General features: G+C 39.9%; 1 protein-coding gene across 6 annotated transcripts; it reads right to left on the bottom strand.

Moving 5' to 3' along the window:
- Positions 1 to 80650: 80650 nt before the first annotated feature.
- HACE1 (HECT domain and ankyrin repeat containing E3 ubiquitin protein ligase 1) lies at positions 80651 to 143623 on the bottom strand. 6 transcript variants are annotated; one of them, XR_016281766.1, is made up of 25 exons: positions 143424 to 143621; positions 141668 to 141722; positions 139811 to 139900; positions 139015 to 139119; positions 135541 to 135616; positions 133355 to 133486; positions 131074 to 131156; positions 128981 to 129077; positions 127603 to 127704; positions 126528 to 126634; positions 124435 to 124585; positions 119275 to 119612; positions 115857 to 115925; positions 113292 to 113379; positions 110949 to 111060; positions 110763 to 110860; positions 109471 to 109558; positions 107369 to 107518; positions 106475 to 106671; positions 95024 to 95155; positions 94506 to 94604; positions 94088 to 94158; positions 83587 to 83700; positions 82739 to 83045; positions 80651 to 82627 (listed from the first exon to the last, which is right to left on the bottom strand). XR_016281766.1 is itself a non-coding variant. In XM_089530674.1 (24 exons), exons 1-24 carry the CDS (start codon positions 143497 to 143499, stop codon positions 82943 to 82945), a joined length of 2733 nt encoding a protein of 910 aa, XP_089386800.1. In that variant the 5' UTR covers positions 143500 to 143621; the 3' UTR covers positions 82673 to 82942. The 6 variants fall into 6 exon arrangements, 4 of the variants coding, with proteins under 4 accessions (XP_089386800.1, XP_089386804.1, XP_089386803.1 ...); XM_089530674.1 differs by lacking the exon at positions 80651 to 82627 and having other exon boundaries at positions 82673 to 83045; XR_016281767.1 differs by lacking the exons at positions 80651 to 82627; positions 82739 to 83045 and adding an exon at positions 86156 to 86271 and having other exon boundaries at positions 83621 to 83700; positions 143424 to 143622.
- Between the last annotated feature and the right edge of the window lie 556 nt (positions 143624 to 144179).

The raw sequence follows: 144179 nt of genomic DNA, 5'->3' as shown, positions 1-144179 counted from the left end.
TGGGCCAAAGGGACCTTGAAACTGTGGTACATGCTCTGGTAACCTCTCGCTTAGATTTCTGTAATGCGCTCTACATGGGGCTACCCTTGTACCAAGCCCAGAAGCTTCAGTTAGTACAAAACATGGCAGCCAGACTGGTCACCGGCGCATCCAGGTTTGACCATATAACACCCATTCTGAAAAATCTTCACTGGCTGCCCATTCGCTTCCGAGCACAATACAAGGTGTTGGTTATTACCTATAAAGCCCTACATGTCTTGGGCCCAAGTTACTTGAGGGACCGCATCTCCCCATATAATCCACCCCACACACTGAGAACATCTGGGAAGAATCTGTTGGAAACTCCATCTTCCAAATATGTTTCCGCATCCCAGATGGCCTTTTCAGTGGTGGCCCCGCGGATCTGGAATAGTCTTCCCGAGGAGCTCCGTCTTATGACCCCCCTAGAAACATTTAAAAAGAGGCTTAAAACCTTCCTTTTTTGTCAAGCCTTCCCCCCTGAAGAATGAAGTTGAGTGTTCTTGATGCCATCAATTCTCTGCCTTACCCTGTGAATGATTGTGTTCTGTATAATCGTATTACTGGATTTTATCTATTTTTATGTGTAATAGTTTTAATAGTCTGTACATTTTGATCTATGGGAAAACGGTATACAAATAAAATTTATTATTGTTGTTGTTGTTGTTATTATTATTATTAAGAGCAGTCCAAGGGTAGTCAGTGACTTCCCATTCTCGAAAGAACTAAGTTAAGGGGAATTTGCCCTGGCCCCCCTTGAATTTGGGGCAGGAAAAACTGGCGCAAGTGTGAACGACCCCCTTTTAAACTGGTTTGCAAAGTCGTTTATAATGTAGTGTGAGCAGCCCCCTATAAAGCCTTCCTATAGCTGCTCCTCCTCTGGAACTCAAGGAATTCCCTCACTACAAAGGGATCATACACGTACCTTGCCAGTGGCATCAATGAGATTGGCGTCACACTGTGCAGGTGACCATAAAGGGCTGTGGCAGGAGGACGGGAGACTGCCCCTCTTTCCATCCCACTACTTTGCTTGCCCCCCCCCCCCCAGGCTGCTGCCCACTGCCTGGTCAAATCCCTGCTCACGCAGCAGCCATGCCAGACTCTGAACAAATTTATGGGAGGCTGTGCTGTGGCTTCCAGATGGCCCCGTTCCAGGACTACCATGGCGGCTCACCCAGCAACCACGCCAGCTCTGAACAGAAGGCAGCACCCCCCCAACACTGGCTGTTGCTGGGGGGAGGCAGTACTGCAACCTCAGGATGGCCTGTTCAGAATCTGGTGCCGCTGCTGGGTAAACCAGAAATGAAGACAATATCTTCTCTTGCTCATCCAGCAGCTGCAACACTCCCGCCAGGTGTACCACTCTATCAGGTGTACATGGAGTATCACCTGGTGTGGTCTCCACCCCCTGAACCTCTATAGTGGTACATTGCAATGGCTATGTAAGCACTGCTATCCCTGGTACCAGTTTTCTCTGGGAAAGGGTGTAGAAAGCAGAAGTAAACTTCTGGACACTTCTGCTTTCATCAGGGAAGGGTTCTGCACAGTTTGTTGCTACCAGAGGTGCAAAATAGATCTACAAACATTCCTACCCCTTAAATAGACTAAGAGGTGTATTACAGCATAACTTTTGTGGACCTAGACCACTTCATTGAATGCATCTGATACACATGATAAAACTGATTAGGTGCACAAAAGTTATTGCTCTAAAGCAGTGTTTGTAGCTCCACAATAGCTAGTAAAGTAACCAATGAAAAGCTATGCTAATAAACAAAAAGTTCATAGACTAATACACTTTAGTGTGCAAGGTGCCAGAAGACTCTCTTTTTACAAGTGAAAAGTGAGCCTTGAGATTCTTAATAAAAGCAGAACAAAACCACCATCAAAGTTAGACAAGGGGTGTGATTCTTCACTAATTTTATTCTCAAAGGAAGCGACAGATAATTTTGCAATTTTCTTCCTGCTGCAAGAAACTGCACCATTTTCAAAGACAGAATAAGTCCTAAACTATGAAGATTCTCATCATTCTATCATTCTCCTTGTCAGAGTTTTCTGACCCTTGAGAAACACTGGCGGGTTATAGACCGCCCATTTGGGGCGGTCTGGACCCGCCCCTTTCCCCGGAGTATCGGGGCCTCAGTGGCCAGAACGGCAGCCGCTGAGGCCCCGATCTGCCGCTTGGCCCCTTTCTCTTTTAGTCCACTGGGCGCAGCTGTCTGAAGGCTGCGCCCAGCGGACTAAACCAGGAAGGAGCTCCAAAATGGAGCTCCTTCCTGCTCTGTGTTCAGGGCGCACTAAGCGCCCTGGCGTGGAGCAAGGACATCATGTCCGCATCGCCCCGTCTAGAGGCGGCGCGGCCATGACGTCCTCATGGCGGCGGCCGTATGGAAGGACCGCCGCCATTTAGTGCATGACGAGCACGCACTAGCGTTAGGGTGGTGCAGAAGCACCGTCCTTTTGTAACCCTAGTGCGTGCTCATCACGCACTAAAGTGCCGGTCTGTAACCGGCCACTCTTTTTTTTCTTTTTACCATTTTTGTCCTCACAAACTAGAACACTGTTTGTTTTTCTGCAGCAGCAGTGTGATACGCTTGGTATAATTTGTAAGCTTCTTACAGGCTGTTTAATAGATTCTGAAGTTTGGGGCTGGAACCGATTAGCATGAATAAGTGTAAACGATGGGTACCTAAATTACAAATAAGCGATGAATTAACAAATCAGCCTATGTGTGCTATAAAACCAGTCACTACTTAAATCTTTTGGATACTTTGATATATAGGCATGCCAGGCACAGCTTAAAGAGAACTGTTTGTGCCTGAACAATGACTTTGCTGACATAAATATCCTCAGACAGTAATTAAAGAATTTTTTTTCCTCAGCAATGGCAAATACAATTCTAGCACATAACCCAATAGGGGGGAGGAAGGTACAAAAAGCTTTCTATAGTCAATAAATGAAGGGGGAAGGCTGAAACCTGGCCCCAGATCACATTTAATCATTTTTATTCCATCTATTTTTATTCCATCTATTGATTCAAAGTATATATGAGTCTGAGATTTTGCATAGTGAGTGATAAACAAGCACAATCCCAAATTTGTCAGCTACAGCACATTTCTTTGAGATCTTGCATTCTAATCAGAGTAGTGTTCAATAATTTCTTTTTAAAGGGAAATTGTTCGGCAGGAAAAAGAAAAACTTAAAATATTCTAGAACTTACTGGCAAATACTGTTTTTGTTTATATAATGTGAAGGTATTGCAGTTCATGGGTGGGTAACCTACAGTTTTATCTAACTTGCATATCAAGGATGAATAAATTAAACTGTATTTACAATATTAAGTACACAGTATACAGTGCTAAAATAAATACACACACTAAGATATATTTTCACTTCAGTTTAAACACATTCTCAGCCTAACTGGTTGGAAGTTCACATGTAAGTACCCTGCCTACAACTAGCTTTCTGTTCTTGCCACTGGTTTTGGGGCTATTCAGAAACCATGGAGTAACTACAAATCTGTCCTTGATTGTTTCAATTTCTGGACACCAAGTAACCATAAACTCAGGTTTTTTGAATTTTTAAAAACCTTTGCAATCTGAACAGGGTGAGCCAAACTGAAGAGGGTGATCTATTGTCACTGAGAATGTACCAGGGAAAGGTACCAGCCAGAATAAGGGAGAAGGGAGACATCTGTGAAAGCCACTTTATTTATTTATTTATTTATTGTGGTATTTATACCCTGTCCTTCAGCCCTAAAGGCTCTCAGGGCAGCTTAAAATTATTACTTTTAATTAGATGGTTCCCTGCCCTCAGGCTTACAATCTAAAAAGACAGGACACAAAAGGAGAAGGGAATGGTGGTGGGGAAGGGGATCAGTTCCAGCGGTTCTTCTCTCCTTCTGAGGCCTGGACCAAGGAAGATGGACTGTAATCTCTTTGCCATGGGACTACAGTTGGCCCTCTGTATCTATGGATTCTACAATCATGGCTTCCACAATCCACAGTTTGGGGGGGGGGGGGGGAATCAATCCAAAAAGTAAGTCCTGAGTTTTGCCATTTTATATATGGGATACTATTTTTATAGTACAGTAGTGGAACCAAACTACAGGGAATGCCAAGGACACACTGTAGTTTCATTTCTGAGCAGTTCTTCCCTCATATCTCTGTCATCAAGGGCAAAGTGATACAACAAACTAGAATACTGAAGATGACAAAACACTGGTAATACAAGCCAAGATTCATAAAGAACCTAGTAAACCTGGTCAGATTCAGATAGATAAACAAAAAAGAATTAAGCAAAACCAATCATAGCTTAAGGTTTGTATTTTTAAGTATATGATAGGCAACAAGCAGCATGATTAACCCCATTACATGTTCAAATCTACAAACCATATTGAAGCCAAAAACAGCACATGATCCATGTTCTGTCACTGTTTTTCTGTGTCAGCTACATTTTCTGGCATGGGAGAAAGGACAGAAGTTGTATAGGTCCTTTACAAAAATTATATAGCTCAGTAATTTCATCTCTAATCATGTACTTTTGATGGGGGACTGGCTTGTTTCCACTATCACTATTAACACTGAAATCAAGGAACTGATTTTCTACCCAAAACTTTTGCATCAAACTGAATTTTTACTAGTGAGAACCAGTGTAGTATAGTAGTTTGAGTGTTAACTGTGATTCAGTTCAAATCTCCACTCAGCCATGGAAACCAACTGAGTGAATTTGGATAAAGCACACTCTTTCAGCCTCAGAGAAAGGCAAAGGAAAACTCTCTTCGAACAAATCTTTCCAAGAAAACCCATGATAGTTCAGCCTTTGGGTCACCATAAATTGGAAATTATCTCAAGGCACAAAACAAGTAATTAATTTATATTATATCTTTTTCCCATAAGTGGGTTTCAAGGTGGCTTAGAAAACTCAAAACAAATGTAGGTAAAAGCACATATGAAACAAAAGTAAAAAAACATCCAAAGGTTATTGTTACCATGCGATTAAACTACCCAAAGAACTAAAGCCATTTAAAACACATCTAGGGTTGCCATAAGTTAGGACCTCCAAACCGGGACAAATGTAGGACAATTGTAGGATGACATTTTCAAATGTAGGACACAGTTTTAATAAATGGAGGACACGCAAAAAAAATGATGATTTTTTTTTTAAATGTTAATATAAATGCATGTTTCTTAGGCATGATCAAAATGGAGGACATTTTGAAATTTGACAGAAGAGGATATGTCCTGGAAAAGGAGGAGGATGTCTGGTCACCTTGTCTCTGGTGCAAAATACACTGCAGAAATAAAACATAGCTGGACTGAACTGCCCAGAGTTCCTCACCAAAGTTGCATCCACACTGAGGAAAGAATCCAGTTCAAGAGAGACTTAACTGTCCTGGGTTAGTGCTGGGGAATTCTGGGAATTGTAGTACACTGTGGACCCACAGCTATCTCTGGCAGGGAGTCCCATAACCCTCCAAACGTAGTTGAACTGCAGTGCCCAGAATGCCTCACCAGGTGCATCCACACTGAGGAAATGGTCCAGTTTGAGACTGTTCAGTGCTGGGGAATCCTGGGAATTGTAGTCTATTGTGGTCTCAGAGCCATCTCTGACAGAAAAGTCTCAATATGTCTCCCAAACACTAACATTCCCAGGATTCCCTAGCATTGGGTTAAAGCAGTTTCAAAGTGGGTTATTACTCCTGCAGTGTGTGAGAGATGTAAAGGCTAGGGACTGGATTCATTCATTAACTCACAAAAGGAGGATATCTGTGTCCAAAACACACTGCTTTGACTGCCAGGGCTCAGTGCTATGGAATCCTGGGAATTGTAGTTTATTGTGGCACCAGAGCTCTCTAACAGTGAAGGCTAAATGCCTCACAGACACCAGAATTCCAGAGCGTTGTGCCCTGGCAGTCAAAGTTAGAAAAAATACACAGGGACAAAATAAATATTGAAAATGGCCACGCACCACCTCCTCCTCCTCTTCCTCCTCCTCCTCCTCATCATCCTCGCCTCGGTGCCAAAGGAAATGGCCCTCTCCCCTCTGCTGCCTTGCTGGGACCAAACAGGGGAGGAGCTCCTCTTCCTGAGTCTGGCAACCTCCTGTTGCCAACAAGCCTGGAAGATAATTCCCCAAACGTTTGGCCAAAACTCACCAAATCCCCCCCCCCCCCCCATATCTCACAAAATATTCAGTCAAAATCCCTGAAAAGTCCCTGTAATGTTAATATGGCAATAAAACATAGCCCTAATTGAATAAAAATAATTAGAACTTATTTCAACTCTCAAAATTACCATTAAAACCAACCACCAAAATCACACCAAAGGCTCTGAAATGTGCCCATTTTGGTGTGAAAGTCACCAGATTGGCAAAACCCAGGACAAACTTGAGTCAAGGAGGAAACCGTGCAGGGACGCCCCCTAGTGGTGAAAAACCGGGAATGTCCCGCTGGCAGGGGGATTATGGCACCCCTAAACACATCCAATAATAAGACAAAAGTTAATGAAACACCATACTACTAAAATCTCTTGTGGTCAGTTGCTGAAAGTCTTTCAGAACTGAAATATTTGTTTCACTTGTTGATGGACAGACAATTAGGAGGCAGCCATAATTGCTATCTATTGGAGGGATGCCATTATTACAGATTTTTACTGTGGAATGGGGGTTAGTAATGGCAAGCTAGAAGCCTTTTCATACAACATTGCTTCTGTTCTGCCCTCCCCCACCCCAGGGTAATCCCAGTATTTTTGCCAGGGGGAAAAAAATCATTTATCAGCCCAGACCACAGTCATATTTTGGTGAGGTTTTGCTTGTTAGTATTAGTGGTCTAAACTATCCGTTTCACAAATATCTCTGGTTAGGGTATGTAGGAGGTGTTTCCCAATCCATCTCCATTCTTACTCTGTATCTGGTAGGGGAGGTTGAAGGAAGGACTGGCTATACAAAGCGTACCCTGGAATTGCCACAAGCTCTGCAGTTCTTTTCTTTCTTTTTTTAATCTGTTGTGCTCTGCTGGCACAACAGTACAGCAGTACAGGAATCCATTGAAATGTGCTATAAGAATATAATGCTAGTGCAGTTATGACAGTGAAAAAAAGTGAGAAATGTGGTGATGACAGCCTCTCAGGAAACAGCCTAATAAGAATGCAAGGTGGAGAAATAGAGAGGGGGGGGGAAATGCCCTGGGTGGCCATCTGAAACTGCCCCCTATAGCATGAATGATCACTACAATTCTGGGGCCCAAACTGAAGCATGAAAGGCAGCATTAATCTCATTAGCATAGCAATGATATAAACCCTGTTTCACAAGGGGCTGGTGTGAAAAGGCATTGAGTACAAGCAGCCACAGAGATGGCTTTTCTTCCCTTGTTTTCACCAAACATGCCTGTGAAGATGGTAAGACTGAGATAAATGCCTTCCCCAAAGATCTTAGAGCCTAGACAGGCTCATATAGAAATGTTGAAAAGACAAGTAGCTGAATGGACAAATCACTTGTAAGAATGTGAATAGACAAATAGCTAGATTTCCCCCCCCAAAAAAAAAAATCAATATTGAATGGAAATCTGACATTGGACATTGCTTTTTAGAACAAAACTAAAGAATTGCATATTGTACCTGAGCCAGAATTCTGTACCATCTCAGAAGTTTTCATAATCCTTGGTGCAATAAAAGGGTTTACTTTGTTCTTTTGGGTCGCTTGTTTTCCAGAACAAATATGGCAAAAGCTCTTGGAAGAAAATGTCTTTGCCAAACCTTGGATTGAAATGCAGGCATTTTAAGAAGCTGAGCTAAAAAATTCTGTTAGCGAGTTGATAGGGATCAGAACCTTTCTGGAACTCACCCATCTTCATTTAAAATGACAGGAATAAAAACTATTCTTTTATTCCTAATTAGTGTTGGCTAGCGGATGAAGCTCCCAGAGATAAAGGCTAGAGCCTAAGAGTATGCACAGAAGACAGAGTCGTTATTGTGGAATGAATGCTTCACTGAATAACAATCAAAACCATATAATGAAATCTTTTTCTTTTCCTAATATGCTATAATGTGAGTGTATGCAGCACTAGAAGCCTTTTTCATATATAATTATACTCTCAAAAGCCAATTTGTTTTTAGTAAACTCTGAAGGCCAAAGAAGGACAGATAAATGAATGGCAAATTCCTCCGAGTGTTTTATCAGCTTTCTGCCACTCTCTGAGCAGTGCCAGGATTTTGAAGAAGAGTGAATAACACCTTGTAACTAAAGGTCTTGTGAAAGGCCATGTCCAGACTTGAAAACAGGTGAGTAATTCTATACAAACTTACTGTAATATTTTTACCTCTCCCACTTCTTTACTAACAGAAACCTATGTGAGTCAGAGGCCTACTGGAAGACTAATAGCCCTTTTGAATTTAGTGCTATAGTTGCCTATGGTTAATGACGCTGAATCAGAAATGATTTTTATCTTCTTGGTTCTCACCATTTCCCACATCACCTTGTCATAGAACATGATGGTCTCAAGTAATTTATGTATCACAAAAAGTATTATAATCTTACAGTGGTGTATAATTTACCTGCCTTGGCTATTCTTCTGCAGACCTTGCTATGGCGGGATACAGACGGGCAAAAAGGGGTGTGTTCATGACGTCATGAAGGTAGAGCCTTCAGACGGCCCTTACCTGAATGCCGCCATGAACACGCCGCCCGCACGCCCCAAGCGGGAAGAAGCGGCATTAAAAAGGTGCTGCTTTTCCCCGCTTCTTTTTTGTATGATACGCAGCTGCGCAGCTCCGTCTGTAAGCTGCTGCACCGGTACGCTAGAATTGTTACGCTGCTAATTTAAGTAGCCTATTTAAAAGCTCCGTGTCTGCTGCGTCACATAATGAGTCGGGGTCCTGGAACATGCGCAGTTTGCAGTCAGGCTTTAATTGCAGCGTCAGCTGCCATGCAGGTGTGGAAGCTGCAGCACAGCTGCAGCGCATTTTAAGACTCGTAACCCTAACCCTAACCCTAACCCTAACCCTAGAGCAACATGTACGCATGCGCTGCTAGAATTGGGGAAAGTTTGGAATTTAAAGTGGACCCCTACACACATTCCTGTGCCATTTTCACCTAACAATAAAAACCCCTAAAACTTTAAATATTTACATATGTACAAGGGAGGTTATGGGGGATGGCAGGGGGACAGCGGTGGCAGCGGCGACAGCTGTGGCTGTGCATTGCAGATTCAGCAAGAGCGCGGGGACCAAAGGAGAGGAGGCATCCATGATGCTGGTGACACTGGCAACGTGCAAGCGGACAAGGATGCCAACACCAGCTGATCACCAGCTGGCAGGAGACCACCATTGTTCTTGGGCAGGGCGAGGGAAAAAGTTTTAAAGGGGCTTGGGCGCTTTAAATGTGCACATAAGCTTTCTGCCGCCGCTGCTGAGCGCCGTAGCTGCGCAGCTGCGCATCCGCCAGCCGGCAAAAGAAAAAAAAAGCCCCGTTTTTGGCCGCCCGTGCAGAAGCTGCCTCTCTCTTTGCAGCGTCCTCCGAGGCAGCGGTTTGGAAACTGCGGGTCAGAAATGGCCCCAGGTGAGGCGTCTTCACTGCCCCCCATGTGGAAGCCCCATACACCTGAGCCACGCCCCCGAGGCGGGCAGTCTGGAGGCTCCGTATTCAGCAGAATACACCTCCAAGACGTCTTCCCCTGCCCGTCTGTATCCCGCCTATCTCTCTGGCTGTTTCCTTATTGCTTCATAATCTAAACAGAAGCTGTGTTTTTTATTAGATATCTAGCACTCGGCGCAGCATGGGTCCAGCATCAAGATAATGATGCAAAATAAAATACAACAACTTATTTTGAGCAAAGATCATAAATATGATCACAAAGTGGACAAACATTTTCTATGTCATAGTTGAGCATAGGAATGGGGTGCCTAGTAAACCCAGAGCTTGGAAATAACTGATTACAAATAACAGGTGAGTCGCAATTAATTCCTTTTTTGCAATAACTACAGCACAACTCATTCAAATTGATTTATGATTATGGCATAATGATTGTTGTTGTTCACTGCCTTCATGATGACCTTGACTCGTGACAGCCCTGTGGATGAGACATCTCCAGGTCTCCCTATCTTCAATCGCTCTGCTCAGCTCCTGCAGTTTCAGGAGCTGACCTCCCAGATGAATCTATCCATCTGGCATACAGTGTTCCTCTGTTTCTGCTGCTTTCTACCTTTCCTATCATTATTGTCTTTTCTAGTGAGTGGTGCCTTCTCATGATGGGACCAAAGTGTGACAGCTTCAGTTTAGTTATCTTGGCTTCCAGGGAGAGTGCAGGCTTGATCTGAGCCATTTGTTTGTCTTTTTGGCCATCCACAGTTTCCTCAGCACTGTTCTCTGACACCATGTCTGAAATGAGTTTTTTCTTTCTATCTGCTTTCTTCACTGTCCAGCTCTCACCTCTGTAAATGGTGATGGGGAATATCGTGGCTTGGACAATACTAACTTTGGTGTTTAGTGTCACATCTTTGCACTTTAGGATCTTATCTAGGGAGATTATCACACCCAGAAATGCCGGTGGGAGAGACGTAGGATCTAAAAGACAAACATGGATGTTATCGCAGTTACCCATGTCTGGGCTGTAGGCAGCCTGTATCCACTTGGGCAGCCCATAGGCAAACTGGACGTCTCCTGTGGCTTTTACAAGAATTAGATTTTTCTGTTCACGGGAGAAGTCTGGGTTGCAGATGGGCTGCCCGGGTGGATACGGGCTGCCTACAGCCCGGATATGGGTAATGTGATAACATTTGTTTTCATCTCCCACATCTCTCCCCCCAGGATTTCTTGATGCAATAATCTTCAGATTCTTTCATAGCTGCCCTTCTCATTCCTAGTCTTTTGATTTCTTGCCTGCAGTCTCTTCCCTGATCAACGTTTGATCCAAGTCATTGGCTATTTTGATTTCCTCATCATGTTGGATGAATTCATATATATCTTTTGCAATCTTTTTGCAGTCCTTTTTAGCTGCTACATCCCACTTTTGACTCATGTTCAACTTGTGGTCTACCAGGACTCCTAGATCACTTTCACATGTACTGTTGCCAGGCCAGGTGTCCTCCATCCTATAAGGGAATGAAAGTGACAGTTTTGTGGTCACATTCTAATTTGGGATGTTACGGGAAACGTATGTAGATCAAATATGATCTCCTACCCTCCATGGCCATTAGCTGAGTGGAAACGAAGGTAGTAAAACAAATGCAGTTTGGCTTCTCCATCAGAAGTTACAATACACCCACTGAGAACTGTATTTGCATCTGGGCAGTATGAAGCCTCTATTAGGCTTGGAAGAATGCATTTAGTCTTTTAGGGAAGTCTCCATATTCTCAGATACAAAGGCAAGTTTAGATTATGAAACACGCAAAGTCAATTAATTCATGATGGATCAGGTTGATTTATATGGCATTGAAAAGGTTAAGCAATGGCGGGGGAGGGGGATGTTCCCAGTGAATAATGGCACAGAATCCACTTCCTCAGGTATAGGATCCTCTTGTTTGTTGCTAAATTCAGTATCTTCAGATCAGGAAATGTTTTAGTGGTAGCTGTTTTGATCATAAAACAAAACAACAAAATCCCATCATATATCCTGTTGTGATACTTTTATTGGGGAAACCAATCAAAGGCATAAAATATATCATGCTAGCTTTTGAAGCTTTATAGGCTGCTTCATAAATCTAAGCCTTCGTCATACAAAAAGAAAATGGCTGCTACATGTCACCAATGTCACCATCCATAGTAGTGCCATGTTTCTTCATCTGTATGTAGATCAGTAAAACTAAATAAACAAAGAAAGCATGCATGTACAGAGTACCCATATTTTCTCAAGACAAATATAAGGAAACATGTTGAGAAATAACAATTTGGGGAACAGAACAAAAGGGGAAGTAAATGGCCAGAAAAGACCTATGGTAAATCTGATCTTGTCTAATGAGGAAAAGAGGCATAAGGTTGAATCCAAGTATTTGGGGTGTTGTGATAGAGATGGGACTATGTATAAGATAAATGAATGTTTTAGTTTGCTTTTGCTTCATTTTCTCAAAGACATTTAAAAATAATGCAGTCAATTTAATTCTCAAACCCACAATTATTGTCGATAGAAAGTGCAACATGTGTGTATTTTTTTAAAAAAAAGTGGGTTTGAATGACAGGCTGATGATTTTGCAAAGTAGAATGAGAAAGATGATACCATTTCTCATACATAATGTCCATAACATCAGCATTCTGTGTTATGTATTCTGGAAGTCACACAAATGCTTGCCTGATTTACAAAAAACATGCATAAAGAGCACAGGTGTTCAGTTTCATGTAAAGAGTTTGCTGAATCAAAGAATCATCTAAACCTCCTGATCTAAGCAGGTGGCACACCTTTCCCTGGCTTACTTTCTCAGCGGTTTTTCTGATAATTAATTTGCTATAAGTTAACACCCTTCTCTCTCTCTCTCTCTCTCTCTCTCTCTCTCTGTCTTTCTGCACATTTAACATTTTGTTTCCTCTTCTTTTTGTCTTGAAGATTATTTTTCACCTGTTAAAATGCCTCTATTTGTAATGCCCAGATTACCTCCTTCCAAGGCACTGTCTGCACAAGGCCAAATAAACTGGCCTCCCCTGTAATCCCAGTAGGGAAACTAGGTAACACATGGCCCAAACCCCAAGTCTAGTGCTAACAGACTGGACAACATGCAGCCCGTTCAGCATCAATACCCAAGATAAGATAGGTTTAAATAATTCCATGTTTGCTTCAGTTCTTCCAGGAAGATCCAGAACCCTCCATTCCAACATAGGGTGGTTGTTGAAAATGCATCCCACCCTGCCACCAGGCATGGGCACTACTGGTATGTGTCAGTATCTCGGGTCAAAATAAGGCAATTGACCATATTATTGAGGCTGGGCACTTTTTCTGACCTCAGGAGTGAGCAACTCACTACCACAGTGAGCAACAGAGTGGAACAGCCATGAAAACAGCCTCCTTGTGTCAGAAAAGAGAGCTAAGGTAATAGGGAAAGCCAGGGCAGCTCTAGGGCCAGAATACTCTGGGCTGCCCTGGAGTATTCTGGCCACACAGAAATAACCCATATTTTAGCTCTCAGCTGTTTTTCTGATACACATGCTTAAGTGGCAGAACCTGCAGTCTTTTCAGTACTAACATAAACTATTACATCCCAAAGAGCCAGTCAGGTTCAAGCTAGGCTTTTGAATTTTAGTTGGCCTGTGTAGTAATGGTGGGACATTACTAAATGCCCTATGTAATAATGCCCTGCATAGTAATGGTGAGACATTCATTAGACACTCATAAGCTGATTAGAACTCAACTTCCACTTCTAATTTTTGTCTCATATTTTAATGGCTTGGAACTCTCTTCTGCTCTCTTTGCCTCCAAACCAAAAATGCCATGCAGTAAGTTTATAGAAGAAGCAAAATCAGCCTCCCTATGCTATTTGATACATTTCCACTGGTCTCAAGGACCCTCTTCCTAGCTGATTCAAAAGTTTAGAAAGATCATGTAAGAAAGTTATCGTCATTCAAGAGCAAATTGCCATTTAAGAATAAATTACTTGAAAGCATGATCTAAGCTGAAACTTGTTTCTGCAGGAAAGCCTTTTTCCCAACATGGTAACTTTCCATATGTGGACAGGGGAAAAAAATCTTCTGTCGATTTTTATCTTTTCATATGCTTTCTTAGATACTGATGTCCCTCAGCCCTTCCTTTTGGTCTTTCATAATGTTTGGATCCAGTAGCCCTGTCTCCTTTATTCAGAGATGAGTGTCTTTTCTTAAAAATGCTGTAAACACATAATCAATTCAGGCAAAGTGGAGTATGGTTTCTTAGGTTCTATTTATCTTCCTGTTTAAGACATCTAGAAGAAAGATAATCATAACTTGAAGTGGTAAGTTTTATAGATAGCTAAATCAAGATTATTCTCTGATTCATATAATAAACCAGGCTATGATTTGTGCATGAACAGACATATCTCTTCTGGACTGAGACAGAGGTACTCTTATCAATTGCTTGAATAACTAGTGTCTCAATGAACAAATGTTGAAAAGGCACTAATAACATAGCTATCAAAGTAAACTATAAGATATTAAAGAGTCTGGCCATTGTAGGATTTGGATTTATTGCTTTATGATATGTTTTCTTTTATCTTCTCTCAAAATTAAGTTGTATGAGAACATTCTGTTCAGACTCTGTACAATAAGGAACAACACTGCACTAGGAAAGAGCAGTGTGCTCAAGCTATAATACAGCTGGCCCTCTGTATCTACAGATTCAACTATCAACACCTTGATTTTTTTTTTTAATTCCAAAAAGCAAACCTTCATTTTACCATTTAATATTAGGGACACCATTAAACTACATCACTGTATACAATGGGACTTAAGTATCCATGGATGTTCGTATCCAAGGCTGAGTTCTGGAACCAACCCCCATCAGAAACCAAGGGCCCACTGTATTAAGTACAGAGTGGTGTATGAAAGTCTGACTTGGCTTGGATCATTTCAGATACCATCCAGGTCAATTTGGGGGGAGGGGGGTGTCCAGGTTTTGTACAAGCTAAGTGTACTACAGAAGACACAGGATCTCTAAATAATGGCCAAAACCCTGTATCAGGAGATGGCTCTATAGCAGATGCCTGTCACAATAGGTCCAACTACAGGAAGACAGCCTGAGGCATCTCCCCTCATTCCCCTGATTCTCCAGCAATACAAAAATGGTCATGCTGGTGGGGGCTGTGTATCTTCGGGACTTTTGATCATTGTATGTGCAAGAACCATAAAATTGAATTGCACCAGCATAATGCAGATTTACAACAGAGTAACTGCTGAAGAGGATGCCAGTCAATATTTTTAAAAACCTTTTTTATATAACTTTTTTATATAACTATCAAACTAATACATATTTTTGGCAATACTATGGGATTTTCTAAATTTGACATAATTTAGAAGAGGGGTGGGAATCATACAGCCCTCCAGATGTTGTACTTTGAGTTTCAGCATCCCCAGCCAGCAGAGTCAATAGTGAGGAATGCTGGGAGTTGCAATCTGGAGGATTACATGATTCCCACCCTTAGTTTAGGGCCTTAGTATATAAATTAATGTATTTGGGGCCCTAGAGCAGTTCCAGAAAATAGAGCTGTGGGCAGATTAATTAATATGTATTGAATAGACAGCATCATATAGTGGTCTGAGCATTGAATTATTACTCTGGAGACCATGGTTTGAATCTTGGCTCAGCTATGTAAACTCACTGGGTGACCACAGACAAGTCACACTGTCTCAGCCTCAGAGGATGGCAATGACAGATGTCCTTTGAAAAAACTTGCCAAGAAAACCCAACAGGGTTGACTTAGAGACACTGTAAGTCAGAAACAACTTAAGGAACACAACAAACCAAATAGATAGCAGCCATAAAAATGTCCTCCATCTTTAGGGAGACTAGCAACCTGATCCCATGCATTTTCATTCAAGTAACACACAAAATATTGATAACAGAAACATTGGGAACTATTGAGGGCAGAAACAAAGTCAGACAGAGACAGAGGTTTGACTTTCAGTGAAATCAGATAGAGGTTTTTTTGTTACAGTGACAGTTTTCTGAATCCAGACAGGGCTTGGTGAGCCTTTCAGAGGCTTCCTCTCCTTATTGTTAGGTTCACCAGCACCATATGCCCTGCCATTTTCCCATTCTGATTCTCCCCCTCCCAACTCAATGCAAGTCTTCCTCCCACCTTTTCCCTGTCTTCCTTGTTGGGGAGGGCATCCCGCTTATGGGAGATCTGAAATAATTCTTGGGAGAAAGCAAGGGGAAACAAAGAGGAATTAAGGAACCAATAAAGTGTATGGAGTAAACATGACTAAGCACCCTAGTGGTTCCAAAGCACTGGCTATTTTTCTCACATTGCCACCAAACAATTGAAATTTTGGTGACCCTTGTCCCTCAAGGGCAGATCCATGTAGAAACCATTGCAATTATAAAGGAAAGCCAAGGAAGCTTGCAGTGATACTACCCTATAAGCATCTGACCAAATCTCTTGGAGGTGGAGATTTCTGAACAACATTAATGGACATATCAAAATCCAAACAATGGTTTGTTCTCTTGGCACTGCTAGTCTGCTCTTCTGATTTGCTTTTCTGCATGATGATGATGAGGATAAAGAGTAATGACCATTATCCCCATTAACATGTCAATATGTAAGATTTGGCCATGGGTCAATCATTATGAGCCAGTGCACACCACAAGAAATGTACTGTATATGGTCCAGCACATTAACTATTGGGCGCTAACTGTTTGCTTGTATTAGGTATATGTATTATAAAATTGCTCTGCATTCAAGGGAAAATTTCTCATTGCTGTATAAACATCCCTTTTATTTAAAAAAAACCTGAACATTTTAGAATCACAGAAATAAAACTACAGCTGGTAGTTTAATCTGTGCATGCCTGGCAAAACAAAAATGTCTTAAACAGACACCAGAAGCAAAGTCTTCATCTGGACTCTTTCACCAGAGTAAGAACACATGCAAAGTTATGTTCCAAGTTGTCTCCAGACCTATGTAAACCCACATTAAGAGAATATCTTTCTAAATCACTGGCCAGGTCAGTATGGGAGAAGGTGTGCTTCAGATATCCTGGTCCCAAATTTAAGGCCCTCATGCTAATATCAGAAACATAAACCTAACTTGGTAGCAACTAGACAGCCAGAGAAATTCCTTCACCAAAGATGTTAAAACTGATTTTTAAAAAAAGGCTTCCTACAATCATAGCTTGAAAAAACTATTGACTGGTACTGCGGTGCTAAAAATGCTGGACTAAGCTATGTCCAGTACATAACCAATACATGATTGCCCACTCCCCCACTAATAAAGGCAGTTCACATATTATTAAAAAGTTATTAGGTGTTGTGAATGTACATCAGAAAATACTGACTAAACCAGACCAGCTGATGGTATTTGTTCATTTGTTAAATATTGTTTCATTTTTTTTTAATTTAATGTCTTCATCTAGTAAGAAGCTTTCAAATCCTTTTTCACCAGAGTTAGCTTAAAGAAATGGAAAAAAGAAAATTGCTGTAGAATTAATAGGCAATAATGTGTTCCATATTAAAAGAAGCAATACATTAAAATAAAGCCCCCTTTGGGTGCTGAAAACAAAAAGAAAGAAATTTTGGGAGACAAGCAAAGCAAATGAGAAGAGCCCTCCCAAGAAAATGTTTAAATAAGGACAAAGCAAACCAGGCAATGTTACTTATTGTAGGAAGTAAAGTATACCATAATGAATTACAATTACTATGGTTACAAGATTAATGTGGAAACAATTTCTCAACCTTCTGTTGTTGATTAGACTAGTTACCTTTCTTTATCAATATTACCCTGTCCTTCAGGTGTGATGACTAAAACCATTAATATAAAATGTAAACTGAAAGTAGAGTGAGAGTTTTAAAAATATACTGTGCGAAATATCTAAAGGGAGTGATATCCACAAAAAATAAACAGTTTCTTGAAATGGAGAAGACGATAAGGGATGATGGAATAGGACTAGCTATATCTTTTGCAGTGATATAGGCTGGGCCTCATTTGCATAAAATATAAAGGTGAAAACTCTTGTATTAGTGTGTATGTGTGTTACTGAGAATCATTAGTAATATAACAACAGTATTTTTCCCTGTCTCTCCTCGAGGCTCAAGGCAGGGTATAGCATATAAAAATACACAACACGATTAAAAAGAAAACACATAAAACCAACGATGAAAATACAATAATATAAAAGCATTGAAGTACACTCCCACTTTAAAATATACAAATTAAAAAGGGCCTAATCAAGATTCAAGGGCCTAAATACCCTAAAGGGAGCAGATCCTGTGTGATCTTAGAAGCTAAGCAGGGTCAGCCTGCTTAATACTCAGATGGGAGACTCACAAAGAATATCAGGTGTTGTAGGCTATATTTCAAAGGAAAGAACTTGCAAAACCACCTCAGTATTCCTTGCATTATGATATTCATGGGGTTTCCATAAGATAACAGGCAATGTAAAGACAAATGAATGTTACTGAGAGGCTAGCAACAACCCAATTCCAGGAAAATGCTTCCTTGATTGTAAACAAGATAAGAGTATGTCCACAAGACTTAACTGAGAATAAACTTACAGCATGTGCCAGTGGTACACCCCATACCTGGTGTCACCCAGTGTGGGGATGGAGCTTCTGGGGGTGGTGCACGCTCCCTCCCCCTATGCCACCCCATCCTTTTCCTGATGAGAAAAAGGAAGGAATGTCGTGCAGGGATGAGAGGTGCAAGGGAATGGCATATGGGGATGGTGAGCACATGGGAACAGCATGCAGTGGGGAGGGCCCAACTGGGTGTCACCCCGTCTTCTCTTCTGCCCCCACTGTGGGCCACACCACCACACCCCCAAGTGATTCACTGGCATATGCTGCAATGGCTGATGCAATCAGCTGACTGATGTAAAATGAGACCCACTGGAGATCTCTTATCTCGTTGGACCAGAGAGGACAGCTAATGATGATGTATAGTTCAACTGATGAGATGGTATTCCTTAGTGAATAAATGGTTGAGTTATATTGTTTAAGATAGCAATGTTCCTGTATAGGGAAGCCTGCTAGAAAAAATGTAAATATAAAGATTCTTATGAAAGTGTAACACTTTGCTTGCCCTAAACTACAATATAATGAATATATGATGCTTTACATGCAGTGTAATGTAATGAAACCAAGGGGCAAAACAGAATTGCAGTAAGAGTCAGGTTGGGGGACGGCATGTGAGCATGGTGTTTAGATGCCACACACTCTGATGCTGCCCCCACACCACCAGCAAGCTGCATGGCTGACCGCACATGCAATGACTTGTGTTTCCACAGCACGGTGTTTACATATGCTGCACCACCAGAATGCCAAAAAGCTATGGTGGTGGCAGCAAGGGCAGCTTTTTCTATCCCATTTTGCCAGAAAAATGCCTGATCGGGGCTGCAGCATGCAGTTGCTGCAGCTCCAATCCAGCACTCAAAGGGGCAGCATAGAGCTGCCCCTTTAAAGCCATCTGTTTCTGCTCCAAGTGCCCAGATGCTAACATCTCTGTGTTTTTCCCTGAAGGGAGTGTATATGTTTGCATATCTATGACTGTCTATAATAAATAGCCTAAAAGATTACCAGAGACACTGCTCATTCTCACATATAAATATCCTGAGATTCTAGTTCTTAAGAATGCTTAAGCGGAGTGTTGATGCTAACCCTGCTTGTCTGGTTTTCACTGCCATCACAAGTTGGCTGCCTAGACAGCCAGAAGGTGATAATGGCACCTCAGACAGAATATAGATCAGCTGACAGGTGGCAAAAGACTCCCAGTCCCTAAGTCTAAACAGATAAGTGTGGGGTACCATGCCTGTTTCACCAGGTGAACCAATTTTGGTGGTTAGCTAATGGTTAATAGAGTTAAGAATTAAATTAAAAGGTTGGATTTTGATCCTGAATGGAGAAATCAATAAGAGGATGCAGAAGGTGATTCAGTCCCCCACTATCCCCAAATAAGAATAAACATAGGAGGAGTCCTGCTGAATCAGACCAAAGACTTGTCTAGCCCAACATCGAATTCCTACGATAGCCCATGGGAAGCCCACCAGCTGAATATAACTGCAAATAGCACTTTCCCATTGAGTTACTGGGATGGCTATAAGAAAGGGAGCAACTTTGGGAACAGTCAGAGTATCAGCCTAAAGTAATTCATTATATTATTTATTGCAGAGATTGTTAGTTTTCCATTACATTACAGAGTTTTTATTTAATGAAAATAACTTTTAGTATTGATAAGAGAATTGTTTAAACCCTGAAAAACTCCTGTTAAAATTCCTATAAAAATACCCTTTGAAGGTAACTTTTGAAAGCAACCAAAAACTGTTATTTATGGCACCTATAAAGTAACTTAGCTTTTACTTATGATATTTTTAAATGTGGTTTTGTTACATCCTCATTACACCTAAATAATAAGTACATACAGGCAACAGTATTACTTGTTAGTTCCAGACTCTGATACAGGGAGCCCTGGAATTTCAGAGGCTAAACGACTTCCTTTTTAAATAACAACAACAACAACAACAACAACAACAACATGCCCCTGAGTTCCACAAATCCATTGAGCATGGGTATACTGACTGTCATGCTCATTGGATTTGTGGAACTGCTCTGCTTGGATATTTGTGTATAGGAGAAACACAAAAGGTTTCCACAAGCACCTTAGTAAGTGCTGGCTCTGAAATGCCTTATTGCTTGGGAATTAGGAAAATACTTAACAACAGGTTATTTTCTCTTTTTTAAAAAATGTTGTCCGTATAAAAACATAAATTAAACAAGCTACCAATGCATTTTCTATTATTGTGGGCTTCTTCACAGTGGTTTATAATTCAAATTAACAGCAACTTGTCTTTAGGAACTAATTTATTAATATTGAATTATGAATTAGATTTTTTTTTTGGCCTATGCTAACTTATTCAAACATAGAAACATAATTTAAATAAATACAGCTATTTTGCCTAATGCCAAAAATGGGGTCTTGTAAGGGGGATTTTTATAATAAGAGACCTTACAAAGATATATTTCCTAAGGTTGCTTTATTGAACATCATCCATGACCAACTTTAGGATCCATTGCTTCAAAAAGGGAATTGAGCAGATTGGTGCTATGCATCTTTTGGAAGGTGTTTTTATATTACAATTTAATTAATTGTTTTTAACATTCCAATGTCATCTGTGCCTGTTTTTAATCTTGTTTTTAGTCACCCAGAACCCTACTCATGGGAGAAAGACTGTATATTAGTCAAATAAATAAATAAAGGGATGGAGTAACAGTGCTGAAAATTCAGCTGCTTTTGACTCAAACTTCACCCTCTGTCAGATGTGGCTCTGTTCAACATCAGCTGCAGTCCTGTATTTCTACCACCATCATAATAGATCAACAGCAGCTCATGTTCCCCCACCCTGGGAACAAAATTAGCTCACCCCATGAATGTCATTTCAAGGAATAACAAATCAGGAAAAAGAAATATTGAGCCAACCAGCAGGCAAGCAAGCATCTTCCCCGAGATATTAGTAAGCAGGTATAATGTCATTGAAGAAATATAAGCTACAACATCAAATCACTGGGTTAAATCCAATATTTGTTCTACCTTGACTAGATACATTGAAATTAATGATACTTATTAATCACAATTTACAGAAAGTCCATTGATTTTAGTGGCTCTACTCAAGGTAGGACCAGCATTGCATGTAGCCTACTGTGTTAAGAAAAAATATTGCTGGATTATTTTCTCTCATACATTTAATACTAGCAATTAAATGACCCAAAAGCTAGAACAGTCATTTAATTACTCTAATCGTCTCCTGTTTTGCCTCACTGAAAGATATTTAAATCACAACAAAGAGAGTTAAAGTGATGTAAAATTGTGAGGAGACAGATAAATCACAAATCTTGAAACGATTTTTAAACCATTCAGGTTTTCCATTTTAATGCGAAATGCACAGAATTCTTTAGGAGGTGATACAATAATATATTCATAACATTGAGGGAAGAAGGAAAACTTCTGACCAAGGCAGTTATGGAGCTTATCGCTCTGCTTAAATAACCCAGCTTACCTCATCTGAATTCAAAGCTAAATTGGGAGGCAGCCGGGTCCTACCACAAGGATTTTGCTGCCAAAGCCACCAGGTGAATACAGCCCACCTACAGCCCAGGTCCCAGGCAAGCTCCAGCGGCCATTTTACAAGCTGAAAAGCTCCCTGCTTCAAAATAAGGCTGCCGGAGCTCACCTGGGACCTAGGCTGCAGCCGGGCAATACTCGCCTAGTGGCTTTGGCAGCAAAATCCTTGTGGTAGGACCTGGCTGCCTCCCGATTTAGCCCTGAATTTGGATGAGGTAAACCAAGTTATTTAAGTGGAGTGATAAGCTGCTATGTTACTATACATTGTGCAACCTTCTGAGGTTTATTTTGGGTTGAGGCAAAATTTAGAATAGATCAAAGAGATGATAAACCAATGACTTTATAGCCATTCCCACAACTATAAACATAATGTACAACTCTCCAAGCTAACGAGACTAGGCTATACTGACCTTTTGTTTATTTAAAAATCCAAGGAACTGAAAATTCCCATTTTTCAGTTGAACCACCTTGAAGTTTCACAACCCTATAACTGCATATTTTCTTCATTAATTAGTAATAAATAAATAATAATATTTTTTAAATTTCTATCCCGCTTTTTGCCAGGCAATCAAAGCGGCATACAACAGGTTAAAATACATCCATATATACATAATGCCCCCCCCTTAAAACAAGATTAAACAATGTAAGATTCAAAACTACATATTAAAACCAACTAAGCTAAATAAAAATCATCATGGGCAGAGTTCACTGGATGGGAAGTCTTATTTGTGGCCGAGCACTTTATTCTGGGAAGGCTGGCCGGAAGATATCTGTCTTAATGGCCTTTTTAAAGCTCTCTAGATTGGTGATTTGATGGATCTTGTCCAGCCGGACATTCCATAAGTTGGGAGCGGCTGCAGAGAATGTCCTCTGGGAGGTCGCCGTCAACCTGGTCTTTAAGGGCTGTAATAAATTCCTCCCAGAGGACCTGAGTGTATGGGGCAGATTATATGGAAGCAGGCGATCCCTTAGATAGGTTGGGCCCAAGCCATGTAGGTGATAACCAACACCTTGTACTGTGCCCGGAAACTGATAGGCAGCCAGTGGAGTGACTTCAATATTGGTGTTATATGGTCACTACTTGCTGTTCCTGTGACCAACCTGGCTGCCATATTCTGTACCAACTGGAGTTTCCGGACTAGGCACAAAGGTAGCCTCATGTAGAGCGCATTGCAAAAATCAAGTCTCGAGGTTACCAGTGCATATACTACAGTTTCGAGGTCACCCTGTTCCAGCAAAGGGCGCAGCTGGTGTATCAGCCAAAGCTGATAACAGGTGTTCTTGACCGTCACATTCACCTGATTCCTCGATGGATCAAGAAGCATCCCCAGACTGCAAACGCAGTCCTTCGAGGAGAGCGTGAGCCCCTCTAGGACTGGAGGTTGCAGCCCAATCCCTGGTTTGGGGGCCCCTACCATAAGTACCTCCGTTTTGTCTGGATTCAACTTGAGCTTGTTTTCCCTCATCCAGTCCATTACTGCCTGAAGACACTGGTTGAGGGGAGAGATGCCATCTGTCATTGTCGCTGATGAGTGGGACATGGAGAAATATATTTGGGTGTCATCAGCATATTGATAACATCCGGCCCCATATCCATGGATGATTTCTCCCAGCGGCTTCATATAGATGTTAAATAGCATCAGGGACAGGATGGTGCCTTGAGGGACACCACAATTAAGCTCTGTTTTTGAAGAGCGACTGTCCCCAAGCATCACCCTCTGGAACCTGCCCAAGAGGAAGGAGCAGAACCACTGCAAAACAGTGCCTCCAATTCCTAACTCTCTCAGGCGTTCCAGAAGGATATCGTGATCTACTGTATCAAATGCCGCTGAGAGGTCCAGCAACACCAACAGGGTCATGCTCCCTCTGTCGATGGCTAGACGAAGGTCATCAGTTAAAGCGACCATGGCAGTCTCCACCCCATACCCGGTCCTGAAGCCCATTTGAAATGGATCAAGAAAATCGGCTTCATCCAAGACCACTTGGAGCTGAAGAGTAAATTCACAAACTAACATACCAAGGACCAGAACCACAAAATCTATAATGAATTCACAAAGCATCCATGTATCTTTTGTATAGATTATCTAGACAGTTACAAAAGGTATACAAAAACATTTTAAATTCCATCAGTGTTGTAGGACAGGAAGAGGCAAGTCTAGGGTAAATTTGCTGCCCTATAACAGATCACAGGTAGAACACAACCTGCAGATGTCTTCCAACTGACTCACAAGCTTGTTCTGCTGTTATTTCCTATGAAATGAACAGAAATGTAATGTAATATAATTTAAACTTTAAATACATTGCATAGATGCCAGCTGAGCTTTGCAGATAGGAATGCTATTGTGTAATTCTGAGCTGAGATTTCAAGGCAGGAGCACAGTTGTGTGAAGCAGATCTTTGCAGCCAGGATAGCTGTTGCATTGGGTCTTATCCCTAATGACATGAATATCCCTAAACAGATGTGCATAGCACTGAACTGTGCTTTATATGTTTTCTGGGAAATTTTCAAATAAGTGAGAATTTAATCTTTATTTTTCTTTAGCTCTATCCCATGCCTTAGCTCTGCCTACTACAGGGTCTTGGGACCATTCATCTAGGCCAGAAGGACTTCCCAATTCTAGTTTATACACGAAGTATTATTGTTGCCATATTGGAGATGAAAGCTGAAGCTAAAATGAATGACATGTTTAATTTAGAGTGTTCAAGACAGAGACAGCTTTTCAACTCAGGACTTTATGGTTTACATTGGGAATTTTATAAAGAAATCATTTATTATTATTATTATTATTATTATTATTATTATTATTATTATTATTACCAGACTCTATCAATATAGTTACTGATGAGCCTTTTATGTACACTGTTCTCTCCATGAAGCAATACAAATACTGTATAGATCTATAGGTATGAAGCACTATGCAGACCAAGAAAAAAGAAGTTAAATATTTCAGTTGCACTCAGAAAGTAAGAATTTTCAGAAATTTATAGCTTAATCTCAGTCTTTAGCTTTGTTTAGTATTTACTTTATATTGGTAAGCGTTATATCTGTAATGTTATAAAGAATAAGAATGTGGCACTCATCTGTCAACACTTAAGATTTACAAGAGAATTATACAGATGGATACCTTGGCCTAGCTGCTGTTGCTTTTCATTGTTAATTAAGGTTTCAAAGAGCTTATTTGCTACAAGATGCCAAAGAGGACTTATTTCTCCACCGTTCCCAATGACTTAAGCCCCATGCTATAGGCAATTAAAGATAATGACAGTGCTGTAAGATTCAGTGTGTTTGACAAGAAGCATTTGAAGAAATTTTATAAACAATGGACTGCATGTCTGTGATTATATACAGTATTTTCCCAGGGCTTGGAAATATCATCTTTTAGATACAATTCCCAGAATCCTCTCAGGCAGTCATACCACCCAGGCAGTTCTGAAGATTGTTGTCTAAAATTGTTTCCAAGCTGTCATGGCTCATTAAAAAAAACCCCCAAAAAAAAGCCTAGTGATAATTATATAAGGTCCCCAAACTAGATAGTCCCCAAACTTCTAGCAGTTCAGACAGTGACATACTGAAAATCATTCATACCTAAAACTCTTATATTTGCTGTGGTTGCATTCCCATAGGGGCTAAACAAACCACACATTTGGAGTGGATTGCTGTTGCCCCTTTCAGCACCGGATCAGGGCTGCAGCAGCTACATGCCAAAACCCTAATTCGGCCTTTCCCTGATGCTAAAATTAGCTTACTTGCTGTTCACCGCTATGATCTTTGGAATAGCGGTATATAAATAAAACAAATTATTATTAATTATTATTATTAAAAGGAGTGGCAAAATGCCACTCCTTTTCCCACTGGGGAAAAGGTGCCATTGCTGCCACGGCATCAATTTCTTGTGCTCCTTTTGGCATTGTATCATTTGGACACAGCGCCAAAGGAGCGACATGACACCGCCTGCTGTGCACACAGCTTGACGGTGGTGTCATGGCCGCATCGGGGTATTGGTCATGTGGATGCCACACCCCCACTCTGCCCTGAGGCCGGCGTATAATGCTGGTCTGTACAGCCTCTTAGTAACTTTACCTACAATAGGGGCCCCAAACCCAGGTATTGTGGTACAACCTCAAGTCCTAGATGGGGTCACACTCTCCTCAAAGGACTGTGTTTGCAGTCTGGGGCTGCTCCTAGAGCTGTCCAGATGACAAATCAGGTAAATGTGATGGTCAGGAGTGTCTGTTATCAGCTTTGGATGATACGCCAGCTGCACCCTTTCCTGGAAGTGAGGGACCTTGAAATTTGGTGCATGTGCTGGTAACCTCACGACTCAATTTCTGCAATGCACTCTACTTGGGGCTACCTTTGTGCCTAGTTTGGAAACTTCAATTAGTGCAGAACATGGCAGCCAGATGGGTTTCTGGTAAAGCCAGAAGCAATCATATTACACCTATTTTAAAATTGCTCCACTGGCTGCCCATTAGTTTCCAGGTGCAGTACAAGGTGTTGGTTATGACCTTTAAAGCCCTAAATGGCTTGGATCCAATCTATCCTCAGAACTGCTTCCTTCTGTATAATCCACCCCACGCACTCAGGTCCTCTGGGAGGAACTTATTGCAACCTATGAAAACTAGGTTGTCTGCAACCACCCAGCAACTACTCCCAGATTATGGACCAGCCTGCTGGGGGAGATCCATCACATTACCATCTTAAACAGCTTTTAAAAAACTATTACGATGGATCTCTTCCGGCAGGCCTTTCCCAAACAAATAACCAGCCACCAAAATTGGAACTCGTGACCCTTTGAATCTTCTATAGTCACAGATCGAACTGTTTATGTTTTTTGATTTTAAGGTATGTTTTAAATTGTTAGCTGTTTAATTGTTATTTTAGGGGGTGGGATTCTGGAATATGGGACTGTATTGTTTTAACTTGTAAGCCACCCTGGTTGTCTCGGACAGAGAAGCGGGCTATAAATTATTTATTTATTTATTATTTGTTCCTTTTCTTTTAATGCAGAAACTCCATCTCTAATTGCTCAACTGAACTTACTGCAATGCTAAGAATTTGGAGAGTGATAGAAAAACTCATCCGAGGGGTAGAATTTTTATATAGGGGGGGGGCATTGTCCTGATTTCTTCCATCCTTGTAGCTGTCAGCAGGCAACAGAAGGACTCAGAATGATAGAATTCTGAAGACTGTATGTAATGGTTATAATGGCAATCTTGCAATTTCTGTTCCCTTTTCATTGTCATATTTAAGACTATAACTACAATATTTTACACAAACAATTACCCTACCTATATATCTTTCCATATCTCCTTAACACTTAAACAAACTGTGTATCATGGTGTCACATGTTTTCCTGCCATAATAAATATGTCAGTATTTAAGAGGCCAGAAGATTCTTTCCAGAATTTCTTCACCCTCTGTTTTATTTCATTGATTCTGTATGCAAGCACAAGATGGAGATACTGTTAATGGTAGCATCATCACATGTGTCTTTAATTTAATATCATTTATGCTTTTTATTATCTATTTATACAAAAGTTTGTGTGCCATGTTTTGACCCTAAAAGCAGCCTCCAAAACAGTTCACATAAAAGCAAATGAGGAAAGACCATAAAAGCCCCAGTGAATTATTTCTCACAATGGGCTTTTATGTTTAAATATTTGTTCAAATCACAATATGGATTCAGGCTCTTTTGAAAAAGATTTTATGTACAAGTCAACACATGAGCTGTTAGGGTCTACATAATTCCTAAGGCTGATTCAGTTCTGCAGTGAAGCAGGTAGACCACCAATTTGCTGCACATTTGAAAGGTTACTACAAACCAGATGAGTACAGGATCATATGAATCAATTGTAAAGTGACAAGTATTTATTAAAATTTTGTTGATGACATTAAGTTTATTGATTAAAATGTATTGATTGATTAAACTTGTTGACTGATACTATATTTTAAGTTATATTATTTAATATTTCTACAAGTTTTACATTGTAAATATTGTTGCATATTTTGTACTGTACATCAAACCTCCAGAGAGCTTTTGTGAATATTGATGGAGAACAAAGCAGGTAAGCAAGTGAAATGGTTGCCTAAGAAAGAAGCATTTGTTACAACACCATATCCTCCAACTGTTCCAATTTGGCAGGGACATTCCCAATTAATCCTTTGCCATCCCACTTTTTCAGCTGCTTTTAAAATGTCCTGGTTTCTCCTTCCTTGTCCCACTTCCCCCCTTTGTCCTCAGCTTGTTTTAATTGCGGCAGAATGAGTTCAAAGTGTAAAAGAAGTTTGCATTAAATTAAATCAGCAGGGGAGAGAGGAGATTAGGGGGCACAATCTTACCCTTCCCAGCAAACTTCAGCAGCTTCTCCTAGCTTGTGTGTTGTTCCTCATTAATAACTTTTGTCATCTTGACTATACTCTGCTGTTGCTTGACTACATGTGTCTCAGTTGTGAAATATTGGAGGGTATGCATCACTGTATTTACGAATATCAATGGAGCACAGTACAGAAGCATTACAGTGGCGAGAAGGATGAACCAGAGGTCACAAAAGTGGGGTGTCAGGATTGGATGACAAGTTCCAGGACTCACCCCACTCCACCATCACTGCTATGATGGCCACCAGTCATGTTCACTGAAGAATTCTGGGTTGTAATCCAAAATCAAAAAATCTGAGCTGTGAAACAGAATCACACTTTAGCTGTACTAAGTGAGCTATCAACAAGAACCTGAGCTGCTTCAACTGCAATAGCCTCAGAGAGCTTCTTGTTCTTTATTTGCTGTATATAGTGTTAGTGGTAACAACTTTATTGATCACTCCATCCCTTTTTAAACATGTCAGAGTGTCAAAGACTGCATCTACATTGTAGAATTAAAGTGGAATCACACTGCTATAATTGTGTAGTATGCAAGGGCCCTTAGGAAAGCTTATGAATATGATGATAGTGAAGATGGCTAATGTATTTTATTCTATTCTATTGGTGAAATGGTTCCATATAATTTGCAATACTGTGAGCCCTAGGTATTCACTGGGTTTGATTCCAGGACCCTCTCATGAATATGTGGATGTGCAAGTCCCATTGTATACAATAGCATAGTAAAATGGTGTCCTTTATATAAAATGGCAAAACCAAGGATTGCTTTTTGGAATTTTTTTAAAAAATATTTTCAAGCTATGGGTGGCTGAATCCATGGATACAGCCATCCATACTCAGAGGGTCAACTGTATAACTGTATATGACCAGTCTTATATCCATGTGAATTCATGGTGGTAGAATGCTTTTGAAGTATAAAATTAAGATGATGACTGCCCCCTTGCTGTTAAAAAGATATTGTTGTTAAATGCATATTGATATATTTTTGCTCTTGTTGGCATTATAATAATGTGGGTGGGGTGAGGGGATGAAACATAAAGTAAACTAATCACAGTGGGTAACAACTGTGTCAAACAAGCATAATGATCTGCCTAGAGTTAAAACTGAAATGTTAATGACTTGGAAATATGCCTAGTCCTGTTTTGAGACAGAACCAATTATTTTACTGATTGGATCAAAAAATTTTTCATAGGCTTGAGTATATTTAGTAAGAAAATTGACTCACACTTTAGTCAAACGCTTTTCCAAAAGCTTCCACACAATCTTACACTGGACAGCCATTCAATAATAAATTGATCTAACTGCCCTACTTGTTGTTTGTATAAAACACTTAAGTTAATGTAAATTTGAATAAAACAGATGGCAACTAATTGACCCCGTCACAGGAAACAATAGCAATAATTCTAATCAGATCATATCTGCCTTTCTAATCAAAATCATATCTGCCCTTTTCCTGCTTTAATTAATAGAAATTATGAACCTTTATTTGTGTACATCTTCACCAGGAGTAAGGTTCAACTTTCTATTTCTCATTTTTGTAAACTTTACTGTACTGTGGGCCAGCCACATCCATGGGCTCCAAATCTATGGATTAACCATGGATTCCAAATCCATGGATTCAATGAACCATGGATCAAAAAAAAAAAAAAAACAGTTTAAGATGTCTCCCACTCATGAGAAAACCATGGCAGAAGCTGTATGTACGTAGCACCTCTGAGACTAACTAAAGAACAAAGCTTGAGCTTGAGCTTTCATAGACTTAAGCTGCTGAAGAGTGAAAAAGCCATTGAGGTGGGGCAGGGGAGAGAGCAAGAGGCAGGAAGAGAGGGAAGGCAGAAAAGAGTGGGCCACTCAGAGCAGAACAGCTGTGGGCTTACAGCAAGCTGAAAGTTGTTGGAAGCTGGTGAGCTACCTGGAGTGTCTTCCCTCTGGCAAATAACTCACAAGATGGGAGGGAGGCATGCAGATGGGTGCATGGATGGCCCCTTTGCCACTGCTTGTTAGAGTGGGGAGTTGACCATCCATGTGTTTTGGTATCTGTGCAGGGTCCTGGAATCGATCTCCCATGGATAGAGATGGCCCATTGTATAGCTGATTTTTTTCCCCTGGTACTGTGACCTACCGCTTGTCTCTTACATAGTTCTTATCGCTTTTCCTGACTTGACACCAAAAGTACCCCTATGTCACTTTCTGGTTTCTTCATCTCATCTCCCAAGCTTCATGAATTCTGCAAAAGGATCTGAAGCAAGATTACAGTTGTCTCTCCATTTTCGCGGGAGATCCATTCCTCCCTGCAAAAATGGGAAATCGCTTATATTCAAGCCTATTGTTTTGAATGGTGGCATGCCCCCATGGGCACTTACACCACAAGTGCATGCCCCATTTTGTCCACCTCTGTTTGCCACCCACAAATGGTCGAGGGATGCGGACTTCAAGTCCACGAAAACGGAGGACTGACTGTATATGTGTGTACTGCTGAATGTGCTAGAATGCTACCCAGCATACAGAAATCCATCTGGATTTTTGATTGCCAAAAGACTGCTGCATGCCTTCTGCTATATACAATAAGAAACTAGCTTAAAGACTTCTCTCCCTGTTTCTCATGCTCTGGCCTAATGAGTGTCATTGGTCATAGTGAAGAGGAGCAGAGGAACAAAGAAAGGGCTCATCTAGTCTTCTGTGGGAGAGAGTCCATAGCTTGGGAACAAACATTAAGAAGGCCCTCTCACATGTCCTCACCGGAAAAGCAGAAAGCTCTCTCTCGGGGATCTTAAACCTGGACAAGATCATATAGAGAGACACAGTCTTTCAGGTAGTTTGGACCCAAGCTATAATAATAAGTTAAACATTTCTTTATAGTACTGAAATATGAAGAAGGAGGAAAGAATGCATAGAACTACAGCCACCTATAGCCTTTATGTGCTTATGCATGGAGTCTGAACACATGACTAGAATTGACTCTTCCTAAACTGTGCTGCTGAAATATTGGTTGTCAGTGAAACTGGTTTGACAAGGTAGAAAGTCATGGGCAACTGCAGCTATTCCGGGATCACTTTCTATTCATAGGGCCTTCTGAGAGTTACATAAATTGCCAAAAATTGCCAAAAATAAAAAATAAAAATTGAAGGGACAACAAATCCAGTTCTCTTTTTGAAAAACAGTTATTTGTTATTTGATTCCATTATATCTACCATAGAAAGGTTAGTGAAACTAACTGTAATAATTTCTGTGGTAACCCACTGCTTTTGGACCAGCCATATCTACCATAACAATAACCCCACCCAATATGTTTAAGATTAAAGAATATATATAAATAAAAATTGTGAAGTAGCAAATACAGGGAGTGACAAGTCAGAGTGGTGTAGTGGTTTGAATTTTAGACTAGGACTCTGGGAGAGCAGGTTTCAAATCCTCACTGGGCCATGGCAACCCACTGAGTGATCTTGGGCAAGTCACTCTCTCTCAGCCTGTATGGAATGCAATAGCATACCTCCTCTGAATAAATCTTGCCAAGAAAACCCTGCGATATGGTTGCCATCATTTAAAGTCACATAATAACAATAATACATGGTCAGCGTATAAACCCAGTTTTAAGCTTATTTCATCAAGCTCTTTTTTCCCTCCAGCTATCTGCAATCACAGTAAACACAGTAGAAAGAAAAGAGGTGTCATTCCTTTCAAAGAAATGATTAATCATTAAAGATGTTTGTCACTAGCTTTGATGGATCTATTTAAGCCATTAATGGGGAAAGGTGTGAAATCGAACCTCTTGATTTCTGTGTTAATTTACTTTTCAAGTTTCTCAGCTAAATGAGAAATAATTGATATAGACTTTTCTGACTAAGGCAGTGGTGGAAAGTGAGGAGAATTCACAGATTAATTCATGATTTGCTTTCTTGTAAACCAACAACAGAATCTGAGGTCCAAGGTATAGATTGAATTATATCCAATGTTAGTCCTACCAGAAGTAGCCCCATAGAAACCAGAGAGATTTAAATTAGCTGTGAATGGCAAGACCTATACATCACAATTAATTAATTCCATCTTGGACTTTATATTGAATTTATCTCATTCTATGGAATGCAGCAGTTCTGAGTTTCTCCATCCTTCTCCAATAGTGGAAGAAGCTATTCCGAACCCAAAGGGTGCTCAACAATGGCTCCTTTTCATCCTGGAGAGAAGTGACCAGTGGGATGCCACAAGGTTCTGTCCTGGGCCCAGTGTTATTCAACATCTTTATTGGATGACAGAATTAGGGGCATACTTATCAAATTTGCAGATGACACCGAATTAGGAGGAGTAGCTAACACCGCAGAGGACAGGATCAAAATTCAAAATGATCTGAATAAACTGGAAAGCTGGGCCAAAGCTAACAAAATGATATTCAACACAGAAAAATGTAAGGTACTGCACTTGGGGCAGGAAAATGACATGCATAGATATAGGATGTGGGACACCTGGCTTAAGGGGACTACATGTGAAAGGGATCTAAGAGTCCAAGTAGACCACAGGTTGAACATGAGTCAACAGTGTGATAAAGCAGCTAGAAAGGCCAATGCAATTTTAGGCTGCATCAATAGAAGTATAGTTTCTAGATCAAGGGTAGTAATAGTGCCACTGTATTCTGCTCTGGTCAGGCCCCACCTGGAATACTGTGTCCCGTTCTGGGCATCACAATTCAAAGAGGATGTTGAGAAACTGGAGTGTGTCCAAATGAGGGTGACTAAAATAGTGAAGGGTCTGGAAACAATGTCCTATGAGGAACGACTTAGGGAGCTAGGGATGTTTAGTCTGGAGAAGAGACAGTTAAGAGGTGATATGATAGCCCTATGTAAATATTTGAAGGGATGTCATATTGGGGAGGGAGCAAGCTTGTTTTCCGCTGCTCCAGAGAAGAGGACGCGGAACAATGGATGCAAACTACAAGAAAAAGATTCCACCTCAACATTAGGAGGAACTTTCTGACAGTAAGGGCTGTTCGACAGTGGAACACACTCCTTCGGAGTGTATTGGAGTCTCCTTCCTTGGAGGTCTTTAAACAGAAGCCCTTATCAGATGAGTCTGGAACTGGGGGTCTTCAGCACTGGGCGGTTCGAATTCACGTTATTTCGCACAATACCATCATACCAGCATTCGAATGGCCCAATCCGAACTCACGTGAATGCGCGAGATGCCGAACTGAATGCGTACTGGCTCCTCTTTTTGGAGCGTGTTGGCCAGTGCGCTGATAAGGGGATTGGCAATATCCTGGATTGGGGCTCTGTTCGATCTCAGTGCGAATGGCTCTGGTGTGACTACCCAATCCTGAATTCCATCGCAAGACCCCCCAGATTCCAATTTTAACTTCCGGTGGGTCTTTCCTCTTGCCGGTTCCAGGGAAGCGGGGGGGGGGGGCGGTTCCAGCGGCCTCCTCCTCCTCCTCCCGGCTTGGGAGCCAGCATAAGCTGCATCCCAAGAAGGGAAGAGGCGCGGGGGGCCGCTGGAATCGTGGTTCCGGCAGCCTCCTCCTCCTCCTCCCGGCTTGGGAGCCAGCATAGGCTGCATCCCAAGAAGGGAAGAGGCGCGGGGGCCGCTGGAACGGCGGCGATCGCCGCGATTCTAGCGGCCCCGCGCCTGTTCCCTTCTTGGGATGCAGCTTATGCTGGCTCCCAAGCCGGGAGGAGGAGGAGGAAAAAAGCATCCCCATTTACTTAGATGGCCATCCAGCCTCTTTGACAGCCGCTGGAACTGGTCCTCCCCCCCCCCCCCCCCAGAATACATATTCACACACTCACACACACACACGTACAACCGGGCATTGCTAATTTGTTGCAAGGGAAGGTCATGGTAACGTTAAAACCAAGCAGGAATGTAGAGAGGAAACAGAGAGGAATGTAGAGAGGGCACGTTGTATCGCGATTGTTAATGTGCATGAGCTGGCTCTCCAGCTGTTTACCGGGCTGTCATGACGTGACCTCCCCTTTCACCCCGGAAGCGTTTAAGGTCGCAACCCATGCAGGGCACCACTGAGCATGTGCGAGGGGGCCGATACGAATCGGCCAATCCTCATGTTGAGCACCGGTGTGACAAAACATTCTGCACTGAATGCACTTCGCGCGAATGCGTATTGGCCAATTTGAATCATGCCAATTCGGAGGGGCTCCCAGGTATGATGGTATTGTGCGAAATAACGTGAATTCGAACCGCCCAGTGCTGAAGACCCCCAGTTCCAGACTCATCTGATAAGGGCTAGAGGTTGGATGGCCATCTGTTGGGAATGCTTTGATTGAGAGTTCCTGCATGGCAGGGAATTGGACTGGATGGCCCTTATGGTCTCTTCCAAGTCTGAAACTCTGTGATTCTATGTGAAGAACTCTGTCACTCATGCAAGTGGCATTTGAAGTGGAGTGAAAGCAACAAGAATTTGACAATGCTGCATCATGTATTTTCTTTAACTAAATTTTACAGAGAGCCTATGGGAAAATAATAGGAAAGGATTTTCTTATAGAACTGTGTCTGGGCTTTGAAATTTTGGAATGGTGGAATGATGGCCCTTCCATCATTCTCTTTACATTCAGAAGCAAATTTACTGGTTCCACAAGAAAGCTTCTTCTCAGTGGCTGCTCTCCAGTTGTGGAACTCCCTCCCAAGGAATGCTAGGACGGCACACACTCTTTGTCCTTCTGTAAGCAGTGAAAAACTTGCTCATTCAGTAGGACCTTGGGCAATATATCTCAGTTTTCTGTGGAAGGGGCTTTGAATTGGGCCAATGCTGTGTTTTATTGCTGTGTTTTAAGTCCAGTATATAAATAAATGCCTCCAGTCCATCCTACTTGAACAATTAATATTGACCATGCCACTTCAAATGGAACCTATAGTGCTTACTAGAGGTCTCCAGTAAAGTTCCAGATTAACACGACATGTTTTTTGAATCCTAGTTTGTTTGGTCACTTGAAATATTTATAGGCTATCTATCATATATGAAGATTTTTTCAAGGTTACAGGATAACCAGAAAACAAATTTAAAAGCCATTCCAAGGAAAGCAATCATATAATAAAATATGATGCAGTACCAGCATCATATTTGAGTGTTGGACTAGGACACAGAGAAACCAGGGTTCAAATCCCCGCTTGGCTATGGAAACCATTGAATGATTTGGGTAAGTGACACTCTCTCATGCTCAAAGGAAGGCAGTAGCAAACCCCTCTGAACAAATTCTACCACAAAAACTGTGTAATAGGTTCACCTTAGGTTTGTCATAAGTAAAAAATGTTTTGAAGGCACATAACAATAATAAAAATAACTTGATTGATCATTGCCTGATTGCTGAGGAAGCGACTTCTATACTTCATAAGCAGAGAAGCAACTTTTAATTGAAGGATGCTGTGGGGTTTTTTTAAGGGGTGCACCACTGTGATTATGGCACCCCTTGGAGGTTGCCACAGTCTCACATGGCATGAGGTTGCCATGGCCCCAATCTGACCAGGAAAGGGGCGGCCTCCTGCCACCTCTTAGGGGCTATCTGTACAGCCCCTAAGTTTGTATGTTTTGTTGTACCACAATATTTGATTATCCTAATGTGTAACCTGTATTCAGGACAGGAGGTTACTGTTAAGAGAGAAAATAGAGAAAAGGAGTGGTTTCCAATTGGCAAAATGGTCAAGTAGCACTGCATGTTATCACCCTTTTTTGTTTAATTTGTATGCTGAATGTATCATATGCAAAGATGGATTAGACTTGGGGGATAATCAAGAAAAGAGTAGTGAAAACTGAATGAAGGAACATGAACAATTTAAGATGTGCAGATGACACCATTCTACTAGCAGAATGACTACTAAAGAAATCCAAGGAAAAAAAATACAAAGGCAGGTTTACAATTAAATATTAAAAAAATAAAAATAATAACGACAGTTGATTTAAATAACTTTAAAGCAGACAATGAAAACAATTAAATAGTGCAAGATTTATCATACCATGGCTCAGTCATGAATCAAAATGGGGACTGCAGTCAAGAAACAACTGCTGACTATGGTATGTGTAAGATACTTTGCAGGTTATTCTCTCTCTCTCTCTCTCTCTCTCCAGTGTGCCCTTGCTTTACGCAGGGATCTGTTCTGGACCCCCTCATGTAAAGCGCATATGCTTGAGCCCCATTGAAAATAATGGTGCTCGTGCATGTGTGGTGCGTGCACCACAGGCAAACGCCATTCTAGTTCCATCACGTGGCTTTCAGCTGAAAGCCGCATAAAAGGCGCCTGCATATGACGTGGCCACACTGTGTGCGCGCACGCATGTGTGTGTGTGTGTATACACACACACACACACACACACACTGCTGTTTGTTATTGTGTGCTTTCAAGTCATTTCCAACTTAGAAAAAGAGCCCTCCCTGCAGTCCATCTGCCTTGGTCCAGGCCTCAGAGGGAGAGAAGAATGCTGGACCTGATCCCCTCCCCCCCACCATTCCCTTCTCCTTTTTGTGTCATGTCTTTTTAGATTGTAAGCCTGAGGGCAGGGAACTGTCTATTATCCCCTCTGCTGCTGAGACTATGCCTTTTACTCTCGGCTTCCCCTCCCCCCATCTGATAATCTCCATCATGTGATGAGGAGAAACAATGCAGTGTAAGATTTCAACCAGCATCTTTATGTAGTTATTACCTCCAACCTCTGACCATTGCTAATCTAATTTCTCACAAGTTCTGTTGTTTAAAAAACAAACACTCTTGGAAAAATGGGGACATTAGGAACTCTATGAAGATTTACAAGTATATCAGCTAGATACTTCAACTGGACACTGAAATACTGTCTAAGATTTCAGGCTAATTAAGAGGAACATTGCCTATCCCTATCCTACCAAAACATCCTCCATTATACAGGTCCATCTTGGGAGATTTGTGTAGCTATCCTGTAGTTCCAAGAATGGCAATGGAGCATGCGTTTTCTCACACTTTTTCAAGGACTGGTGAATTCTTTGGATAAAAAGAGGCAAAAACTGAGAAGTAATAAGAGACCTATCTCAAGATGCTCAAAAGCCATGAGAATCCTGAATTATTTACAGGGTGAATGAAAAGCCATTTTGATTCTAAATGGCCCCTCAAGAGCTCCTACAGGATGAAATGCATCAAGCTTTTCAACTAATACACAGACTGTCTTTTGAGCATCTTGAGAAAGGTATCTTGTTTCTCTTGTGGAATCCTTTGGGGAGCATTCAAAACATGTCTTCAGTGCATGTTTTTCTATTTGCTTTATTCCCATTGAGGGGGAATATGTTTTCCATGCATGCATGCAAAAAGAAAACTATTAATCCTTGAAATTTAATGAATTAGACTTTAGATATATTATCTTATATATCTAACAGTGATCTTGCAGCAAAAAATGATGCCCTGCCTCCTAAATCCTATTAGAATTAATGAGACTTAAATCAGAAAACATATTTTATAAGAACCAAGTGAGGTCCAGACTGAAAGGAGTCACATTTAGAACAGAGCATTGAAATCAACATGGCATGACAAGAGAAAGCCAAACTTGGGCGGGTTATAGACCGCCGCTTTGAGGCGGTCTGCCGCCACCGCCGTTTGCTCCGTAAGGGAGCCGTCGCAGCCACACCGCGCAGCTCCCTTACGGAGCAAAAAAGAAGCTCCAAAATGGAGCTTTTTTCTGCGGCACCCTAATGACGTCGCGAGGCGCCACTGGCGCACTCGTGACATCATTAGTGCCGCGACACGTTCGGATGCACAGTGTCCGATACGTAAAGGCGCCACCAGCCATGTGGAACAGCCGGCGCCATATTGTATGGACAGAGTCCGTACTAGAGCCAGGGGCGTCTAGAAGAGACGCCCCTTTTTTAAAATGGGATGTCCTGCAGACGTCCCAAGTGGCGGTCTATAACCCGCCTAAGTTACATCATAATACTTCCATTTTCTTGTGGAGGGAAATGGTTGTAAAAGTTTGTCTTTTATCATGCTGGAAAAATCTGTTGAACAAAAGGCACTCTTTTATGACCATTTCCCTTGGGAAGAAAACTGAAATGCTATGATGGCATGCAGAGAGGCATGGAGAAAGCCACTACTCTCCTGCTCCATTTCTCACCTGCTTTTTCTCACGTAAGAAGGCTTAAGTCCCATTGATTAGAAAGAGTTAGTGCTAAGTATGATTAAGTCAGAATCCAATCCCTTGAAAATTAATGCACTTTGCCCTGCATTTTGGAATGGAAGGCCTGTGAGATCAAAATGGCAATGACTGTTTTAATATATTAATTTCTACTCACTGGATAAACTTACAAGTGCACCAGATTTCTTTTCTGTTGATTTGTTGAATATATACAACCTCATACAAATTTTTCATAGTGGTAGTCACATTAGTCTGTTGCAACATGAACAACAAAGAGTCTTGTGGCACCTTAACATCTAAGAAGTCTTATTTGGCATGACCTATCATGGAGTGTAGCTGACTTCTCCAAATGCATTTGAAAATGTAGACTGTGGTCTGTAACACTTGTTAGTACTTGGAGTGCCACAATACATTCTGGGTTATTTCTTACTTTACCATAGCTTACAGTAGAGAAACCCATTTACCTGTCAGGACAGCCTTGCTGCTTCATAGAGTGCATCCAAACTGACTGAAAAATCTCAGATTTTGTTCCTCTTCTTTGCAATTTTATACTGGATTTAAGTAAATAAACCTAGGGCACTGGTATAACAAGTCTCTGATTGTACTGAGAGCTGACAGAAAATATTCTGGGTTAAACAAAATATGCATGTTTCTCCAAAATAAAATCAGACAGAATAGGAAGAAAATTAGGGAATTTGGGGTCTTTCTGATCAGCCTGCATGAGTCCAAAGTCAAATCTGTACACCTCTTAATTACTGCCCTTAATGGCTACATCCACATTTCATATGCAGATAGAGAAATAATAGCAAGCAAGAGTGGCCGGTGGTTTCCATGCCTGTGGAATAATGAATTTGATCTGGATTTATGATTAGAATTTTAAAGGGACTGTCTAGAAAGACGGTTCAGTGCCTTGGATCTCTCTTTCAAAATTTAGACTCAAAACCTGAAGCAGATTTACTGCCCCACTGACCAGTTGCCACCACCAGTTGCATGGGGGGGGGGGGCAAAGACTTTGGGGCTGCTTTAAAGCTATTCAGAGTTAGCCAGGACCACTTTTGCAGTTAATCATGTTCCTTTTACCTCAAGGAGCAAAGTAGCCCTTTGAATGCTTAATTACGCCACTAATCAATTTTTTTCATTAAAATCTGGTGAAGCAGACAACAAAGATAATTACTGTAGTATCATCTTAATTAAAAATTTTAACTTCTAATTAAAAGTCATTGTTTACTTCATCAGAAAGCTGTTAGGATTCAGAACAGAGCTGCCCTGTTCACATTACATTACATTACATGACAATACATTACACTATATTTATTTATTTATGTATTTATTTATTATTTTCTCATGGTTATATCTTTAAAATGGACACAAGATGAAAGCCGAGCATCATCACCTGTCAAAAAGCAAAATTCTGCAGTTGTATCTTGGACCACTGAGGAAGAGTTTTGTGAATGTTATTCTCTGAGTGGGGTATTGTTGGTTTTTTGGTGGATATCATCATATTTCTTTGTGAAAAGACCATGATTGCTGTTTGTAAGATAGATAATATTTAAGACAAAAACATTTAAAAGGGAAAATAACAATTGTACTGGGCCACTGCATTTGGAAATACCTATACTTCAGATGATTATTCTGTCTCATGTTCATCTTTTGTAAACAAATGACTGAAATATTCTTATATCTATTTAGAAACAATAAGATATTTTCTTTCATTGTTAGAAAAGAAATACTTTCCATTTAGCTTCAGTTGAGTGTTGCTGATTGGCATATTTTCTCATTGTCATTAACCATGAGGAGCACAAATGAGAATGTGCCAAGTGTAATGTAACAAAGTCAGTAAGGAGCTCCTTGAGAAGCTGGTTATCCCCTGCAACCTGCCAAGTGACAGGTAATTTTCACCATACAACTACATGCAGGTGTATATAAACATACTGTAAACATTCTGCCATTTGCCTGAAAGCTATTTACCCAGAAGCAGATCCTATGTATCTGAGGAGCTGGATAGAAATGATTTGCTTTTGTGGCTTAGCCACTGAGAGAGCCAGCATGGTGCAATGGTTTGAGTGCTGGCCTAGGACACTGGGAGACCAGGGTTCACATCCTGGTTTGACCATTGAAGCCCACTGGGTGACCTTGGGCAAGTCGCACACTCTCAGCCTCAGAGGGAGGCAAGGCAAACCTCTTGTGAACACATTCTGCCAAGAAAACCTTATGGTTGGGGAGATTATTAGACAAATTTCCTTCTAACTAATGTTCCTTCCAGAGTTTTTTGTGGGTTTTTTGGGCTATGTGGCCATGTTCAAGAAGAGTTTCTTCCTGACATTTCACTAGCATCTGTGGCTGGCATCTTCAGAGAATGCTTGCCTGGAAAGGAGTTGGGTGTATATATAGTTTGACCTGGGAAGGCAAGAGTGATTTGCATGTATATTGTTCTGTTGCTAATGGCAGGCCTCAGGGTGGGAGGATCTGCAAAAGAGGATTAGTGTCTGCTTGATTAGTGCTCATTGTCTGCTGGGAAACCCCTGACCCTGGGAGATTTGTCATTTGCATTTGTTGAGTCTTGATCTTGCTATTTTTCAGGACTGGTTCCAAACCTTGTTTACTTTAAGGGTTTCCTCTTTCCTGTTGATATTGTCCAGGTGTTTGTGGATTTCAATGGCTTCCCTATGCATCCTGACATGGTAGTTGTTGGCATGGTCCAGAATTTCAGTGTTTTCAAACAGTATTTTATGCTCAGGATGGTTTGTAACATGTTCTGCTACTACTGATTTTTCTGGCTGACCCAGTCTGCAGTGTCTCTCATATTCCTTGATTCTTGTTTGCACACTGCGTTTGGTGGTCCCTATGTAGACTTGTCTGCAGCTGCATGGTATGTGGTAAACTCCTGCGGCTGTGAGAGGGTCTCTCTGGTCCTTGGCTGAGTGAAGCATTTGCTGGATTTTCTTCATCGGTTTGTAGACCGTTTGAAGGTTGTGTTTCCTCACCAGTTTCCCTATTCTGTCTGTGACTCCTTTGATGTATGGTAAAATACCTTCCCTTTGGGTGGTTGTTTGTGTTCACTCCTCTGGGTTTTTCCGGGCCCAGCAGCCCTTCTGATGTCTGAGCCGGAGTAACCATCAGCCTGTAGAGCTCAGTCCAGGTGCTTCAATTCATCTTCCAAGAAATGGGGTTTGCAGAATGCTTGTCCATTGTGCTGATGGTGTCCACCTCCTCCAAAATGAGCAATAAATTAAACTAATTTCACCTGGCCTACAATTAATATTATTATTAATATTATTATCATTATTATTTCTTACTCCCACACAACAACCAAACAACAAATACATTTTTATTTGCCATTAACTGCCCTCAAGTCGATTATAATATCAGTTAAAACACATATCAGTTGAAAGAACAGGCAAGAACGGGTACAGATGTCATTAGAGAAAGGGAGAGAGAAGTGATAGATATTGAAGATTGAGTAGTTTACTCCAGCTGAGGATGTTCGGATATAAAATCACTTGTCATTGCTAATGAAAAACACATGCTAGAGTAGTTGCTCATTGCAGCTGCATGAAATTTAATGACATAAAACAGCATAGTACCTCTCTACTGACACCCTATAAAATTTCCTGCTTGCTTTTTAATTGCCAGAACTAACTCAATTTATCATCTAATTATGCATTATTTGTGGAATGAAGTGGCTTATGATATGCTTTAAATTCTACAATTGCTGGATCTCTACTTCATAACCTCTTAGGAAATTTTAATGTATATGTTGATGCACAGTATACAGTTCTACAGGTCAATTAACAGGAGTTTCCTGGCAAGAGCTACTGCTGCTGCTGAAATCATAAATTAAGTAGCAAGGTAGACCTCTTGTATGATCAATAAACAAAAGCTCAACACCATCCTACTTTCACATCATCAAGAAGCTTCACATTGTTAATATAAGTCAGGAGGTATCCTTCTATAGAAGGAAGACAAAACTTGTAATCGTTTTTTGTGGGTTTTTCAGGCTATGAGACCATGTTCTAGAACAGTTTACTCCTGATGTTTCGCCAGCAGCTGTGGCTGGCATCTTCAGAGAATGCTGGCATGGAAGAGAGTGGGGTATATATACTATTGGTTGAGAGGAAGCGATTTACATGTTAATCTTTGCATTGTTCTGTTGTTGAATGGCTAGGCCTCTGGGTGTTTATTTAATTAATGATCCATTGTCTTCTGAGAAACCCCTTTCATCCTGAGTGATTTTCATTTTCATTTTCTGGGTCTTGATTTTGATGTTTTTTAGGACTGGTAGCTAAACTTCGTTTACTTTAAAGATCTCTCCTTTCCTGTTGAAGTTGTCAGGTGTTTATGGATTTCAGTGGCTTTCCTATGCATTCTGACCTGATAGTTGTTGGCATGGTCCAGAATTTCAGTGCTTTCAAACAGCATTTTGTTCCCAGGATGGTTTATAACATGTTTTGCTACTGCTGATTTTTCTGGCTGACCCAGTCTGCAGTCTCTCTTGTGTTCCTTGATTCATGTTTGAACACTGGCTTTGGTGGTCCCTATGTAGACTTGTCTTCAGCTGCATGGTATGCTGTAAACACCTGCGGCTGTTAGAGGATCTCTCTGGTCCTTTGCTGAGCACAGCATTTGCTGGATTTTCTTAGTCAGTTTGTAGACCATTTGGAGGTTGTGTTTTCTCACCAGTTTCCCTATTCTGTCTGGACTCCTTTGATGGATGGTAAAAATACCTTCCCTTCATTCTTATGGGTTTTTCTGGGTCTATAAGCCCTTCTTATGTCTGAGCCAGAGTAACCATTTGCCTGTAGAGCCCAGTCTAGATGCTTCAGTTGAATTGAGAATTCCTTGAGAGCGAGAATGCTTTTGGCCAGAATCCTGTGGTATCAAACTATTTGCATAGTTGACCAGTGCATAAGCAGTTTGACATTCTCAACATTTATGTATGAAGATCTCAATACCATAGTTGGAAAAGTGAAAGTAAGATTTTTAGGATAGTGATTACTACTTGCAGAATTCAACAACCACATTAGGTGCATTAATACACAGGGGAAAAAAGAAGCAATTCATAAATTAGGGATCGATTCTAGACGTGAGATATGGGTAGATGTAGGTGACAATGAATGTCCCTAGGGAGGTAGAAGTTGTATTAGGAAGAGAGATTTACATGTGCTCCACGTATTCATAAAAATCATATCTTCTTCCATTGAGGTTTAATTATGAAGACAGAAAATGATTGTTTTTATAGCAAAGCTTGATCTAAACTGACAGTGTTGGTGGTGAAGTATGCACATCTATAAACTAATGCTACTGTGTGGCCCACAGCTCAGGGAAAAAATAGACCATATCCTCCTATGCAAGAGAGAGGTGCTAATAATTGGAAGGGTCAATGGCTATATCAGTCAAAGAAAGTACTTCCCTTGAGAAGGAGACTGATTGTCCTGCATTTATTCATCAGCTAACCAACACTTAGTAGGTTTCCCTTTGCATATTATTGGTCCCAGCCCAATGAGGCAGAAAATTGCGTCGTGTCATTTAATTTCCCAATCTTTGTTTTCATTGTATTAATCTTTTGGCTTTGCTTCACTTCATAATTTGAAGGCTCAGCTAGAAGCAAACCAAATGGAAATTCAGCTTACTTGCATGTCTAGCTGAATGTGTTTGATGCAGTTTAGGGAAGTTTAATTCTGAGTAATCCCACCCATGAATAATAATCATCTGGTTTTGTATGCAGACATATTAGTGTTTATTAAGCCTCCCTTAAAATTCTTGGGAAATATGCCCAAAAGTTAGTCACCAAAACATGATTAACAAATAGGTTACAGGAAGGAAGCTGATAGGTTTTTAAAAAACAGAAGGATATGCATGAGAGTTCGTAGGGATGGAGCATATTTTAAAAAGCAAATTCGGCAAACTGATTTAAAGTTGACAATTTCACACACACACACACACACATACACACAAATTTCAGGTGATATAAAATGATGTTTACTTATCTACTGTCTTTTTAAGGCATGATACCATATGTATATTCACTGCTCTCAGTGAACACAGATGGATTAATTTCTGAGTAAATATGTGTAGCATTGCACTGACACTCTACCAGCAAGCATAAAATAGCCTGCTGTAGAAGATGTCCATGTTCCATCATTTATAAGCAACTCCTCCTCACATTCCTTTTCCTCTCTTTTGCACCACAAAAGATGATGGTACGCTACCAGCTGAGACACATCTACTTGGCTTCCATACCAAGATAATTTGACCAGCTATCTTTCAGTGGTAGTACATCGGCAGATGACAGAAAGGCAGGCCCACTGTGAGAACGGTCGGTCAAGATAGACTGTTAGTCAATGAGATTGCTGTTGTGTGCCTTCAAGTTGTGTCTGACTTACCACAACTATAGGATGAAACTACAATGGTGTTTTCTTGGCAAGATTTGTTCAAGAATGGGTACCACTCGCTTCCTCTGAGACTGAGAGAGTTCGACTTGTCCAGGGTTAGCCAATGGGTTTCCATAGCTGGGTGGGGATACAAACCTTGGTCTCCCAGAATCCTAGTCTAGCATTCAAACCACTACATTGTGTGGACTCTCGCAAAGAAATTGTTTCAAATATTATATGCTTTCTCTCTTGATGACTGGTATAGGTCCTATACTATTCACATACAAATTAACCTGTAAAATAGAAGTACAGTAGATAACTTTCAGGTCTCCAGGGAATCCAAGGGGCTGCACAGACTTCTAAAATTGTCCCAAGTCCTAGAAGTGGCTAAACGTCTACTTATCATTTTGAAAAAACAAATATCTTTAAATATTCTACAGTGTAAGGGGGAACTGCAACCTGTATGCATCCAAGGCTGATGCCTTACATCAGCAGTTTTGTGAGAATAAAGCAGTTTGACACCACTTTAAACTTCCATGGCTCCGTCTGATGGGATTCGGGAACTAGTAGTTTGTTGTGGCACCAAAGCTCTCTGACACGCAAGGTTAAATATCTCATGAAACTATCATTTCTGGAATTCCGTATAACTGAGACATGGAAGTTAAGGTTAATAATGATTAATAATAATTTGTTTTATTTATATACCGCTATTCCAAAGATCATAGCGGTGAACAGCAAGTAAGCTAATTAGCAAGTAAGCTAATTTGCCCCCAACAGTCTGGGTACTCATTTTAGCGATCTCTGAAGGATGCAAGCCTGAATCGAGCTTGGGCCCTTTTGCTGGTCTTGAACTCGCAACCTTATGGTTTTGAGTGAATGGCTGCAGTACAGGCATTTAACCACTGCGCCACCAGGGCTCCTACTGCAGCATAGCACAAGAGACAAGTGTGGTCTCAGAGGCCTCATGACATTCCAGGACCATAGCTTACCTAGCCCTGCTGTAAAATAAGATACTCATTTAAATCAGGTTTTTGCCAAATGCTTTGCCAAACCTTTTGTACTTGCTTAATTCTTCCTTCCTCTAAAAAAGCAATGTATGTATATATGTATGCATGTATGTTTGTATGCATTTTCTGGATTCGTATTCCACCTGTCTCCCAAATACAGGACACAAGGCAGCTCATATAAAGGCCGCCGCCCAACTCCCTGGGCAGGCAGCGTTGCCGCCGGGGCTCAGCGCCATGGAGGCCTGGCGTGCCCCAGCATGCCTTGTAGGTGCGCCCCGGCCCCTGATTGGGGGGCTGAGGGGGGAAAGGGAGGGACTTCCGCCTCCTGAGCGACACTCTGGGAGGCGGACAGTCCCTCTCGATGGTTGCCCCGGTCCTCCAGGGCAGCTGATTGGCTGGCTGCTCCTGGGGGTGGGGCAACTCCCCACTCGGCCCCCACCTTTGGAAGAGGCCTATAAAAAGGCCATGTGGTGTCCGTTCTGGCACCATTTCTGCTCGGCTCTCCCACCCACCCTCCCTAGGGTGTGTGGCTTGCTGTCACAACTTTTGGGGCGGCAGCAGAGGTTCTGGATCTGGTAGGCATGGTCTATAAGGTTGCATAGCACTGTATCGGGAGTCCCTATGGGACATGGGAGCGATGAGTGCATACGTTGTGGTCATTGCGGGGGCCATAATGTGACATCACTTCCCGGTGACTAGGGGCTTTAGTTTAATGCAATCTGTGGGTTCCATGGATACGAGAGGGCGTTATTTTAGCCCCTAGCTCATCCCGATGCCTTGCTTTTATGACATGCCATTTATCCTACAACGGCAGGTTGTAGGATGATCCAGAATCCATGCTTTTGGCCAACCCTACCTTTTTGCTTGCATTAATAAAGTTGTGGCCTTTCCTCCACATGTGGCTCTGCATATTATTGTGGCGACGCCCTCACAGGCAACTGTCAAATAAAAGAGAGCCATTCAAATACAAAATGGAATAAACTATTGAAAGAGAATGAAAATTAAAAACACAATGTAAAAATGCTAATTAAAATGCTACACCTCACTGGCAAGAGCCCCATCGCAAGTATGTGTGTATGTAACTCTGGAGAATGTTCTTATGTAGAAGTGGGAAAGACATTCCATTCATCCAGAGTTTTGGATTAAGGAGTTATTAGTAACATGCATTTACCTACAACTAGTTGTTTTCAGGCCATTATGGTGTGACGGAGTCATATTACAAAAGTAATAGAATGGGGAAGAGTAATGTAACTTTACTATTGTAATGAATAAGGGTTTCTGGCTATTATCTAAACTCATGGTCCCTGTTATACTGGATCACTTTGAGTTTGTTAGTACCGATGAAGTGGACAAGATCCTCCGAAGTGTTAGGAGGACGACTTGCTCTCTTGATCCCTGTCCCTCATGGTTGGCAGCTCAGGGGGGAGATGTGGTGCGACTAATGTTGCATCACATAATCAATACATCTCTAAGTGAGGGCCAGTTTCCATCTAAATTAAAATTAGCAGTGGTCAAACCCCTGCTAAAGAAGCCCTCCTTAGACCCCCTGCTTTATAATAATTATAGACCCATCTCGCTGCTACCTTTCTTAGGGAAGGTGATCGAGAGAGCAGTCGCCTTCCAGCTTCAGTCGATCTTGGACGACACCAATTTTCTGGACCCATTTCAAACTGGCTTCCGGGCGGGCTATGGAGTTGAGACTGCCATGGTCGCCTTAGTTGATGATCTCCGTCTGGGCATGGACAGGGGGAGCGTGTCCCTGTTAGTGCTCTTGGACATCTCAGCGGCCTTCGATACCATTGACCATGGTATCCTTCTGGGACGCCTGAGGGAGTTGGGAATTGGGGGCACTGCTTTGCAGTGGTTCCGTTCCTACCTCTCGGGCAGATCCCAGATGGTGGAGCTGGGGGACTGTCGCTCCGACAGGAGGGCCCTGACATCTGGTGTCCCTCAGGGAGCGATTTTGTCCCCTATGCTATTTAACATTTACATGAAGCCGCTGGGAGAGATCATCCGGAGACATGGGGCGCGGTGTTATCAGTACGCTGATGACACCCAGATAATTTTCTCTATGTCTCCGACTGATGCAGTAACTAAGGATGGCATCTCTCCTCTAGATGCCTGCTTGGCGTCAGTAATGGGCTGGATGAGGGAGAACAAACTCAGCGTGAATCCAGGGAAAACGGAAGTACTGGTGATAGGCTCCCCGGTTCCTGGTGGTGAGATCTGTCACCCGGCCCTGAATGGGGTCACGCTCCCCCTGAAGGACTCGGTGCGCAGCTTGGGAGTACTCCTTGATTCGTCGCTCCAGCTGACTTCTCAGGTGGATGCGACGGTCAGGAGTGCCTGTTATCAGCTTCGGCTGATACGCCAGCTGCGTCCCTACCTGGACCGAAAGGACCTAGAATCTGTTGTACATGCTTTGGTAACCTCTCGATTGGATTTCTGCAATGCGCTCTACATGGGGCAACCCTTGTACCAAACTCGGAAGCTGCAATTAGTGCAGAATATGGCAGCCAGATTGGTCGCTGGTAGCTCCAGGTCGGACCACATAACACCTATCTTAAAAGATCTTCACTGGCTGCCTATTCGCTTCCAAGCTCAATACAAGGTGTTGGTTTTGACCTATAAAGCCCTAAATGGCTTGGGCCCAGGGTACTTGGAGGACCGCCTCTCCCCACATAATCCACCCCGCACACTCAGAACATCTGGGACTAAATTGTTGGAGGTCCCTAGGTCTAATCTTACTCGGACCTCACAGAGGGCCTTTACCACTGCTGCCCCTTTACTTTGGAATAAGCTCCCTGCAGAGCTTCGCTTCGCCGCCTCATTAGATGTTTTTAAAAAACAGCTGAAAACATATCTATTCCGGCTGGCCTTCCCACCTTAAATTGTTTGTCTGTCTTTCCTGCCCCCTTTTTTTCTTTCTGACCCTGGATTGATGAACGTTTTGTATTTTTCTTCTGCCCCTGATATATGTATTTTTTATTTTATCGTTTCCTGGTCCTGTCTTTGTAATAATGGTTTTAATTGCTTATTGAATTTTTAACCTGTTTGTAATGTTTTTATAACTTTGTAAGCCGCCCTGATCATTTCTTGGAAGGGCGGGGTAGAAATAAAATTTATTATTATTATTATTATTTGTAAAGGGCATTTTTAAAGATTTCTAAAAGGAATCTGTCAAGACAGGGATATCTCTCTTTCATAAAAATTAATGTTAAGTAATAGAAAAGGTTACAAGCAGTGACAATATAACATGTTACTCTATTGTTTTTATAACAAGTAGTGGCATCTTTTACTAATGCAGGTTGGGTATCCTTTATCCAAAATTCTGAAATCTGAAATACTCCAAAATCCAAAATTGTCCACCTGGATGGCTGAGACAGTTACACCTTTGCTTTCTGATGGTTCATTGTACCCAAATGTTTCATACAGAACCTTATTTTTAAAACTGTGTATACAATTACCTTCAGGCTATGTGTGTAATTGTACACAAAACATAAATGAGTTTCTTATTTAGAGTGGGCCCCATCTATGTATATGCAACTATTCCAAAATCCTTTTAAAATTTTGAAATCCAAAACATTTCTGGTTCCGTGTACTTCAGGCAAGGGAGATTTACCTTGTACAACAATCAGTAGTGGGAATCAGTTACTTGTTTAAAGTAGCTTTCTCAGTTCTGCATTTTACCCCCTTAAGAACAGAATGTGGCACTGATTCTTCTATTCTTTAAAAAAAAAAAACCTTCAAATTAAGTAACACATTACCACAGTGTACAACTCCCTCAGCTTTCAGCTTGAGACATTGCCTGGTCATATGAGCATCCCAGGAAGTGCTGTCAGGCTAGACACCTGTGAGGCAACATGATTTTTCTAAAATTTGTAAAACTGTCCATCTTGCATATAAATCTTATATATGCAAGACAGGCCATTAGACTATTACTATGAATACTGTTCCTCCAATACCACTCCATGGAAATTGTGCATTAATATGAATTGGCAGTCATGTGGAAAAAATATTTGGATTTCTATCCACATGATAGATTAAGTTATCACCATATTAAATAAATGCTCAACACTACCATGTCATTTGCCCCATGAAACCACGTAACATTCCTGTGTGCAGGTTTAATCCAACCTTAGTCCCAACTAGAAAAGAACTATTCAAATGAATAGGGATTATTAGCCCACTGAAATCCCACTGACTTCAGTAGATTTACATTGGTTGGGACTAACACTGGACATGGTGACAGAGGAACACAGACCATCCATATGGCAAGCCATCACTCTAAGGTTTGCCCGATGGAGCAGCTATCAAATAGTCACAAAGTTATTTTCCTAGAAGCTCTCTGTAGGAGCATTTTGGGTTAGGAAGAAGAAAAGAAAAGAAGATAGATAGGTAGATGGATAGACAGACAGACAGACACTAGCAGGGACAACAGAAGGCTATTCCAGGATCCAAAATAGCTTCAAGCTTTACCAAGTTACCTCTTTCACAGACTTTGTAGACCTGACATCCTTTAACTCTGTCGATAAAAATCTACTGTAAATCTACTCAAAGAACCACTATTCTTCCCATTTTGGCTAGGATTTGATCCACCCATCATCATCATCATCATCATCATCATCATCATCATCATCACCACCACCACCACCACTACCCCCTCCACTATTTCCTTCTGTTGTACAACTAAATATTTATCACTGGACAGCATCACTGGCTTCATGAAAGTTTTCTTGAGAAAACAAAGCTGTTTTCTCTGTCACTTTTAATTTACTAAAGCCAACATAATTTCCACACTTCCAAAAATTTTGGTCTGTTGAATTGGTGAGTTTTCCAACATGTGTCTAGATAGTAATTCACTTTATCTGAAATCTCTTCCCACCACAATTTGATGAGTAGTAGTTTAGACATGTGACATGTGTCATAATATTTATGGACAATTTCTACAAGGCCAGAGAACCACTTCTAGTTTATATTTCAGAAAGACAGTTGCATAAAAAAGGCCTTGCCTGTTCTAGAATAAGATAATCCCAGTTAGTGAGGAGGCAGCCTAACTGTCCTTCTAACACATCTCCAAACCTGTGACTAATCCAAACATACTCACTCTGATCATCTTCTTCCTCATGACAGAGAATCCTGTAAACTAAGTAATCCTGCTGAATTTATTTCTGCACACCAGATGGGAGATACCTATAAAAAGAATTTAAATTGTATACATTTTAGATCCAGGCTCCTAACAGTTGTCAGGAAAGTAAAACTTGCTTTTTACCAACCTCATTGTGAATGCCTACAGTGGATAGATTCTACTCCTGTGCTGTGACATGGCATAAATTTTAAAAGCCTATCTTTTTCCCCCTGAAAGGGTAGAGGTGTCTCTGGAAGTTAATTACTTACGCTTTCTGCAAACTGACAGGAAGGATTTCTAGCCAGGAGCTGACGTGAATATGCTTCTGACATTTAATCACAGGGCTAATAGAGATAAGTGGGAATATGCATCATCAAGACAACCAAATTACAAACAACAATTATGATTACCAAAGTTAGCACTTAGGTTTGCTTTCCGGTGAGGTTTGGCAGTAGGGTTTTTTTTTTTCCACCACTCTTCATTTCAGACAGACAGTATGTTTCTAGTGAAGAGGCTTTCCAGTTGGTCTTTGCTTTTATCAAATGACCCCTGCTTTTAAAAGCTTGTGATTTAATTACTTGTTAGGATATGGCAAATTCAGGGGATTTATTTCAGTATAAACATTTTGTTTCCACATTATTCATCAGGATCAAAAATGTACAGATAAGACTGTTAAAGCAGAGAGAGAGGGGGGGAAATTGTTGGTTCAGTGGCAGATATTTTAAAAATAGGGATGGTATGAACAATTCAAGCTTGCATGTATATTTTATACACATGCACGTACCAGCACTTGACAGTTGACAATCCATCCCTGAATGTAAGAAATGACTCCACTGCAGAGCTAGGAGAAGTTAGCTTCTTGTACTACTCCTGCCAGAATCCTGTAGCCAACCTGGCCATTGGCAAAGGGTGGTACCAGAAAGTTCTTGCTTGCTACCAATATCACTGACCACTCACCTGCCTACCCAATAAGCAAGTGAACAACAGAAGCAGGCAAGAGCAGTAGTCACCCAGCATGGCATAGTGGCAAATGCAGTTTGTTGCTCCTGTAGTCACTATCATTGCTCACTCACTCACTGGCAATGAACAGCAAAAAACAACAGCTAAGCAAATAGTAATAGCTGTCACTAGCAACCTTTGTGCCTCAGGGGATGGGAAAAAGATGCCGCTTCCAGTATTAGGGCAGCGACTGATGGAATGCTCCCACTCACTGTGAAAAGGGGAGCAGAGCCAGCTGTGGCTGTTGTTGTTGCTCTATATGGCACATTAGGAATCAACAGTAGCCCTTCAGAACATGTTGTGGTCTGAGCTACTTCCAAGAGATGACATTATTCCTGGCTAGCTTGTTGGTTTCCAAACAGTATTTCAAGGAACTAGGGGATTTTTCACACAAGGATAGTAAAGTGCAACTATAGTAGATGATAGCATCTTTGGCAGGTACTTATCACATGACTTAATGCCTCTCCTGTTGCTACTTTGCTTTCAATTGGCAGAGTGCACTTTTTTTTTTTTTTTTTTTTTTTTTTTTTGAGGAGGGAAACCATCACTAAAAAGATGCTGTCCACCGGTTTGAAATGCAAAGCAGCAAAAAGAGACACATGAAGTTGTATAATAAGTACCTGCCAAAAATGTTGTTATCCAACTACAGTTGTGCTTTACTAGCCTTGTGTGATAAATTCCTATGACTCTTCAATGAGGACTTGTCCATCATTACCAAAAAGACTGCTTTGCTGCCATTACTGATTTTGTCTGGCAATACCCACTAATCAGACAGGGGAATGCTGAACTTATTTTAGGGTCTCTTCTTGAGTCATGTGAGTTTACAGCCAAACTTCCATGATTTTAGAGTTTACACCATCATTTTTTTCCTTAGCATCAACTATTACATTCCACAGCAGACCTATAAGGAACCTTGAATCAAAATGATATTGGGAAGGCAATCCATAGGGTCAAATGATGCCATTGCTCCTCCCAAATAAGATTTCTGTTCCTTCAAATAAATTTTCTTTTTGTTGTTAACTTCCCTCAAATCAATCCTGACTGATGGTGACCCTATGGATGAGAGTTCTTTGAGACATCTTGTCTTCCACTGGTCTGTTCAGCTCCTGCGGATTCTGAGCTGCAGTCTCCTGATCAAGTCTGTCTATCTGGTGTGTGGTCTCTCTTTCTACGGCTCTCCATCCTTCCTATCTTTATTGTCTTTTCTAAAGAGTCATTCCTTTTCATGTCTTAATTTGACCATCTTGGTTTCCAGTGAAATTTCAGGCTTTATTGGTTCAAGGACCTATTCGTTTGCGTTTTAACACTCTTCTCCAGCACCACATCTTAAATTAGTTGAATTTCTTTAAAAAAAATTTCACAGTCCAGCTCTGACATCTGTACATGGTGATGGGGAATACAATGGCTTGAACAATTCTAACTTTAGTGCTCATTTGTGTATCTTTACTCTTAAGGAGCTTGCCTAGTACTTTCATAGCTGCCCTTCCCATTCCTAATCTTCTTCTGATTTCTTGACTGCAGTCTGTTCATTGTTTGATCCAAGGTACAGGAGCTGTTTAAAAATTTCAATTTCTACATTGTCTGGATTTAATTTATGTTGTTGTTATTTCTTACCCGCCTCTTCCAATGGATCAAGGTAGGGAACAACAGCAGACAAACAAATATGTGTCATTTAAAACACAACTTCAGTTAAAACATATACCAATTTAAAAGGACAAACAAGACACATACATATTAAAATAATCTACATTTAAAATAAATAGTTTAAAATTTATATTTTAAAAAATCATCTGGATAGGCCTGCTGGAAGAAATTAGTCTTCAATGCTGTTTTAAATTCATACAGTGTATTCAGTCTAATCTCTTCTGGCAGGTCACTCCACAGTCTGCAAAAAAAAAGTCCTCTGTTTGCCAGCAATGGCTCCTCTTGATCTTGCAGAGAAGTGACTAGAGGGGTGCCACAGGATTCTGTCCTAGGCCCAGTGCTCTTCAACATCTTTATCAGTGACATGAATGACAGAATTAGTGGCATATTTATCAAATTTTCAGATGACACCAAATTAGGAGGAGTAGCTAACACCCCAGAGAAGAGGATCAAATTCAGAATTAGAAAGCAAGGCCAAAACTAACAAAATGAACAACAGGGAGAAATGTAAGGTACTGCATTGAGGCAGAGAAAATGAAATGCACAGATATAGGATAGGAGATACCTTGCTCAACAAGACTACATGTGAAAGGGATCTGGAGGTCCTAGTAGATTGCAAGTTGAACATGAGTCAACAGTGTGATATGGCAGCTAAAAAGGCCAATGTGATTCTAGGCTGCATAAATAGAAGTATAGTGTCTAGATCAAGGTAAGTAATAGTGCCACTCGATTCTGCTTTGGTCAGGCCTCACTTGGAAGACTGTGTCCAGTTCTAGGCATCAAAATTCAAAAAGGATGTTGACAAGCTGGAGTCTGTCCAGAGCAGGGAGATCAAAATGGTGAAGGGTCTGGAAATCATGCCTTATGAGTAGAGACCTAGGGAGCTGAGGATATTTAGCCTGAAGAAGAGACAGTCAAGAGGTGATACGATTGCTCCGTTGAAACACTGTCATATTGAGGATGGAGCAAGTTTGTTTTGTGCTGCTCCAGGGAATAGGACACAGAACAATGGATGCAAGCTTTAGGAAAAGAGATTCCACCTTAACAACAGGAGGAACCTCCTGACAGTGAGAGCTGTTTGAAAGTGGAAGCATTCCCTTGGAGTGTGGTGGAGTCTTCTTCTTTGTAAGTTTTTAAACAGAGGCTTAAAAGGTGCCGCTTCCTGTATTAGGGCAGCGACTGATGGAATGCTCCCACTCACTGTGAAAAAGGGAGCAGAGCCAGCTGTGGCTGTTGTTGTTGCTCCATATGGCACAATAGGAAACACAACCTCCAAATGGTCTACAAACTGACTAAGAAAATCCAGCAAATGCTGTGCTCTGCCACTGACCAGAGAGATCCTCTCACAGCCGCAGGAGTTTACCGCATACCATGCAGCTGCGGAAAAGTCTACATAGGGACCACCAAACAGTGTGCAAACAAGAATCAAGGAACACGAGAGACACTGCAGACTGGGTCAGCCAGAAAAATCAGCAGTAGCAGAACATGCCACAAGCCATCCTGGGCATAAAATACTGTTTGAAAACACTGAACCATGTTCTGGACCATGCCAACCACTACCATGTCAGGATGCACAGGGAAGCCATTGAGATCACCAAACATCTGGATAATGTCAACTGGAAAGAAGAAACCCTTAAAGTGAACAAAATTTGGATACCAGTCCTGAAGAATAGCAAAATAAGGACTCAGCAAATGCAAATAGGGAACCATTCAGAGTCAGGGGCTTTCCCAGCAGATAATTGATCACCAATTAGCAGACATTAATCCTCGTTTGCAGTAGCCTCCCAGCCTGAGGCCAGCCATCAACACAGAACAATACACATGCAAATCACTCCTGCATTCCCAGGCTCACACAGTATATATACAACCAACTTTTTCCAGGCAAAGCATTCTCTGAAGATGCCAGCCACAGATGCTGGTGAAACGTCAGAAAGAAACTCTGCTAGAACATGGCCACATAGCCTGAAAAACCCACAAAAAACTAGAGGCTGGATAACCTTCTTTTGGGGGTGTTTGACTCTGCAGAAACACATGGCAGGGGGTTGGACCGGATGGCCCTTGTGGTCTCTTCCAACTCTATGATTCTTTGATTTAATTATTCTTCTGAGTCTAAACCTTCACTTCATATGATTTTTATGCATACACGCTGAACAAATACGGTGATAAAATGCAGCTTTGCCTGACCTCTTTGCCAATTGGGAATCACTTCTCTTTCTCTATATTCTGTTCTGAGAGTAGCCTCCTGTCCTAACTACAGATTTCTCATTAGGACTATCAAATGTAGTGGCACTCCCCTGCCTTTAAGAGCCATCCATAACTTTTTTATGATCTATGCAGTCATAGGTTATAAAGCACATGCTGAATTCCCTGGTGCCCTCTATTAGCCATTGTTTGTTATGTGGTCCCTATTGCCTCTGCCTTTCCTGAACCTTGCTTGCACCTCTGGGATTTCTCTCTCCATGTATGAGTGAAGTCTATGCTGCAGAATTCTGAGCATACTTTTGATTGTGTGGGACATTAATATTATGGTCCTGTAGTTGCTGCAGTCTTTTATGCCTCCTTTTTTGTGGATAGGGATATATATTAATCATTCCAAATCTGTTGGCCTCACTTTGTTTTCCATATTTGTTGACATATATTAGTTAAAAGTAGAGCTGTATCTATTTGTATGGATTGTAGCAGTTCAAGTGGGAAATCATTTGTCCCTGGTGATTTATTCTTCCCAGTTTCTCTTATTGCAGACTCCTACTTTCTTTTTAGAATTTGGTGTTCATCTGTGTATAGTTCTTCCTTCCATGTGTCATTCATTTTTTCATCTCCTTTATATAAGTCCTCTATGTATTGCATTCATCATCTTTTTATTTCTTATTGACCTTGTAGCATGTTCTTTTTTTGTGTCATGAAGCATTCTGGTCCTTGATTTGAATTTGCCTTTGAGTTCTCAGATCCTGTGGAAGAGTCTCTCATTCTTCTTTTATTGTTGTTGTTTTCTATTTATCTGTATTGCTCATTGTAATAGTTCTCTTTGTCATTGCACACTACTCACCATACAGTTACATTCATGGTTCTGGTTTTTACCCTATTCCCCTCTGTCTTCCCCCCCCCCCTTCTTTTCTTTCCTTCACTGCTTGAAGCATTTTGTCTGTTATCCCTTATTTCTTCTCTCCTTTTTTAGCCACTGTTGTGTTTTCCTCATTCTTGCTTAATTACATCCTTAGCTTCTGCCCATAGTTCTTCTGATTTTCAGTTGAATATGCTTAATCATGCACCCCATTATTGTGCTGAACCTTTTTCAATGTCTTCAATAGTTCCTTTAAAGTTTGGAGTAAATTCCAGAGCAGATTCAAATCCCATTGATATGAAAGCTACCATGGATAGGAAGAAGTGGTCTTCTACTAGTTGTTTGGTCTCAAGAGATTACATTCAAGTCTGTTACAAAATACATTTCATACAGCATTCTGCTCCAACATTCATAGTAAAAGACTTGGTTTACACTAATAAGGTACAATCTCATACTATCAAAACTTTGAAAAGTAATTTCCATTAGTCATATAGGTGTCAGAAACACTATGTGTCTGCTCTCCCCTAGACAATAAAACAGCTCCTGGACTTTGTCAAACAGGATATTTTATTGAAAGGAAAAGGAAAACAGAACATAGCAAGGCACTATAGCTCTTTGACGGATCTAAAGTTATAATTCAAAATCAAGCATTTATAGAGTACAATCATATTTCGACTTTTAAAGTCAAAAAGGCAAATCCCATTGGTTATTTTGACCCCAAAGTTCCCACACTTCAAATTTTTTCAAAACACAGTTGGTAAGGGTAGAATTTTCAAAACACGAGATGTTTCACATGGGAGTATTACAGTGCTCTCAAGTTCTCCTGCTCACTGAGACTAAACAGCCTTGAAACACATAAACATGGCCCTCTTTGCATACTAGTACTTTTCTACACTCTGGCAGTATAACACAATATAACAATTTTATTAACCTCAACATTCCACCTAAGGTTCAGATCTATAATCTTAAATCACTAGCTCAAATTTATATGCTCATCTCGAACAAATAACAGTTTAACATTAGTTATCATATTAATCTTCATCACGCTTATTAAGCTTTGTCAACCCCTCTCCAATCATACATGTTCATACACATCCATCTATTAACACTGGCACATTTGGTTTCTCTCTATGCATTTTGTTATACACTCCATCAATTCATTCAAAACATGGCAGGAAAAATCCAGATTTATTCCAGACAATAGGCTGGGGAATTCTGAAAACTGTAGGCCAAGAAAGAAACTTCTATGCTTGAGGTACCATAACAAGTTCTTCTTTACATCTTTTCCTCATATAATAAAAAGCCCAAAGGAAGTTGTAAGCCATTGTAGTTGGAACAAGTGAACATAATTATATAAATGCTGTTGTGGATTGATTCCATGTAGAGATTGAACTGGATGTGGGTCTGAAAGAGGAGAAATGAATAAGCAGCAGGTAGCAGCCTGCCAAACCAGCTTGTAGGATATTTCTTGTCTTTCTCTTCTATAATTATAGTCTGTTTCAAAATAAGTATCTGTAAATCACCACACCTGTCAACTCAAGATAAATGTAGCGGTCACCATGAAAACCTATCTACCATTCGTTGCAAAAATAAAGTTTTTCATAATCTTCCTGGAATGTCACATTATAAGTATAACAGTATGCCTTCTCATTTTTTTTTTTAAAAAAAAGCTCACAAATCACTGCAATTTACTTCAAGCATGACTACTTTAATATACAATCCAGAGTACCATTAAACTGAGTGCTTTTCTACACAGGCCTTGACCCTGAGCAATAATCCCCATGAAAACTGTCCACATTCTCATATTATTAGGAGTTATAGCAGCATACATCTTTCTAAACAAACATTCACTTTATGCGTCAATAGCTTCCACTTTCATATCACTCATGCAGCATGTTTGAAAATAAACACAGAACGGGGGGTGGGGGGTAGCTCTCTTTTCTATAACCTCTGAAGTAGAATTGATACATCTGGATCTCACTGCTGTGATGGGGGTGCAGGGTGATTTGCATCCTGTTGTTGTGGCACAAATGTTAATCCAGCAATTTCAAAAGGGCATTCCAAACAGTCTGTTGAAAGAGCAGTGAGGATGGGCCATAAAATACAATTTTCTCTCTGGATTTATATTTTTATGTATGTATTTTCACACACTCACACAACATTAGTTTTCTTTTTCAGATCAGAAATCTTGATGCTAGTAACAGCACTTCTAATATACCAGAATATGTCATTGCACAAATTGTGCCCAAGATGCACAGTGCACAAGATGTAGGGGAGGGGAAAGTATTTTCAGATTTGCAAATGAAAGAGCCTTTCATTCAGTTCACTGAAGACTTCAAAGTTACACAACAAAGTTGAGTACACTGTGAGTCTGCATGAAACCATGATTTCATTATTCTTGGACGCCATCCCTGTCATGGTGCATACCTCCATCCCTTGAGAAAAGGATCCAACCACTCCATCCCCAGGAGGAAGGTCTGCCCCACAGTAGAGCTGTGCAACTCTGCTCATTGTACTACCCCCAGGCTAGACGCTGCATCAACTATAAACCTATGCACTGGCTAGGGAAATCTGCCATTTAGTGACTAAAGATGGTAGTGAAGCCTTCAAATACACCTGGATCTTTATTAGAATTAATATGGTAATATAAACCTAGAATACAGATCTAGAGTTTTGTCTATGCCATAAATGTCTATGCCTATCAGAAAAAAATAAATAAATCCAGCACAAAGTTAGCATACAAAATGGGCCTACAACAAGGAAAGCAGAAAATAAAGAAAAACCCTTAGTATACAAAGGGGTATTGGAGCACCTTTAAGACTGAGAAAAAGAAAGAAGTTTGTACCATAAGCTTTCATAGGTTTCAGTCTACTTCCTCAGACTCATGGACTGAAGTGTATAGGAACAGGTCTTTCTTATCGGGCTGTGTGAATAGCAATAGAAATCCAAAACTGATGGCTATGATGATAAGGTAACAAGTTCAGTTCTAACAATGGTTGTTGGGTACAAAGGCAAGAGAAGGAATCTTACCTAATGTCAATCTGAGTACATAACCATATGAATGTTGGTGGGTGTTGCTGGAATATAGTCTGATGCGAGACAGGAACCAGAAGGGAGATGTGATAAACTGTCCAAGGCCCGTTACAGACGGGCACGAAAGTACGCGCAGAGCGCATACTAGGGTTACAAAGGGGCGGTGCTTCCACACACCCCTAACCCTAGTGCGTGCTCTGCGCGCACAAAATGGCAGCGGCCGTTCCACACTGCCACTGCCATGAGGACATCACGACTGCGCCGCCTCTATACGGGGCGGCGCGGATGTGACGTCCTTGCTCTGCGCCAGGGCGCATAGTGCGCCCTTAGCGCGGAGCAGGAAGGAGCTCCGTTTCGGAGCTCCTTCCTGGTTTGGTCCGCTGGGCGCAGCCTTCAGATGGCTGCGCCCAGTGGACCAAAGGAGAAAGGGGCCAATCGGCCCCTTTCTCCTCCTCCCCGCTACTGCGGGGTGTCCTTGAGGCTTGAAGCCCCAGGGACACCCCTTTTCAGGCTGCAGGAAACCGGCCTTTTGCCGCTTCCCCGCAGCCCGGAAAGCAGCGGATCGGGGCCTCAGCAGCTGCCGGTGTAGCTGCTGAGGCCCTAATACACTGGGGAAAGGGGCGGGTGCAGCCCGCCCCAAATGGGCGGTCTGTAACCCGCCCAAGAGAGCCCTCATGAGGCTTGAGGAGTTAACTAGCCTTATGATATGTGCATTGTGACAGGAAATCATTGCCTCTCTTCAACCCAGTGTTGATAGACTGGAGTTTGTAGATATATTGCAATTCTCCATTTTCTCTTTCCAGTTTTTCTTTCCAGTGTTGGTATTGTTGTTGTTCAAGGACTGCTGTTTGTAGGTCCGAACCTCAGAACAACTACCAAGTTCTTTCTTTCTCTCAGAACTTTATCGCACTGTTCTGAACAGTTCTCAAAAAGCGTCCCCTCTGGAACGGAAGGGGCAGGGAAGAGAGGGGGAACGGAACAAGTGAGGGACGGGTGTATGCGGTAAAATCCGTCCCCCACTTATTTTCGTTTCCTGCTGGGCCGGGCCGAGAACCCGGTGCGATAAACTTCTCAGTCTCAAAGGTGCTAAAGTAAAACATTGCTACCATAATCCTTTGCATACTAACCTAGACTAATTAGATCATGTCTTTGAATAAATTGTTTTATATTATTATTATTATTATTATTATTATTATTATTATTATTATTATTATTTTAAACAAACCTAGGGCCTCTCCTCTCTCTTGCTAGTGAGCCTCAGTCCATTCACTCCATCTCTTCAGCATTTTAAAGGGACATGGGTGAATGCCACAGTCCATTTCTGCCAAAATGTAGATGTTTGGGAAACAGTGGTGTCACCTTTCCTTGACTGTCGTCTGGTGTGGCCCACACACCCCTAATGATGGCCCCAACACAGCTGTGTTTTGTAATATAAATCACAATAAGACACTAAAAACCAAATGCATTTCAATGGGCATCTTCAATAATATAACACCTACTTACTCTTTTGCTTTTTGTGACAATTTAATTTTACTGTGACCTTGCTGCATACTATATGATCTTGCTACAAACTATAATTTCTGTAACATTTTTTGTATATATCTTCTCATCTTCTCATTTATTTTTTTGCATCTCTGTTTACTGTGTTAAGAATTCTGGGGGGAGATTCCTGGTTCAGTCCCTAGCTTCATCTGTATGTGCCAATATCTCCTGACCTTTTACCTCATCAGTCTCACTTCACCTGCCCAGAAGATACAAACATTCAGTGTTAATAGACTGTCCTTATTTTTCTATTGGCAGCACATTCCACTGCAAAAAGACCAGAGAAGTGAAGTTATAGAAGCATTCACTCTGTATGCAAATACCAACCCATCAGGAAGATCACTATACAAAACATAGATGAGCCACTGAATTTGCTGCAAGAGATAAATGAGAGTCAGAGATCCACAAATGAAATATGCATAAATTGCTGTACTCTTTTGCTGTGAACATGTTTATAGGACCACATCTTAGAGATTTTAGGAAACAGAACCTAAATGGAATTTAGGAATTCTGTATTTTTTCTAAAAAGAATTTTAGGAAAAAGACAGATGTTTGAGCAGGAATGGTGTCACCCCCACTTAGGGTGTCACCTGGTAAGTACACACACCCCACACACCCCTCATGATGCCACTGTGTCTCAGCCTGGCTGCTGTCAACTGCAGGTTTAAAAAAATGTTATGCCATAAACAACTAGCAAAATTAAAATTATACCTTTAAATTACAATATAAAAAAACCCCAGTAACACAGTCTTCTAAGACAGATACATACAGCAACAGTAAATACATCATGGCATTTTTCTGCTGTAACTGGTAAAGGAGAAAATATTTCCTCAAGATTATTCAGATCTAGAGCTTAAACAGCCAAAATAAGCACCAAGTATTCCCAAATGTGATATACTTAAAATATACTGCAGTAACAACTCAAAATCATACATTACAATTTTGCATAATTTCACTTGTGAACTTGAAACTATTTTAAAAAACTATGTACTATTTATATAGTTTAAAAGATTTCTGTCTCACCTTTCACACTCCCCAAGGTGACTTTCCAGTTAAAAACACAAAAATACAATTTAAAAAACAACAACATAAGCAATAAATCATTGAGGCAGGAGCAAGGAAAAGGCATAAGACAGTGTGTGTGCTTGTGTGTATAAGCAACTCGGAGTTGTTGTTTCTTCTAAAGTACAACACTTGAGGTTCCCCGCAAGTCACTAACCCCTTTCACATTACCAACTGGGCCTGACCTTCCTTAGCTGCTAATATCAGACAGGATCTGATGGCTTCAGGGTGTTTAAGCCTTCCATTATGTAAATGAGTATGTATATATGTGTGTGTATCTGTGTGAGAGAGTGTGTGTAAGAGAGAGAGAGAGAATATCTCCAAAGTGAAAAGAAACAAATAGGAATGTGGTGGATTAGTGGTTAAGACGCCAATTTTGATGACTGGAAGACCAGAAAGTTGGCAGTTTGAGGCCCGAGTGCTGCATAATGGGGTGAGCTCCTGTCACTTAGTTCAAAAGCATGCAAATGCAAGTAGATAGATAGGTACGACTTCGGTGGGAAGGTAACAGTGGCGGTTTACAGACCGTCCTTTTGGGGCGGCCTGTTCCCGCCCCTTTCCCCGCTGGATCAGGGCCTCAGCTGCCACAGCGGCAGCCTCTGAGGCCCCAATCCGCCACTTTCTGCGGCCTGGAAAGGGGTGTCCTTGGGGCTTCATGCCCCATGGACACCCAACAGCGGCAGGGATGAAGAGAAAGGGGCCGCTCCCTTTTGTGACGCTGGCGACACAAACCTGGAAGGAGCTCCATTTCGAAACTCCTTCCAGTGCTGTGGAAAGAGCGCCCCAGGCACCCTTGCACGGCACCAGGACATCACTTCCACGCTGCTCCATTTGGAGGCGGCACAGTCATGACGTCCAATGACGGCACCCATGTAGAAAGAGAAAGAAAAAAGTGAGCTAAAGGTTGTCAGGGGCTGGGGATCCAGGAAAGGGCCCTCTGATGCCATCTACCCTATAGGACTGTTTGCTGTGAGCATCACTTCTTGGAACAACTTCTCTTCCCTACTGCAGTATTACAGTAAAAGAGCTAACTAAAATATGCAGTATCTATTATTTTGAAAGTCTGGTTAAAAGCAGACCCACACACCTGAGCATGAAAAAAAATTATTTGGGGACAATAGCTCCTGAAATTTCCTAGTTAGCATGGCCAGTGGCCATACTAGCCATGGGATTTTGGATGTTGCCACCCAAAAAAGGGCATCTGTCACCATGTTTGCCACAAATATTGGCCCTCTTACATATAATATGCAAAAACTTTAAGGGGGATAGCCATGCTCATCTCTTACAGCAAACAAAACCCTATGGCATCTTAAAGGCTAACAAAATTAATTTGACCCAAGCTCCCAACTTCATCAGATACAGATGCATAAGATTATTGGATCATATGATGACACAATCCCATCATACGATCAAGGGGTCTGGAGAGCACGAAAGCTTAAGACAATAGAGCTTCATAGACTTTAATGTACAGCAAGACTCCTTCCAAATCCATTCTAGTGAATAATCTGTGCCTCCCTAACCAAATCTGCTTAGCTTTCAACACAAAACATATGCTTTCTAGAAACTTACAAAAGCTTACACATCAAAAGCTATATTTTAGAAAGGGATGTTGGTTAAGGCTTTCAACTGAGGCAATCCTAGTCTACCAGCCATAGGTGTGTGTATGCATGCAAACACTGAAATGTAACTTTAAACAGGTGTCTTTTAAAAGGTTTGGATGCATATCTTAATGCTGAAATTCTCATTCTAAGGTGCAGTGAAACAAGAAATGCTAAAAGGGCGTTAAAATTGCATTGAAAATGATAGTAATGGAGATTCAAGAAAGCTGTGTTCTTCCTTCCGCAATTATGCTGCGTCTTATGTGGCAAGGCTGTCAACAAGACTGACCTCTTCAAGTTGTCACGCAAAAAGCCTGATTTTTGCTGGTTCCCCCTCTTTGGCATTGAAGAGAGAGAGAAAGACAAAGCTGTCAAGCATCGTTTCTTTATTATTGTCATTTGCCTTGGATTCAGACACTTTGCAGAGTGAGTAAAGATTAACAAACAGAAACAGCTGGCCCATTCCATCATTCTCTCTTGAAGGTTAAGAGAATGGTAACCTTGATAAAACTTTGCTTTACAACTCAGAAGGAAACATGTCAGCTAACAGCACTCTTAACTAAGGCAGAAGGAGAAGTGTCTCTGTTGCTACCTCTTGAAAGGCTGCTATTGGTTTACTATACATGGAATGATTCAAGGATTTGTCAAGCCATGGTTGGGCTGGGATTGGGTAACTTATAGTTTCTGCATTCTCTTTTGTAAAGGACAATGCACTCTTAGAGGATGCTGCAATCCTTAGGTTCCTCATAATCTGGGGGGATTCTGAGCAATAGTTGAGATATCATGGTTTAGAAGGACTGGGTTCATCACCTCAAAGTATGCTCTTCCATGGCATTTGTAGAGATTCAAGACATTATCACATGAGGCTTGATCTCAGCACAATCACATTAGTAAAAGAAAACACATAAACATACCTGTTTTGGAGCATTCATTATCACACATCTCTTCAATAGCGTGACTCACTATAGCATTTCTCCCATCAAAGATCCCTCACACTCTTTTCTGCACTCCTCAACCCTACCTTCCTGCCTTATATCCTACCCAGTATACCTTTTGGATTTTGTTTGTTTGTTTGTTTTTGTTTTTAACACAACTCTGAAGTTATGCTAATGTGATTTAATGAGAAAAGAAATAGGATGGGGGAAAGAGAAAACAGCCTGCTTGGGAATAGTGAATGGGGAGGGGGGACAGGGAGAGGAAGAGATACTGATACCACATGATTGGCAATATAGGAATTGCCCCAGCAGTGATGTGGAGTAATGGAAAAGCAGCATGATTAAGAGTTTTTGACAGGTTTTCCCCTTCAATGAAAATGGACACTCTAACAATGGTTAACAGGCACAGCAGTGATGAGATAGATGACATCGTGTAATAAGTATTTCCAAAGAAACCATTTCCCAATTTTAATTGTGGTTAAGCCTGGTGCAAACATGACTGCTTTTCATACCATCAGAATAATGGTCTGTAGCCAGATTCTAACTGCCCAAGCCATTGCCTACCAGCTCTTTTCCCCTTTTGAGATGTTGCTATGCACTAGCCGTGTGTGCTTCTTCTTTACTTTTACCACATACTTCATTCTTCAGGGAGGAAATTGTTTATTTAAAAAATGAAGTATAATCCACTGATTTATCTTAACGATATCAGAAAAGTGTATTTTGTCAGAGCACAGAGCACTCTGGGTAGAAAATGTCAGAGTTGAGTTCAGGTGGTAGACATGATGGCTCAACATTTGGAAAGTCCTGAGTCATAGAAAGGTAATGACAGAAGGGCAGGAGGTGAAACCAGCAGCCTTCAATTCTGCGGAGTCACAGTTGTCAGGTGACAGGAAATTAGGTGATGTCCCTGGAGGGGGAAGGACTCAAAACCCCAAGAGGAGATGTGTATGTAAGAGAGTGAGCTGATTGCTCAGTGCGGTGATGGTTGTATATAGGAATCTGGTGAAGCATTTTGATAGTCTATAGTAAATATCGGAACCAAAGATTAAAGTCCTCTTTGTGAGTACTCAGCAGTTCAGCAGCTATTTATCTGGCCACCAGCTTCTGCGTGGGAGGATTTTTCCTTTGCAGCCTGCACAGAGCCTCAGAGCAGAGATCTTTCAGTGGTGTTCCTGTTACATGTGCATGTCTTCTGCATGTTGCATGTTTAAATATGCCCCAACATATTTACCTTATGTCATTTCTTGTATGTTGAGCCCTGCTTTAGACAAAACAAAGGATGTGATTTAAATCATATCCATTCAAGAGAGAGAAGAAAAGAGATAGTAAAGATACCGTGGCAAAATACTCATCAGATGTGTTTCTAGTCTTTTGAAGAATATAATACTACCAAGAAAGTTCCCAGTCTTTTCAATAGTTACATGTCCAATTTTATAGAGGGCTTCGAGAACTAAATAGTAAGGTGACAAGAAAATAGCTTAAACTCTATGAATAAAATTGAATGCTGCACAATCATGAATGTACTTTCTCTGTCTAACTTTCTCTCTCTTACTCCCACTAACTAAAGGCTGTTAAAGATTGGACTGGATGGCCCTTGAGTCTCCTCCAACTCTATGATTCTAAGAACATGCACATACATTTAAGATAGTTATTGTAGCAGAGCCTGCTCATGAATAACAACTAATTTGTGCAATCAACTCTTGTCCACTTACCTGGGAGTGAGCTACACTGCACACATGGAGAGGACCTCTAAGTACACATTGTGCTTGTAGGAGTCATATTTAAACATGATTAATTAATATTGGATGGGAAGAGTAATTTGCCCTCCCCCATCTTTATCCAATGTCTGATTTGCTACACTTCAAACTTGGTAAATATGTTTTTCCACATTTTCTTCTGAGAATATTATGTATGCCATTTTGTATGTTCTAACTTATTGTCACAGCTCCTCTTTTTAAATTTATGCAGTGGAGTCACAGATTTGATAGGATACATTATAGGCACATTCATTCACTTAATAGGGTCATGCATACATTCTTTGTTTGATGTATCATTGTAGATTTAACACAATGCATTCTGTTTCCATTATTTTGTTTTTTAAAAAGTACCACAAGCAGGTAAAATTAATAACCTGCCTGGCAATGTTGATCCTCCTCCGCCTCCCGGGCCAATTGAAAAATAGTTTTGGAATCCCTGGAGAAGGAAGAACTAACCTTTCTCTACTGAGCTTCAAGTGTACAGGCATGCTTCAGTTAACAAAGCCTCTGACAAAGCTTTTTACAGTTTTTAATGCCTGCCCAGCTCTCCTTTTCCTCCTTGTCCTCTCTGTATCTCGACAATTTTTAGTAGCATCAGCATTGGGAAGATGGTGAAGGAGGGCAGGAGAAACATAGACTTTCAGTATTGGGGGTAGTAGCGGCATATCTGTAATAAACAATGCAATAAAACCTGAGTTGGGGAAGAGTGGGATTCTATTCTAGCTGATCCTACTGAGTTGTGTGTGGCTGCCCACAAAAGGCAAGGTAAACAAGCAGTTGTCTCATCTCAAGCATGTTTTAAAACAAAACATAGATCCAGCCATCAAAATAAAAATCATTCAACAAGTGGAGGCTTATGAAAGAAAGAAAAAAATCATCCTGGATGCATGTTGGAAGAAGCTTTCAAATGATCTCAAGAAGGTCCAACATGTTTTTGTTTATTTATGCAAGGCTTATCTAAGCCGGTTGTTTAATTTCATGGGTGCATATTTTTAGTTTTGAATAAAATGTTTGCTGAAATATGTTGAATTGATTTTTTTTTGGGGGGGGGGGGTGATATAGGAACCTATCCCTATTTTTTCTGCCTCCAGGACCAAATTTTTGGTTAAAGAAGTAATGCCCAGGAACACATCTACTTTAACTGTGGTATATTTATAGGTCTGTTTGTTTGTTTTTAAAGAAGTTAGAAGCACCTTGTATCAGATAAATAAGTAAAGGGAACCTGGATTTTGTCTGTATCATGTTTTCTTTTGCTCAAGCACTTATCTGCAAGTCATCACTACATATCAGTAAGCAAGAAATTGTGACATGCACACATGTAGACATGGTGGCCTTATTCTGCTAAATGAAGATGGCACATTTGCCTCGAGTTTCTTGCAGCCCAGGAGAAGCCAGGCAAGCGCAAAGTTTAATAGTTGGTGGATCCCACTGCTTGGTTTTGGGGAGGAAAAGTATGATAGGAAAATTCATCTTTTGCATCAGTCTCTATAATGGAACAAAATGACGACTGAGCATTCAGAACCTGGACATTCAAGCATGTTTTGCCTTTCTTTTTTATTAGCCATCTAGTGTTCCTAAATTGCTAGGTTGTTGTGAAACTTCTGAACAGCTTGAACTGCCTTAAGGCTGCTTCTGATACAACTTTTGGCATGCATGTGGTGGTTTTAGGTAATCCTTTGAGTATACATATGTGGAAAATGTGTCAGAGCCAGTTATCCATGAAAGTTTGGAGGATGAGCCTACAAGCCTGTTTCTGCATTCCCATTTGACTCTGGATATATTGTATGGATAACAGATTCCAACATATGAAGAGGATATGTTGGTATTACTTTTAGAAGTCATGATTTGAGTGACAAGCATTTCAGCTCTTTTAGAGTTTCTGTGGGCATTTAAATATAAAAAAGAAAGGTAAAAAATGCTTTTTGTTCCCTCTGAAATATATTGTACATTGTAGCTTAGCACAACTGATGCAGTTAAGAAACCATTTTAAAACACTGATAAAACTAGCAAGCCACTGCTTATTTTTAAACCTAAAAGGCAATATAAATATAATGTAAACAAAATATATGATTAATCACTGCATGACACACTTAGAAGATCTCCTTGAAGAAGAAACAAACTGAATCAGCAATGAAGACACCTACAGGACACAAATAAGCTTAAAGAGAAACATAAATGCACTATAGATTAAGCAGCCCTAGTTTTTATTGGTTTAAGTCCAGTACAAAGCAGATGCTTCTCATTGTAAAAAGGTCCAACATATTATGGTTTCATTTTAATATCAAGAGAAAAGGCAACAGGTCTTTTTATTTACAAGCAAAATATTGTGTCCAGTTCTGGGTGCCACAATTCAAAAAGGATGTTGAAAAACTGGAACGTGTCCAAAGGAGGGCAAGTAAAATGGTGAAAGGTCTAGAAACCATGTTTTATGAGGAATGACTTAAGGAGCTGGGTATGTTTAGCCTGGAGAAAAGGTTAAGAGGTGATATGATAGCCCTGTTTAAATACTTGAAGGGATGCCATACTGAGGAGGGAGCTGACTTGTTTTCACTTGCTCCAGAGACTAGGACCCGGAACAATGGATGCAAGCTACAAGAAAAGAGATTCCACCTCAATATTAGGAAGAACTTCCTGACAGTAAGGGCTGTCCAACAGTGGAACACACTCCTTCGGAGTGTAGTGGAGTCTCCTTCCTTGGAGGTCTTTAAACAGAGGCTAGATGTCCATCTGTCGGGGATGATTTGATTTGGATTTCCTGCATGGCAGGGGGTTGGACTGGATGGCCCTTGCAGTCTCTTCCAACTCTATGATTCTATGATTCATTTATTGGCCTACCAGCCAAGGTTTTTTCTTCATCCAGAAAAGGAATGGGCAAAGTGCATGTCTCCAGAAGTTGTTTGACTGCAGCTCCCAGCATTCTTCACTAATGGCGAGGCTGGCTAGCACTTCAGGGAGTTACAGTTTAGCAACATCTGAAGAGTTACACTTTTTCCTGTACCTGATCTATATTCCAGATAAAGAGTGAAGTATAAATGCTATCAGTAAAATCAATCAATAGACCATCTTTTTTGTTGTGTGCCTTCAAGTCATTTCCATCTTATGGCTACACTAGGATGAACCTATCATGGGATTTTCTTGGAAAGATTTGTTCAGAGGGGACTTGCCTTTCGAGGTTGAGAGAATATGACTTGCCCAAGGTCACCCAAGTGGGTTTTCATGGCTGAACAGGGATTCTCCAGAGTCATAGCCCAATGCTCAAACCACTACACCACACTGGCTTTCATGACAAAATGGACAATTTTACAATTTAGCTCTGAGTGCCACAGTCTAATTAGGCTTTTTGTTGTTGTGTTCCTTCACATCATTTCTTAGTTACGGTGACTCTAAGATGAACCTATTCGTTTCAACTTAAGACAACTCTATGAAAAAAGGACTTCTAAGAGACCGTGTTATTAAGAGATTAGTTGAGGTTTTGCAGAATCAGTCATGGCTTCCTTGGCTGAGTCAATCCACCTTGACACAATTTTTAGGTTTATCGCACAGGCCCTAGAACAGGCCTGTCACATTACAAAAAGGGAGCGTGACGGGAACTGGATGGGGCGAAGAATGCATGTTACTGCACAGGAGAACTATGCCAATGCCAACACTGCTGGACGTTCCCATCACGTTCCACATCTGTCCCAGAGGAGGCAATTTTTGAGAATTCTTTTGAACAGTTCTGAAAAATTGCCTCCTTTGGGATGGATGTGGAATGCGATGGGAACGTGCAGTGGCGGCGTTCTCCTATGCAGTAAGATGCATTCTTCACCCCATTTGGTTCCCGTCACACCCCCTTTTTGTAACGCTACAGGCCCGTTCTAGGTCCTGTGCGATAAACCTATCTGATTCTTGTACAGCAATAATTGTTCTTGACTTGAACACTATAATGAAAAAAAAAACTATTTATGAAATTCTCAATGTGTTATGCTCTATATGTTGTGCTTCAGAAATGAATTTTACTAAAAGTAAAAACAAAACATAACAAGCAATCAGGATTAAACTATGATTGTGCCAATAGCTGTAGCCAAAGCAACTTATTTTATAACCCATAATAGCACTGCGGTAAGGACACTCCTGATAAGTTTTGCAACCTTTTATTTTTACAAACAAGATAGCCTGTTTGAAAGATAAGATACAAAGAACTCTGGAGTCAGAATCTATCTTAGACCCTTTACCATCATTCTGTACTTTAAAACAGCAATATGTAAAGCCAAGTCAAAACAGAAGCTTTTTAAAAATGGAAATGTTATGAGGACCAGCTGAATACAACCCTCTTCTCCAGGTCTTTGTGTGTATAGAATAAAGCTGTTTCCATAAATCAATCGTCAAACTTATTACTATATTCAGAATATGCTTTTCCTCTCCTTGAAAGAAGTAAACTTAACCCATGCTTCAGCAGATAGTTTCTTCTCTCTTTTTCAGAGACTAAGGGCCTATATAGATTGGCACTTTGTGCTGACTTGTAGGTGGAGTAAAGGTGCAACATCCTCATGCTGAATGCTCTAACTCTGCCCCCATGGCGTGCCGATCAACATACCATGCGCTATCATGATGCACCTCCAGCACCCATCATATGGATGCAGCGCCGAAGGGGCGTCATAAAGCCAAGCTGCCACAGCTATGACACCCCCTGGAGGGCACAAAAAGGAGCTGCTTTTTGTGGCTCCTTTTTGCACTTTCCAGAGGCCGGGTTGGGGCTGCAGCATGAGGTTGCCATGGGCCCAATCTGGCCAATAAAGGGGTGGCTGCATGCCGCCCCTTAGAGGCAGTCTGGAGAGCCCCTAAGTTGAATTTTTAATGCTTAAATTAATTTGGTGCAAGTATAGTCGGGCCTCAAAGTAGTTAGTATAACAGTTACATTTAAATGTAACTCTACTAATAAAAACAGGTACTTTTTTCTTTCATTAAAAAAAATCTGTCTATACAAGTCACTGGCCCGTGGTATAAAACAGTCTCTTCCTGTCCAACTCATGACCACTGCAACACCCATAACCAAGTATGAGGCAGCAATACATACCAGCACTTGAACCATGTAATATCGATCCTCTTCCACTGAATGAGACTCTCCCCCCCCCCCCATGATTATTAACAAATAGTTAACATTACGAAAGTTATCCCTAAAGTGAAGTCAAAGGCTTTCACAGACAGCATCCGTATTTTTTGTGGGTTTTTTGGGCTATGTGGCAATCTTCTAGAAAAATTTATTCCTGATGTTTTCTTGGCATCTGTGGCTGGCATCTTCAGAGAATGCTAGCATGGAAGTGATTGGGGTATATATGTATACTGTGTGACCCCAAGTTGGGAGGAGTGATTTACATGTTAATCTGTGTATTGTTCTGTTGTTGATGGCAAGGCCTCGGGGTGGGAGGATATGCAAGAAGGATTTGTGTCTGTTTAATTAGTGATCCATTGTCTGCTGGGAAAAACTCTGACCCTGGGTGGTTTTCATTTTTGCATTTTGCTGGGTCTTAATTTTGGTGTTTTTTCAGGACTGGTAGCCAAACTTTGTTTACTTTAAGGGTTTCTTCTTTCCTGTTGAAGTTGTCCAGGTGTTTGTGGATTTCAATAGCTCTCCTGTGCATGCTGACCTGATAGTTGTTGGCATAGTCCAGAATTTCAGTGTTTTCAAACAGCATTTTAGGCCCAGGATGGTTTATAACATGTTCTGCTTCTGCTGATTTTTCTGGCTGGCCCAGTCTGCAGTGTCTCTCATGTTCCTTGATTCTTGTTTGCACACTGCGTTTGGTGGTCCCTGTGTAGACTTGTCCACAGCTGCATGGTATGCGGTAAACTCCTGCGGCTGTGAGAGGGTCTCTCTGGTCCTTTCCTGAGTGAAGCATTTGCTGGATTTTCTTGGTTGGTTTATAGATTGTCCGGAGGTTGTGTTTCCTCACCAGTTTTCCTATTGTGTCTGTGACTCCTTTGATGTATGGTAAAAATACCTTTCCTTAGGGTGGTTGTTTGTCTTCACTCCTCTGTGTTTTTCTGGGTCTGGCAGCCCTTCTGATATCTGAAATGAAGTAACCATTAGCATGTAGAGCCCAGTCCAGGTGCTACAATTCATCTTCCAGGAACCGGGGTCACAGATTTTTTCCCCAGTCTACCAATGTTTTTATTATGCTTCTTTTTTGTCCTGGAGTTCTTATGTAGGTATCTGTCCATATGTGTAGGTTTTCTGTATACTGTGTGGCCCAAACGCTGGTTTCATTTGTGGATGACCAGGACATCCCAAAACGGCAATGTTCCTTTCTTTTCCTTTTCCATCGTGAATTGGATGTTCGGATGGATGATGTTCAGATGGTTCAGAAACACAGTCAGATCTTCTCTGTGGCTCTTGATGGTGAAAGTGTCACCCGCATATCAGAACCATGTTGTGGGCTTTTGGGGGGCTCTTTCCAGGGCTTGCTTTACAAAGCGTTCAATGTAAAAGTTAGCTATCACAGGGCTCAGAGGGCTTCCCATGGCTACCCCATCTGTTCATAGAAGCCATTGTCCCACTGGAGGTAGCTGGTGGTGAGGCAATGTTCGAACAGGGCTGTGATGTTATCCCTAAAGTTACCATGATAATATGATTATGTTTTGGGGGAACTAATGACAATGCTATTTGTAAGTGAGGCTGCCTTTGTAAACCATTCAGAAACTTAGCAGGCCCAAAACAACGCAAACAGACTGTTGACTGGGGCCAGTTAGGGAGCATATAACTCCCTTGCTGAAACAGCTGGCTACTAGTTCATTTCAACAAAATTCAAGTGTTGGGTTTAATAGTTTTTTGTGGGTTTTTGGGGCTATGTGGCCATGTTCGAGAAGAGTTTCTTCCTGACATTTCGCCAGCATCTGTGGCTGGCATCTTCAGAGAATGCTTGGCAGAAAAGGAGTTGGGTATATATACTGTGTGACCTGGAAATGCAGGAGTGATTTGCATGTGTATTGTTCTGTTGCTAATGGCAGGCCTCAGGGTAGGAGGGTATGCAAAAGAGGGTGCGTGTTTGCTTGATTAGTGCTCATTGTCTGCTGGGAATTCCCTGACTCTGGGAGATTTCTATTTGTATTTGTTGAGTTTTCTTCGACTTCACATGTTGGGTTTAACCTATAAAGCCCTATACAGCCTAGACCCAGACTATCTCCCATATGAACCTATCCAAATCTTATGATCTGTGGAAGATGGCTTTGACTCCATCCCAAAATCTTCCCAGGTTCATATGGTGAGGACACAGGAGAGTGGCTGCTCCCATCCACTGGAATTTGCTTCCACAAAGGCATAGCCTGGTTCTGTCCTCTTCTCACCAGAAAAGACCAGACATTTAAACAGACATTTGATGATGAATTGGTTGCAGTGAGTCTTTTTTATGAGATATGTGCCCTGTGTTTTGCCTCTAGTATGTTAATTGAGTGATTTTATACTTTTGAAAATTAAGAACATTTTAATATGATACCTTGTTTAATTGTGCTTTAACTTTTTATCACCAGGTTTGTTTTATTTTATCCTTATTGTAAACCCCTCGGGCCCCATGTCAGAAGAAAGGCAGCATGTAAATAAAATAGTGACTAGTTACTTCCAGGCTCTACACTCCTTCCTTGCTACTCCTCTCCACACTATTTTTACCTTCATTCATTGTGATTCGTTTATCTACTTAATATAATTTTTCTGTTATTGACATTTTAAATACCTGTTCTAATGTGTTCATGCAGTACACAGTACTACTAGTAAACATAAAAAGCAATTATCGTAAGAATCAGTGATATTACATCACAGTAGCCAGTGACTAGAAAGAAATTAAAATATTCCTAATTAGAGCTAAGAGGTTGTATTTGTGCTCGTATTATAGTTTGCACAGTAGTAAGGCATGTCCACAAGTGTTTGGGAGCATACAGAACATGATAATACAGTTTTCAAACCAGATTTCTCCATCTTCTTTTCAGTTAAAGATAATATAAGCTATCCTTCAGCTGTTTTTTAATTGAAAAACATATGATACACTTGTGCAGCTTTGGAAAGAGCTTGAAATTCAAAGTGTTTCAGAATATTTGGTCCAGTTTAGCATGGATTTACCTGCTATCTAACCCAACTATCACTAGATAGTACATAAATATGTGTTTTGTTATCTTTTATTGCACGTTACCATGACAAAAGGGCTTTTCATCAGGGAAGAAGGTGCCAGGAGAGTATCAAAGGGAAGGATTAACATGACAGATATAAGAAAAAGAACAGCTAGGGAACATCTATTCCTCCAAATATTTGACTTGAGTTTCTATCAGCCCCAGCCAGACTGTATAGCAGGTAAGCATGATGGCACCTGTAGTTCAATAACTGAAGGGCTACAGTTCCCAACCCCCATTTCATATATTCAAAACAAAACTCACATAGCTAATTGTCATTTGTACCAGATTGTCACCTGAACTTCCTTTCTTGGCACATTTACCTTCAGACCCAGATGTGATCATTTGATGCAAATATCCCAAATACCTTGGGGTGAAAGCTTTTTGCTAACATTAACAGAAGCAGATGTCTGGCATATATTTCCACCTGGTTAACCTACTGAATGATTCTTCTGGCTCTCAGCTGCAAGCACCATTTTCTTTCTGTGGGTAATTTGCTGCTGCTTATAACTTACATTTTCCCAAATACCTTGAGCGAAAGTCTTCCTGACCTTGTCAGACTCTTGACAGCTCTAAAGAGAGAACATCTCACATTCTCCAGCTCCCTAGTAAGTGTGCAATATCTCCTCTAGAGCTGAAAGCTGGAGAGCTTCTGTCAACCTTTTCAGAACAACATTAAATGCCAACTCATTTGATGCTGGAGTATAACTGACACAGTGTGTCTTACCTTTGGATTAGTACTTGTAGGTGTGGCCGTGTATCACAGGTTTTGATAAAGCCTCATCATTTACTTGCTGTTAGTATGTATGTATTAAAACATTTTATATACAGCACAGCTTGGGAAGTCCTAACAACTCATTTATTACTCTATGTCCTACCAATAAGGTGAATACAGTCTATGAAGTCATTCCCAGCTGTGGCCCTCCAACTGTGAAATGCCTTCCTCCTGGAGGCCTGACTTGCACTAATGCTGGATATATTTAAGTGACAACTAAAAATGTGGCTATTTGCTAAAGCTTTTGGGGTCTGCTTGTTTGCACTTTATTAACCTGTTTTTAGCTTGTTAATTGTTTTAATATGTTTTTAGTCTATGAAAATTCTTTTTATTGTTTTAAATTATTTTACTCTGTCCACGCTGATTTTAGAGAACCAGTGTGGCAAGGGGGGACAAGTCAGGGGTGAAACAGATGACCCTTTTGCAGCAGCTTCCCAGCGGCTTGGGCATGTGACTTACATGCCCCCAAGCCTGCAGGATGTCACTGCGAAGCTACCTGCCCAACCACACAGTGGACAGCTTTGCAGTGCCTCTGGCAGCGCAGTGTTTAAACACCGCACTCCACAGGAGTGCCACAAATATGCCACCATGGCAGAAAAAAATAGCTTTTTCCTGGCTCAAAAAGGAGCAGCTTTCTGCTGCTTCTTTTTGGGCTGGCAAAAAGTCAGATCAGGGCTGCAGGGTGTGGTTGCTGCATCCCTGATCCGGCAATCAAAGGCAGGGCCATCTGTTTCGACCCTCATACTCTCTCAGCCTCATAGACAGATGAGGTCAAATCCCTTCTGAACAAATCTTGCCATGAAACCCCCATGATAGGGTCACCTTAGGGTTGCCATAACTCCAAAATGACTTGAAGGTACACAACAACAACAACAACTATTTTAGTTGTACACTGCTCTAAGATCACATGATATAGGACAGATATAAACAAACAAGAATTAAAACTTGGAAACAAGCTTAGAAAGCTGGAAATTAGAGCATTTAGACTACAAGAGCAGCCACTGAGCAATAATCCTGTGGAACAGGTCACACAGAGAGAGAGAGAGAGACTGGTCCAATGCCAGCTAGTAAATTTCACTGCCACATGGGAACTTAATCCTGGATTTCCCAGACCCCAGTCAAGGTTTCCCCGCTACTCCATACTCAAAATGTCTGAGTACAGTATTCCAAACATCACTTGAAAGTTGTTTCAAGAGGCTTCCACTGGTCAATTTAGATTTGCCATGGCTTATAACATGCAGCATTACAAAAGAAGAAAAAACTCACCCTAATGCTTTCTTGTTTAAGGCTGGATTAAGCAAAAATGGATTGTTTAGTTTGCTTTTAATAAGATGTAATCAATCTAAACTAGGATATAAAGATTTCTTTAATCCCAAATTGTTTTACCAGGAGTTTAAGACATAAGTTATATGCAGTGCTTTTTGGTTCTCACAAGTCTTTGATGCGGCAAGGGCTTACAATGAACAGATGGTAGAAAAGAAGCAATTTTCATTGATTTTTCCCATTCCTCACAGAGTCCACTACACCACCTGAAATCTGCTTCAGAGGCTGAAGAACCTTTTGGAACAGCATGAAAATTGGCATGGAAACTATGGTTATTTTCTGGCAGATCAAAGAATTTTCCACAAGTGGAAGGATAACATTGATTATGACCCATTGTTAGTCGTATTCAACTATTGGGGTGGGAGAATAACACCAAAAATCAGTGTTCTTCTAAAGTTATTAATATGCAGTTTCTAAAAAGTGGCACAGAGGCATTTATAGAATTTATATATGCAGAAACATGGTCATTACACAAATATATATTAGTAGATAGTACTGTGCAATCAGTTTTATCTCCAACTCCCATACAATTCAGTATGGTAGTTTATATACAAAACAATTCTAGAGTTCTTTTTCCTCACTCTGAAGTGCTTAAAATTCAACTAGACAGTAGCAATTTTCTTTTAATCTAAGCAAACTGATGTGTCAAAGGCAATCAGTATAGTGAAGCGATCTCTAGAGAATCCTAATAATCCTGATGAATAGCTGTGCTTTCTAGAAAACTCAGCCATTGAACCTTTGGCACCAGGTGTCACAAGCACTTTAAACTGAGATTGTTGGAGCAGCACCAGTCTCATGCCCACTATCAGCAGTCTTCCATGTAACAAAAGAAGGGTGCCACACAGTTCTCTACCATGTGGATTTCAGGTGAGGTTTTGAGTAGTCTAGTTGGAGATTTCTTGGTAAACCGAAGCTACAGAGGCTTAGGGTCTAGTCTCACATTCAGTGCTGCATATGTGTGAGCTGTTTCACCAAGCTTTCCCCCCCTCAGACAACTCATATTGCCAGATGGCCCTACCTCATATGGGAGGGACATCTTTCTCCAGCTAGCCTCACATATCTTAAAGACTGAATTATGGTGATATGGGAATGAAACCATGTGTAGCCTTTTCTCACATGGGTCAGGAGTGTCAAGATGTGAATGGAAGGAACTGTGCTGCAACAGCATATGTGCTCTGCACAGGTCCTCTTATAATATAATATAATATAATATAATATAATATAACGTAATATAATATAATTTATTTCTTACCTGCCTCTCCCCATGGATCAAGGCAGAGGACAACAACAATTAGTAGCAGGGGCAACACATCAGACATCAGTTACAACATATTGGTTAAAACACACATCAATTTAAAAGGACAAATAAGATGTGCTCATATGAAAATAATCCACATATAAAATTCATCATTACTCTTAACTTAGTGGAATATGTTGTACAATTAGGAGAAAAGACGTTCTGATACAAAATACTTCTTCCAAAAGCTGTGCAGTTAACTTACCAGTAACTGAGATGAAACTGGAGTTGAAATGACATAGCATCCAGGCACTCTAGCCTATGGACCATACTAAATAGTTTCTTACCTTTCTTATGCATTTGTAACTAAACTGTGGACCAACAGTTAGTACGGGGATGTTTAAGAGAGAAACACCCTCCAACACATTTTATTAAACAAGAATTATTGCTATTTCTAAGCCTTTGGTTCTGGTGTAGAACACAGACCATGAATCTTCACTGGATTTTATTGCCTCTGAAATGTTAGCTACAGTCGGCACACCAGATCCATCGATTCTGCATCCACTAATTCAACTATCCATGGCTTGAAAATATCCCCCCTCCCAAAAAATTCCAAAAAGCAAAATTGACTTTGTCATTTTATGTAAGGGACATTTTATTATACCATTGTATATAACTGGATTTGAGCATTCACAGATTTGGATATCCAAGTGGGGTCCTGGAACCAAACACCAGGGGATAACACTGTACAGTACAATGTTTTCAGTTCTTTAAAAAACATCCTGATAAAGATAAAGATAATAAAATTAGATAAGATTTTGTTGGACAAGGGGAACAAACACCTGTCACAATATTACAAGATTTTGAAAGCAAGACAATTGGAGGATGAACTAGTGAAACATTCAATGATTAGATGGTCCCAAGATTTAGAGAAGGTTATAGAACAAGAGTACTGGGAAAAATCATGGAGAGACACGAAAAGATTTACTGTATGCCAAAATTACAAAGAAAATTACACTAAAATGCTCCATAGATGGTATATGACACCTGTTAAGATTAATCAAATTTATAAGACTTCAAACAATCTTTGCTGGAAGTGTGAGAAAAAGGAAGGTTCTTTTCTTCATCTATGGTGGGACTGTGAGATGGCTAGAACTTTTTGGAAGAGTATACATAGATTAATGACTAATATCCTTCAGGTGGAAATACCTCTAGATCCTCGTATTTTTTTGTTAAATATGATTTGTATTATGGAGGAACCTAATGTAAGAAAGAAGTCTTCCTTAATATTGTATATGATTACTGTAGGTCGAATTTTATACGCACAATATTGGAAAAAGAAGGAGATTCCCTGTGAAATGGAATGGTTAAGTAAGCTATGGGAAGCTAAAGAAATGGATGTACTAACAGAGAGTCTGAAAAATAAGGATGTGAAGAAGATAACTGTAAGATGGGAATGTCTGGAATTGTACTGTGGCTTAAAGTTATGATAAACAGATGGCTCTTAGGAAATAATAGTATACTTAGAGAAAATGATCTGTATGCTTTTTTTTTCTTTTTTTAGTTTTGCCTTTTCCTCTATATGATATATAGGTAAGATATCAAAGGCTATGGTCTCTCTTGGGTTGGGATTTAGTGGAATTCGATATAACATCATTTAGTTAATTACCGGAGAATGTGTCGGAAGTGCATGTAGCTTTTTATATGATATGAGGAGATAAGCATATTTTTGTTTTGTTATTTGTCTATATTATTTATGTTAATGTTGTGTATTGTCAGCGATGTTTTTATATTAATATGTGTATGTCTGCTTTATAATAAATAAATTAAAAAAAATAAAAGTTACTATTCATGATTTATAGTCTGATGAGATATTTCCTTCATTTCTTAGGTCATACAGATAACAAATAATCTTAGACATTTTTTAAAAACTCACCTGAATTAACTGGGGGCTCGGGTATTTGCTGTATAGACAGAGCACCATCAATAAAATAAACTGTTGTATGTACATATGACTTGTGCTTCTCCAGCAATCCTCTTGAAAAGGAGCTCCCTGGAATTTTCCAGAGTCATGCCCAGCCTGGAGGATGGCTTGGAGGACTCAGAGGATGAGCTAGAGCCCCTGGGACCTGAACCTGTAATGGAGCCAGAGCCCCTGGGGCTTGAACCTGTAATGGAGGAGCCAGAGGCTGGCCCTAGTTCTGCTGGAGCAGAGTCTATGGCCCCTCCAGAGATTCAGCAGTCAAGTTTGCCTGGTGCCGAGGCTGTGGACATGGAGGAGGATCTGGGCAGTGTGCCTACCTTCAATGAGCGTCGAGCAGAAAGAGAGGGCCTTCGAAGATCTCAGAGGCTTTATCAGAAGCGTCTTCGTAATCAGACACAGCTGAAGGCCGGCTCCTTGCCTTCTGAAGCACCTGGAGCATGTGTGGTTCTTTGCCAGTGGATATCTGACTCTTTTAGAGGAAAGACTCTGTCTCTGGCTCCTTTGGCTTCTTGTCTTGACTACCCGGAAACCTTGACCTTGGACTGCTTTATCGACCTGCCTATCTGTTGCCCTGAACCTCGGACCGTCTGACAATTCTCTTGGTAATCCCTTTTGGTAGAACTACTGTGAATCTCCAGGACTGTGTAGCTTACACTGACTTTGCTGTGCTGGGAGGGGGTTTGTTTGTTTGAGAACTAGCTGCCTTATCAGCCCTTTGGCTGCTTTCCCGGACACAGAGAGAAGTATTACCTCCCATCCCCTACTGGAGAAATAGATGTACAACTTCTTGGCACTAACAAAAGTAGTAGTAAAATCTTGTAACAAAAACATTTCACAAGTCAAAAGTCACTGTTATATCAATTTTATTTCTGGATCAAATCATCTCTGGAGGACTTTCTGAATGACTCCCATGTTGCAAACCATTCTGGGGCATCATCTAGAATGTACGCTGATCCTTCAGAAAAGGTTGTTGATACTGAGCTTCTCTTATGAGATAGGTCAGATAAGAATTCTCCTTGCCTGATTAACAATGTTGACAGGTAGCAACTACTTGCCCCTGATAATGCATACAACTTAGGAAATTGAAGCAATATACCAGATATTATTGTTGTTGCCAATCATATTTTGTTTCTAATCAAAACCAGAAGCAGTTTCATGTTCTGCTCTTCGACCTGAACAGTATGGTTTCCCAGGTTGTCTGTGCTTAGCAATAACATGCAAAATACCAAGCATGGCTGCCTCATATTCTTCCTATGTGGAGTTTATTGTGGAAGTATCACAGAATTTCCCATAGTAGTTGCCAAATCTAGGCCAGTGCTCAAAGAAAGGTAGCCAAAAGCTCTTGATCTACTGGCCATTGCTATATGAGCAATACAATATATGATTCAATACAGGGAGAGGTGGGATATAAATAAATAATAATAATTATTATTAAAATATTATTATGAGCAACTTTGGATAAATCGTGTGGTGTTATTGTGATGTCCAAACACAGCCATTGACTATGCTGCTACAGACATCAAAACAAGCAAGCAGTAAGCCCCGGGTTGGGGGTGTCATCTGAGCGTGGTGTTTAGATGCTGCATACTGTGATGCCACCCCCATGCCTCCAGGAAGCCGCACGGCTGACCACACATGCAGCGGCTTCACAGCATTTCAACAGTGCAGCGCAGTGTTCACATGGGCTGAAATGCCAAAAAGTTGCACTGGTGGCAGCAGCAAGGGTGCCCTTTTTCCACCCCAAAAAGCAGCAATACACTGATTGGGCATTTAATTTGAGCCATTCACCACAACTGTAAGAAGTCTTTTCTAGTCTCCACTGGTATATACTGGTATCACAGTTTATAGAAAAATAAGAAATTCATCGTGAAAGGTATATATGATGAATTGTTTTAGCTTCTAGCACCAGGGTTTTTGATGGACAGTAATTCCCAAGGAAAATAATTCCTGAAAAATCCATTTTAGCATTTGATCCTGGGCTTAATATATTTCCCAATTAAAGCCTATCACACCTTTCATAGTTAAATAAGCATCATGTATCTTCATAAAGCATTAGAACCAACATAAAAACTACCACCAAACATATCTGGTCAACAGTTAAATTACAATAAAATATATAATTTTAACACATACTTTTCATACAGCTCAGGCATGACAAAGTATATATCCCAAATAAAAGGATTTATTCCTCTAAAATATATACAAACTTTGAAGGACTGTGAAGTCACAAACACTTCAGTGGTGTTTGAACAGATCACACATATGAAATGTATAATACAAATTATCTTATTTTTCCCCAGTATTCAACTAAGGAATAAACTTTTTAAAATGTTTAGGCAGATATTAAAATACTATAAAGCTTTTAAAAAACTCTTTTGTCATTTTTCTGTTGAAGTTAAATGGGAAAAATACATCACATCTGGCATTTTGTATACTTATTTCAAACTTTATACAATGGCCTGGAGAGAAAAATAAATAAACAAACCACACTTATTGCATGCAATAAGATACATGGCTGCAACCTCACATCAATTCCCAACTTGCCTCATTTCTTCAATGGAAATGACTGGATTAATTTACAGTGGTTAATTAATAGTCTGTTTAATTGTGTCTATAGGCAAGGCCATAGGACAAGCAGTTCACATACATATAAATCAAACAAACTAGCAACTCAGAGGCAGCATTCAAAGTTCCTTGTGGTCATGTCCTGAAAAACCTTGACCCATCATATGATCCAGTGTGCTGGACTGGAGTCTTCATTAGCAGTAAATGGTCTTTGAGTGGAAAGGCAAGTGGAGTGGAATTAGAGTCATATTTCAAAGTAGGGGACCTCTAATAAGAGGGAGACAGATGTATGCAATTTTTAATACAGGACTATCATTTTAAAGCAATGTACTTTTAATTCATACCATGAAACAGGAACAATGTACTTTTAATTCGTACCAAGGAACAATGTCTCAAACTCAGGATGACATATGAGAAGAAGAAATGGTTGTGTCCTTTGCAACTTGTGGAAATGAACTCTACCTGTGGATTGCAAAATCAAGACTGTTTTCCAGTCATCAGCACCCTTCTATTGACAGGTTACTAAATTACTTATGCTGCTCTGAATTGCCCATCAGTAACCAGAGGCATCATCTGTCTTCATTATGCCATTGTATAACCATAGCTGCCACAGTGTAATGCCACAAGAAGCCTGTCCTTAAGGGTCTCTTTGTTTGGATACTCAGGGAGCTTCAGCATGTTGATGCTAAAATTGGGAAAAATGGAAACCTGTTAAAAGATACTGTATATATATAAAACATCTGGGTATAAACATTTGTTTTATTTAAGATAATTAATGTGATGCCACACTCTTAAATCTGCATTCATAGCCAAAACTCTTTGAAATGAAATACACAGGGAGAGAACACTGCTGCATTGCAGTCCCCTTTAGTATTCAGATGTTCTCTAGAAAAATAGGTTCCTTTTGGCTTCAAGTAAAAAGCAATATAGTAATTTAACATGAAGTGTCCTTTAGTGATGCTACATTGCCTTCCATAAGAATTAGAACACAGTGCTTAGAATTTCTTTTTTCAACACCATGGAAGAAATAATTGGAACACGTATAGTTTGTGACTACAGCAGCCTGTTCTACACTGGTTAATTATACTGGCCAAGGGAATTTCCTTGATGAGGTTATGCAAATGCATGCCTCTCCTCTAAAGGACTTCTCCTTCCTTCCTCCCTCCCCTAAGAAAAACAATAAAATGTTATGTTCTTATGCATGCAACAGAAGCTATTTAACCTACCATGTGCTTGATGTAGGCAGAAGGTTCGGTGTATATGGCACAGCAGCAATTGTAAAATTTTGCAATCCACTACCACCCATTATATGGGCAAAGCCACCATGTGGTACCCTGGAACTGGAAACATTTACAGATAAGATTAGGGAGATTGCAAATATCTTTAAGGCAATTATTCACATACATGATCACTTCTACTGATACATAGATATTTCATCAGGAAGTACTGATCTCTTTTGTTAAAAATTATGCTGAAAGAGTGAAAACATTGTGCCACAATACAAAGCTGTGAAGAGAATGAATGAATGATAATACAGGGCGTCCGCGCCATATGTAGGAGTGTCTTATGCGTTTTCCAGAATACACTGGAAGCCACAGCGGAAAAACTAATGGCGCACCACATCCACAAGTGCCATTGTCTTTAATGGGGCTCAAGCATACACGGAATTTCACTTATGGGGGGTGGGTCTGGAACAGATCCCCCGCATAAGGGAAAGGACCACTGTATGTAAGTTACATATGACCTAGACAGGTGCTTCAATCCTAGACAGGTGCTTCAATCCCTATCATCTTCACTAAGATTTCTTTTTATGCAAGATTCATATTAACTAATATGAAATTTTTCCATGTGGAGACAATTAAGGAATTTAATTTTATATGAAACAGAAAAGAAAAATGCAGAACCAAAATCTCATACCAGTTCTCCTCCTACATATCTCTGCAAGAAAACAAACAAACAAAAAGCTGAATGGTAAGATCAAAGCTAGGTATGGTGATGAATTGTGTTGCAAGCAACTTCATCTCCTCCATTGATGTGTAGCTACAGAATCATGCAATGTAATGTTACAATCAATAAAAACAAAACAGAAGAGTCTTACAACCCCTGTTTTTGCTGCCAGAGTCTGTCTTGCTACCCTTTTGGTAATTACTATGGATAAAATTACAGAGGTGTTTTCCCAGCCTCTTCTCCATTACAGACTATTTTCAGAACCAGAGTAGAGGTGTGTAGGAACAAACAACATGATAAGGTCATGTCATACTTCTCCATAACAAATTGTTCCAGCAGAGAGAAGAGAGAATGTAGCAAGATTGCTACTTTTGTTGGCAACCCTGCACATTCCTCATCACATACAGGTCAAACTGAAACCATTTCCCCACTATACAAATGGTATTTGGCAGCCTATCAGGTTACATAAATGTCAGAAAATCACAAACAGGAAATTACTACTACGTAAAGAAGTGCCTCTACTTTTACACAGAGCTAAAGTTCTCATTTTAGCTTCTAGTAAAACTGTTAAAATGAGTGCAACGAACAACTATTGGCTACAAAAAAACCCAAAAAAGAATAACGTGTTGCATTTGAACACCACACAGGTGAAGCAATAAATAGCAATCCATACCCAATACAGATGTTTGTTGTTTTCATATTCACTCATTCATTGTCAAATGTTTATATACAGATTTTCATTTTAAAAGAAATCCCAAAATAGTTCAAAATAAAAGTACGTACAGTGGGCCCTTGGAATCATCTGGGATTTGGTTTCAGGACTTCCCGTGGCTACCAAAATCTGTGGCTGCTCAAGTCTCATTATATACAAAGGTGTAATAAAATGGCATATATAAAATGGCAAAATCAAGGTTTGGATTTTGGATACAGAATCTGTAGATATGGACAGTCAAGTGTATATGTGCACGTTTGAAGGCCTACTAAACAGCCTGGCTGCACTAGTTGCATCTACCCAGAAGGTCTCTCATCAGGATTCAATCTCAGTTGATTACAGCTGACCCTCCAAATTTGCTGCTTTGACTTTTGTGGATTTGATTATTTGTTGATTTCATTAATATGTTCTCTGTAGGAACCTCTTGGTTCTCCAGCACAATTCTGCTGGAAGTTGACCATAGAGTTGTGCTGGAACCCTAGAGATTAATTGAAAAAACACTTCTCTAGCATGTGTAGGTCCTCCAGCCATATAGTTGCACAGGAGGACATAGAGATTCCTAGAGAGGTGTTCTCTCAGGTAAAAACACAGGGTTTATTTGAGATTTTTCCACTTTCACAGGGGTCCTGAATCCTTAACCCCAGCGAATACCACTGTAATCCAAATCCAGACCACCATAGATTCAGGTTAGCTGGGCACCAGCCCAGCTACTGTAACTTTAAAATAGGTCAAGTTGAATATAGCTGAAGCAGGTATTTGGCTAGCCACATCACATCCTGTGGCTACATCAACTGAAACTTATCCCACAAAGTCAGGTAGCATAGCACATGTTACTTCTGGACTTACCACAATTTTGGTTTCAAAGTCACTGAGTCCATGTGTGGCTTTGTCCTCAAAATGCCTAGCAAATGCATTGTAACTGATCTCCGAGCATACCAGTATATTATTTCTTGAGGTAGATAACAGTAAGCAAGTTGGCACAAGAGCTTTGCTGGTTGGATAACTGAGGATGCAACCTAGGCAGCACAGTACACTTAATGCTCTGCCGTCACAGCAACACGATAAAGCATAGTTATGTGCTCTCACACATCTCCACCACAAATTCTATTCCAAAAGTGCTGTAACAGATATCTCACCTGTCTCATTACCCAGAGTTATGCAGTGAACTGCAGAGCCACTTGGATCCCACAGTGCCTGAAAGGGTACTCAGGGTCAATCATGGTGACAGCCTGCCCTACTTCACGATTTGATACTGAAACCAGGGACACAACAAAATTGTCAGCTCTAGCCACTCAAAACTCCCCAGAGCCTAATGGAATCCCATAGATTTCATGAATCTCCCAGGTCTGTTTTGAAATCTCCCCTACCAGAATAAGCTACAATGGTTGGCTTATTACCAGTTGAGAGAAAGAGTAAAGGAAGATCTGAATATCTGGCAATACAAAGAGGTAAAATCTGAATTTGAAAAATTATTAGACATGGATGATCAACTGATTAGCAAACTGTATGAACTATTACTACTTAAATCCGAAATGAATGAGGAATGAATTAAGGTATTTATGATTCGTTGGCAGAAAAATCTAGAATACAATATACAGTTTAACCAATTGCAGAGTACAGTGGGCTCTTGGTATCCACTGGGATTTGGTTCAAGGATACCAAAATCTGTGGATGTTCAAGTCCTATATATATACAATGGATAGTAAAATGGTGACCCTTATATAAAATGGCAAAATCAAGGTTTCCTATTTTGAATTTATATATATTTTGAATATTTTCGAGTCATGGCTGCTTGAATCTGTGGATAAAAGATCTGTGGATACAGAGGGCCAGCTGTATTTGGACCAAAACTTCAAAATTTAACTGCTCATATAATCTTAAAGAAAATCTGTACAAAATGATATACAAATGTTATATCACCCCAGACAAAGTGGTTAAAATGAATAAAGTGCTAAGCAACATTTGTTGGAAGTGTAGAAAACAAACAGGATCCTTGTTTCATGTATGGTGAGGCTGCAAAAAAAAAAAAAAAAGCCAAGAAATATTGGTTTCAAATTAATAAATGGATCCATAAGATGGGACTGAAGATAAACCGGGGTCAAGAACTATGTTCACCGAATATGATTAATACGGCGAATGAAACAGAAAGCATTGTAATTTAATTAAATATATGGTCACAGAAGCCAAGGGAATATATGTAAGATACTGGAAAAGAAAATACCAAACTCTATGGGATGGGTGGACAAAATAATGGAAATAGCAGAAATTAAAAAAATAACTAATTTGATTAAAAACAATTAATTGAAGGGTTTCTTGGAAACATGGGGTCCGTTTATGGATTACATAAAATGTCAATAAGGGAATGCAGTAACATTAGAGTTTGAGTTACATGTAGTAAGGAAGTAGGTAAGTAATAGTACTGAGAGAAACTCAATAAAAGTTTGGGATAATTTAGATTTAGTGACTTTGTATTTATTGTTAGGAGTGTACATGATGAGAAATAATAAGAGAGAGTTTGAGAAAGTTAAGGAGTCTTTTTTAAGGGGTGGGAGGTGGTGAGATTAAAGGGGGATGTTAGATTATTTGTTGTCAATGTTGTAATGGTGTTTTATGTATTTATAGATGTAATGGTTTTCTCTCTTTTCCTCTTTATTGGTTTTTTCTTCCCCCCCCCCCCTCTCTAGTTCTTGTTTCCTTTTCCTTTGTTTTATTTTTGTTTTTGTTATATGTATGGTAAGCATTGCTGCTATATGTTAAGGTTATGAAAATTAATAAAATTATTTTAAACATAAAACTCCCCTTCTCCCAGCTGAGGCGAATTACTTCCTTGAAATCAAAATTCACTAGAGGTGATCCAATCATAACAACTGGTTTGTAACACTTCCTAACATTTCTTGCACTGAGGAATGAAACCAAGATTTGAGACTGTGTCCTTCCCTGCACATGGAGCCAGGTAAATTTTGGGACACTCCTACAATCCCTTGCATAGAAGTCATGGCATTCTGAAGCAGACCACTTCAAGTCTGCTCAAGTATAGCATGGATGTTGAAAATCTCCAGTACTATTATGTTGGTGGATCTCCAACACTGAGCCTGAGACCAGATCCGTGATGTGAGAAGGGGAAGCCGCTGGTGAATGATAAACCAACAGCTGCCCCTCTCTGTCTCTCTGTCTCAACATTATTATTATTATTATTATTAACCTTTATTTATAAAGTGCTGTAAATTTACACAGTGCTGTACATGCAATCTTTTTAATTCAGATACATAGCTATTCAAACCTTACCTCAGAGCAAAATAGAGCTTTTATGAGCCACAGCAACTCTCTTGCCCTAAAGCTCAGGTTAATACTGTACAGAGGAAAGCTAAGTCAGTTGAGAAAGCTGGGTCAGAACCTCCCATAGCTCACCCATCTAGACCTAAGCAACAGACACCAGGTCAGCACCTTCATCCTTGGTCAAATCATGGAAGAGTTTCCTTATAAATTGACCTGGCATTAAACATCTGGACCAGAAGGCCCAGTAGCTAAGCAACCAGATATCTGAGAGATGAGAGCAGAATTAGGAAATTACTGGCAATTATTTCTCTGAACTCCTGATACTCTCACCCACCATCCCCCATTATAGCCACAGTCCCTATAATAGTGGCAAGCCCATTAGTCTCTGCACTATGTCATACCCAGACAACATCCTGACCTAACTATGAATTTTGTACCTACTCATAACATTACTATACACAATTTCAACATCTTTAGGAGCATGTTAAGATGTTGTTGCTGTGTGCTTTCAAGTCATTTATGACTTATGGTGACCCTATCATGGGATTTTCTTGGCAAGCTTTTTCGGGGTGGGGTAGGGTGTCATTGCCATCCTCTGAGGCTGAAACTCTATGACTTGCTCAAGGTCACCCAGTGGCTTTACATGGTCCAGCCTGGTCTCCAGAGTCATAGTCCAAGGCTCAAACCAGTACACCATACTGCTGTACCTCCCCATTCAAAATATTACTCCAATATCATATAATCATTACAATCAGACAAGACTGCTGGCAGTCTTACATCAGCCACCTATTACATCAGCCACTCGCCCTATCCCCCAAGTCTCACTGAGGGGATGGTTGGATCTCTGTATACAGAAATATTCCACACATTCTCCCTAGGCCAATTCACTCACATATGTTCATTCACACCAAAGTTTGATAAGAGGATGGACCTTCATTACTCCCTGAAAGAGTGGCCCAGATGGCTATCTTCTCTTCACATGCACAGGGATGACTTTCAAAGTGTAAACAAAAAAACCCTGTTCAGGTTAACATAAATGAAGAAGAAACCGAAGTCATATTGGATTGTTCCTAAAACCCTATATTCTCTCATTTTCTTTAGCACTCTTCCAGCATTCCCTACTATAGTTTATAGAGCTGCTTAAACTATCCATATATGTGAATATACATACATCATTAGGCAAAGATCTGCAACATCTCTAACACATTTCAAATTACACCCAAGCAGCCTCATGTATGCTCTAGTTCTATAAGTCCTCTTTCCTTATTCCCATCAGTTGCACACAGCATGATCAGATTTCTCTTGTGTTTAGTACATGGCTGGCAACTAGCTGGGGGCCTAAGGGAACCAAAACATAAACTACACCATCTGGTCTTACAACAAAATCAGTTTCTTTCCCTTAGCAATAATAAAGGGGGTCTGTAATATTAATTTTATAGCTGAGTAGCCAACTTATGAAATTTGTATATAAATTACAAGGTGTCATAACAGAAACGCAAACCAAGTTCACAATAAATAATAACCACTGGTTAACCAGACCATATCTTATATCAGTGCTGGTCAGTAATAATATTTTCAGGACTTTTTGTTGGGAAGTATCGGCATGATTTGCTGGCTGGACGTTTCAAATGAATTCCCTGCCCAAACAGCCATAAGGTACCCCAGCAAGGAGATAATGACAATTTTCAAGTCTTGACCTGATCAGTTCTGAGCTTCTAAAAGTTTTTCCTTATTCGGGTGTGGAGAGGACAGCCTCCTACCACCCTCAACAGGAGAAGAAGATAGCCTATACCCAGCCAAGCTTTGAGAAGGCATCCCTCTGTGTGTGAATGAGACAGAAAGAGGTGGTGATCCTAACATAACGGCTTCCCATTTCTCTCTCAAAATTAAAATCAATCAAATCGACAGAAAGAGTTGGTAGACTTTAATAGAAGTGGTGGCTCTGCCCCCATGGCCCTACATGTAATCTCACTTGGCCCTATGGGATGTAGCCCAGGAGAAAATATATTTTTTTAATTTATCTGAATAAATTTCCTACCCATACCCATACAAGAAAATCTCTTTTTAAAAAAGGGCTAGCAGTTGTCTTACAGTAAGAAGACAGAAACTTATGATAAAATTCATACCTTTAAAAACAAAGAAATTTACTAACAAATTTAACTTTGCATCTACTCTACTTCATCCACCATGGAAATGTAAGAAAATATACTGGTACTCTCAGTGTACATGATAATTAAAAACAAGAAAAATACAAAATACACTTAGAGGATGCCTGAGAAATAACACCTATCATCATTATTTGTTTTACTAGATCAATAAAATTAATTTGACAGTCTCTGGCAGAAAAAAGAATATTTGGTTTTCACTCAAGTGGCACTAAACATTTACTCAGGTTTTAGCAGAAATTTATAATCCAGAGTCTAAAAATAAGACAGTCAAACAGCTAATACCATATTTGAACACAATTCCTCATTAAATATACACATACGTGGCTTTTAGAGAGCAATTTAACAGGGTTATGGAAAGTCAGGCTTGACAAATATCAAGCAAAACATTTTATACATAAATGACAATGAGCAAATTGGACTTACAAATAGGATTCAAGCACAATTTTAAATTACATGTAAAAGGAAGAAGGCAAAACCTCTCCACAGACAATTCTAAATCTGCCAGTTCATAGTGGTGGCAGTTTATAACATTCTTAGAATTCTAGTGTACTGTAATTTCATTCATAACTGATAGAAACTCTGTTCTCCATTAAGCCGTATATAAGAAATGACCCCACAGATAACCTTACCCAAAAATAACCAGATGTACCTTTCATATTTAAATGGAAATTATAAGAACACTGTTTTTGATCTCTGAGTTCTTGTCCTTAAAAAGAACTGATAAATAATGCACCTAGGATAGTTTGGTCCTAATTGTCAGAAAGTTATTTCATTTTCAGTAGATGTAATGTCGTACTGTATTGTATTGTATTGTATTATAACTGGTGGTAGCTCTCTTTAAAGCCATTAGAAGTTTCTACAAGGAAAATTAACTGATAATGCTTAATAGATCATAGTCGAGCTGTTGATGGAAGTAGATAAATAAACAACAGTAACACAAAGATGTCACCATCAATTTGACACCTGTAGCAAGCATCTTAACCTCTGACTCCCAATCAGGGCTAGATACCTATGACAGAATTTATCTTTCAATGTCTCAGCAAATCCTGATAGTGAAAATTAATGATTGGTCAAAGGTCTGATTTTGCTAGAGCAAACCTATGACAAAGAAAAGAGACTCTGTTTGTTTTACCTCATAACCTCTATTTCACCTCATAGCCTAGACTTAATCTCAGGCATCATGTAATGGCATGCTCACCTCAAGATCTGTCATGCATAAAAGATGCCAAATTACCTCAATTTTGTTCATTAATTTATATCTGTCAAACCAAAGTGACACCTCTGTTGTTCTAAAACGTACCTAAAGTGGAGCCATAAGGTAAGAAGAGAGAAGAAATCCAGATGTAGAGATGCCACTAATCCTAGATGTCTTAGAAGCTCTAATTAATATTGTAACAACAAATTTAGAATTGATAAATCTGAATATTCAAATGGATTTAATTGTAAGCCATTGTGCCAGTTACATTCCAGAACTGCCCAAAAGAAATACAGTCGGCCCTTCTTATACACGGATTCAAACATACACGGTTTGAAAATGTTCAAAAAAAGTATAAATTTCAAATATCGGCCCCGCAGTTATGGAACTCTCTCCCTGACGAGCTCCGCTCTGCCCCCTCCTTGGAGTCTTTCAAAAAGAATCTTAAGACTCATCTCTTCCACCAAGCCTTCCCTTAAGTGTCCTAAACTATCACTCTTCTCCCGGTGTTTTGTGTATGCTGTACTATGGTACTTAATCTGTTTTTATTCTGTTTTATTGGCTTATTGGATTGTATGCTGGATTTTATGAATTGTACTGTTTAGTAGTAATATGGGGGGTTTGATTGGAGATTTTTTGTATTTTGTACTTGTTGTACACCGCCATGATCGCAGGAATGGCGGTATATAAATGGAATAAATAATAATAATAATAATAATAATAATAATAATAAATATCAAACCTTGATTTTCCATTTTTTATAAGGGACACCATTTTGCTATGTCATATTTAATGGGACTTGAGCATCCATGGTTTTTGTTATCCATGGGGGATCTTGGGACCAAACCCCAGCGTATAACAAGGGTCCACTGTATACAGATTTGCAAATTTGTCATCATCTCTGTGTTTTTTGCTATGAGCACTCAGTAAGTTCAAGACAAAAAGAGTAAGGACTTTTAATTGTGTTCATTGCTGGTTACCTGGTTCCAGATTTAAGCCTTTCTCATAGCAAACATTCATTGAGTTGCCCCAAAAAACACTTTCATTTCACAGCTTTCTTATCATTATCTTTTATAACTTGATTTGATGTGGGTTGAGGCACTGTGTAGGCTGGGAACAAGTGTGGTTGTTCCTGCATACCATACTACAGGGAATGTCTTATAAGACCTTTGAAAAAATGCAAAGACATAGCTGTGTTAGTCTGGAAAATCAATATGCAAAGGAATCTTGTAATATCTTTGAAACTAACTGAAAGCAATAAGCTGGTAGCATGAGTTTTTATAAACTGAGTCTATGAAAACTCAAACTATGAGCTTCTTTCTTTGAGTAAGTCTCAATGGCACTGCAAGATCCCTTTGCTTTGGAAAAATGGTTCACTTCTATTTGAGCTTCAAGGCCTTGGAAGCTACTATCTGATTAAGTTCTAGCCTACATTCATCCACAGTGTATGGCCTCTTTCTTCCTCTGTTCTAACCTTAGTGGCCAAAAAGAAAAAAAACATGCTGGAAATTCTTAGTTTACTGTATATATTCATGTATAAGTCTAGAAATTTAGGTTAAAAATAGATCCAAAAAACCTGAGTCGACTTATCCACAGGTAATGTAAGTACTGTATTTTAACACTCTGTGAGTGTGTGTGTGTGTGTGTGTGTGTGTGGTGAAAGGCAAGAGTTTAATCTGTCCTGGAAGCACTGACCCCCTTCTAATCTCTCATCCATCCAGCCTTTAGTATGAGCACAGATACTTATGCCTGCTGGAATCTTGTAAGTTCTTTAGCATTGTTTTCCTTTACTTTGTCCTTTATATCCTTCATTACATGCCCCTAGGTTTTACCTTCAATTTATAATTTTGTCCCCAAAACTTGCCCTCAACTTATACATGAGGTCAACTTATAGTCGAGTATATACAGTATGTGTTATATATATTGAATTTCTGATAAACTCACTAACTGAATAAGTGGCAACAGTTTTCTTAATTAACAGCTGTAAGAAAATGCTGGCCTAAGATAACATCACAAGTTTCTCATGCCATTCCTGCTGCAACAAAGCAAATGTGATTCATTTGATGACTTATGTTATCAGCCAAATATATGGCTGGGCAACAACAAAAATCCTCCAAAGCACGTTTATCCAATTGCTAATATAAGAACTATAACAAAGACTGCTTTGAAGTCCAAGAACTTGGAGAAATCATATGATCGATAATTAATCTATCAAAACTGCAAAAGTTGATGGATGATTAGATCCATCCACATGGCAAAGATTATTCGGATATAATTAAAAAGCTGCTTGACATTTCAGATCTTACCCACATGAGAAGCTACATATTTAGCTGAATGATGTGATATATTTCAACAGTATTAGCAAAATATTTGCAGTGAATTAAGGTTAAAAAAAAATCAAAAGCAACAACAAACAAAAAGATACTTACCTGCCTGTGACAAACTGTAACAGCAACACCCGTTCTTCCTGAGTTAATTCTTCTACAACTTCCCAAAACCACTAGATGAAAAAGAAATCAGCTTAGATTTTTGTTGAATATTCAATACAAACCAGAAATGAATAGTGTACCTGCATTTGAGGAAGTAGACCTAAGTGTACAAAAGCTTATGCTACCAACTTCTTTCATTCAGTTAGTCTAAAAAGTGCTACAAGAATCTTTTATGCATAGAAATGAACATGTTGCAAAAGATGAACATAAGTAATGGAAATTAATTTCCACTTGACTCAAACAACTCTATTATGTCCATTCCCAAGATACCAGAGTCTTAAGGAGTTTTGTTTCAAGCCTAGAAAAAGCAAATCTCTGAAATTCATAATTGTCTGCATACATCCCATGGAGATATTACCTGAATAACTGGGTCATCTTTTTCATAACCACTTGTGTATTCTGTATTTTTCATCCAATCACTCACATCAATTTCCGGCATGCCTGAAAGCAGCAGTTCCTTGCAAAAAGAAGGCACAGAACCAATATACAGAGGAAGACAGATACACCACTCCCAATTTTGATTTCAAACCAATTCAGTGTTAATCTGATTTCATATTAATCTGTTTCTCTTTTTTTAAAAAAAAAAGTTTCAATACTGTTTCAAAAACTGTAATCAAACAGTACAAATTTCAAACCAAAGTGACACCTTCCAATTACTGGATACAGAAAATTGAGTCATATAGTAAATCAACTCCTGGACCTTCAAATAAAAAGATATTATCACACAAAATGTCCTACCTGCCTCCAACAAAATTTTAAAATGAAACCCTCTGCAAGTTTAAAAAATTAGTCTTTCCAAGTCACTAGTTTCTGTTCCCTCTACACTAACAGGATTAAAAGGCTGTTCTATCACTGTGAATGCTCCAATTTGCTTACCAGTTCATACTCATCAAATAGTTGTATCAGAGATGGTGGAATGAACATATGGAAGCCTTGCAGAAAAGCATTTATCTGTGGCTGAATGGCTCTTGTCATTCGAAGTTCAGTAACAAGTTGTACATATTCCGCCTGAACAACAACAAAAAATTACATTACACTCACATAAATCCAGTTTAAATAGGGTTCAAAGGCTTTATTCACTAATTTCAAACTATTTCAATTTGGAACTTCAAATGCAGGAAAGTCAGAGGATGCCTGGCACAAGGTTTTCAGAAAGACCACAAAATATTCTGGGGCAAATCAAGCCCATTTAACCAATGTGTGTTCACAGAATGATATTTACGTGGACTGGAGGGTGTATTTAACTCCACACCAAGTCCCAATGAAATAGTTTTAGTAACTCCAAGAACTTCAAACAACTATGGCATCCAAGAAAAATGTGATTCAGTTATATTTGTAGAACAAGAAATACAGCAAAAAGAGTTTTGAGATTCTTCACATTTCTTGCATATATGTGTTTCTTTAATCTGTAACCAAGAGGAGTATTTTACTGACTTTAATTGTAATGAAAGACAAAACATGCATAGAACACTGTTTCCTTTTCTATGCAACCAGCAGTTAAAAAATTATGGAAAGCTGAGGAAAGGGTTCCCTCTGGAGCGTCAGCTTAACACAATTTCACTTCTCCAAAGAGCAAGAAATGGCATATCCACTTCTGCTGATATTTCTGAAAAAGATACATTGCTGAGATGCTGCTAATAGAAAATATGTACCATATTGTAAAGAGTGCCCTTGGAGCACAACATGTTGTTGAAGAGGGAGGGAGATTAAATTGTTCATTCACCTAACAAAAGATTCCCTCTACAATTTTTTTAAATTCCAAAAAAAAGGAGGTAGGGAGGTAAACACCTCTCCCCTGTATGAGTTCTTATATGCAGATTATCAATCTAAATAAGTACAGACTGAGTAGTTTTACAGTAGCCTTCCCCAACCAGACTTGTCCTTCAAATGTGGATACAACTCTTTTCATCCCCAGCCAACATGGCTATCTAGAAGGGTCAGGAGCTGTTATCCAGAGAACATCTGGTTAGAGCGGGCTGGAACAACCTTCTTATACAGTGAAAGACATCCATGACAGTGATACAGATGAATTACAAATTGCTTTAGTAATTTGTACCACATCCACATTCAAACCCGCAATTGAACAGGTTATCAAATCTCCCAAAACATTTGCTTTCATATTGATCTGATGAAATAAATAGGATGGAAGAATAATATAGCCTGCTCTCTAATGCCTTGACCTTATTACTATCATAAATTAGTGATGCAACCACAGCATGTGGTGTTTATGGCATGTCCTTTTCAGATTTGTGAAGAACCGACATATTATGAAAATGGTTAGCCGAATGCCATTAAGAGTCTGCCTTTCACTTTTCCCCTTGATACTATGGTCTTTATAAGAAGTGCGAAACTGAAATGAGATAATGCCTGATTCTCTTATGTGATGAGCAGAAATCTGTTTCCAAAAAGCTGTTACAAGAACTTGACAGGAGATCACACCGATCTCCTTGCTATCCCAATAGTGGAGGATGAAACTGCCATATGTCAACATTGATAGTATGCTTTTTCTTACCCATCTTCATGCACCCCACAGGTTATGTTAGTATGTCTTGAGACACATTCTACAGAAAAATATGACCCGACACTTGATTCTTCGTTGTTGTTGTTTTAAAAACACGTATTTTCACAAATTAATTTACAACAATGTATAATTCTAAAGTAAAGCACTCCAGTACCAACATATCAAGTTTTAAACAAACTATTTCTCTTTGCTCGTCAGCAAAAAGCAGCTCAGGGACTAGACAGTTTAGAGTCTTAGTGCGGGCCCTCAGGCGGCTTAAGTTAAACAGGCTACCATCAGTGCGGTAGCGTATATAAATGCCGTCTTCTTCTTTGAGATCTGCCGTAGCCCTTTGGAGCATCATGCTGTAGAAGATTGTAAATAGAGTTGGAGCGAGAACACAACCTTGTTTCACACCATTAGTTATCAGAAAGGGCTCCGAGAGAGCGTCACCATATCTGACTTGACCTTGCTGGCCTTCGTGTAGCAGGATGATCATTTTGAGGAATTTGGGGGGGCATCCTAGTCATTCCAGGATCTGCCACAGACCTTTTCTACTCACAGTGTCGAAGGCTTTGGTGAGGTCAACAAATGTTATAGAGTCCTTTGTTCTGCTCTCTACATTTCTCTTGCAGTTGTCTAAGGGCAAATACCATGTCTGTAGTGTTCCTATTAGCTCTAAAGCCGCATTGGTTTTCAGGGAGACGTTCTTCTGCAATAACAGGGACTAATCTGTTCAGGAGTATCCTTGCAAGGATTTTTCCAGCAGTGGAGAGCAGTGTTATACCTCGATAGTTTGAGCAATCCGATTTTGTTCCTTTTTTCTTGTACAGGGTGATGATGACTGCATCTCGGAGATCTGATGGCAGTTCGCCTTTTTCCCAGCAACTCACAAGGAGCTCGTGGAGTTTAGCATGGAGTACATGACCTCCATGTTTCCAAGCTTCAAGTGGAATTCCATCAATCCCGGCAGCCTTGCCATTTTTCATCTGCTGTATGGCCTTAAAGGCTTCTTCCAAAGTGGGAGCTATGTCCAATTCCTTCTTCATCAGTTGTTGTGTCATATGCTTTTTGCTGACGATGCTGCCCTCGTTGCCCATACGGAAGCAGCTCTGCAGCGCCTAACATCTTGTTTTGCAAAAGCTGCAGAGCTCTTTAGACTGGAAGTCAGTCTGAAGAAAACGGAAGTTCTCTACCAGCCGGCACGTCAGGAAGAACACTGCCACATCACTGTAGGCACATCTGTGCTTAAGTCCGTCCACCAGTTCACCTACCTGGGAAGCATCATCTCCTCAGACGCCAAGATTGATCACAGACTGGCAAAGGCATATAGTGCATTCGGAAGGCTTCACAAAAGAGTGTGGAGTAACAAACACTTGAGGCGAAGCACAAAAATCAGTGTGTATAGAGCCATTGTACTGTCTATTCTCCTTTATGGGTCTGAACATGGGTCACCTATTGCCAACACCCACGATTCCTTGAACGCTTTCACCAGCGCTGTTTACGCACAATTCTAAACATACACTGGACTGACTATGTGACGAAAGTTGCTGTCCTTGAGCAAGCAGGGATCACCAGCATTGAGGCCATGCTATTGAGGACGCAGCTGCGCTGGGCAGGACACATTTCTAGGATGAAGGACCATCGCCTCCCAAAAATAGTATTCTACGGTGAACTCGCCACGGGTCAGCGTAAGAGGGGCACCCCAAAGAAGAGATACAAGGACTCCCTGAAACAGGCTTGGCCAAATTGATCCCCAACAATGGTCCGCCCTGGCCTTGCATCGGGAGGCATGGAGACGCACTATCCACGATGCTGCAGCCTTTTTCGAAAGATCACAGCGAACGAGTCTCGAAGAGAAACAACAACGCAGAAAGAACCACAGCACGGAAACATCACCCAAGACTTTCCACTGTGCTTTCTGAAACCAGACCTGTTTGTCCTGGATTGGCCTTTTTAGTCACCAACGTGCTTGTACAAAGCGCGGGATGAGTCCTTCCTGAATCTTCATTCACGAAGCAAAGCCAGAGATTTCTCTTTGCTAGCTAAAAAAAACTTTTGGTTTTAACAGTATCATACACAGGATTAAATCGCTATCTATTGAATTCTGCTACAACCATTCCTTATTATTTCTTTTTTATGCTGAATGGTACCACCATGCATGTGGTACAGCAGTATGAAAGGACTGAGAAGATCAAGTTTCAGCACTCCCTCAAAATCCAGTGCTCAAATTTATGACTTTACTGCACTACACTGTTATAGTGCTTTATTCCACTTTTATTGCTATGGCTGCTTCCTGTGGAGTCCTGGGATTTGCAGTTTAGAGAGGGGCATTTAGAATTCCCAGCCAGAGCTCTGAGGCCTCATTAAACTAAAACCCCCAGAATGCAATAGGAGGCAACCAAAGCAGAAAAGTGGAATAGTGCTATAACAGTGTAGTGTGGTACTGTTGTTATTACAGTTTGACACAGGTGGACTGCACACTCTCTGCCTAATGAGCATTTGTAACATTCTCATTGTACCTGCGAAGTTCTTTATCACCAATAAAACATGGTGCAGTGGTTTGAGCACTGGATTACAACTCTAGGGATCACAGTTCACCAACAATTATTTTTCACCAATATGGTAGCCAACAATTATTTTTTATATCCCGCAAGAATACAATGAGAGTGCCTCTGAATGCATGCAGAATGCCTTTCCTTTTTAATCCACCAAATGCTATTCTGTCCTTTCACAGCCTTAAGGGCAAAAGTAAAAAAGTTCACATTGATTCCAATTCCATGATAGGCCAGAACAAAGTACAGTAAAGCAAAGCAAACACCTGCTTTCAAAATCAAAATTGAAAGAGCTGGGAAACATTTTCTCCCAAGAAATTTCCTCTCAAACGGGGTGTTCCCACTTAAGATTTGAAACGATTTAAAATACAACGTTTTTAATAAAATCGATTCAAAATAACACTGTTCTTATCCCGCTTTCAGAACCGCTTTTTTTATCGTGCCCATCTGGCAATTTAAATCGATGTATTTACCTGCAAGCGTTCCTACTTGGCATGAAATCGGTGTTTAAATAAAGCGATTCTTCTCCTCCATACCTTATTTGGAGCTGTCAATCAATAGTACGTCAGAATGACGTAACGTTAATCCGGAATATTTGGAAGTGATTTATCTTTTGGCATCGTTTCCATTTCATTGACAGCCAGGGAGAATCCCTTCAGAGAGCACAGAGATCAATGGGAGAGGCTTCTGGCAAAAAGCGAAGCTCTTTCCAGAGGAACTATGGGATAGCTTTTGGAGGGCAGCATCCTTTCTCCCAAGACAGCCAGGGAGAATCCCTTCAGAGAGCACAGAGATAATGAAGGAGGCTTCTGGCAAAAAGCGAAGCTCTTTCCAGAGGAACTATGGGATAGCTTTTGGAGGGCAGCATCCTTTCTCCCAAGACAGCCAGGGAGAATCCCTTCAGAGAGCACAGAGATAATGAAGGAGGCTTCTGGCAAAAAGCGAAGCTCTTTCCAGAGGAACTATGGGATAGCTTTTGGAGGGCAGCATCCTTTCTCCCAAGACAGCCAGGGAGAATCCCTTCAGAGAGCACAGAGATAATGAAGGAGGCTTCTGGCAAAAAGCGAAGCTCTTTCCAGAGGAACTATGGGATAGCTTTTGGAGGGCAGCATCCTTTCTCCCAAGACAGCCAGGGAAAATCCCTTCAGAGAGCACAGAGATAATGAAGGAGGCTTCTGGCAAAAAGCGAAGCTCTTTCCAGAGGAACTATGGGATAGCTTTTGGAGGGCAGCATCCTTTCTCCCAAGACAGCCAGGGAGAATCCCTTCAGAGAGCACAGAGATAATGAAGGAGGCTTCTGGCAAAAAGCGAAGCTCTTTCCAGAGGAACTATGGGATAGCTTTTGGAGGGCAGCATCCTTTCTCCCAAGACAGCCAGGGAGAATCCCTTCAGAGAGCACAGAGATAATGAAGGAGGCTTCTGGCAAAAAGCGAAGCTCTTTCCAGAGGAACTATGGGATAGCTTTTGGAGGGCAGCATCCTTTCTCCCAAGACAGCCAGGGAAAATCCCTTCAGAGAGCACAGAGATAATGAAGGAGGCTTCTGGCAAAAAGCGAAGCTCTTTCCAGAGGAACTATGGGATAGCTTTTGGAGGGCAGCATCCTTTCTCCCAAGACAGCCAGGGAAAATCCCTTCAGAGAGCACAGAGATAATGAAGGAGGCTGCTGGAAAAGCAGGGAGGGAGCACTCTTCCCAAAGATTCTCTTTCCAGGGTTGGAGGAGAAGGCAGATTCCATTTGAGAAATGGAGGGAGAAAGGCTCTATCCCCCCCCCATTCATCAGAGCCCTTCCCTGCCTGTGTGAGACCAGATGCCTCCTCGCGAGGAGCCTTCCCTTCCCTGCCTGTGTGAGACCAGATGCCTCCTCGCAAGGAGCCTTCCTTTCCCTGCCTGTGTGAGATCAGTGTCCAAGCGGGCAGGGAATGCCTCTTTGAGAGGAGCCTTCCCTTCCTGCCTCTCCTCCGTTAGAAATGGGCTCTCCCCACACAGAGGGGAGGTTGCAATCCACCGGGGGAAGCCTTGTACTCCTTTGGCAGATGCAGGCGCTTGAGCAGCCGGGACTTCAGGCGCTTAAAGCGCTGAAGAGATTAAGCGCCTGTAAACCATTAAAATAAAAAATAAAAATAATCCTTATCTCTTATTGAAAGACCACAGCGGACAAAGGGGTGAGGGAAGCAAAAATGGCGACAGCCAGACGGATGGGGACAGAAAGGGCAACTCCCCCAAGGCCAGCCCCATCGCAGTCCGCTCCTCCCATCCATCTAACACGAATCCACGGCTGTCGTTCCTATTTAAATACTCCGGTTCCTAACTCGAATCAATGGAAAACTGTAGGTTGGACCCTAGTGTTTTTTTAACACGCGTTAAATGAGGAAAACTCGAATCAAAATTTTATTCCGCTCTACAATTCGATTTGTAGTGGAGACGATTGCGGGTTGCTCTAGAACCGTTCTAGGTTTAAATCGGATCCTAATAGGAACGCCACTCCTTGGATTCGATTCAGAACGCGGGGTTTCACCTAATGGGAACACCCCGAAAGAAATCTCTCTTGCATGCAGCATCTTCCCTTCACATTTCAGTCTCTTTGTTTCTCATGTTAATCAAGCTTTAATCCCTCTGTGCAAATGCTAAGAGATGGCTGCAAATGGGGCTAAGAAATGGAGAAAGGCTATAGAGACAAGAGATACTAAGAGGAGCAAAAGGGAGCTTTTAAAATTGTCTTATGCCTTCCTTTATCTAATTATATCCCACCATTCCATCAAAAATAGTATTCCAAGATGCTAGCAATAAGAACGTACAGATTAAATAGAAATATTGATAAAAAAGCATAAATCAACTGAAAGCAATTTGTCTTTCATAGTAAGTTCATTTTATTTCTCTAATCAAACACATAAATGCACTGGAATGGCCAAGGGCACAAGTATATGCTGGTACACAAATTTACATCTTTGTAAAAATCACATATTTTGTTTTGCCATGTAGGCATTGCACGTTCTCAACACATTTGGAAAACTCCCTAGAGCCCTACTTCCGTAATCAACAAGATGTTCACATTTGAAGAACACCTGTATTTCAAAGCTGTTTGAAATGGGAGCATTTTTTATACTCCAACAGCTTAACAGGTGCTGAGGTAAGCTATCTGAAGGAATGCAGGACATAATTAAAAGAAGATAGGAAAATCCCTGCGGTAGTACAATTCTGGCTTATGCTTCTAAAATATTCTGTTACTTATACTATACCCAAAAGGAATTCTAAAATATACAATCACATGGCAGGGTAATGGCAAAGTCAAAAGAGATGAATTAAAGGATATGGAAGGTACACCACTCTCCTTTCAGAGACTTTGCTTTTTATGGTGCAAACTCTTTGCCATATATCTGATGGAGACTCTTCAGAGGGAGGTCGATATTGAAATAAGGGCCAATATTATTTTGTCAACCTACTGCTCCCAATACATATGATGCCACTGTACCCCATGGTTTTCTTGAACAAATCACTATAATTTAATATTTCTGTTCCTACAAACATAGCTACCATTTCCACATTAGGGAATAAAAGATCAGCCACCACACTGGAAAAATCTAGTGACTAATTTCAAATATGCACAGGATATCTTTGTACAGAACTGCTACATAGCAAATAGCATATTTATAGTACCTACATAGAATGAACAGACCAATTATGAAGAACTAATGTATATACTCGATTATAAGTCGACCTCATGTATAAGTAGAGGACAGATTTTGGGTCCAAAATTATGATTTTTATATGACCTGTGGATGTCGAGGATAAAACTTAGAGGCATGTAACATTATTATTATTATTATTATTATTATTATTATTATTATTATTATTATTATTTTGCTTTATTTATATAGCACTGTAGATTTACACAGCGCTGTGCATACAAACAATAAAATAGATAAAGTAAACCTGCCCATGACATACAATCTAAGAAATGCGCCAACACCCAAGTTATTCTAGGCCAGCCCACAATCATCTTTCTTCAAATCTATATGCTAAACTAATAACCTGAAAACAAAGCCACGCTGGAGGAGAATCAAAAAGAAAGGGGAAGTTATTCAGGAGGAAAAAAATCTCATTATGTTTACACTGTTTATGAACAAAATGTTTAACCAAAGGGATACTCATTCTTTGATGTCAAGATATGGAGCTCTTCATTCCAAATGTGCTGGGCAATTAATGAACCACCATAAAATGTTCTCTATTTTTGTCCAGCATGGACTCTCTTGTCCTTTCGGCTCACTTTACCAAGAACTGTGTCTCCTTTGATGTTTTGGATCTGTGAAGAACACAAACTCGCTCATCCAATCTATAGTGGGCAATTTTAGGGCCAAATCTACATTTTATTGATTGTATGATACACTGCTTTCATTCTTCCACACTCATATATAAATTGCACAATATATAGATATTTTATCATGAGCCACCTATAATTTAATTCTTCAATGATCTGCATTTTTATCTTCATACATATTGTGCATAATATGCTATAACTAGCATAAAATATTAGAAAAATCATAATCAGGTCACAGAATCACAAACATCTGCTATTTGTAAAAGATATTATAGATACGTGATATCGTAAGTGACAAAATGAAGAAACAAAAATAAACTGACACCAAGTGGTCATTAACTATCATGGCTGACTATTATTTTCCTAATAAAATTCAACATACACAGAATAGACCAAAATGGATATGTTGACATATCCCCAGAAAGACAATGAAATCCTATACATATCTATTCAGAATCTGACCTTCATTTAGACTTAAACTTAGGCAAGCAGATACAGAACTACAGCTTTAAGTGGCAAAAGCCAATGAAGTAGACTTCCTTAGCTCTTTGCAAAGTACTTTGTACTGGTATGTAACACAATATTTTTATACAGCTCACAAAAATAATTGTGCCAGGGAGGCTTTTTTATTTGGGAGAAGGGGTTATTTTTAACATTTCTGCTTTTAAATGATTTTATATTGTTTCAATTGTGACTATTTTAATTGTTTTTAAGATTGTACTGAGGATTTTCACTTATTTCCTGATGTGAGCCACTTTGGGACCCAAAGTGGCTCACATAAAAACATAAAATAAATATAGTGTATTTAATGACTTCACATCTCCAGGTCATCATCTCTTCATTTTTACTAAAACAAAAGTAGTTACATTTTTGCTATTTAATTTGCCCATGCAGGTCACAGTCTTGAAAAAGAAATCCTGGGTAGGATCCAGACTTAGGTCCAAAACACACTGCAGAATTAATCACTTTAACTGCCCTGGCTCAGGGCTAGGAAACTCTGGGAATTGTAGTTTATTATGGCACCAGAGCTCTCTTTGACAGCAAAAGGCAAATGTCTCACAAAACTACAGTTCCCAGAATTCCGCAGCATTGAATCAGGGCAGTTAAAGCAATCTCAGACTGGGTTATTTCTGTAGTGTCTTTTGGAGCTTAGTTAGACTCATTGGAACCAAGAGAACTTCAGTTATTTGTGATTAAGGTCTGGAACAGACAGCCCATTGGGGCTGTGGCAACCACACACCGCAGCCCCAATCCAGCGTTTTTCTTGCCCAAAAAGAAGTGGCAAAATACCCCTCATTTTGGGGGTGGAAAAAGGGTGGCTTTTCTACTGCAGCGCTGGCTTTTCAGCGCTCCTATAGAGTGCGGCGTATAAATGTCTGATCGAGCAAACAGCATGACACCGGCATGGGGGCGGGAGCAGGGTGTGAGTCACCTAAACACCAAACCCCCACACCGCCCCAAGCCAGCATATTGTGCCAGTCTATTTTGCCAGTAACTCCCAGTTCAAACTATTCTACTCAGGACACAACTAAAGTTGCTTCTAACCTACAATATCTTCAGCTCAAGGTACAGAAAAATTTCTGCTAGAAATGCAATGGAACTGTTGAAAACAGTAATAAAAGCATACAGGAAGAGACAAGCATGAAATTGTGGTTACACAGCTGATAATGCAGCAGTGAAGCTAGATATGATCTAAGAGTCTTGGGCAATGGCTTTACCATATATGCTGCATATAGACAGTAGCTTCTTGTGTTCCTTCTTGCAGTACTTGCTCCATAATTCAAGAACCAAAATATTAAGCAAGATCAAATTAAAATTCCTCATGATTTGATATGTGATAGACTGTTTTTACAGATTTTTTAAGGATTTATACCCCAAGTAACACTTTCAAATAACCCTCAGGTTGGCTAATATAATATAGCATAGAAACAATGAAGGCCATGTAAAAATAGCAGAATGCAAACACAATTTTTTTCTTGTTGTCTCTCCCAGCACAGACAAGCAAATATAGTAAGTACAACGTGGAATCAATAGTAAGGACCAAGAATTAGGAATTCATTTTGTTACATAAGCACACCCCTGTTCTGTTTGCGTATGCCTTCACTCTCTTGGTAAAAAAAACCCCACAACCACACTTGGCCTTATTATTGGAGGACATTGTGAGAGATACAAGGCAATTTAAAATTCATTTTCATTGAAATATATGTGATCTGGTGTGGTCTCCTGAATCACATAGTATATATTTAAAAGCTAATCCAACTGTAGCATATGAAATAATATGTCTCAAGATAATTAATATATGGCAGTATTCACTTCAAAAGGTTTTATTTTGGTGTAATATTTTAGTAAATTTGCATAGCTGAATGAATAACTTTCACTTAAGTTTAAACCATTAAAATTTGTTTGGCAACAATTCAATATTAGCTTAGTAAATAAACATTTGGCTGGGTTGACAGTTCTGATCAAAGTTTTAAGAAAATAAGTACACAAGCCACCACCCAAATCTGATGCTGGTGTTTGCTCACAAAACATAAACAGACTGAAAGTATACGCCAATGTCTGTCTAAGTATAGGTTTACCTTTTAGTAACTTATATTTTAATAGGCTTCACTTGAATAACAGATGGGAAGGAATAAGAGAGGAGAGAAGAGTGTGTGCATCCATCTGTCTTTATGTGGGAAGTGTGCAAGTGTATGTAAGAGCTGCAGAGTACGTACTTGTCAATAACATCAGACCAAATTCAGTACATGTGTGATGAGATGTTTCAGATACCACTTTCTGTAGCTTTCATTTTCTGAAAGACAGGGCAAAACAGAACAGCAACAGAACTGTTACTACAGGCCCTGTTTTGCTGGTATTTTTTTCTTTCTGGACACCAAGATTCTTGCCAGAAATTTAAGGCAGAAGGGAGTACTCATCAAAGTATGTCATGGCAATACAAATCAAAATGACTCACTTTGTTTTCCTGTGTGACAAGTATACTTGCACCCCCTGGTTTCAAAGGCACTTCTTCCATCGCTCCAAATACATCTGTCTCAACAGAGAAGGTCAGCTCTAGCCCCAGGTCACTGATATCATTATCTAGAATCCACTGCAAGTTCTTCCCATATTCTGGATCAATAGATGCCACATCCTGATAGTTTACAGGAATGCCTTGGAGAACAGATAAACAAAAACCCTTTGTTCACACTAGTTCATTAACTGTTTTGCCTTGATCAGTTCTATTCATGGTAAAGGACTGCCCTCTACAGACACAGTGAAACAGTGCAGGGGGAATAGGGAAACTATCAAGGCAATTCAGAGATTTATTTATTTTTTTAGAAAAAATGTGGTGCTTTGTTGCCACAAAATATTGAACACTAAAGCTACATTTTCAAAGCAGCACACAAAACACCATGGTTAAGAATATAAACTACGCTACTGCCCACAGGGAGATTTGAATTTCTAATCTAAAGCCTTCAGCTGAGTGTGGACCTTATGACAAGCCTGCCACTCTTGATTCCTTCACCTGTCTGTAAAATGGAAGTAAACTGGGCCATCCTGGAGAATTACTGTAACATCTAAAGGAATATATTCTATGTAAATGCTTTCAGAATTCTGCCAAAAAGGGTCCTTAATGCTAGATTGTAGTGCCTAATTATTTGTTTATGTTGTAGATATATTGGAAAGCAGAACATTTGTTTAAAAATAACATTGTTACTCTTGCTTTACTCAGGAATTGATGGAAAAGGGAAGCTTTGAGGTTTTTTTAAGCAATGAGGTCAGCTGGACTGGTTATAATACACTTCTATACATCTAGTTGCATTATATACATCTACCAAGACAAATTAAAATCATAATAGAAACATACCAAGAATATGCTTGTAGAATGACCTTGTAAAGTAAATATTGACCAGTTGCCTGTGATTCAGGGCTAAACCTAAGATTTGTCCAGCAAATCTAAAGTAATTCAAGTGATCAGGATTTACCGAGGAGTTGCTATTCGGTTGGAAAGTGGTTCCTAGAAAAACAAAGAGTATTATAGCCAGCCATGTTGGCCATGTAACAAAGTACCACAACATTCAAAATCCACAGAACAGTGATACCTTTATTGGACCAACCAAAATGTACCAAATACATGTAAGCGTTCAAAACTTCCATTGGCTTCTTCAATGATTAAAGATTAGTACTGTAAACAATTTTGAAAACTAACAGAATAAACATAATCATTATCCTGTATGATTTTAACACTTTTATTTAAGTGTTATTTAAGTGTTAAAATCATACAGGATAATGATTATGTTTATTTTGTTGGTTTTCAAAATCATTTACAGCACTAATCTTTAATTTGCTTTCTGCAAAAAAGTGTCACAAGAGAAAAGATGCCTGAAAGTCCTATTTTTCAACAGACAAAAAATGCAATTAGCAGGGAAACAAAATGCATCTAAGATGTATACTTATTTTAAAATCAAAATTTACCTCGAGAATTGAAGATTCAAAGCTAACTTGGGAGCAAGCCGTATTAGATACTACAGAAGTTACTTTTAAGTAAACATGAATACAGGTGCTCTCTCGAGTAGCTGTAACATGGAATAAATTTGATTTCTATCAATTCCAGAGAGATAGCCATATTAATTTTTCATAGCCAAAACACCAACACCAAAATCCTATTAAATGTATTGTGGCACAAGTCTTCCTGGGCTAGAATCCACTTCCTCTACACTTTCCATGCATTGTAATCCTAAATCAGAAAGTAGTGTTGAGAAACATCCTGCATGGGTAAGCTTCGTTTGAGCATTATGGAAATTTTTAGGTTAAACACATAAGGAGGTGGAGGGAGTACTGCCCTTTACAAGTGGAAACCAACTTTCTGAAGTGGAGAGCCTCCATAGGGAAAAAGTAGACCTTCATGGGAGGAAGCAAAAGAAACCGATAAGGAGTGTGGTAGTGCTTGTTTATTCTACTGCTTTCTCTAACTCCTAGACAGGATTTTAGTTAAAGCTGCATTATTATGAAAAAAGAATAACTTCATTTCATGATATATTTAATCAAATCATGAAGTTCAAATCTGATGCCTGGCTTTCTGTAATTTCATTTCTTGGTTTATAAATTACAGATAATTCAGATTCAAATATAAAGATTTTAGAGTTTAAGAATTGGCAAAAGACTGGATCTGTTTTTCTAGATCTATGATGTCGAACCTATGGCATGCGTGCCAGAGATGGTACACAACACCATTTGGCCCGGCACCCAGCAGAGAGAAGGTGGAACAGGCACATGCACCTGTTCTTCCTCCTCCCAGACCTTTCCTTTCCTTTTCAGAGGCAGCTGGAGGCCAGGAAAGATGCAGGGGGAGAGGTCCCTCCCTAAGTCCTGCCCCCAAAGGGCAGAAGTCATACCCGCAGAGGAAGGAAGTCCCACCCCTGGCACCAGATAACACCCAGTGCCGGAAAAACTTTTAGTTGTGGCACTCAGCCCCCAAAAGGTTCACCATAACTATTCTAGATTAATCAAAGAATGCTATACTAGTTTTATATTTTTAACCAATACGTGAATCACTTTGAATTTTATTTATTTCCAAAGTGAGCTTTTTATCTGTTTTTTTTAAATTATAGTGCTTACTTTAGCTAAGATGACTAAACTAAGATTGTAGTATTTTTGCCATATCATAAGAAGACATGACTCACTAGAAGAGACAATAATGGTTGCGAACGTAGAAGGAAGTAGGAAAAAAGGAGACTGCATTCCAGATGGATAGGCTGAAATCAAGGAAGGCATGGTCTGAGGGACCTGAGCAGGGCTCTTGATGATAGGGTGATTTGGAAGTCTCTCATTCATAGGATCACCATAGGTCAAAATTGACTTGAAAGCAATTGACAACAACAACAGCAACAACAATGGCAATGGCTTCCTTGAATCCAAGGAATGGGGAAAAGGTGGGACAGTAGGAGTAGTAGGAAACAACTATCTTACCGTCAGCTGACTGAGTGAAGAGAGCATAATCTGGGTTAACTATCTCATTGGACAGTATATCAAACCATTCACGTACCACACCTTGACCCTAGAGATGCAACAATGAGATGCAATACCTCAGTATAAACTTCTATGCTGAATATATTATTAGTTCAGTCCTACCCAGATGACTGAACACTATCATATACATTTGCAGTTTATTTATTTATGTAAATATCTTGAGAAAGCAGATACAGAGGCCCTCCACATTTGCTAGGCTTAGGAGCACAGGATCCTGATGAAAGTGGAAAAACTGGAAATTTTTAAAAAAAAACCTTTCTTTTTTTTTACTGTCTCTAAGACTCTCTAGGTGCTCTAGAGCAACTCTGTGGTTGACATCAGGCCAAAGGTGACCACAGAATCACACTTGAAAATTGACAAGGAGTGTTTTTTTTCCTAGGAATCTCTAGGTCCTCCAACATATCTCTGAGGTGTGACTCAAACTTTACCTATAGACTTTTACTTTCTACACAGCATGTTTCTGTCTGTCTTGGAATAGAAAACACAGTATTAACATTCCAGTGTCAGGTACAGCCTTTGGAAAGAGTCGCATTCAGCAAGAGGTCTGAAAGTGCCACACTGTTCTGTTAAGAGTTTTTATTCCACAGGGTCTTTGCCTCCAGAAACATTTCTGTTTTTATCTATTTTGACCTCTGCCTCCTAATCTGATATAATATATCGAGACAAGAGGCTTGGGTAAGCTTTAATTCTAAGTTTAGAGAAGCTTGCAGAGATGGAAAAATTGATACACCTGATTAAGGGGGAAAGTATAAACGATTTCTTGAAAGAATGGAAATTATTTATAGAATATGTACAACAGAGGGAGGGGGTACAACAGTAATAGGTTTCAGTAGTTGATGTTAAATAGATAAAGGTAAGAACTGTGTGTTAGTTGAAAGCTCAGTTTGTGAATTAGAAATTAAGGTTAATTTTATCTAATTGTTTAGCTTAATATGATAAGAGGAAACATGGAAGGTTAATGACTGAGGCAGAAGGAAGTTGGAAGTCTTTTATTGTTTATTGTTAGTATGTCTATTGTGTTTATGTTAGTATTAATGTCTGCAGGTATAAATAGTAGTTGGATGGGGAAGTTCTCTTCTCTGTGTTGGTGTGTATTTATTTTTGGTTTTTAATAAAGTTTCATTTTAAAAAAGGCAAAAGCAGTTTGCTATGAGAATTTCAAAATTAATGCTCTCAAGGCAGCATTTCAAGAAAACTAAGTTGTAGGAAACATGCAATTGATACACACTCACCATGCCTTCTTCACCATGGAAACGCACAGCAATTCCCTGTTTCAGCTTCGCACAATTTGCTTTAGACACAACTTCACAGCTGCTCCTAAAAATAGAATCTAAATATAAAAACCAATTAATTTCTTAACTTTGTCAATACAGAAAAAAAAATAACCTGAAGAAAATGGCACAGGTGGAGCTGCATACCTCTGTGTACCAACAGAATGTCATTTTCATTGACTGGCCTATGAACCATGTCTGAGTCTAGTTGTCCAGAATGCAAGTGCTCATAAAACCATTCACAGCGATCTTTGAAAGGCTAAGGGGATGGAAAACAGACACAGGAACAAAACTGTCATACTGTACATATTATGAGGCAGAGTAGAATGCTGAGCTTGGTACTGAAAGACAGAAGGGGAGAATCCACAAAACTCATTGTAGCAGTCCTGATTCCCAAGCCATATCATGAATTTGCTTTTAAAGCTTCTCCCCAGTTTGAAAAGCTATTCCACATAGCCAAAGAGCATTGTTGTTTATAATACAAAAGCCCCCTGAGTATTCAATTCTAGAAAAATAGGTCTGTGGATCCAACTCCTGGTTTAAAATCTTTGTGGGGAGTGGGCAACTCACTGTTTGGCAATTCTTTATTTCCAATCACACTTTCTCATTTGAAGGGGGAAACTTATAACATTTGGCCTCCCATTTATAGCTCATTCAAAAAAGCAAGCTTGTAAAGGATTTCATGAAGTGATGTATATGTGGTGACATTCACTATCATCTTCCTGCAATAAGACTTTATTTTTCTTAACCCCACCCACCCATACCGCTTTGTTCATGATCCAAGTATGCCTTGTAGGATTTAAAAGGCAAGACAATACAGTCAGAGACAACAATGTGTGTAAATGATGGATTTGTTTATATTGGATGAAGACCTCCCAGACAGAAATGCACATAAGACCTAAATACAAGTGACACAGATAAATGTGTCTGGTTTTATTTTATATTTTAAAATTCTCCTGATGTTATGGCCACATACATTTAGAATAGTGGAGTTCAACATTTTGCAGACACCTGTTAAAGCAGAATTTGAAGCTCCATGTGTAAGAATGAATTTGTTGGCTGAAATTTTGAGTGGGCTCCATAAATTACATCTCCGTCCACAAATTCTACTCATGGACAAAGACAGAATTTTATCATACATACACTTATGATGACTGGCAGAGCAGTAATTTAGGGCTTTGCAGCCAGCTCAGTATTCAGTGATCTTAAAGTTCATATCATGTCTTACCATCATCTTTGTCTTTAAACTATGGGTCCATATTACTGTGTCAGCAACTAAGAGATGTGTGTGAGCAATCAAATGAATATAAAAACTGCAAATATGGAGCGGCCATATTTACTAATTGAAGGCAGATCACTAATCACAAATAATTTGGTCCAACACATTCAGACTGCCTTATTTAAGACTAAAGATGTAGGGCCAAAACCCCACTTAGACATGGACATATTATACAGTTGATAGGGTGAACCAAAAAATCTGAATGGAGATAGACAGGGATACACTGGCTAATGCTTGTAGGAGCTGCGATAACAACCTAATGCTAGTGCCATTTGAATAAATCTATTAAAACCATGGAATGTACTTAAATGTTGACTCAGGCCCTCTTCAGACAGGCCATTAAGACTGCCCTAGGGGCAGAGTCAGGGTGCCGCATCCACATGATGCACGATCTGAACCCGCCCACAGGGTGCCATGATGCCACGCGCTGCTCTACACAGCATGCGGTGTCACGGCACTCCTCTAGCACTACATCCATACAACGCAGTGCTGAAGGAGCGCTGCCAAGCCATGGGAGCTTGGCGCCCTTTCCAGGCCGAAAAAAGGAGTCGCTTTCTGTGGCTCCTTTTTGCGCCTTGGAAAGACTGGATCGGGCCATGGCCCCGATCCTGCTAGGAAAGGGACGGCTTGTTGAGCTCCTCAGTATTCAGTGTCTCCTCAAGTAAGGGCCAGTAATTAGATCTGGGCCAATATCTAGTGGGCATTCATTTACCATTTCTGATTAACATCATATTTACATGTTTCTTTACCCAATTTCATTCAACAAACTGCACTGCTTATCTTGAGATACACAGAGAGAGAGAGACTGTATATGGTTTAGCTATATGTTATATTAACAACATGTTGAGCATTACATATCCAAAGCACTTGGGACCAGAAGTGTTTTCAATTTTGAATTTTTGGGGGATTTTGGAATATTTATATATACATAATGAGATATCTTGGAAATGGGACCCCAGTCTAAACATTACATTCTTTTATGTTTTGTATACACCTTATACACATATTCTGAAGGTACATTTATACACAATATTTTTATTGTGCATACAAAGTGTACGTGCATGAAACAAAGTGTGTGTACATTGAAACATCAGAAAGTAAAGGTGTCACTACCTCAGCCACCCTTGAAAAAGATTTTGGATTTTCAAACATCTCAGATTACTGGATAACAGATACTCAACCTGCATTAGAATTATATTTTCAGCACTCACTTGTGATTTTATGATGTGCATGAATCTGGACATGAGCTCAGGACATTCAAGAAGAAAGTGGAAGTGATCAAATATAATCTTTGGATTTCTAAGAGGGAAAAAAGCTGAGATGAGGATTCAAGCCCACTGTTTTGTTCAGAAAGTATACACCACCATACATTGTTATTTTGGTTTAATCCTTAAAACAACAATCCTACAAACATGAACCAGAAGTACTCATACATTTTCAAGGGAACAACATCTGATGAAATAAACAGAATTCTTGACTGCATAACATATTTTATATGAACAGAAGCATCCATTCAAATGTGATGAGCAAAACAACAAAAAAATCAGATATACTCCTAATGTTAAGATGTGTATGACGCATATGCTTCCATACCCTAGGCAGGGAATATTCAGCTTGGCATTTTAGGCATCGTGTTAGTCTGAGTTTTGTTTTTTGTTTTTCCTTATATATAAAACAGATTTTGGTGCTAATTTGGACTACCAGAGTGATTTCCAGTGATGTCAAAGACACATAAAAGCCAACAAAAATAAGACAAGCATTTTTACTGCTTCCTTAAAAGGGCATCAGGGGCAGTTTAAATAACATTAAGCACTATGAACAAATCTTTAAGCAACAAAACAGGTTTTCTCTGGCTTTAAGAAGACACTGAATTCCTGAAGACTTTGTGAATATCTGCATACAAAGACAGAGCAAGAAAAAAATTAAATAATATTCCAAGCCATGTTTTGTGCTAACCAGTTTATAAACAAGACCATGGCTTGTGCTTCCAAAATGTGATAGTTTAGAGCTACTTGTCTGGGCAGGTTTTCTTGTCAATGTAACTCACTAAGGTCCAAAACACACTGCAGAAATAATCCAGTTTGAAACTACTTTAACTGCCCTGGATCAATGCTAGGGAATTCTGGGAACCATAGGCCTGTTACAGACTGCCAAAATAAAGCTGCTTCGGGTCTCTTTGGAGGTATGCTGTTTAAATGATGCATGCACCCTAAGAATCCGAAAGTTGCACCAAAGCTGCACTTCAGTGCTTAGGAATGGAGTGTGGCTTTGGTGCGACCTCCGGACTCTTAGGACCCATGCATCATTTAAATAGCATACCTCCAAAGAGACCTAAAGAGCTTTATTTTGGCAGTCTGTAACAGGCCATAGTTTTGAAAGGCCTTCTCTGTCAGACAGCTCTAGTGGCACAATAAACTACAATTCCCTAGCACTCAGCCAGGGCAGTTAGAGCAGTCTCAAACTGAATTATTTCTGCAATGTGTTTTGGACCTAAGTTCACATCTCTGTCTATGATGCAGAAACCAGTGGATGCAGACAGTATTGTAATTATGATTTCTCAAATTAGAAATAACCCCAGATTATTGTCACAAACTGTGGATTGATTCTTATTTCCTGACAAACCAAAAATCATATTATTCCATTCAGATACCAATGCCAATTCATAGTTTGCTTTCTTAACAATATTTCAAGAATTCATTTGCTGCCTTTCAAACAAAAGAATTTTCAGGTTTGCACAAATTATGTAAGAACAGAGTCAAAAGACAGTACACTGAAGAAAATAAAAACAGTGCAAACAGAAAGCTATCTCAGGGACCGCCTCCTCCCGCACAATCCTCCCCGGGCTCTCCGGTCCTCTGGGAGGAACTTACTGCAGCCTTTAAAATCTAGGCTTGCGGCGACCTCCCAGAGGGCGTTCTCTGCTGTCGCCCCCAAACTCTGGAACGACCTGCCGAATGAGATCCATCAGATAACATCATTAGACAGCTTTAAAAAAGCGGTCAAGACGGATCTCTTCCGGCAGGCCTTTCCAGACTAACCATCCCGGCCCAGGTTCCCTGATTCCCTCATTCCTCCCGTGGCCCCATCTTAGTGATCAACAGAGGGATATCAGGGTTTTTAGTTTTAATTGCTGTTTTTATGCTGAAATTGTGTTTTTAATATGTTATACTGTTTAATATTGTCTTAAGGGGGGAGGGATAAAGTGTTTTTAATTGTTATATTTTATATTTTACTGTTGTTAACCGCCCGGATTGGTTTGCCACAGGGCGGTATATAAATAAATATTATTATTATTATTATTATTATTATTATTAATGAGAGAGAAAGTCTGGCAAAATTAAAGGTGTCTGCTAGGTAGAGACATTAGAATAGGTCTCCTGGTGAACATATTTTGCAGCTGAAACTGGCACTGGGAAAACCATTTCCTCTGTCATTACCCCTTCACCTAAGATAGTGGAGGCACCCAAAGGAGGGCCTGTCTTATTTTGGAGATGTTGACCTTGGTGCATCAAGCTTGCACTGTGTCGATGAAGTAGCTGCAAATTTAAGTCAACTCTTCCAAACTACACTTAATGTTTTGTATACACCTTATACACATATTCTGAAGGTACATGTGTACCTTCTACTCATAAACAGTCATTACTCATTTCAACTGTTACATCTAATTAAGCTTCAGGTAAGAATACTCTTTTATTTTATTGAATGTATCATCACAATTAAAACTATTGGTGTATCAACAAACACTTAATGAAATATATTAATTTCTGATGACATACCGGTTTACAAAGCATTTAAGAACATTGTCGTGTTTGCACACAAATTCTATGAAGCGAGGAGATGTCATTCTGCAATAAAATGTTCAATCAGGTTAACAAGGTATCCAAATGAGTGCTCTTTCCTAGAAGGCAATGCAAACAATTTACTCTGGAACAGCTTTATTAAAATTACTTAGATTCAATTATTTCACCTGATAGTGTATCCTGATAGCTTAAAAAGGTAACATAAACAAGATCAAAGATCACCATATCTCCCTTATAGAAAATGCTTGGATTTCACATTTTATTTTATTTTATTCTGGAATACTTGTATTTGCATATACATTGTTGTTGCTGTTAAAGGCCCTCAAGTTGGACTCAACTCATGACAACCCTGTAAGACATCTCCAAGACCTCCTATCATCCACTATTCTGCTTAGGTACTGGAAATTCAGGCCTATAGTCTCTCTGATACAGTCTATCCATCTAGTGTGTAGTCTTCCTCTTTTTCTACTACACTCTACTTTCCCCAGCATCATTGTCTTTTCTAATGGCTCATACCTTCTCATGATGTGGCCAAAGTACAACAGCCTCAATTCGATCATCCTGGCTTTCTGGGAGAGTTCAGGCTTAATCTTTTGAAGAATCCATTTGTTTGTCTTTTTTGGCTATCCACAGTATACTCAGCACCCCTATCCAACAACACATCTCAAATTATTTTTTCCTGGTCCGTTTTCTTCAGTGTTCAGTTTTCACATCCATACATGGTGATGGGGAATATAATGGCTTGGATGATTCTAACTTTATTGCTCAGTTGGGTATCTTTATACTTTGGGATCTTGTCTAGTTCTTTTATGGCTGCCCTTCTGATTCCTAGTCTGAAACATCTTGGAGATGGGACTCAAGTCTAAACACAAAATTCATTTATGCTTCATATATACCTCATATGCATAGCCTCAAGATAAGTTTATACATAATATTTTAAATAATTTTTACATAAACCATCAGAAAGCAATGGTGTCACTATCTCAGCCACCTATGAAAATCCTTTTGGTTTTTGGAATATTTTGGATTTCAGAATTTTGAGTAAGGGAGACTCAACCTGTATGCATAAAGTAAAAAGACTGCAAAAACAGCTATGAAAACTGCTTTTAGGAGAAAATCTTGAATACCTAAAACAGTCTAAGGCCCGAGCCAATTTAAGCAACACTGAGCTCTCTGAAGGAATGTGATAGTTTGGCTTTGTAGTTTTAGATGAGACATTAGTTCTTCCTACATTTATCAATTTCAAATTTCCAAATTCTGCCCACCTGCCCACAAGCCAAATCTTGAAGTCTGAAAGAAGAGATTAACCTCTGTTTTACAAACAAAAGAACCTTCCAGCACTTTCCTAAGAATGCTATTTAAATATACTCTATAATGGTTTTTAATGCATGCAATGATACTTATGATGATGGTTCTAACCAGAACATCAGAAGTATATATTTCAGCTAATCAATATCCACAAACGAAAAATGAAGGTTACATCATTCTAATTTTGATTTCTGCTGGTAAAAATAATATAAGTCAGAAGAATAAGCATTATGGTCTATAGTACAAACACCTACATCTTTATTTCTGAACCAGTACACAACTTGGATCAATATTAAATTCCTAAGCAAATCTGCCCTCTGTTTCCCTGGAAAACATTGTTTTCAGTTTACATTACCCACTGAATGAGCAAGAGTTATGGAACAAATATGTTTTTTCTAAACAATGTGCAAGCCAGTTACGTATTTTAGAAGAAAACAATCAATACACACAGTGAGAATTCACAACTGTCCAGTGATTCCTGTCAAAAATGTCCAGGGATTCCTGTTCTCTAACAAGCAATTTATTTGTTACATGGTGTTTGGTTGATCCATCACTCCCTCTTTCTCAAATCAAAAATCTGCACGTAATTCAGACACAACCTTTCAGACACACCCAGATCTATACATAACTAAATGCCAAAGTTCTTTGAATACTGGCTTTATGTTGTGAAAGAGCATGCATGCAGATGTGTCCAGTTCTAATACCTACAAGTGGGAGCAACTGACCAATCCTGTAATTCATGAAAGATTAGTTGTCATTAGTGTTGCTCTCCCAGTAAAGCAGAATAATCCAGAAATTCCAATTCAGAAATTACAATAAACAAACTGTGGAGAGGCTTATTATTGTGCTACTTGTGCTGGCAGAATGAAAGCAGAAGCAACTGAGCAGTGTATAGCAGGATGTTTGTTCAAATGCACATGACCAGAGCAATAGCAATGTAAAATTTTAACAGAGATTCACATGATTTGGGGAGATGCAGAATTTCAAAAGCTGTGATAAACAAGTGAGTATTGATAGAAGCTCTTCAGAACTCTAAGAATATAGGTATGAAACCTTCTCAGATGGCTATTAGAACCTATTTCAAAGAGCTTGTGGGTATATTAGGTATAGGTAAACTACTAGGTAAGTATAGGTATGTATAGGTACTGTATACTGCTAAGTATGTATAGGTATGTATCCATAACTGCTAGGTATGTCTACATAAATAACTATTAGGTATGTATCAAAGTAAAGAAAATAGAATCTACATTTGCAGTGATTATATCCTTTAACTTTAAAAAGCTGGCAAACATACACAAATATCTTATTCAAATGCTTCAAAGCCTGATTCCTCTCAGCATTCCTTTGAGGGTAAACACCAATGTGCTGCCACTGCTGTCCTCCTCCCACCCAGGCATTCAAAAAGGTCAAAGGCAATACCATGTGGGAGAAATCTGAAGGGGCTAGTGCTTCTTTTAGGTGCTCCAAGGAAAAACTAAGCTCTTTCCTTTCACCACTCTATTCAGGGAAGGGGATGGTTCGGTTTTTGGAAATAATAAAAGTACAGTACTCACACTGACCCGTGGATAAGTTGTTTTGGGGATCAATTTTTTGACTAAAATTTCTAGACCTACACATCAACATATACAGTATTTATATTTATACCACACCTTTCTGCCAATATGGCACCCAAAGGTGCTTCAAGATATTTCATACATCTTCTACTATCAGTTTTACAGAATACTTTCTCCTTGCATTTTTACATTTTAATTAAAACACAAACATAATATTTTATGATTCACAATATATTTTGCATCTGAAGCTATATTCTATGTACTTTTTTATTTTATTTTTAATCCAAAAGAACAAATTAGCTTGTGTTCTGATTATACAGGCATATAACAAAGCATAAACAAATGTTCAATATGTTGCTTTTGCTTTATAAATATGACTGCTTTTGAGAATCCCATTTCAAAATATGTGTAAAAGGTTTGTAGGAAACAACTTCTTCGCCAAAGTACATTTTCAATTATCATCAACAGTACTGGGAGGAGGGGACCATCTGCAAGGAAGAAAAGGAAAGGTTTGAAAACTGGATTCTCCTTACCCCTGAGGCATCTGACAGGAGCAACACATATAAAAAGCTTGAATGACTGCACTGAGCCGGTTTGCTGTTACTGAAATAACATCCTGGCAATCTCCGTATGCTTCTTGTGTGCTACCAACTTCATACACTTTAGACTCTGCTACATCTGGAGACAGAGTTCCGGTCTTCTCAGATGGAGCTACATTAAAGATGTGCGCAGGAGTACTCTCATACTGATCTGGTCCCTTCTGCTTCAGTAAGATGGAAGTGATATTGGATGAGTTTCTTTTATTATTCATCAGTTCCACTGATATTAGAGCTAACCATTCATCTAATGAGTGCCAGAGCAATTCCAGAGGCTGCAAAGCATAAGAAAGATTGGGCGGGGGAGAGAATTGGAGACATAAGTGAACACAAACTAGATCATCGGATGTATCTGTAGATGGCAATACTGAAACTCTTGCAATTCCAGTGCTCAATAATGAAGGCAGGTCTCTTATTCCATTTCTCTGTTTCCTCCCTCGTATGTCATCAAGAAAACTAGCCTATTTTATTAAAACATGGCAAGAAAAAATATGAGGGTGATTTCATCAATTTTTTATTTCATTTCTTCTTCATAGTTACTTCATGGGTTATGAACCAAAGTACTGCAGTGATTCCCAAAGGTATAAATCAAGACCTTTGCTATGAGGTCACAGACCTTTGCTGACGAATGCTGGAGCTGCAGGCCACTAAGATCTGGTGAGCCACACTTTGCCAATCTTTGGGATAAGGGAATAAGACTCAGGAGCAGACTTCAAGTTGCAAAAGAAAAGGAATGACTATAGCTTGTACTACAGTGCCCTCCAGCAAAAGCTTGAGCTGCTAGAATTTAGTGGCTAAAGTATCTATCTAGCATTCCTTTTTTTTTCTGTGAATAGTTTTCAAATCACAATTTCAGGTTGTCTTTTAAAGGGGAAAGTTGTTGATTCAATGTTGAATATAGATGAATAATATCAAATTTCCAATCTTGTAGGAATTTGTTCCCAATCTACAAATTGTTCAATACTGCTGTTATGTAAAACACTTAAGAACACTTATCTTTCATTTCGTTTCTACTCATACGCAGGCCATGTGAATCAGATTTTATTTTTGTTCCCTACAATGAAGAATACTGCTGAGTTACAAGCCACTTTACTTTTCACTTTTACACAAATAGCCTTACAATATAAATGTGGGTGGGAAAACTGCAAAAAAATAAAAAATAAAAAATATAAGTCCTCATAGTACCAGAAATATCAACTAGTTGCCCATGTTTGTTCCAAGACTATATATATAGCTCCAGACATTATCACCACAGTCATTTTACCAAAAACATTTATTTATTGCTAGAGGGGAAAAATCTGACTAAATGTATTTTGTACTACAGTGGGCCCTTGTTATCTGCTAGGGTTTGGTTCCAGGACCCTCCATGGATAACAAAATCCGTGGATGCTCAAGTCCCATTAAAGTCAGTGGCATAGCAAAATGGTGTCCCTTATATAAAATGGAAGCACAAGGTTTGCTATTTGGAATTTATACTTTTTTGGAATATTTTCAAACCATGGATGCTTGAATCTGTGGATAAAAAAATTCATGGGTAAAGGAGAGTTGACTGTATTTTTACATCTTCACCACAAAGATATACAGAATTAGCTAACAAGTCTTTTAGATACAGAAAGTAAGATAAGAGGTGAAGGGGAGAAAAATGTCATGAAAAATAACTGACAGCAAAATGAGAATTATCTAAAACCCATGTGTCAATTATTAAAGGGATATCTACTGAGTTAAACTACTACAACGGATAATATTTCAGAGCATTTTTGAACATCACAAATAAATACCTGCAAGCCAACACAACTTCAGATAAGCAGAATAAAATGTTTACAGAACACACATTCAAGTAAAGCACACAGGAAAAAGAAATGTTTCAGTTCAGTGTAAATGCTTCCCATTTGTTGTAGCAGTATATTGAAGGATATCATCTAGACAATAGCCAAGCCAGTTGAGTTATTTAAGACCTGGTTAGGAAAACTATTTTCTAAACCACATTTTAGAACAGATAACTACATTTACCAGTAATATACTACCATAAAACCAAATTGTGATCTCTGACAAGACAAACATTACAAAGTACAACATCCATTTGGTATATGGGAATAACTGTGACCTTGTACCATGAAAAAGTGAACATGAATATAAATATCTTCACTTAACAAAATATATTGTTGAGCTGAGAGATACCAAAGATGATGATGATCATTATCTTATAGCAAAAAAAATAGAAAGATCAGGGAGATCTGCAAATACAATATTAGTATAAAGAAATATGGCAAATGGCAATTAATGATAAGTTAATATGTGAAATCAAGGTTAAAAAAAGGAATAATGAAGAGGAATGATTTTGAAGCAATATGGAAAGTATTTGTACAAAAGATTTTAGTGAAACAAGAAGGTGGTTTACCTCCACAGGAAGAGTTACAATTTTGGAGGGTAGAATAATATGAAGATATTAGGCTCTGGTGATGAGGAGCACTTGGGGGAGGGGGAGTTAATTAATGATAAATTAATAGTATTATACTTTAGTGGATAGTATATGTTATGAATAGTACATGTTCAAAAGAAGATAGTAATAAGAATGAAGATATCAACAATAATTTCATGTGTTTTTTTAATTACTGGTTTAGTTAATATTAAACGGTTTAATATGAATAAGATACAGATAAGGTAATTAAGAATGGATAATTAATGGAATACTATGTAAAAGATATTTTTCAATATTATTTTTATGTAGGCTATATTAATTAAAAAATTAAAATTTAAAGTAGATGATTATCATCATCAACAAAAGGTAATCTAATAGTTCACTATATATTAGGCTAAAAATTAAGTCATGCCTCAAATTGAATACTTTGGTATTTCTAAAATTATGGGAATTTTTAAAAACTGAACTCACAAGACAGCTGAATTAAATATCTATTTCATTACACCCATTTGAACTTAAGTCAACCAGGCTAGCTTTCTGTGGGTCACAAAATGGTAGCTGCAGGATCCCTATGCTGCGATCACAATCAGAGAGGCAAAGATACAAGCCCCCCCCCCTTAAATACTCATTCTCAATAACAGTAATGCTTTGTAAAATTACTCATTCATTAAAGTCTGTGGCTTTTAAGACACAGCTAACAATATTCTTGCCTTCCCATGTTTGTAATGAAGTACTATCATTTTGTTTTTGTGCAGTGTTCACATCTCTTCCAGTTTTTATTTCCTCATGTCTGAGGACGTATGAACAAACATTTTTAGTTGGCTGGCAAAAGTTTTAAATGTTGTGGTTTTTAATACCTCATTATAGTTGAATGGAGATTGGCAACTTGCAGCCCTCTGACATATTGAGGAACTGCAACTCTCATCTTCTGTTACCATTTGTTATGTTGGCTAGGGCTGGCAGAATCTGCATTCCAACAATACCTAAACCCTAGGGCCACACAGTCTCTATGGCTGTCATAGACAACCAAGAAACCATTAGTATTACTACTGCATAGACAAGCAGTGTAGTTCTAGGTCTCATTTTCTGGTCAACAAAGCAAAGGAAGTGAAGATGCCCAACCTTGATAAAGTAAGCAAGGCTAATTCCTGCTAAAACTAATTTATGCTATAAAAGAGAAACTTAAGAGGTGATATGCATACAGTGCTTTTAAAAAAAATCTTCAATCTGTATGGGTAAATTTCATATTTTGGAGGAAACACTGCTTTCTTGATGGACAACAGTTAATTATATCCTTTAAGTATATACTACTAGACTTAGTATTACTGGTTTGAAAAATTGCCACATTTGTACATTGTTATGATTGCCATATTTGTACACTGCTATATACTATTAAATATTAAAAAGAAAGGGGCAAAAGAAGGTTCATTTCCACTAAACGTAACAGGGATAAAGTTTCTGAAACCTATTGGATGATTAAAAAGCGTGTATGATCAGCCCTTCTGTGTAACTGAGATATTCATATCATTCCCAGCATGGAATCACATCAGTATGCAGTTCTCATGCCACTGAGCAACTATGTGTGCAAGCACACACATGAAAAGTGCCTTTAATTTTGTACAAAGCAGGGAAAAGAATTTATAGCAAAAGAAATAAAGAACTTGCCATCAACATTTAATCCCCAACCACCTTCCTCATTCTTTCTCTAAAGCCAACAAAGGAGTTTTCCAGAACATCAAGCATAAAGAATTCTCAAAATGTTTCTGTATGTATGGCTATCATGCCAAATATAGGCTGGTTACAGACCGCCCATTTGGGGCGGGCTGCACCCGCCCCTTTCCCCAGTGTATCGGGGCCTCAGCTGCCAGAATGGCAGCCGCTGAGGCCCCGATCCGCCGCTTTTCAGGCTGCGGGGAAGCGGCAAAACGCTGCTTCCCTGCAGCCTGAAAAGGGGTGTCCTTGGGGCTTCAAGCCCCAAGGACACCCCGCGGCGGCGGGGAGGAGGAGAAAGGGGCCGCTTGGCCCTTTCTCCCTTGCTTCGCTGGGCGCAGCCGTCTGAAGGCTGCGCCCAGCAAGGCAAAGCGCTGCCGCAAACCAGGAAGGAGCTCCGAAACGGAGCTCCTTCCTGGTCCGCGGAAAGTGCGCACTAAGCGCCCTGGCGCGGACTGACGTCACATCCGCGTTGCCCCATATAGAGGCGGCATGGTCATGACGTCGTCATGGCGGCCCCCATGTGGAAGGGGGGGCGCCATTTTGTATGGACTTAGTTCGTACTAGGGTTAGGGGGGTGCGGAAGCACCGCACCTTCCTAACCCTAGTACGGACTGAGTCCGTACTTTCATGGCGGTGTGTAACCCGCCATAGTTAGACAAAGGTGATTAAATTAATCTAAGTTGGATATACTATATATTTTTATTTAAAAAATAACACCACAACTTCATGCTACACTGTGAACATACAAAGTTTGCTGGAAGAAAAGCAAGCAGAAATAAATTAAAATTGTTCATTTATGGAAAGGTCAACTAACTTAAAAAGACAAAAGGAAGAGAGAACTCAAACTTAAAATAGGCACCAGGCAAACATATCCTGCTTATGAATGTTCAATTAATAAATGCAAATTTAGTGAAATTTATCTCAAGAAGATCTATCTTCCTAATTTTATACATTACTTTCCTGACCTTGAACACTTGACTTCTTGGAGTTTTATTTCCATTGTAGCCCATATCATTTCCATTATTGGGTGTGGATGGGCCAAGGCGAAAGACATGACAAAAAATCCTCACAATCCTCAATAGACTCTTCATTTGAGCTTCGTAATTACTTGACAAGCTGTAATGTACAGAACATGAAATGGTTTAATATAACTAGCCTGTGGTCTGAATTACAGCTACCAATAAAAGTCTTCAAAGTAGCTACAAACTATAGACCCATGCAGCACATTCAAAGTAAAATCTTCAGGGCAGTCAAAAGCTAAAGACCCTTACACTCCATTCTGCAGTGACGTACTACCATAGCCCCACTCTCCCACTGGCTATACACACTACCAAAACACACACTCTGGATAACACACAATTCTATATTTTTGTGTACATAATTCATACATTGAGATAAGACCACCAATCAGTTGCTAGTGCCAGTGCTCTTTAGTTAGAATATTCGGCTTAGATTAAGAAGATCCAGGCAATAGAATGCCCTATGATCTTAGAGAAAAAGAAGATGAAACACTCATTGGAGAAAGGTGAGATATAAATCTAAGAAATGAATAAACTATGTCCACGAGGCCCTTGATAATGTCAGGAGGACATGTGTGCAGACAAAGATACACTTTATTTAACTGCAATATACATTCTACAAGGGGTATCATAAAGTTTTAATGATCACTTGGAAGTTATTATGGTATATTGATGAAATTTTCTTAGTGTCATCATTGGTCGCTACTGGTAAGTGCACAATGTTGAGAAAATCAGCTCATTGTGTCCTGTATTTTTGTTACAAGTTGTACCAGAAGATGGAGAAGATTGAGGCTTGCCGCGTGATAAAGTTCCTGCATTTGAAGGATAATAGTGCCTGGCATATTCATGATGAGATGATGGTAGTTTATGGAAACAATTACCCATCATATGACACTATTGTGAAGTGGAAAAGGAATTTCCAAACTGGTCATATGTTCCTCACAGACGAGCCAAGACCTGGAAGACCATCACTGATGAACAATGCAGCCACAGTGATGGAAGTGGAGTGTTTAATTCTGGAAAACAGATGAGCAACCATCCAAATGATCATGAATGAAACTGGTCTCAGTTATGGTAGTGTGTGGGAATTATTCATGACAAACTGCACATGTCTAAGGTGTCTGCACACTGGGTTCCATGTTTGCTAACCCCTTTCCAGAAACAAACAGGGTGTGACCTTTCAAGATACATGTAGATGCTGCTGGAACAGGATGAAGAGGAATTTTTTGGGTCGTCTGATAACCGTGGATGAATCTTGGATCTATCAGTATGATACAGAGACCAAAACCATAAGCACAGAATGGAAGTATGCCAAATTCCTTCCTCCCAGAAAGGCAAAGGTGCAAAAATCAGCAGGGAAGGTCATGCTCTCAGTTTTTTGGGACTGTCATGGAGTCATTCTCACAGATTACCTTGCAAAGGGACAAACCAGCTCACTCATCTCAAGTTGCAGTTAACAAAGCAAGGGCATATGGCTTTGAGATCTTGCAGCATCCACCTTATTCTCCCAACTTCGCACCAAGTGACTTTTTCTTGTCCCAAAAAATGAAAAATCCGCTGTGGGGTCACTGATTTGACAATACAGATGACATCATTCATGAAGTGGAAGAGTGATTTAAGGTGCAATCTGCATATTTCTACAATAACAGTATTTAGAGGGTCAAGAAACACGGAGAAAAATGTGTAAATGTGCATGGTGACTACATAGAGAAAAGTTAATGACTAGAAATCAAAACCAACTTTGTCAAATTTTTTAAAAGGTGATAATCAAAACTTTACGATACCCCATTGTACATACATAAATGGCACCAGTGTAGTTACAAGGTCAGACTATGCATTAACCTTTGGTTTCTTTCTTCTGGAAAACTGTAGCAGTATCACTTTCAAATAACCTTAAAGCAGGAAACCCCAGCTACTGGATTCAAATCCATTTTAAATTTTGGTGGCACTCAGAATAGTCTATTTTTTTTTTTTTTGGGGGGGGGGGGGGGAGACAAAACAAAGGAAACTGAACAAGAATTTTTGTTGGTCTACAGTACCTGAGTAGTTTATGGCCATTTGTTGTGGCCACCTCAGCAAGGCTCGTCAAGATTTTAAGGTATTGGTTTTCATTCTGCTGAGACAAGTGTTCTAAGACTTGCCGTAACTAGATTTTTTTAAAAAAAGAAAGACAATTTCTGATTTTTCACCAAACACTAATGCAAACTTTAAACTTAACATTAACATTAAGGTTAACATTAAGATCAACAAGATATACACACATACACACAATAAAATGTTTTTAATAGAGCAACAATGTCTAAACATCACCAGATTTTTAAAATAGATAATTAATTCAACATCACATTGAACACATCTGGTTTTATCATATTTCCAGAAGTAAGCAGGGTTGAGCCTGCTTAATATCTAAATGGTAAACCACTAGGAATATTCAGGCAGGTCTAGGAGAAAATCCTGTCAGAAACCCTGGAAAGTTCCTTTCAGTCAGAGTTGACTCTAATGACCTAGGTGAAACAATGGTCTGACTCATTATTTGGCAGCTCTCTATGTTCCTATGCAGTTGTAAGAATTATAATCAAATAAGTTGCCATATGAACAAAACCAGTAATTCTGAAGAAAAATGTTTAGAATAAGCCACTAAAACTAAGAGGAGCTTAGGAACTTTTGGATGTTCCGATTTGTGAAGTCCAAACATATAGATATCATCAGAGCTATGACCTCTGATCCCTGAAGAGTGAGAACTGTACAGTCATTCAGATATTATTGGACTACAGCTTCCATCTTTCTTTAGAAGCAGTACCAGAACCATCTCATCCATAACATTTTAAAATTGTTCTAATAACACTGTTCTAATAACAGTGCAATTCTATACATGACTGCTCAGCACTCAGTCCCACTGACTTCAATGGGACAGTTTCAGGTTACTATATAAAACAGCAGCCTAAAGCTATAAACACTACACATGTATTTGGAAGTAAGCTTCACAGTTTTATACTTTTAAGAAAACACAAATAGGATCAGACTATAAAAATGGTTGACTTTTGAGATGTGTGTAAATGACAATTCATAAGGTAACCATTAGTTGGAGATTTGGCAGAGTGTAAGCAGATTTACCATATTTTCTCTGAGATCTTCATTTTGTGTCATTTGAATAATTGTTTGGAAAAGTCTAGGATGATGCTGTATTAGAACTTCACACGTTTCTCCATAGCCACCCTGAAAAAGCAACAATTATAAGCACATCTTTCAGAAACTAGTAAGTGTCATAACTGATATCAACCGATTAGATAGAATACATATAGATGAAATTTTTATATGGTTGCACAGTTAGGCATCGAAGTCACTTTCAAAATTTTAACCATCAATGACACTTGCTGTCACATATATGGCTCAAATAAATTGGTAAATTCATCTGTCAGAAGATAGTGATGCCCAGAATAAGCAGGCTGGATGTGGGGTGTGAGTGAGGGTTGGGGGTTGTTAATTTGCTCTGGCTTCCCATCACATAAAATAATTTCTATTCCAAAATACTGTGTAAACTAGCTTTGAATCAGAACCTCATGCCTGCTCTGTTGTGAATACCTATGTGAATACCAGCACTTAAAATCCCAGTGTGGCATTTTATAGAAAGCTACTGTGATAGCTGACAAAAGTAGCTCCCCCTTCTCCAAAAAATATTGATTTAGATGCAGTTATTCTGTTCATAGACTATGACTAAATGAACTATAATTTAAAGCAGAACACTACATACAAGGAACATTTATCAACAATTGTGTTAATCCAAGCTGTAAGAGTTAAGGCTTCCAGCCGGCTGGGGAATGTGGTGTATGCACGATGCACACCATGTGACACCAGGCTCTGGTGGAGTAGCGTTTAGATGCTGCACGCCGCCGGAGAGCTGTAAAGCTGAGGCGGGGTTGGAAAAGCAGGGTTTTTTTCTGGCAAAAAGGTGGATTGGGCTGCAGAGTGCAGTTGCCTTGGCCTCAATCTGGCTTCCTCAGGTGGTGGCTTCAAGCCACAACCTTTCGTGGTAGTCTGTTCTGCCCCTTACTTTTGCAACAATTCAATATCTACCTAATTTCAGTAAAATCCTATATGATTTACAGGACACAGATGCCATTACCAAGAGGCCTTTAATCTTATTGTGCTTTTATGCTATTATTCTGAAGCACTCACAGGCAATATACAAAGGTCTCATGAACCACATTTCTCATTCTTTTGGATTCTACTGTGAAGGAAGAGTCCATACACCTTCATGCGACACCATGGTTATACTTATCCCTGCATCAAAATCACAATTTCTTTGGGCAGATGGAAAGTCCAAGGAGACAGTGATACACCATTTTCCTTTGCACAGAAAGAGGGCTCAGTTATTCATCCAACCACACCTCCACGCAACAGAAAATGACACCTTCCATCAGACAGAAAGAAGTTACAGTGATAAGAGACTGTGGTTTTAAGTAACACAAGCAAACCTTTAGTCATTTTATACCTGTACACAGAGATCAAGTGGAGTAACTCCATTTTTGTCTGGCAAATACTTGGCCCCTCTCAACAAAAGGATCTGTGCGGTGTCTCTTTGGCCATGGCTGTATGAAACATGGAGAAGACAAAAGAGCTATATAAGACCTGTTCTGCTACCTGCCATCTCCTTCGCTGCTAGCAGAATAGCTTTTATAAATATGTAACAACAAAATGTTCCCTTTTCTCCTTTAAACTACTACTACAAAATGTCTGAAGTAGCCTCCAAGTATAAGGGCCGGAGCAGACAGGCTGGAAAGAGCGATCCAAGTCCGCTTGGGCTAGAGCAAGTCTGAACCCCACCAACCACATAGCCCATTCCCAATGTGGGCTGTGCCTGCTGGGCCAACAGGTGCTTTCAAGAGCCAGATTTTCATGGCTCCTTTTTGCTGTGATCCAAAGGACGAGAGCACAGCCTCAGCGTGGCTTCCGGTCACTTTTGAGGTGTGTGCCATCTAATCGGCACACCTTCAAAGTGGCCAGAAGCCACTTTATTTGGCCTGTCTGTTCCAGGCCCTAGTCACTGGGTAAATGAACTGTGTTAGAAGTCCTATTATAGTCAATGTTGGTGTGACGGGTGCCCGACTGTGTTGGTGCAGCAGCATACACACAGTTCCATTGATGAGAACAGGGCAGAGCTATCTGCAGATGCTCCAATCTGAGGATGGCAAGCCTGACAATAGAGAGATCTAACTGTAATTAAAGGTACATTTGTTTTATATTATATTGTTGTTGTTTTTGTATTCTACCTAGACAACTTGTTTGTAAAACTTTATTTAATTATTCATTCCATCCCTCTATGTATGTGTGTGTGCGTGTGTGTGCATTTTCAATTGTACACCTTTGGCAGGACCCACTGATTTCAGCTGCTGTGGGGGCGTGGCGTTTAGATGATGTTTGCCCCGACGCTGCCCCCAAGTCAGCGCCATGCTGTCCACCCCACCAGATGGAAGGCAGCATTGCAATGCTCTGGCCGTGCAGCGTTCAGACTCCACACACTGCAGGAGTGCAGAGGAGCTATGGCGGCAGCGGAAAGGGTGTTCTTTCCTGCCCCAAAAAGGAGCGGTATATTGCTACTTCATTTTGGGATGAAAAAAATGTGGATTTGGGCTGCAGCATGTGGTTGCTGCAGCCCCGATCCAGTGCTCAAAGGGGTGGCGTCAAGCCACTCCTTTAAGGGTGTCTGTATTGGCCCTTAGTTGCTCCCCCCTTTGCTTGTATTTTTAATTAAACCTGATAAACTGCTTTAGTTGTCCCTCCATATTCGCTAGGGTTAGGGGAACAAGACCCCCGTGAATATAGAAAAACAGCAAATAACAAAAACACTGTTTTTACCTGAGAGGTCCTCCAGTGCAACTCTGTGGTGAATGTCCAACATACACTGACCATAGAATGGCACTGGAGTAGCTACAAATGGTCTTTCAGTGCAACTTTTAGTTAAAGTTGACCACAGAGTTGCACTGGAGGACCTAGTCAGTCCTATAGAGAACATATTAATGACATCTGTGAATAATCAAATCCGCAAATATCAAAGCCACGAATAATCAAATCCGCAAATATGGAGGGATGACTGTAAACCTGTTGCACTTTCATACTACACAATTATAGCACTAGAATTCTACTTTAACTGCCATGGCTGCAGCCTGTGGAAGCCTATAATTTGTAACTTGATGAGGCACTAGAGTTCCCTGGCTAGGAATTTTAAGTGTTCCTTCCTAAATTACAAATCTCAGGATTAAACTATTATTTCCAAAGTAGAATCATAGCCTAACACTGTAGTGCAAAGGGCCCTGGGTACATTGCTTTTTGGAATCTACTGGAGAAGTAACCATAGTAGTTATCTAACTACACAGTGACTCCTGGCCCGATTCCCCAATTCCCATTTATCAAAAAGCAGCTGATTGATGTCCCTGCTCCCTTCCGTGACCAGTCTCTGTTAGCTCTGTTAAAAATATTCAATTAAAATCATCAGAGAAGGGCAATGGGTTACAGAATACGTCATGGGGTAGTAGACTCAATTTATGGCTGGAGTTACTATTCAGAAAAGAAGAAATAAAGCCATACCTGCAAGCAAAGTAGAGTGGAGTTGCTCCTGAAACATTAGGCCGATTAATATCTGCACCACTGTCTAAAAGACACTGAACTGTCTTTTTGAAAGGAGAAAATAAAAAGAATGAAGTACTGTATATATTCATGCATAAGTCTAGATTTTTTTGTCAAAAAATTGACACCGAAAAAGCTGGGTCGACTTATCCATAGGTCAATGTAAGTAGTATATTTTAACTCTTCTCTTTCTCTGAGTAGAGTAGCAAAAGGTACAGTATTTTAAAAAACCAACAATATGTAACAAGTCGTTTTTGTATGTCTCACCATTATACATTTTAAAGATTTATGGCAATGGTTTGCTACTATGTAACCCATATTGAGCTCAAGAGACAACACATGAATTATAGAGAGGTAATTACTGTATATACTCGTGTATAAGTGGACGCCATGTGTAAGTCGAGGGCAGGTTTTGGGGCCAAAATCAGGAATTTTGATATGACCCCCAGATAAGTCAAGGGTATAATCTCTTGCAGTCTAAGAAAACCAGACTGGTAACAACTTCCCAGAGGACATTTTCTGTTGCCGCTTCAAAAATCTGGAATGACCTGCCAGAGGAGATCCGCCTTATAACATCTTTGGAGGGCTTTAAGAAGGCAATAAAAACGGATCTCTTCTAGCAGGCATTCCCAAATTGACCTCCTCGGAAAGTTCACTCTGCAGTTGGGAACTGTCGTTTTTAATGGTATTTTAAGGTGGGAGGGAGATAGAGAATTGGATTTTATGTTTTGCTATGTTTTTACTTATGGTTTGTTGTGTTTTATTTTTATTGTTCTAATGTTTGTTGTTACCTGCCTCGATCCAATACAGGGAGAGGCGGGATACAAATTATTATTATTATTATTATTATTATTATTATTATTTGGGCCTCAGTACCCTTCCTTCCCCTCTGCAGCCTAGCTGTCCCTTTGGGAGACAGCTGAGCTGGGGAGGAAACTTCAGAGCCTAGTGCTCGCTCTTCCTCCTCCTCTGTAGCTCGTCTGTCCCTTCACAGGCCACAAGGACTGGAGAAAAGCAGGGAGCAAGCGTTTGCTCCCAGGACTCCCTCCAATCCCAGAGTCCTCCAGCCTTTGCAAGACACAGGGACTGGGGAAAAGCAGAGAGCAAGCATCTGCTCCCAGGATTCCCCCCCCCCCCAATCCCAGTGTCCTCCAGCCTCTGCAAGACACACGGACTGGGGGAAAGCAGGGAGAAGCAGCATTTGCTCCCAGGATTTTCCCCAGCCTGGCTGTCCCTTCAGGAGACAGCCGGGCTGCAGAAGAAGCTTCAGGGGCAAGCCTATTACCGTAGTGTCCCATGTATAAGTCTACTCAGGGTTTTTTGGGTCACTTTTTGGGCCAAAATTTCTCGTTTTGTAGTCGAGTATATATGGTAGGCTAGTTGGGATATATGTACATAATTACATTCTCTAACTGATTCTAGATACTTCATCCCACATGTTTATAAATGATCTAGTCTAAGAGTCTATTAACTTTTATTAACTTTTGTAAAACGTTCATATGAAAGAACATCACAGCAAAAGCATCATATATAATGCATAGTCTACTACAACATCAGCAACACTAGTAAACCCTTTGTTTCATGACACTTTCTCTTAAAAGATATAGAGTGCTTCTGTGTTACATAAGCAAAAAAATAATTTTAACTGTTTTAGAATTTATTATGCTTTATTTATTATACAGCAATAGCAAGTACATTTCTGTACTGCTTATCAGTGCACTAAAGCTGTTTACCAAGTGTAAGCTAATTGCCTCCAACAAGCTGGGTACTCATTTTAGCCACCTTGGAAGGATACAAGCCTGAGTTGAGCTTCAGCCCTTTTGCTGGTACTGAACTCGCAACCTTGCGGTTTGTGAGTGAGTGGCTGCATTACAAGCATTTTTTATTAATAAATGAATTCTAGTAAGACTCTACAGTTTTTGGGAATTCTCATGCCTACTTCAGTGAGGTAACATTTTATATACTGGAAATCACCTTGTAAAGGCATGTCCCTAAAAGATCTTCTCATATACTGTGTAATACAAATATTTTAATAGTAGATAGATATGATGCTTTTTAAAAATTAAATACATTTTTATATAGAAAAGAAAGTATTTATCATCACCACAAGAAAAAGTAACTGTTCTTCATTATCATCAAAAATCAGGAACTAGTAAAAATTGTCTTTATCACAAAACCATTAGCATTACTGGTACAATGTCTTAACATCTATGATGAATGTAAGGTATGTTAATTGACTTACCGTCTTGTGACCATTTTGGCATGCCACATGAAGTGCTGTCTGCCCCATTGCATCTTCAACATCTACGTTTGTAACATGTTGTACAAGATCGTGAAGCAATTCTGTTCGGCCATTAACAGCAAGCCAATGAATCTAGGTACAAATATTGACATCAAAAACAACTCTCAACAACCAAAGAAAGTAAACAACATTTGACACTAAGAACAAAGAGTGGGTCAAAGAGGATGTCACAGGGTCATACCCAGCAATTAATACATTTTCAGAAAAAAAGGCAAAACAAAAACAAACAGTGATGACTGAACATATACACAGAGGTATTAATATGCTTTGTATTTACAAGAATTTAATCCTTATAGGCGGGTTTGCCTTCCACGGCTTTGAGCTCACACGGAAAGTAAGCCCAGGCAAAAATAATGGGGCACATACTCATGCTGTGCGCCACCACGAGCATGTGCCCCATTATTTTCTATGGGGCTTGAGCATACGCTCTTTTCCCCACACGTAGGGGGTCCGGAACGGATCCCCCACATTTGGGGAGGGCAGACTGTATACATTTTCAAGTACTTTACTGATCTTATAAATTTATGATAATGAAAATGCCCCGTGTGAAGACCATACATTTGCCTTGCTGTATGCAGCAAGAAGAGATAGAAAGGTCATGAAAGAATTTACAAGGTTTGTCCATTAATTGTTGGTTACACAGAGTTTGGACCCTTGCCTTATTAGAGAAACTAACATATAAATTCCACCTTGCCAGAGGTGAAATAGCTGAAAACATCTTCAAGACTCCATGGTATCCATTTATAAAATATGCCACACATAAATTCTAGACAGGGGCCATTATTCAACCACATGATACAGTGAGCCCTCAGTATCCACTGGGGTTTAGTTCCAGGACCCCTGTGAATACCAGAATCCATGGATGCTCAAGTCTATATACAAACCATACAGTAACACATTAAAATGACATCCTTTATATAAGGTAGGAAAATCAAGGTTTGGTTTTTTTGGATGTGTGTGTGTGAATATTTTCAAAGCACGGTTGGTTGAATCTGTGGATACAGATAGCCAAATGTGTTCTCAACTCTATCATGATTAGCATTTTTTGTCCTTGATAGTATTGACTGATTATACTTTGAATCATGGCATTTGTCTGTGGTGGGGGTGGGTGGGTAGGGAATAAGTTACTGTTATATTACGTAAACTTTTAATTACAGTGTGCCCGCTTACGACATGGGCACGACATGCAGCTTTCAGTTTATGCTGAAAGCAGTGTAACGGGAGAATGAATGGCGCATGTGCCAGTGGCGCACTTACCGCACCGCGCATCATGCAAAAGCCCCATTATATCCAATGGGGCTCAAGCATACACGCTATTTGCCTTATGCGGGGGGGGGGGGGTCCAGAACAGATCCGCCACATAATGCAAGGATGCACTGTATAATATTATTATTTGGGGGAGCAGAGGAACTAGTCCCTGAGCACTACTGGGATGGGTTTTGGTGTTGGTACTGAAGTTACAGTTAGTTATAGTTTAATTATATAGTTATAGTTAGCACTCCACATTTCCCTAAGGAGCTCATGTTGGCATACTTGGCAATTCCTCCCCCAAAAACCATTTCATCAATACAATATGAAATAGGTTAGACTGACACAGTGACTTGTTCAAGTCAGTTTCTTGGTCCCTTCTATAAATTCCCTTCTACAAGGAAAAAGAAACACTGAATCGTGTATGTTGCACTGAACTGCAATTTTTATGCATGCCCTGAATTTTTAGTACTACTGGTCTGTTTCAGCCCAAGAGTCCTACTAAATCAGATTGAAGTTGATCAGACTAGTTGAGGAGAACATTTGCCACAAAGGACATAATTACAGCATCACAGATCATGGTATTATTTTTAATTACAACTCATCTCAAGTGTTTTATTGTACTTTAAAAGTAAAGCCCAAGGCACATGAACAGTTTCTATATATTATACTGGAATTCAGCAAACAGTACTATAACAATTCAAAGCCACCAGTCAACACAAAAAAATTCCAGAACACAAATTGGCTTGTTGCCATTAAGTACTGATGACTAATAGTAAAAGGTCATACAATAAAATAAACAAGATTAGCAATGTTTATACAAAGACATACTTTAATACTAAAGCATCAGATGAAAGAAACAAGATTACGGGACTTACTGCTGTCAGCCCCTCATTATTGCAAATGTTGACATCGGCACTGTATTCTAGTAACTTGCTCATGCATTTCTTCTGGCTGCATAGAAAATACATTAAATATCAGCTATAGGCACAGTAAGACAATACTGGGTTGGCTTCCTTATAGGCTTCTTATGGCTGGTTCATAATAATAATAATAATAATAATAATAATAATAATAATAAATTTTATTTATATACCGCCCTGTGGCGAACCAATCCGGGCGGTTTACAACATTAAAATAACATACAGCATAAAAACAATATATTTCCCTCCCCCCTTAAAAAGTTATTAAACAACATATCTAATTTAAAACCACAATAACTAGTTAAAATAACAGTAAATTAAACAAATAATACCAACCTATAAACCACTGCAACTTCAGTTCTAAAGAAAAGGGGGCTTTGGAGACATTACTGAGGAGGGGGAAATCTTGAGATCCTGAGGCCGGGATATTTCAGTCTGGGAAGGCCTGCCTGAAGAGATCCGTCTTGACAGCCTTTTTGAAGCTGCCCAAAGATGTTAATTGACGGATCTCATCCGGCAGGCCGTTCCAGAGCCTAGGGGCGACAACAGAGAAAGCCCTCCGGGAGGTCGCCACAAGCCTTGACTAAACTGTTGTTCAATTTTTGTGAAACCATTTTAACTGTTCTCTTTGGGAAAAAAACCACACAAAATAGTTAATAATTTAGTTACTGGGTCAAAAACAACTTGGACAATTTTAAAAAAAATGAAGTGTATTTGAAAGCTGTTATGCAATACATTTTAGGCCTATCTGTAATACTTAGTAGCTACATTCCCAGCCCATCACTTGTTTTTTAGTAGATCCCAGAAACACCTGCTCCAAACAGTAAAACAGACAGGATCCTTGCTACCATCTGTGTGAAGGCACAGCAAAGATGCGGGAACTGATGGTTTGGTAATTCTCTGCTATGAAATGAAAAGGGATGATGGATTCAGGAAAGGACTAAATCACCTTCCTAAATTTGAAAAGGTGGAATCAATGTTGGATTAACTACAGGTTAGACTACAAATCTCCAATATCTTCTGCTGCTAATATACACTTTATATATAATATATACAGTGCTACCTCGGGTTACGAAATTAATTCGTTCCGCGGCGCCGTTCGTAACCCGATAAATTTCGCAACCCGAAAAGGCGCTGGAAAGCCGCTGGAAAGCCGCTAGCCGCGCTTCCGATTTGAATTTCGCGCCGAAATTAATTTCGTAACCCGAAAAATCTTTCGTTACCCGGAACAGTTTTTTTAAATCTAACTTTTTCGTACCCCGGAAATTTCGTAACGCGGTCAATTCGTATCCCGGGGTACCACTGTATATATATATATATATATATATATATATATTATATATATATATATATATATATATATATATATATATATAATATACACTCATACACTTACTAGGCTGATACAGTAGACAAGCACTCCTCCAACACACAAATCCATCCCTGTTTCTCTTTCACTCACACACTCACTCTTGCTCAGTGACAGATACATAGCTATTTTCAAGTTAGGTACACCAAACTATGAGGTACACATATACAAAAGCCTGTTTTATACTTTATTTTCTATCTAAAAATATACAAATTAATTTCAAGGACCTCATTCTCTACATATACATCTATTTCACATGGTTTGTTGCACAATTGATGGATCTAAGATACAGAATTACACTCTTACCGCATACAAAGACCCAGGAACAATGCAGTGCTATGCACATCTATATTGTAGTACAGACACTGTCATGCAAGTCATATACAGCAGCCTTCCCAAGCTGGTGCAGGTGCATCAGATAAATGCTATCATCCCAAGCTAGGATTAACTAACATATTTTAAGGGTACCTGGATTGTGTAAAGTAGAGACCATTACAGTCTAAGTGTTCGATGTGTGGCTTCAAGTCATTCCTGACTTATGGCGATCCTACACAGCACCTGTGGCAAGACTAGTATTACCTTCTCTTTCCTCACCCCTTCCCAGTCTCACAGACATTCAGTAGACTGGTGGGTGTACACTTTGTTGCTATGTGCCTTCAAGTCATGTTTGACTTATGGCAACCCTCAAGCAAACCTATCACAGGGTTTTCTTGACAATTTTTTTTTCAGAGATGGCTTGCCCTATGCCTTCCAGTGAGGATGAGAAAGTGACCTGCTCAAGGTTTCTATGGCGCGTTACAGACGGGCCCCTTGAGGCGCCGTCATTACACGCGAGGGGCGGCACTTCCTGACGTGCCTTGCCCCCACATGTAATGAGTGCGTCAAAATGGCGGTGCCCTATACAGATGGGCGCTGCCATTTTGACGTCGCGGATGCACAGCGTCCGGACGTCGCGCACCGGAAGTGATGCCGCGAGAGCGTGCCTCGCACCTTACGGCGCCTCTTTCAGGACCCAGGAAGAAGCGCCATTTTGGCGCTTCTTCTTGCTCCGCGAGGGAGCCGCGCGGTTTGGCTGCTGCGGCTCCCTCGCGGAGCAACTGGCAGCGGTGCGAGACTGCCCCTTCTGGGCAGTCTGTAACATACCTATGGCTGAGCATGGCATTCAAACCCTGCTTCCCAGACTCCAGTTGTATTCCAGTGCTCAAACCACTATACCACACGTAAAATAGGAAAACAGACTCACTGAGATCTGCAGAACACTGTTCATCTGAAAAGGCTTTCTGCTTGGTTAGCTGGGAAGTAATGTACTAGAGGCTGCCATAGCAAAGTCAATCTAGCTTGTCAGGTAGGAGAAAGTCTTTCCCAAGTTTGCCTGAAAATGACAAGGACTGAATCCACACCTTTTTATATACTAAGCATTTACTCTGCCACTGAACCATTAAGGCCCTTCCTCTCTTTTGTCCTTTGAAACATCTGACCATTCACTATTATTTCACTATACTTTTATATTGGCTCTTTTTATTTTTGCCTTTTACTCCTTTTTTGCAAAAGCCATTAATAGTCTGGCTTTAGGGATGCTTATTCAGAGGTGCATGCAATGAAATTCCATACACACTACTTTATGCAAGTGCTTACTGCAATGCAGGCCATTTTTTTTTCTTTTTTAGAAAACAAAACAGTCCCTATTGATAAACTATTACAATTTAGTACTATGATCACTGTGAGGGGAAGGCAAACTATGAGACACTGAGCTATGATTTTCTTCCTTATTTAAAAAGATAAAAAGCCTAGAAGCACTTTCTAACACTTTCTTTGAAATGGAAATTTGACATCCAAATACCTCAAGCTACTCTTCATATATTATTTGGGCATATTTTAATCCATGGTAGAAATCTAACAAGAGTGGCTACTGCATAACCTCCCTTCATTTCAACAGCTCTTCTACATAGCTTTTTGTGCAAGTCTTAAAGAATCAGAAGGTGCACAATAGCTATTCCTGGTAACTACTCAATCTGTCTAATCTTTCAGGAAAAGATGAACATAATACCCACATCTCTTACCCATTTCTAGCAGCCAAATGAAGTGGAGTGCAACCTGAAATGTCTTGATAGTTAGGGTTTGCACCTTTCTTTAACAGCAGAACTAGACATTCAACTGATCCACAGCTGGGGAGAGGGAGCAAAGAAAGAAAGATGTTAAACAATAAGCCAAAAAAAAGCTGATTAAAAAAGGAGAACTTACAGAAGAATCAAAACCATAGACAAATCTGAAAAAGTAAGTCTTTGGGAAGTCTCTTAAATAATCAGACAGCTAAGATGACCTTTGCAGCAACCAGTCAAATGTACTTTATTCTTTACTATACCTTAACTGAAACATTAAAAGGAGATGGATCAATCTTAATTTAGCATATAAATGTATTTAAGGTATGCTCTGTTGAAGAAATTCATTTACATTTGATGATTTTGCCTAATATGTTGAATGTGATGGGAAGGAAAGCTATAATGGAAGGACTATGCATTTCGGTAATAGTACTAATTTGTGTGCTTGGATCACATGAATTACCATCACAGAGGGGGGGAAACCCTGCAACCTGGTCAGTGCACCATCACTCCCCATCACATTCAACAACCAAAAAAAAAAAAACCCCAAAAGCAAGTGTCTTCAATAAAAATATGAAAAACTAACACAAATCTCTATTAAGAGACTTCTAAGAATTGTCTTGTTGTTGTTGTTGTGTGCTTTCAAGTCATTTCTGACTTATGAAAATCGTAAAGTGATCCTATCATGGGTTTTCTTGGCAAGATTTGTTCAGAGAGGGTTTGACTTTTGCCTTCCTCAAGGCAAGCGTTGTCTTACTTAGCAGCAATATGAAGCAAGCTCCTTTTCACACGTCCAAATGCATAATTGACATCGAACTTTGAATTTGATAGCAACTCAGAAACAGATCTAAAACAAAGAAAAAAATTAGATTAGCAAGAATGCTCCGTTTTCCATTTTTCAATTGTTTTGTGGATCTTGAGCAAGAAATAACTACATCACAACATTTTTCAGGCCTGTCACTATTAGCATAAAAAAGCATCCAATTTTAAAATAAACTGTAATTGTCACAAACAAGGCTTAGCCAATCCCAGAGCTCATGGGGGGCATGGATCTTGTTTACAAACAGAATTACATTTCTGGGAATCTTCCAGGAATATAATTCTACTTATGGGAAAGGTTCGTGCACACCTTATTTAAAAGGAAAAATATGATTTGTTAACTTCAACTAGAACCTTTGGAGCACCACAAAAACAAACAAACAAAAGGTGCACGTGGCGCAGAGGCTGCACACCGCCAAAGATCAAGAACTATTTGTATATCAGGCAAAAGCAATATAGCAAATAAATGCTACTTACTGTTACATACACTAGCATACTAGCATTCACTAGTCTGCATTCATAACCTAAAATTATGTTTGTGTAATTGCTCTGTATTCACAATCTCTACATCATCATAGCACTACTGCCACAATTGTAACTGCTTCCAACCTTTTTATGACGTACCAGCTGCTTGAAAAGGAGGAGGTCTGTTCTGCTGGTTATCAGAGCATGGGTTCCAACGCAGCCTGCTATCAAGTGAGGCTGTGAAAAGCAGAAGGATCCAGTGAATGTCCTTATCACAGCCTCACTCACATTATCCATTCACACCCTGATCACCAGCAGCATAGAGCTCCTTCTCTCTGCTTCCTTGTAAATTCGGTTTGGGAGAAGGGAAATGGGCCAGGAGAAGATAAGTACAGTTGGCCCTCCATATCTAGATGTTTTATCTACAGAGAGCATCCATGGATTGAAAATATTCCAAGAAAATGTAAATTCCAAAAAGTAAAACTTGATTTTGGCATTTTATATAAGGGACACCATTTTACTATGCCAGTGTATTGAATTTGAGCATCTTTGGATTTTGGTATGCACAGGGTGTTCTGAAACCAAACCCCAATGGATAGCAGGGCCCACTATATATTCAACTAAGTAGCCAATGTAAAATACCAGCCAATATTTCTTTAGGTTAACTATTTTTCTTGTTCTGCTTTCAAGTTTCACTCCATCAGAGAGTGTTGGAGTTTCCTATTTTTGAAAGTCTTTAAACAGAGGCTGGATGGCCATCCTTCAGGAGTGCTTTGATTGAGAGTTCCTGTATGGCAGGGGGTTGGATGGGATGGTCCTTGGGGTCTCTTCCAACTCTATGATTGTATGTTTCTAAGGCCTGTTACAGACTGCCAAAATAAAGCTGCTTCGGGTCTCTTTGGAGGTATGCTGTTTAAATGATGCATGCATCCTAAGAATCCGGAAGCTGCACCAAAGCTGCACTCCAATGCTTAGGAATGGAGTGTGGCTTTGGCGCAACCTCTGGACTCTTAGGACCCATGCATCATTTAAATAGCATACCTCCAAAGAGACCCGAAGCAGCTTTATTTTGGCAGTCTGTAACAGGCCCATGTTATGCTGACCCTAAGGCAACCCTATCATGGGTTTTTTTAGGGATGAGGGTATGTGACTTGCCCAAGTTCACCGAGTGGGTTTCCATGGCTGAGTGGGGGAATCGTACTCTGGTCTCCACAGTCGCACTCCAATACTCCAACCACTACATCACGCTGGCTCTCAAATTATCTATTTAGATGTAATGAAAGTGGTGTTTGATTGTTTGTGTTTTGCAAGTCTGAACATGAAGACTCACCTATGTTGGTCAGCCATTACCATTGGCATTAAAGTGTAGACAGCAGTTTCATTGTCTGAGAAGAAATTGGATTATTGCACTATTAGAGACAGATAGAAACACAACCCAATATAGCACCATCCTATAAAGCCATTAACAAAAGTGATTTTCCATGTGTGAACAAAGTTTATCTACCTATCCTTCTGTTAATTCAATTAGATTAATTGAACATTCTGTAATTTTTGTATTTTTATGCAAATTCAGATCTCTCTCTCTCTCTCTCTTTTTTAGAGAACCAACAGTACATTTCATTTGTGGTCACTCTGCCCACAAGAGCAAATTATCACAGGAAAGTACAGGTTGAGGCTTGTTGCTGTTAGTTGCTGTGTGCCTCCAAGTCATTTCTGACTTATGGTGATCCTAAAGCAAGCCTATCACAGCAGTTTTCTGGGGCTGAGAGAGTGTAACTCACCCAAGGTCACCCAATGGGTTTCTATGGCTAAGCAGGGATTTGAGCCCTGATCTCCAGGGCCTTAGTCCAACACTCAAACCACACACCAAGCCTGTATCTGACCAGATTTCCAACAGGAATTGCAGAACAGGACTGCAAGGCTCCCTTCAAGTTTAGCAGATAGATAAAAGGTGTTTTAAGAAAACAGGTGTTGTATTCTTTGAAACGTGCTTGAAACACTTTTCGCTCTTTCACTGTATTTTATCCTTTTATATGCAATCTGTTTTAATACTGTAACAATTTAATTCTCTTTTCAATGTAAGTGTTTTCTATGTTTTTAATCATGTAAGCCACTCTCGGCCCCAGTTTGGGGGGCAAAGGGCAGGATATAAATATAATAATAACAACAACAATAACAACATTCGAATAATGGGGATGCTTGTATAATATGCTCTCTTGGGCCCATCTGCGCTGCAGAAATAATGCAGTCTGACACCACTTCGGGTGCTAATGGATCCTGGGATCTGTAGTTTTAGGAGGCATTTGGAGTGCCTCACCAAACTAGAAATCCCCAGGATTAGTAATAATAACAATAACAATAATTTTATTTATATACTGCCTTTCCAAAGGATCAAGGTGGTTTACAAAAATGCATAAACGATTACATAACACATACACATATCTATATCTATCTACAAAAGCATATATGTATATATATATATATATATATACACACACACACTTTTAATTATTATTATTATTATTATTTATACCCCACTCTTCAGCCAAAAGGCTATCAATAATATATATATATACACACACACACACACATAATAAATATATAACATTTTATAAATATTATATACGTGTATATTTTACATATATTATATTATATTATATTATAGGCCGGAGACATGGCAGCCCAATAAGGCCAAAGCGCATTATTAATACGCTGTGTTAATAATTAAACCAGTTCTATATGTTAATTAATAATAATAATAATTAATGGAGTAATTAACAATAATCAACGCATTAATAATTAAACGTGATTAAAACTGTGTTAATGATTAAAACTAAATTAAAATAAAATTTTAAAATAATTAAAAATAATAAATAAATAAAAATAGATAAATAAAACTGGGTTGACAATTGACAATAATCAATGAAGAATCGATAGCTACATGCAAAGTTTATTATTATTATTATTATTACTATTAAATAGGGTTGACAGTGGAAGGGCCCTTCCTGCCCTGGAGAGCCGGGCCCCTTCCCTCCCTCCCTCCCTCCACCGCAGCCCCATCCTCATCCACCCGCTTCACTTCCTACCCTCGGGCAGCTCGACGGTGCGGGCGCGGCGGAGGGAGCGGGTGAGGCGGTTGAGCTGCTCCATGGCTCTCTCCATCCTCCATCAGCGGGGCAGGGGCCGAGGGGCGGAGCGAGGGGAGCCGCCGTCAGCCCATCTCCGACGGAGGGCGGCCACTGAAGCCCCCTCAACGCCACCAGGGTCCCCTCAACGGCCAGGGAAGGCTCGCTCGCGCCACGCATGCGCAGACGCCCCCGCCGAGTAAGAAGAAGGAGGGCTTACGGCTCGCTGGGATGGCGCCTGCGCACACGAGGGCAGTGGCGGACTTCCGCCCTGAGTCTCTTTGCCCACACTCGCCAAATTCACAGATGGCGCCTGCGCACACGAGGGTAGTGGCGTCCAAAGAGGACTTCCGCCCTGACTTTGCCCACACTCGCCAAGATCACAGATGGCGCCTGCGCACATGAGGGCAGTGGCGCCCAAAGAAGACTTCCGCCCTGAGTCTCTTTGCCCACACTCGCCAAGATCACAGAGTTCATTCTCTCTCTCTCATTCATATCTATATCTATATCATCTGTGTATGTGTGTATTATATATATGCTTTCGTATATATTTTGTAGATATATTTTGTAGATATATTTTGTAAATATACGTATAGATTTAAGTATATAACTTTATCGATAATGTGTATATGTGTGTGTGTGTGTGTGTGTGTATATATATATATATGCATTAGGGATAAAGATATCTATACCTATATGTTTAAGTTAATAAGCATT

This window comes from Sceloporus occidentalis, unplaced genomic scaffold (assembly GCF_023333645.1).
Source record: "Sceloporus occidentalis isolate IW3139 unplaced genomic scaffold, rSceOcc1.0.p SCAF_6, whole genome shotgun sequence".
Lineage (NCBI taxonomy): Eukaryota > Metazoa > Chordata > Lepidosauria > Squamata > Phrynosomatidae > Sceloporus > Sceloporus occidentalis.
Note: the sequence above shows the minus strand (reverse complement) of the source record. Positions and strands in the feature narration are given on the sequence as shown.

Coding starts and splice junctions, on each gene's coding strand:
- HACE1 (XM_089530674.1), bottom strand. CDS start 143,499: ATGGAGAGAGCCATGGAGCAGCTCAACCGCCTCACCCGCTCCCTCCGC. Junction 119,613..124,434: donor CAAGAAGTCAAGTGTTCAAG/GTCAGGAAAGTA, acceptor TATGCTTTGCAG/CCTCTGGAATTGCTCTGGCA. Junction 95,156..106,474: donor TTGTCACACAGGAAAACAAA/GTGAGTCATTTT, acceptor GTTGTTGTTCAG/GCGGAATATGTACAACTTGT.